Genomic DNA, 138740 nt, shown 5'->3' with positions numbered 1-138740 from the left:
ACGATTTCAAGTTGGGGTCAGATACAAGTCCCTTCCGTAAACCGACAATTCGAAGGGACATAGATTTTGTGCGCGACATCTTCACGGCAGGAGAAACGTCGAAAGAAAGGGGCGTGTCGGGTAAGTGAGGTACATGACGTCATTGGCGCAAGTCTGTCAGCAGCGTTATGCCATCGGATTAGATGCAGTTGCGGACGGATTCGAACGCATACGTGTTGTTCTTTTCTGTCTGGTGTTCGACCTTACAGTTTCGAGCCAGAGTACAGACCTACTCAGCGTGACATCAACGCAGTTGAATACATTGACGGCTATGACGGCAGACAGATCACCGGTGAAGATCTGTCCGATGAGAACAAAAATCGAGTTGGGAACACTGCTTGGTGCAGCTGCAACAGGTGTTCCGTAATGCCTAGCGTAGCTGAGTGCTCGTGCTGCCAGAAAGTGGACGAACTAGGCTATAGGGTGGAATCTTTAGGATCTGATCTGTAATTATTACGCAGCATGAGAACTTCCTTGCTGTGTGTCTCAATGAAGACGTTCTTCGAACAGCTGTAGTCTTAATGACCGATTGGCGACGGGATCCCATCAGAGAGCCACTAACTTCCAGGCGAGTAGCACCTACACGAACTTGGACAGGCTTGCCTATGTAAAATTTTTACGCAGGCTGCTGCGACTAACTGTGTACAGGTAATTTACTTGCTGGGTGCACGAGAGGCTGGGCAAGGCTATCAGACGTGTCATTCCAGCATGCGTTGTAGGACTCAAAGTGATTCGAACAAACGCGGCTGTTTTTTGAGCTAGGCGGATCCACCAGACGTAACTTTGGTAGCCATGATTCTAGCAAATCTGGCTTCTTGAGAGAAAGCCTGAAGAAGCTGCCACTTCTGGCGATGTCACTGCTGTTGTGGCTACAGTCAAAAGCAATGCAGTGGACCATTTCACGTCGAATAAGCCAGGTAGATAGCACGGCTTGTGCACGACACGTGGAGGTCATGCACCAACTGCGTCATCAACCACGCCTACGCTAACACTCCCTCTTTTGCAGGGCTTTTCCTACGTTACAGAAGCAATGGAGGGAACTCAAAGTTTTTGAGTGCAGTCAAGATATAAAAATCTTGTATCTGATCCCAACTTGAAAATCGTGGGAGTTCTCCTTTAATCTTTTTTCTATAGTATATGTGGTGGGCTTAGTCGCTGATGCGGTAGCTCCCCATGAGGGGCAGCGTGACAAGATACATGGCAGCTGTTTACAGTAGTATAGTAGTAGTAGCATTAGTGTGTGTGTGTGTGTGTGTGTGTGTGTGTGTGTGTGTGTGTGTGTGTGTGTGTGTGTGTGTGTGTGTGTGTGTGTGTTCGTGATACGCGGCCACGTCTTTTGTCCGTTCGCAACCGAAATCGGTACGCACACTTTGCACAAAGGGGAGGTTTGCCTAAAAAATTGTACACCGGGTCTACGATCGAGGGGTCGACCCTCGCGGAAAATTTTCAATGACCCTAAACATCCCATTTTATTCCCAGACGCGCCGACACCAGTCTTGTGTAGACTTTCTGTGTCGTCGTCCTTCGCAAAGCTTCGAACAGTCATTTCGTCAGCACGGTACGCAGTATCCTGCCCGTACGAAGGACGGGCCATGTATCTAGTAGTAAATAAATGCGTCTGATAACGGACTTGCTGTTAGCAGTAGGTCAAGTGCTCGGTAGTTAGCTAATTAGAGAAGCCGCATAATTTTATTAGATATGAGTGCTGCTACTTGATATGTGATGGTAGTACTTGAAACAATTCATGAAAGAGGAAATAGATTTGCAAAAAGGGTAGGGGGAAGGAGATATAGTTGTTCTATCAAGAGCTACATGATGTTTTCCAATGTAGCAAACCTGTACGTAAAGCTAAATGATAATGTTGAGATAATTAGATAAAATAATCTAGATTATATTAATTTACACAATCTAATGTTATGCTTGTGTTTATAGCGCTAAACGGCCTTGCTGCCGCATACCAAAGTGACGGGAAATACGACAAGGCGATAAAGACATATAAAGAGTCGCTCAAGCGATGCCATGACGGCAATCTGGGGGGAAAGTCTACGAGTACGTACATGGAGAGTTGTACCTCTTACTACTTTCTTAATTGTACATGTTGGGATATTTGAAAGATGGAAATCGTAAGTCAATGTTTTCTATTTTAGTTCTCATCAATCTTGGTCGCTGCTACAAAGAGAGTGGGAAACTTGAGAAAAGTTTGAGTTTAATGGAAGAGGCAGTCACAATCAGCCGATCATACTACTCATCTTCTCATCCCTCCTTGGCACTTGGTAAGAAATCGTGAGTCATAAAAGATATAAACACTTATTTATTAATGTTATCATATTTACCAAGATATATCTGAACTTTCCGATACGTACTATTTACTGGACAGAAACGATGAAGCTTGGAAATTGGCAAGGGAAGCGTTGGATATTGCAAACGCATCATTACCGTCATCACATCCTCAATTGGCCAAGTGTGAGTACAGTAGTCTAGACTTTCTTTCTATCGTAATGACCTGTAGACCGCGTTCACTCACCCAACATCGCATGATCATTTTGGAAGCTAAATCTATTGGTTTGAAGTGCAGCTGTCTCGTTATGTTTCCAACTTGGTGACGACAGTCTTTAGAATGTGTCTACCCAACTAACGATAACAAATTTACGGGACATTGCGATAACATGACTACCCGTTTAGAAATTGCGTTGTGGCTAGAGAGACAGTGTGAAAGCGTGAAATACTCTAGAGTTTAATGCACCTTTTCTTTTGGGTCCTTTGTCAATTTCCACTCAACATGATAAAGGGACGGCGGAGTGACTTGCAAGTTGGGGGCGGGCAGGGTATACCAGTCTAAGAACTACGAGTCTATTGTCTGCTTCAGAGCATCTATGTACGGCTCTGGTGTGCTAACAAAATATAGCTTGTGCTCATAAGCGAGAGTCCCCTAGCTCCCCTGGCTATGTCGCCCCTACTATAAATATCGGTATGAGATAAAGAGATGAAGACATTTCCTGACAGACTATATGATCGGGCACACACTATGTCGCTCACTCATTATAACATTATAACAAATCTATTTAATATTATTGTGATACATAACGAAATTATATCGTATACATTGTGTTAGAATTTTATTAATCGAAGCGGCTTGCAACTTATGTTACAGATATGAACCGTTTGGGAAATTGTTGTCGATCACGATTAAACTACGATGAAGCCATCTCGTGGCATGAGAAAGCTAGAAAATTGCTGCAACAACAACAGCAATCATGTCAACGAGACAAAGACGTTGCTACAAGTTAGTTTACACATTCCTTTCAACGTGAAGTTGGATTGCTTCATATCGATTATGACAGTATCTGAGAAGTAACAGACCGCTCTGGTTGTCCTCGAGAAGAGGTAACTGGTCGCATTATGATCTTACTAAATTGGCATATTGTAAACATGATTGCATGACATAAGATGAGCACACCATTGCAGTTGCGAGAATCTTGGTCTCTTGTTGTGTGACTTGGATCGTATCAGAATCAGGAATTGACTGATATAAAGAGTCAGACTGACAATATATTTTACCCTTCCTTTCCTCGACAAGGAGATTAGCACAAGACAGCGATGAGGTCAGATCTGTAAAACCTGAGAGAACTTTGTCTGCTGCACCCAACAAAAAGAACAGTATCCAAATAGCCTAACGCACGGATATCAAGATCACTGTACTAAATGTTGAATAAAATAGTCTACATCACTCTAGAAAACAGTGCCGGACCTAAAGGGTCTCCTTGATGGACTATTCCTTGTTAAAATTCTAAGACAAGGTCTCCTTTCCATTCAGATACACGACTGGACTAAGGCCTGAGTAGACCTGGAAAACGTGACTAAAGATATCTAGAAATGAAAGTGACGTTTGATTGAGTATATGGGATGTGTCTATTAAATTAAAAGTATTTTTTATGTCCGACTTCAGAATCACCCAGGATGGGTGTAATTCTAGCAACAGCTGGATATGTTGCACTAACATTTCTGTGCCACCTTATGTTACCAGTTCGTGTTGGATGGGGGAGAAGATGGCAGGAAACTGAGCCATTTTTCCAACACAGATTGCATGTACTCTCACTCGTCTCCAAGCTTCTCTAATGCAATTGGTCTAACATCACAATTAGACTAGAAGGAGCAATTAGTGAAGCTACTTAGTACTGACCTAGCAATTGAGAAACAAACCTAATGTACCCCATTAGAAGTGCTTTGAGATGTAATCAGAGTAATAATTAATTTGTCGGTCGGTCGGTCTGTCTGTCTGTCTGTCTGTCTGTCTGTTTGTCTGTCCGTGTGTCTGTCTGTCTGTCTGTCTGTCTGCCTGCCTGTCTGCCTGCCTGCCTGCCTGCCTGCCTGCCTGCCTGCCTGCCTGTCTGTCTCTCTGTCTGTCTGTCTGTCTGCCTGTCTGTCTGTCTGTCCAATACATATATTTGAAACATGAATCTAGCAACATACAATATGTAACTACGAGTCAAATTATACAGAATCACCTAGAGACTACAGATATCAACTACTGAACCAACTGATAACTAAAAACTACATTTTGTAACTACTAAAGAAACCAAAGAGGGTCCAGTTATTACAACACTAATTATTGGAGATGAAAGCGGCTTGTTTTTGCGTGGACTCTGCAACCCAAGGATGACATTTTGCGTTGGATTACTGTAGCATTGCATCGCTGTAATTGAATGCTGAATCTTTTCCGCCAGTGATCCATAAATTGTGCCGAGTTGCGCCGACCATTTTTATCAAAAGATTGAGATCCGAGAGAACTTAGGTATTGGTCTCCTTCATCACCCCATCTACCGAAATGTTCAATGACTAAAGGCTTAAAGATTATTTGGTTGCCAGTTGGTAGCCTTTCATCTTGATATTTGATTTTTTCTTTTCTTCTCTTCGCTTCGAAGCTAGACCATCTACTTTTGAGGATCAGGGAAATACCTCTGAGCTCCAGGGATGGGCAAGAGAGATGTCTAAATCAATACTCATACCAGAAGATGTATCAAGTGCTATAATGTCTGGTCTGTTATTCGAGTTTGAGTAGCGATGTCTTGGCTCTCTCCTGTGTGGTATGTGAAGTTCACTTAGACAATCAGCCCAAACATTTGCAATGGTTCGTGACTGCAAACTGGGCCACCACCAACCTTGCATGTTAAAAGATGATACCCGCTGTCGTCAAGAACTGCTCCACACTGACACAAACTCAACCACTCCAGAGAACAGACTGGCAAGCCCAACCTCAGATATGACGCCAAGCGATAAACGCAAGAATCAAGTGCGAAACACATCGAGGTTGGAACAGCGTTGACCCAAGCACCTGTAGAGCGAATTCTGGCAGCATCTCTTGTTGACTTCACTGTATCGCGAGACATAGATTCAAACAAATCATTAGATAATCGCTTCTGTAATTTGCCACTAGCAGGTTAGTACTCAGACAGTTCATTCGAGGGAATGAGGCTCTTTAATGTCGCACCTGTAGCAGATCCCGAAGATCCTTTCAGAAGCAAATCTAAATCTACTCTCAAGTTAGGAAAACGCTTGGGTAGTGCATCTATTGCTTCAACCCACGAGGCTAAGAAAGCACAAGCTGCAATGGATTTGACAGAGATGTTAGACCAAAACCACCTAGTCGGACTGGTAGAGTGGCTTGTTGCCATGCCAAGTCACTGAGTTGGTGATAAGATAGTATTTCAGAGAAAACTTTGCGTGTCTGTGAATCGTGAATTTCTGCTGCAGATGTTAGTAAATTTGGAGGAACAACACGAGCTAAGTAATTTAATCGTGGAACGTGACAATACTTGAGCAATAACGAAGCGCTTTGGACATCATTCAAAGAAGACAATTGGTCACATAGTTGTTGCCCAGTGTTAGCATACGTAGAGCAAAACTGGATACAAATTTAGCATTTCCAAGAGGCAATCCCAATATAACTATGCCTTCAGATGTAACAGGAAGTTGACAATCAGGAATTGTGATAGCTGGAGATGGACAATAAATCTCACATTTCTGACAAGCAACATCTAAGCCAATAGCTGAGAAATTGCATTGTAAAGAAGTAAAGGCTTCCGTAACGTCACTTGGCAAACCAACCAAGAACACATCATTCAAGTATGCTAGGATTTGAATGTTGGAGAAAGTGTTCTGAAGATCCACCAAAGTTGGGTGAATAGCCATGGCAAACAGAACAGGACCTAATGGGTCACCTTGGTGAACCCCAACCTCAGATTGTAGCAAAACCGGTTGACCATTCTGCAAGGCGACTAGTGAACTGAAATCAAAGTACATCTGGTACACATGCTTTGATATATCTTGAAATGTAGAACGGCACTGTTGTAACAACTCTTTCCTGCTGATTGAATTGAATGCCTTTTTCACGTCTGTTTTTATAGCAACCCAGTCACTGTTACGCTCCAAAAGCAATTTAATGTGGTGAGCAAGAAGCTCAGAACCACTTGGAGTTGACACACCGTGTTGTATTGAGCAGAAGTAATTAGCAAAGATCTCTCTTTTTTGACGACAGATGACTCTAGCTGTGATCCGTCGTAAGCATTCACCAATAGCAATGGGGCGAATGTCTCCGTTGCATTTAGGCAGCTAGAGCTATCAATCTTGATGCTGAGAGCAGTTTGGCAATCTCAAGAGGCAAGTCGCCTCTAGACATTAGAGAACATGCTGTGAAGAGGCCATCTGCTGTTACTTCATCTTCTAACAATACTTTCAAATGTTCAAAACGCCACCCCGAGGGACCAGTACCGGTACCTCTTGGCAAGCTTTTGACAACATTGAAAAACTCTTCTGCATTCAAAGAAAAAGATGATTCTAACAAAGGCATTGATCCCAAGCTTTCAATTCGTTTGGGATGTTTCGATGACAGTTTCTTAATCGTTTCAGCTGAAGATGGTGCTAAACCATTGCTGGTGAGTATGCGAGCTGCCTTGGAAAGCTCTCCACATCGTACTAATCTTAAAGCAGCAGATCTCTTAGAATGTTCTTTGGCCATAAAAATTTTCTTAGAACCTTCAAAAGATGTTTCTAGCTGAAGCAGGTGACTCCAAGCTCCATTGAGAAACTTAGAATAAGCGCTGTTGACCTCGCGTTCACCGTGCTTACCCCTCTCTGAGGCGTCAACACCATACGGAGTATGAGAAGAAAAAGTTTCCAAGCAGCCACATCGCTAGGGTTCTTCTTGATCCGCTGAAGAGCAAAAGCGCAGCAGTCTATGAATCTTGCAGTTAGAGACGGCTTAATGGTTTGCACTGTTTTTGGCGTATGCAAATGCAAAATGGTATCCGCGGAAATCTCCCGTATATATTTCCATGCCGTTGAAAGACGTCTAGGAGGCGTACCCGCAGAAACTTGACTGAAATCGACACTCGGCAATTGAGGCGGAGGAGGAACAGATGCTGACAGCGAGTGATCAGTCGCCGGAATGGACGAGCAAGACAAAGTGGACGATCTCGCTGCAGACCGTTGACTTTCAAATGAGCCATTACATGTCGATGAAGCGTTGCGAACTTTGCAGTAGGAGATATGCTGAGCAATGTATCTTCGAAAACCACATTTGACACGAGGAACATTACTGTAACTTCAAACGTGTCACAAATCCAGAGGGAATTTCGACGGGATCATGTCTGTCTGTCTGTCTGTCTGTCTGTCTGTCTGTCAAAGGTATTATATTTTCAAACATGAACTACGATACATAGACTATAGTAGCCACTAAGTTTAAAAGACTCGAGTCCGCAAGCTAAAACCCAAAAGACTACAACTAATACATAGATTAATGATTAAAAGAACACTCCTTACAACCACAAAGTACCAACGTACGCTACACAGTCAAGACAAAGTTAGGCAGATAGGCATGAGAGTGACTCCAGAAAATGTGTACATGTGGACAGAGGAAGTGACGGCAGAATCTGAAGAAGACGCACTAATCCCGTGAGGGCAAGGTGAGGCTGCGATCATCTTAGACTCAGGCGCCACCGTTGGAAGAGACCTAACACGACTGACGTTCATAGAGGAAGACGCAACGAAAGAGGCAACGACAGAAACTGAATGAGGAAGAAGACGAAATGTGTTCGTGTGGACAGATGAGGCGACGGCAGAATCTGAAGAAGACGCACTAATCCCGTGAGGGCAAGGTAAGGCTGCGATCATCCCAGACTCAGGCGCCACCGTTAGAACAGACCCAAGACGACTGACGTCCACGGAAGAAGACGTGACGAAAGAGGCAGCGGCAGAAACTGAATGAGGAAGAAGACGAAATGTGTTCATGTGGACAGATGAGGCGACGGCAGAATCTGACGACGATACGTTGGCTGTAGACAAAGGATGAATCTTGGACACGTAAATAATAAGACACAACACAACCCAAACTCGAACAAAAGCGTTCATTCCGGAAAGGGGTCCCAACGACAACAAGATGGAACGACGCGCGCCTGTCTGTCTGTCTGTCTGTCTGTCAATACATATACTTCAAACATCAAACTATAATACATATCACCAAAAGGCAAAAAGGTAAAGTTTGGAAGCTACATAAAATACACAAATGTGTACACATAGCAGCTAAAAGATTATGCTACTACCCAGCTTTCAGCCTACTATTGGCTGAAAAAACTGGGCTCTGCTAGATTCCAGTTTAAATTCTTCATTCGCACAGAGTGCCGATGCTTTTCTTCTGATAATGCTGGCATTACATCTTTGCAGTTGGATTGAAAATCTTCTCATCCAAAAATCTAAGAATTTTGAAGGATTATGTCAACCAAATTCATCTATATTCTTGAGAATCCATTTTCCAAATTGCGCTCTTTTCAGACGGACACACAGACAGACAGACCGACACCTCTTCTTTATATATATTTTTAGTTTACGAGTGCATAATTGTTGCTTACGCGCTATGGCCGTGTGAAGATTGAATGTGAGGGCATTCTTTTCAGCTGTACAGCTTCTGCGTAGAAACATTGCCACAGACCTTGCAGTTCTGCTTCCACTCGCGCGCTATTGTGGAATAAGATCTAGCCACCGTTTCTGTCCTGAATGCAATCTGAAGTGTATACATGTATAGTTTTCGGAAATTATAGATCAGCAACTTTGTAGAGTCCAAAGCGAAACCTAAACTTTGTCTATTAGAACAATTGTGTAGATATAGCTAGTCTGCAAGATTGACGAGGAAAACAGTCTACTACTTAATTAATTAATTAATTCGTCTAAATCCAATGTGCAGGAGTACTGGTCCAAGATGGAACAAGCAACGTTGGATCAAAAAGTGGACCTTCACAGCTAAGAGTGCGGTTCGTCCGAACCCCAAAATACTTTTTATGCGTACCAGACCGTAGCACTTTTTTACACTTGAAAGATTTACACTAACATCTCAAGTAAGAAACGTCATCTAGCCAACCTATGTTGTCGACTGTCTGGACTTACAAAGAAAACCAAATTTAGTGATAAGTGACCGCTCGTATAGTCAAAAAGCAGTCAATAGTTAGTACATATTTATTAATTAACCCGAGGCGGAGCTTAGCTCTGATTATGTAAGTGTCATATATGACCCGTTTCTTGAGGCACAGTTATTTATTAGTGACACTGTAAGTTTGTAGTCTCCCAGTTAGATTCCACCGTGCATATAGCGCAGTTACTGTCGTCATCGAAAGAAAGTCGTCGAAAATTTGTCTTGTCAAGATTTATAATTCTGTCTAAGAAATGACATGTGCTAGTGCATCTAATGCATAAAATCGTATACACTCGTTTTCAAACTACGAGGAAATCGATCATTGCAAGAGTAATTACAGCGCGCGCTCGTCACCGAACACGCTAAACGTTCTACTTTAGACTATAGTAATTAATCGTGCTTCTATCGTGTAGCTAACGCCTTTTTTGAAAAATTTTGTCATGTTTCTATTCTAGTGTCCTGCAATTGTTTTCGAGTATGTTTTGAAAATCTAGTTGTAGAATTGTATAGTAGCGCGGTTTGGCAGTAAATTGGTTTATTTACCCGCTAAAAATGTTGTGTTTGCTAGTTAGCTAAAGTCGAAGGTCTCTTTCACAAAGCTCTCAGCAGTCTCTAATAACTAATATTCTGTCAATTCTGTCATTGCCTATTCAAACAATTGCAGAAATGTCGTTCGAAAGAAATGCGTGAAATCAGTATTCCTACCTTATGCTCAGTATTCCTAGCTCAGTATTCTTACCTCATGCAACCAACAATATTCTGGGTCTGATTTTTAGAAGTAGTCTGCTAAAGCAGCCAGCCCCTAGGCCTCTCCCTTTTAGACTTCCGATCTGAGAAGATTGTCAGATAGTGATCACAAACGATAGCAATCTCTTAAATGTTTGATGGTCTTAATACTCAGTGTCAGAAGAGAATTATTCGTATACAACAGTGAACTACTCTGGTGCACTTCTGCCTCGAAGTTCCAGACCGCCTCCAAAAAGAAATGGGAAACCCGTCATTTTTACCTCGCGTATTCAAAGGTGCTTACGCAAGACTACCACGACTAGTGTTGCGTAGCCTGACCCTCTTCGCCGTCATACATGTGCTTTCGGTGAATAGACGCCGGAAGTATGATGGCGGAGAGGGTCTGGCTACGCGAGACCAGAGCAGACTATACCACACCCCTTGCCAACCCATCCACGTGACTTGTGGCTTAGCGTTATGTCGACATTTTACGAGTTAGAATATGGTATACCGTCTCTCATCAACTGCATTGGGACATTGACGTCACTAGGAGGATCTAGAATGGATGAGAGAGTGGTGAGTTTCTTGTCTGCTTCTTCTTTGCAATGACATGCTTCACAACGGTATTTTTGCCAACTCTGTGCGACCTTTAGTTCTTTCGCAAACTAAGTCAAAAATTCCAGAGGACTCCAATTCTGACACGCTATCTTGGCCAATCGAAGATCATGTGATTGTGTTTTGTAGACTAGTGCCATTGTTCAAGCGTCCAGATCTTTTGTGGATCTAAATGAACTGCAGAAGCGAGCGGGCAAGAGGATTGCAGATCTGTGTCGAGTACCAGATGGCTACACCGGATACGTGACTGCTGGTAAGATTATCTATTATATATTGAACTTTTTACTAACTCTAGAGCAAGGTTGCTATCTGTTCCCCTAGTTATGGAGCAAATTTTGGTCCTAGGCTAACGTTAATACAATAGTGTAATTAAATATTACATAACAGTCATTAGTTTGATCCGCAAATTAGTTTTTTTGCAGCATTACTGTAGCAGTATATATGTTTTGTAAGGCATATCCATGGACTTTATGCACATATTGGATCCTGTTCGCCGAAGAATTTTGAGAAACAGTTGTGCAGGCTATTTCAGCACAAGCTAATTAATTGACTGATAATGGCGCAAAGACACTTCATAGTATAGTCCTTTGATGAAACTTTAGATGTACTGTACAGTATACCATCAAGAAATTCAAGACTGTCGAAGACTTACACACTCTTGCAACTGCATGGAAATGAGCAATCGTATTACTGCTGCTTTCTGTGACAGCACTAGCTAGTCTTGCTCCACACTTTGTAATGACCGCGTGTGGCTGTGACCAATGAAGTATGATAAAGACAGAGCAAGGCAAATGTGTTAATGCCTATAGGTGTGTTGCCTCTCATAACAGACCAAAAGAAATGCTCTTAATTAGAGTCTTTAGAGACTAAATGTGATCATTTATCCAGTTTGTAGCAGCATAGTTACTTAGATATGTATTTGGTTATTCCGTAGTCCACTACAGTTCTAGCTTTTATTACAAATTTATACATTTAGAAATTTGCCATATTTAGTGTCAATTATTAAAAATAATTTTATTAGCAACAGGTGTGGCCCTAAAGTGCCATACACAGTTTATTATAATAGTATTCATCTGTCTGTTTATCTGTTTCTTTGTCTGTCCATGTCTTTTGTTTATGATGATTGATTGTATTCATTAATGTGTACATTGACTTTGAAAGAATGTTGATTTTCTTGTGCATTTGGAATTTTCTAAATTGTTGCTTTTTAGTTACATCTCTTTGTTAATGGTTAGGCCACAAAAGCACACAAGTATTGCATGCAAGCTAGAGGTGTGATCATCTGAAAACTATGCACGTGTAGCATTCAGACTTCACAAACTTGACAAACTTGATAGAACCAGGATACAGTTGTAGCTACAGTTGTAATTAAGACATGTTTTCTCATCATTTTGTTATGCCACATACGGGCAATCCGGGAGGGAGAGACTGGTTTGAGTCTGGATACCAGCTGGGAGAAAAGTTTCAGGTGTATCAGTGGGAGGCTAGCTGCTATGCATGGAACCAATTGTTGGTATGGGGCCTTTAGAGGTCCAAAGAACGTTCCCTTCTGACGTAGCTCTGTCAACCTAAGGCAGGGTAGGATAGGGCAGAGCTACCTTGCTCTAACCTGGTTAGACTGCCTGGTTAATGAATTATAATTATCTAACCTAGGTTGGACATTCACATTGGCATGGGTCTAAATAAGGTTAACATCTTCTAACTTAATTAATTAGGCTAACTAGTGTTATTGAAGATTGTTCAGCGCCTGTATCTGTCTGCTTATCTGGTTGCTAGTCAGTCTTTTTGCCTGATTGTCCCTGTCTGTCTGTCTATCTGTCTATCTGTTAGTTTTTGTCATATTTCTATATGCTTGCATACATCAAATTGCTTTGTGATGAAAGTCAGATAAAGGAAATTTTGTAACCTAGAATGATGTACAATCAAAAGGTCCCAGCTACAGCGGGACAATCACTTTGTCATTTACTGTAAGTTGAGAGAATATGGATTCTAAAGTATGCTCAAACTTACCTAATTGGAGGGATTGAAAGCATGATCACTCATTGAGGAAGACAATCACACAGTTTCCAATATCTGTAGACAAAATAATTAAGTTGAGCATATATTTGCAGACATGATAATATAAGTATAGTATATGGTGCATGCCTTTAGTCATTTTTTCAAGGATTTTTGTTGCACATCTACTTTTACAGGGGCGTAGCGTGACTGACCTCTAGAAATGGGGGGCTAAACTTCACTATGCTGCAAGACACACCCACTTGTATTGGCTTCTCATTATAGGTAGAATCAGTGGCTGGAAAACTGTGCAGTGTATCTACTATATACAGCTTTGGTCCTAACATGTATTTCCAGTCCACAATTTTTGTGACCATGCCAACAAATGATGGGACTATAGCCCAGTCTAGCCCATGCCACGCTACGCCGCTGACTTTACACCTATTGTGAGTAGTAAATACTCCAATCCGTCTATTATTTTAGTCTACTTACAGTTGTGAATGCTTCTGTACAGGAGCAGCTGCAGGATTGTGTCTATCAACAGCAGCTTGTATGACTGAAAACGATTCGACGAGAATCCGCCAACTTCCCAACACCAGCAACATTTCAAAGAAGTACGTCATTCTAGACAGAGGAGGTGACATGCGATGGAACCAGTCCATACAAACATCGGGAGCCCAACTGCTCTTTGTTGGTTCTAAAAAACATCCTGCTACATACAGTGACCTGCTATCTGTTCTCATTGACAGATCTCATGAGATAGCCTGCATGGTTTACTTTGCTGGGGCATATGATGATGGTCAAGGTTTATCGTTTGAAGATATCCTGGTTCTTACTAATTCTCACAATATTCGTCTCATTGTGGATGCTTCTGCACAGCTTCCTCCTCGTTCAAATCTTTACAAATGGACACATGGTGGTGCTGATATTGTGTTGTACAGTGGTGGCAAAGGAATTGGTGGTCCTCAGACATCAGGACTTCTCTTAGGTAAATCAGATCTTGTGGCTTCTGTTGCAGCTAATGGTAGTCCACATGAATTGGCAATCGGAAGACCAATGAAGACATCGAAAGAGTCAATATGTGGTTTGGTCAAAGCATTGGAGATATTTATCCAGGATGATGATGCAGATGATGTCACTCATTACAACTTAGTGATATCAATAATAACAGATACGGTTTGTGATATCCCTGGAATTTCTGCACTGCGTGTTGTTTGTCCATTGCCGCCAACAATTCAACCAAACACAATACCCAGGCTGTACATTGACATTACTGTAAAGAGAAATGCATCACCCCCTCTTGATCATTCATTGAAGAGTGAGTTTTATGGTGATGACCTGGATCACGGAGATCCCCTGGCCATACAACCGACCACGCCTGTTAACATTCTGGCATACAAACTACTGAAACTGCAGCCACCTATTGCTGTAAACACATCAAATACAGGTATTGTCATCAACCCACAGACATTAACAGTTAGAGAAGCTAAGATTGTGGCTCAAGGTGTGAAACATGTTATAGCAAATATGGTAAGGGATGGAATACTGACAGCTAAAGTCACAAGTAGACTTTAAATTGACTGGTTTTTAACAATTTGGCATTTTGAATATTTTGGTATCTGTGAATCAACTTGGACTGGGTTTTGATCTATATTGTATGTACTACTGATTTGATGTATGTAAGACATTTACTGTATAACTCAAGTCCATAACACAAACAGCTGCAGCTGCTTGAAACAAGAGAGTGACAGGCAGACTGCTATACTAGTAACATTGATGTCTCATTATCATTGAGCACTTTTCGTATCTTAATGTTCACATCTGATAATGTGATCTCTTACCCTAGCTTAGATTGTTAGAAGAGGGCACAATATCAAGATCTGCCAATATCCTATTTCCTGGTATGGGGTTGGATAGATCCTCCCACAGATGCATCAGCGTATAATGTCAGCCGACATTGTGCTAGGGAATTATCTTCCAATGCATCATAGGTACATCATCATACAATACAATGCAATGCCTTTTTGTTAATACTGGGAAATGTGTCCGTTATTCAGTGTCTTTTGTGCTGATCGATGCATTTTCTTAATACTCGAAGCTGATGGTTGTAGTATAGCTGCACCAATGACAAAATGAAGCATGCATAATAAACTAGTATTATATGACAGCAAGACAATGGATGGGCAAGAAGAGACTTGTACTTATTACCATAAATCACACTGTACAATAAGTGTACATGTTGATGTGGGTATAAAAATACACATGGCTTATTGGTCCTAAGTCAGAATAACAATCGAGTCAACTTCACATGCAGATGTTGCCTCTCTAACTTGTAATTGCATTGTGTGAGTCTTCTAAAGTCACGCCAGTCTAAATTAGTAATGATAATTGCAGTGACACATTAATTTAATGGATACACTAAACTGACTAAAAAGTTGGCTGCTAACGCAACTAGATATCAATTTTCATATTTCCAATGTTAGTAAAGAGAATATATGCATCATTGATCCGACGATTTCTAGATTCTGTCGGAAATTACAGTGCTAGCCACATGGTCCTCTAACATACAACTAGATTTGCAATGAAGTTATCACTCTGTTACACAGTATCTAATCAGTAAATCAGGGTCTCCGCATTGGATCGGTAGACATGTACTTGACTATTGTAGACACGTACTGGACTATTGTCACATTACTGCTGTTATACACACACCTACTGTTGAGACACTTGAATTTATATGACAAAAGCACTGACAAGAAACATTTACTAAGTCCCAATGAGGTAGAACAAAATAACAGTCTCATTAGATTAGCACAGATGCATCGACATACCACACTAAAACCATGAGCATATTGCCAAAGATCTGACACACCTATCTGGCCTCCCACACCACTCCTGTGTGAGCAAGATGTATTATTTTAGTGAGTCTCTGTGACTTGCGCTTTTACTCAATACAGATTCAAAGTCAACATGTCGTGAATACACAATGTGTATGTCATACAAATGTGACCATCGTATTTCACATTGCAGAGCCTCAGCAAATGCATTTAGTGTAGAAATTGTCAGCATACGAATCAAGCAATATTGCTATATCTAAATGTACCATCTACATCACTAATGAAAATTTACTATCAAAACATCATCGAATTCTATTACAATAAAGCAGTTTTTGTTCAATCTGAGCTCTACTATGCTACACCCTCCACCATCTTAACACATGAATGATCACTGTAGTGTCTATGCCTATCATAAAATACCTCAAGTAAGTTTAATTAAGATAACTGATAGATTTAGCTAAGCGAACCTGACACAATACTGCTTGCCACATTTTGTGCAGACAAATGGAATTGGCTGTATTGCTTTGCAGCGCCTTTCTGCACAACGATGAACTGGTTTCTTACGAACAAGCAGATCCTTACATCCACTTATGATATGACGCTCCATCTACACAAGAGAACATATGACTCAATGCCAAACATGGCAGTTTGTGTTCTTTCTGCACACACTGACACTCAACCTACATCACATGCACTCAACCACACATGTCTGTCAAGAGGTTTGTGAAATAATCTATTCATGAGACTGCTACTATTAGTGTTGTTAAGGTCTTTGCTAGTAACTTCTAGTTGACTTGTCTGGTAAAGGATATAGCTTGAAATCAGTCTGCATGAATAGTCAATTTAAGATGCATGATACTTTGCTACTAGAGCACCATCCGCTCTGGCATAGAAACACCATGCAAGTGCCATGGATGCCAACACCCCTTCAATTTGAAACATGAGGTCATGTATGGTAGTTTTAGAAAGAAATGACCACTCACAGTCTACTCAATGTACCGTGAGGAGTAAAATGGTCGGATGCACGCTCTGCAGTGCCTTCCATACAGTGGCCATCGGACTGACGCGTAAGTAAATGTTAGGGAAACATATGAGGTCAAGCTTCAAAGCCCTAGTGTTACCTTTGCCCTCTCCATCATACTATATATGATTCTCGGATACAGAGACCAAAAGATCCACAGCCAGACTGGTTACAGAAAGCCAAACTATAGCTTACGAATTCCATGTATTAACAATACAAACCAACAGTAGACACACTCACAAACCTGTGGTGTGTGTGGTGTGTGTGTGCGTGCACGTGCATGCGTGTGTGTGTGTGTGTGTGTGTGTGTGTGTGTGTGTGCAGGTGTGTGTGCATGCGTGTGTGTGTGTGTGTGCGTGCGTGCATGTGTGCGTGCGTGTGTGCGTGCGTGCGTGCGTGCATGCGTGCGTGCGTGCGTGCGTGTGTGCATGCGTGCGTGCGTGGGTGGGTGGGTGCGTGCGTGCGTGGGTGGGTGTGTGTGTGTGCACGTGCGTGCGTGCGTGTGTGTGTGTGTGTGTGTGTGTGTGTGTGTGTGTGTGTGTGTGCGTGCGTGTGGTACCTGATCATTAACATCTTCGTGCTTATTCTTTATCACTAGTTGGTTGCACAACGGACATATCGGTACATGAGCATCATCCTCATCCTGAACTGGGCAATGATGATCAACCCGTTTCCTATGTTCAGAGCTAAAAATTGCATAGAAACAAGATATTTGTCACACGTCCAACAGCAAAAGTACAACTCAATCACTTCAGTACAACAGCAACCACAGAGTCATTACAATGAGAGGATATCAGAGTGGTGCATAACATACATTAGAAAATATACATGCACGCACTACAACACTAACACATATGAATCAACACGAACATACAAGAACCATGCTTAATCTATCAAATTAGATACCACTTAAGAACCAGCAGACTAGGCTCGAGTGTCCAGCCGGTTGTCTCCCCTCCAACACTAAAGCCTACCAACAGACAGACAAACAAACAGACAAACACACAGACAAACACACAGACAAACACACAGACAAACACACGGGCAGACAGACAGATAGACAAAAAGATAGACAGACAAACAAACAGACTGACAAACAGGCTGACAGACAGGCTGACAGATAGATAGGAAGACAGGCAAACAAACAGACAAACTGGTATATTTGCACATCAACTCTAACATGTAACAACTGCAAGCGCTATCAGTAAAAACACAGTACAAGCCAATGAAGAAGGACAAGGGTGTCTTTACCACATAAGTAGCCATTGCAATTACACTTAGGCAACTGAGACAACTTCCATAAAATGAGAAGCACTAAAGTGGTAAACCCTCAGCTGCTAACTCAGGCTACAAAGGGTTTATCCACATTGAATCTATAGCTAATTAGACAGCAACAATGAAGAGTGTGTGAAGGGGTTAGACACATTAATTACCTGGCACATAGTTTCATGTAACCAGCCCCTCCCCTTTTCTATTTTTGGTACAAGAAGACTATAGCTATTCCATAAGTATGCAAAGACATCATCAGATCAACTAGCTAATTAACACACACCATAACAATGAGCGCATGTACTGCTTTCCAACTGTCCATCCATTCATCCCTACACAAAGACACTTCTGTTACCCTCCTCACGTCAATAATGCAAAAGTGTCACAGTGCAACATACAACAGTTTACGCCATCTATCTCAAATGTCTGCTTTGTTGCTTCTCCCAACTTCCTTGTTTTGACTTCATTAAGATCCTGTTCAGATTTTCTACAGCCATAGGTCCCCACAAGTAAAAGTGCTTAAAACCAAGAGAATGTACGGTGTATGTCAGGAATGTGAAGCATGTTCATGGCTACAAACTATTCCTTCAGCACCAGAACTTCTTATAAATTCTTCAAAATTCTGGTTAGCAGCATTTTTGAGACTCTGGGTAATCCTTTGCCATTTTCTCAGACAACTATTAAGTGTGACAAATATGGTAAACACTTTGAGCTTGTAAGTTTCCTAATGCCCCTGTTAGCAGCACAATACACTATTGTCTCAACGTGGGCTAAATGTATAGACAAGGTACACGTTCCCTTTCAGTTTAGCCTAGAAATAGCAAAGATGACTCACAAAAACGTCCTGATTTTGCAGCATACTATGCCACTAAAGATTACACTATAAATCTTCTTAAGTGGTTTGCCCACATTCTCATGTCGCCATACATCTTGCTGCGATGAAAATCAGAGTGTGCAGCTGAGTTGTGATAGCAAAGACAGACAGACAGACAGACAGACAGACAGACAGACAGAAGACACTCAATTCTTTTATCATTAGTGTACTTTTAGTTGTCTCTTTTGCCTCAGAAAATATGTATACACTTACCTATGAACACTATAAAGCATTTAGCTTTAGTCGAGTAGTTTCTGCTGTGATGTATGATAGTGTGATTGTAAGAAATAAATGATTCTTGACAGACAGACAGACAGAAAAGATCACATGATCCCTTTTAACCAATTAGTAGTTAAATATATATTGTATTTAGTTGTTAGTTTTTGCTCTTGCTTTTATTGTCATAGGACAAACATAGCTAGCCATTTGCTATTGTATCCTAATTCAAATATGAAAAATGTATGTATTGACTGACTGACTGACAGACAGACAGACAGACAGATATAATCTATTCTCATACAGATTCTACTTGTACATATGCTAAGATTTTTTAAATACTATCTAAATCACCATTATTAGGTGACAGTTTTGAAAGTTTTCTAAGGATAACTTTGGCATCTTTGTAGAATTGTAGAAGACAGACAGACAGACAGACAGACAGACAGACAGACAGACAGAATGCTAAAGAATCCGTATGTTACTGGAGAAAGCAATTCTCAACAGCACTACAATGTTCCAATGCTAGACTATTGCAAGGAAACTGTCATAACTAAGATAAAATACTTAAGGCCTGTCCACACTAGACCAGAATGGATCACGATCCGATCGGGACAGCGAGCGTCCACACTGCACTTTGAAAACGATACCTCCACCTCATTTCGCTATCACGTGACTGATGACCGATGTGTATGTGTGGTTTCTTTGCTTGTAGAAAGCGTTGATACAGCGACGAAAGGTGAGCGAGAACAAAGACGAGTGAGGAGTGCTAGATGTTCCGACTACACGCGTAGCATACGTGAAGGTAACGCCCACTACTTCTAATTGGATTCAACCGATCGCGATCGAATCCACCTCGCGATGTGGATCGGACGGATCGCGATCCAGTTGCCAGTGTGGACAGGCCTCTAGTTATTACCGCTTCTACAATAACAGTAAAGGGGAACTCTCACCAAAATCAATTATCTCTCAGATGAAAGCTGTCACTTCATGACACAACCCTTTGCAACCGTTTACTGCAGAAGTTTACCGGAATGAAGAACTAAAGCATTGAAATTACCTGCGTGGGCATGTTTAGTACCCATATGTGGCATGAGCGTAACTCTGATTGTTGGTTAGGAAGGAATACCGATTCCTGTGCACATTTCAAGGTAGGGATTGTGAGACACATGGTGTCAAGTTGTGATTTATTGACTTAAGCAAACTGGGACCCCAAAGTTATCACGCGAGTATCAACTGTGTCAATACAACCGTGAAGCCTCAGAAGGAGACCCTTCTTAGATTAGTTTATAGATCATGTCTCGCTGAATTTTGGGTGCGTTAGGAGCACTTGGTGTAGTTAAACCTAGAGTAGTTACTTCGAGAGAGTAAGGCTTTGTGTACACACAACTCGTTGCCGATTCCCTGCTTCTGTGGCTGTCTAGACCTTAGGTTTCCTGCAGCAAGATACCAGGCCTTGTATATTTCTTTCAACAAGTTATAGTAATTGGTGAGAGTTTCCCTTAACGTCTTTATTTTTAAAAATTAGAAATAGTGTACATGTGATAAGTAGCTAGACGATATGTTGATAAAAAGGTAGACAAGCAAACACACATACAGTGAAACAGTAAAAATTACAGAGTGACTGACAAAGGGATCGAGATGCAGCAGATAAAAAGACAGACAAACGGAGTGACATACAAACAATCAGACAGATAGACAGCTCAACAGTGTGACCAAACACCAAAGTCACCCAGACACACCCAGACACACACACACACACACACACACACACACACACACACACACACACACACACACACAGACACACACACAGACACACCCAGACACACCCAGACACACCCAGACACACACACACACACACATACACACACACACACACACACACACACACACAGCAAACAAACAACACACACACGCGCGCGCGCACACACACACGCACACACGCACACGCACACACACACACACACACACACACACACACACACACACACACACACACACACACACACACACACACACACACACAGCAGACAAACAACACACGTAACAGACAGACGCCCCGCGCTAAAATAAGCTGAAACGCACCAGAACACTTGATGACATTTTTGGCACACAAAAGGCAACATATCAAGCCTTCGACAAAAATCGAGAGAACAATGCTTGCCAACGCCCATCAAATCGACGTCTTGAGAGTTAGCCATAGCGAAGAAAATTCGTAAATGACGCAGTTAGAGCGAACCAAATCAGTTTTGTCGTGGTCTGAAAGTGCGAAGTCATGATGGTCATTCACTTCCGGTAGGGTGCACAGTAGAATGTTCCAGAATCGTGACGACAGGGTAAAGTCACGTGAAATTGTAATACAGTCACGTGAAGATTCAGTCACGGTGTTTATGTCGAGTCTCGTGCTGCAGTAGTTCTCCCACCAGATGCTAAGATCTAGAGGAAGAGAGAAATTTCTGTAGTTTATTGAATGTCATGCCGGTTTTGTTTTAAGAAATTGTGCTTTTCCTCTAGCTGGAAATGCTGATAATGACGTAAAGGCCGGGACTTTTTGTCTGATCATGTTGTGCTTCTGCGAAAAACACGTGGCTCCTGTTGCAACTGCTAGGTGTCCGGCTAGGTGTTGACTTCTCTGTATCAAGGGCTCACAATCCACTCACGCGATCAACAATTCAATATTTTGAAGAGCGTGTTTATTTACACCATCCGATCAGTCACTGTGAGCCTACCTGCGTCAAAGTTCATTGAGTGGATCAGACACACTGAGACGCCGCTACTTGGTGAAGGCAGTTTGACACGTAAGAAAGGTGTGCGTTTGGGTTCACGTCGTTTTCATTCTAGTTTCGCGTGTTTGCATATGGAATGCTTGCCCTCATGTGACTCATCTATTGTGTAAGGATTGGCCAAGAGGTTGCCCCTTCAATTTGCATCATGTTGCTTCACAGTTCTGCTGTGGCTTTCTGGTTCATGGTTGTCTGTTGTACAATGACCTTGTTATGTGATTTTTGATGGATTGTAGTTGAATGGGTTTCTGGTTGTTGCTGTAATCTCTAAGGGTTGTTGATTAATTGTGTCAAGTTTTTCGGAAATTGCAGTCTGTTTGCTACAGACATGAGGATTTGTACATTCGTTGTTGTTGTTGTTGTTGTTGTTGTTATTGGTGTTGGTGCGTGAGAGTGTGCACATGGGTGCGTGCGTGCGTGTGTGCGTGCATGTGTGTGTGTGTGTGGGGGGGGGTGCAATAGCTCAGTTGGTTAAAGAGTGCATTTGGAGAATGAAAACATCCGTGACCTTACAGGATTGCAGGTTCAAGTCACAGTGATGACGAGCTATGGCATAATTTTCTTAAGCAAGAAACTTACACACAATTGCTTCTCTCGACTCAGGAGTATAAATGAGTACCTGGTCATTGACTGGGGTGGACATGACCGCTGGCTTGGCAGTAACATCATGCAGCAGACGGGTACGTGTGGGCCTTGGTGTCCAGTCCCAAAAACTGTGCCATTGTCAGTGCCCCTGGATGACTCTGGCCAAGCTCCAGGTGGATTGTAGCGCTGGCCCTAAGCCTCCACATAGCACATGGAGGCCTTTTCTCTAGAGGCAGGGGAGCTATCTCCGCAACTAACCTTGAGGTTGACATCATTCATGAATGACGTGGAGGGCTTGACATTTGTCCATTTGTGTGTGTGTGTGTGTGTGTGTGTGTGTGTGTGTGTGTGTGTGTGTGTGTGTGTGTGTGTGTGTGTGTGTGTGTGTGTGTGTGTGTGTGTGTGTGATTGTGTTATTGTGTGTCATGCCCCTGCACATGGGTCTATGTACAAATGTAATAAAAATTGTGTTGAGTCAGAACATCTTTGGTATGATTTTTGGGCCTAATCACCAAACATCAAATTATGCAATTATTGTCTTCATATGGTTTCTGTTATTGAAGTATGTTGTCTGCTGTTCCTCACTCTTGTGTTTGATTCTCAGATGGCTACAAAGCTGAAAATGTGTGTTCTTAATTCTAAGAAGAAGCGTCATTTCAATGACTATTTTGATCTCGGCCTAACGTATATTAGGCCCAACATTGTTGCTATGGGCTTTCCTTCAGGTGTACTCAAAGGCTTCCACTACAGAAATCACATTGATGATGTTGCTCGATATTTCGACAGTCGACATCTCGGCCGATACAAAATTTACAACCTCTGTGCCGAGAGAAAGTACGATCCATCGTTGTTCCATCATCGTGTTGTCGAGTACGGATTTGAAGACCACAACGCTCCACCATTCGAGTTGATGCGGCCGTTTTGCGACGATGTGAATGAATATTTGCGTGAGAATGAGCAAAATGTAGCAGTAATTCACTGCAATACCGGAAAGGGTCGGACTGGTGTAATGATATGTGCTTACATGCTTCACATTGGTCTTTTTGATACTACTAGAGAAACACTGGATTTCTATGGAGATTGTTGCACATTAATAAACAAGAAAGGTGTCACTATTCCCAGTCAACGAAGATATGTTTACTACTATGGTCACTACGTAAAGGGAGGAATGCAATATCGACAAACCACTCTTCTTCTTCGTGGATTCAAGATGCATTATCCTCCCAGTTTTAGTCGTGGCTCGTGCCAACCGTTTTTCATTATCCGGCAGGGCTTGGATAAAGTCAAGCTCTTTACATCAAGGATTTATCAATCACCTTCCTCGTCTGCTCCAGATGCACACATTATCAACATGATGCTTCCAGCTCCTGTCCCGATATGTGGTGATATCGAGGTTGAGTTTTATCACATCCTGCCTTGGTTTACGAAAGAGAAGCTGTTTCAGTTTTGGATCAACACGTTCTTTGTTCATGCAAAAGTGAGGGAAGACGACGACGTCGACGAATCGTTTCCAAGAACGACTTCGGAAGGAACTCTAGGATCTACGTCGACAGAGCAGGAGTTTATATTATCTTTTGATAGGTTAGGTCTAGACAAGGCAAACAAGGACAAGAAACATTACTCTGATAAATTTCGATTGGAGTTGTTTTGGAGTCCCACTGAGGCCGATGAGGCGGATGGCATTGGCAGGGAGCTTAGTGTAGACTCATTAGTAGATGATGCCCCATCTGCACTGAACGATGACAAGGAGGACTTGTATAATTACTTTGATACAGACCCGGAGGACGAATGGAAAGACTGTCCAACGACGCCTGTATGATTGATTGACTTTGGAGGGAGGGCTTGTACCATTGGGTTATGTGCACAGTATGGGTACTGACTGGCTTTTATGTATCGATTGAATTGGTTATGTGGACACTTGGCTTGGTGGTAGACGGTTTTTATCATGGTGATTCATGTTGTGTGTGCGTGTGTTATGTGGGCATGTGAGCTAGTTGGATAGATACCGTGTCTTGTGCTGTGATTTGCTACTGATTGTAGGTTTCAGTGTATTCCAGTTTCTTTCTCGGTGTGACGTTTAGCCTCAATGACAGTATTATTATGGCTGTTTATCAGAACATTCATTGTGTAGTGATCGTGTTGTAATGACATTCCAGGCAGTGAGCTTGGCTGTTTGACCTACCTATCTGAAGTACTAACTTTACAGTCCCTATCATAGATATAATTGAAATGGTTGTAGCTACTTCGCCATTTTGAATATGTATATAGAAAGTTGATTCCAATGAGGCAGGACTGTTTTTCACTACTGAAAACATGTGTATGTTACCACAATTTGGTGTGAGTTGGCATTTGCCTGACACTATTGATGAGATCACAGAATGCTTCAGTCTTTGAATGGATCGAGAAGTTGACCATGTCGCACAATCCTTGTATTGTAGACTGCCAAAATTGAGTGATAATATTATAATACATGGTTTCTTGCCATACAGATGCATGTGTCTAATCTATCGAATTTGTAAACTAGACTATGCTATTTTCAATTGGTTTCCTGTTGAATGAGACTACCTGCCTACCTAATTAATGAAGAACGGACATGAGGGTCTTTATTTGATGTTTGTCTGTTCATAAAATGTTGTCAGCTCCGTTTCTCCATCATTGGGATACCGCAGCTAGTTTGGTGAGTTGAGGCATGCACCCTTTTCTGCGGGCGTGGCACTAACGACGACCCCTGCGTGCTACTTTGCTGACTTAATTGGCGTTTGTTAACTGCTTGAGTCTAGAGCGAAAGCAACAATTTTTCTTTTCGAACTTCTACTAGCGCGTATAGCAATGTATCGAATCAGGTAAGGCCTTATTAGGATCCGACTCGTGTGTGCTTTGCGTCTTTTGCAGACACGAACAACCATTTTCTGATCTCTATCGTGACTCTGCCACGTCAATTTGAGTGTTAATGTAACATTGAGATTTGACAGACGTGAACTGTGATATTATATAAGTGTTCTGTGTGGTAGACGCACTTACCAAATGGTTTGGTTTGCACCTCCTGAATACTTCCTAGAATGAGCGTTGTCTAGGGAATGACCGACGTGAAGAGGAAGTCTTTAGACTAGTCTGTTGGTACTCTTACTGAGAGGTAGGAAGGGAATCAATGCACGAACATCTTGAGTTCTGACTGCATGTGCAATGCATCATTTTGGGAGCTGCAGCAGGAATTGAAGGAAGAGCAGAACGGCATCAAGTTACTTGAACGGCGAATGAGGATGGAAGGGAATTGAAGATTTGAGGCAATTCAGGATAATGATGAAAAGACCTTGTTATTACACAGGATTTTGCAGCTAAATAATTTAAATTTTTTTAAGTTCTTAAAGTATGTTGCCAGTTCGCTTAATTAAATACTGATCAAAGAGACATACAACATTTGCAGACAGCCAATCAAAGAAACAACATTCTCTTATCTTCAAATGAGTTTTTTCTAACTATAGTTCGTCTTCCTATGGGCGTAGAGATGAAAGACTTTTCTCTTGTCACAACATTTATCACATGAATCAACTTTCTGTATTATTGTTTGAATGACATCGACTGGTGGTTGCCAAGAAATACTCTACATTGAAGTCTACCACAATCGCTTCGAGAGATTTCTTCAGAAATGACCTGCATCATTGATGCAACGGAAATATTAACTAGTAGAAAGTCCTTCAGATAGGTGTTTGCAGTCATCTTTTTTCTCAGGCTATAGACACCACCACACTGTTTAGGCATCGGTTGCAATACATGTATCCCATCTGCTCATGTCATGCTAGTATCATAACTATTTACTAGTGGCATATCATACAGGAACTTTCCAAGCAGTCTATTTAAAACTAAATTTTGTTAATTAATACAGTACAATTAATGTTAATGATATCAATTATTGTTTGTATATATTATCTAAGAGACAACACACTGCCACTTGCTGTTCAACTTCATATTTATGGTGCAGTAATAATACTCAATTACTCACAGCAATTTACCTACCTGCTACCTACATTACAACGTCCAACACACACACACAAAACACGTATCACTACGTACGCAAATTTGTACCCACAGTTCACGTCTGCATGTCAAGTCTAAATGTTGCATCTTCACTCAAAATGACGCGCAGAGTCACGACAGAGATCAGAAAGAGATTGTTCATGTCTGCAAAAGATGCAAAACGCACAAGAGCCGGGTCCTAATGAGGCCTTACCTGATTCGATACATCGCTATACGCGCTAGTAAAAGTTCGAAAAGAAAACTTGCTGCTTTCGCTCTAGATTCACGCAGCTAGCGAACGCCAAGTAATCAATAAGCCGTGATGACGTCATGAGTGCCACGCCCGCAGAAAGGGATGCATGCCTCAAACCACCAAACTGTGGTATCTCAATGGTTGTCTCCCCTCCAACACTCAAGCCTACCAACAGACAGACAAACACACACACACACACAGACAGACAGACAGACAGACAGACAGATAGACAGACAGACAAATACACAAACAGACAAACAGACAAACAAACAGACTGACAGACAGGCTGACAGACCGGCTGAAAGACAGACTGACAAACAGGCTGACAGACACGCTGAGAGACAGGCTGACAGACAGACTGACAGACAGACAGAAAGACAGGCAAACAAACAGACAGATTGCTACATTTGCACATCAACTCTAGTATGTAACAACTGCAAGCACTATCAGTAAAAACACAGTACCAAGCATATAAGGAAGGACAAAGGTGCCTTTACCACATAAGTAGCCACTGCAATTACAGTTAGACAACTGAGACAACTTCCATAAAATGAGAAGCACTAAAGTGGTAAACCCTCAGCTGCTAGCTCAGGCTACAAAGGGTTTATCCACATTGAATCTATAGCTAATTAAGGCCTGTCCACACTGGCAACTGGATCCGATCGCGATCGAGTTGCAAGTGTGGACAGCGTTGCGGTTGGATCGCGATCGGATCGCGATCCAGTTGCCAGTGTGGACAGGCCTTTAGACACAGTCTCACGTAACCAGCCCCTCCCCTTTTCTATTTTTGGTATGAGGAGATTATAGCTATTCTATAAGCATGCAAAGACATCATCAGATCCACTAGCTAATTAACACACACCATAACAATGAGTGCATGTACTGCATTCCAATTGTCCATCCGTTCATCCCTACACAAAGGCACTTCTGCTACCCTCCTCACGTCAATAATGCAGAAGTGTTACAGTGCAACATACAACAGTTTACACCATCTAACTCAAATGTCTGCTTCGTAGCTTCTCCCAATTTCCTTGTTTTTGACTTCATTAAGATCCTGTTCAGATTTTCTACAGCCATAAGACCCCACGAGTAAAAGTGCTTAAAACCAAGTGAATGTACGGTATGTGTCAGGAACCTGAAGCATGTTCATGGCTACAAACTATTCCTTCAGCAACAGCACTTGTTATAAATTCTTCACACTTTTGGTTAGTAGCATTTTTTGAGACTCTGGGCATTACTTTGCTATTTTCTCAGACAACTATTAATTAAGTGTGACAAATATGGTAAACACCTTTAGCTTGTAAGTTCCCTAATGCTCCTGTTAGCAGCACAATACACTACTGTCTCGACATGGGCTAAATGTATAGACAAGGTAAACATTCCCTTTCAGGTTTAGCCTAGAAATAGCAAAGATGACTCAGAAAAACGTCCTGATATTGCAGCATACTATGCCACTAAGATTCCACTATAAATCTAGATACTTCAGTGGCTTGCCCACATTCTCATGTCGCCATACATCTTGCTGTGATGAAAATCAGAGTATGGACAGACATACAGATTGTTATATTTGAACTCTTACTCTACCAATAACAATCGTTAATTTTACATATGCATAACAATAACAGTCAATGAGCAAAATGTTGAACGTCTTTATCATACAGAAAATCATCAAAGTTTCACTTAGATAACTTCAACAACTTTTTAAAAATCACACGAGAGTTGGAAGACTGTACAACTACAGACAGTTGCTTTCTCCATCTATCTCTAAAGTCTGTTTTGCTGCTTTTTCCATTTGCATCTTTTCCAGTGGAATACATGTTGTATCAGATCCTGCTATAGACTGCTGTTGACCATATTTTGTCATTTTGCGTTTTTCTCTCAACTCAGCTGCATAAAATGATATTTTGGCAGCTGATTGTACGGTGTCACGAGAACGTGAATGAGCAAGTGAAAAGTCCTTCGTCACGTGTTCAGTGGGATCATATGTTGTTATATCCGGCCTGTTCTCAGAGTCAGTATACCTATCAGACAGAGAGACAGAGAGACAGACAGACAGACAGAGAGACAGACAGAGAGACAGAGAGACAGACAGACAGACAGACAGACAGAGAGACAGACAGATTTGTTTTATTGTCATCAAACGTCACTACTTACATCACTTGCTGCAGTACTAAAAGTTCTACTCTCCTACTGTTCTTCGTTTTAATTAATGAATAGAACTATGAATGGCTTTGTCCATCTCTAGCTTGTCTTGTCCATCCAAACAATTCAATGAAAGCCTAGATAGCTTTCTTAAAACAACTCTACTGTTACATTTCTGAATAATCACAGAAAATCTTCTTCTCCAATAGCTTCTAAAAGCTGCTTCATTTTTCCTTCCCAGCATGTCTTTGGACTTCTTTGCAAGCTCATTTAAAAATTCCTCTGCTTTGGGTCCCCAACGACCAAAGTGTTCGAACACCAGAGGAGTAACAAAAGGCTTAGAACCATCTGGTAATGATTCTTTGCGATACTTTACTTCCTTCCTTGCCTCTCGTTTTGTTGCTGCATATCCACATGTCGTGGACGCTCCCTTGATGGTATCTTTGCTCCAGGGATGAGCCATAGCAACATCCAAACAGACACACAGACAGACAGACAGACAGACAGACAGAGACAGACAGACAGACAGACAGACAGAGACAGACAGACAGACAGACAGACAGACAGACAGACAGAAAGACAGACACACAGAGAGACATACATGTACATACAGACATACAGACACACAGACAAACAGACAGATAATCAGACGTCAGCACCCACTTTTCCAGTCATTAACTGTAGGACTTCAGCTTTCCAATTACGATAGATTTCGAAATCAATTCGTTTTACCATAGGTTTAGATCGTATTGTTGTTAGCATTAGTTGTCAACTTGTAGACTGTGATTTAGAAGCAATGTATGATACTTTGACGTTGGAATATATATACCAGACAAGCAGACCGAAAAATAACAGATTGTTATAGCTGAAAGCTTACTCTACCAATGAGAATCGCTAAGGTTATACAAGACAGACAGACAGCAAAGGTTCTCATCCAGAAGATGAACCGCTCATGAAGCAAAAAAATTACATTAGTGACATATCTAGTGTCCAATTGCATGCAACCTAAGTTGATAATTTTTTAGAGACCCATGTGGGTCTAATTGAAACATAACGGACTTTGTATCTATAGCTAGTAATAGTTCATATGTATGAAATATAAAGATTTGACAGACAGACAGACAGACAGACAGACTGACTGACAGACAGAGAAACAGAATGCTAAAGAATCCGTGTGTTACTGGAGAAAGCAATTCTCAACAGCGCGACAATGTTCCAATGCTAAGAATATTGCAAGGAAAGTATCATAACTAAGATTCAATACTTAATTATTACCGCTTCTACAATAACATTAACGTCTTAATTTTTAAGAATTAGAAATAGTGTACACGTGATAAGTAGCCTAGACGATATGTTGATAAAAAGGTAGACAAGCAAACAAACAGACAGAGAAACAGTAAAAATTACAGAGTGACTGACAGAGGGATCGAGATACAGCAGATAAAAAGACAGACAAAAGGAGTGACATACAACAATCAGACAGATAGACAGCTCAACAGTGTGGCCAAACACCAAAGTCACACACATACACACATACACACACACACACACACACACACACACACACACACACACACACACACGCACGCACGCACGCACGCACAACACACACACGCACGCACGCACGCACGCACGCACGCACAACACACACAGCAGACAAACAACATACCTAGCATAACAGACAGATGCCCCGCGCTACAATACAGCCACTGACAAGCACACAGGAAAAAAGGAATGTGAGAAGCAGCTGAAACGCACCAGAACACTTAATGGCATTTTTCGCACACAAAAGGCAGCATATCAAGCCTTCGACAAAAATCGAGAGAACATTGCTTGCCAACGCCCATCAAATGGACGTCTTGAGAGTTAGCCATAGCAAAGAAAATTTGTAAATGACGCAGTTAGAGAAAGCAACGAACCAAATCAGTTTCGTCGTGGTCTGAAAGTGCGAAGTCATGACGGTCATTCACTTCTGGTAGAGTGTACAGTAGAATGTTCCAGAATCGTGACGTCAGGGTAAGTCACGTGAAATTGTTATCCAGTCACGTGAAGATTCAACACATGGTGTACGTTGAGTCTCGTGCTGCAGCGGTTCTTCCACCAGCTGCTAAGATCTAGAGGAAAAGCACAATTTCTTACATTCAAACTAAACCGGCATGACGTCCAATAAACTACAGCAATTTTTCTTTTTCTCTAGCTAGCGCTGGAGATCATGACGTAGGGCCGGGACTTTTTGTCTGATTCTTGTTGAATGTTGTGCTTCTGCGAAAAACGTGGCTCCTGTTGCAACTGATAGGTGTGCGGCTAAGTGTTGACTTCTTGGTATCAACTGTTCAATCCACTCACGTGATCAACAATTCAATAGTTAGAACCCACTGAACGAAGAAAACAGTCATTCCGATGTCCGACTTCTTTTTTGCAGTCAATTATGTGCACTCTGTTATATAATCTTAGCAATAACTTTATGAAATTGCACTGTACGAAAGCAGTTAAAATGATGACCGTTGACCTTTTAGTTACCCGGGCTAGCTGTCACGTGCTTTGCTGTAATCAAATATTTCACTTGCATTTTACGAAATAAAAACACTAATAACCGTAAGCAAAAACTTGTATCCTGCTCTCTGTCTTTTTCAACCAATAGTGACCTAATCCTGACATCTAACGACACTTCTATATTATCACGTTGCGATGACGTCACACAGTTTAACCGCCATATTGAAATCACAGTAGTCGCCATTCTGTCTGTTTTCACACTTTCAGAGCATCGCTGAGTCGTTCATTCGCTCTAAACTGGCTGTGTCAACCGTGCTAAGGACATACAGTGGATAGGACCGCTTTACGGTAAGCGAGAGAACCGTTTCTCGTCGTATCGTGTCGTTCTCGCATATTCTGTTAGTATTTCCTGTCCTATGCATGGGTGCACGAGATTTTGCGTCAGTCCAGTTCTCATTTTCATGTTTGCAAAAAATGCCGGCTTCTCCGTGGCATCGAGAGAGACTTGTGGTGACGCAGGTAACGCCCCGGACTCACCAGTTCTCCGAACTTCGAAGTTGAGTGTGGCTTTTAGCGCCTCGATCTAAAACAACAGTCTCATCCCGTCGCTCTAAAAGAATCGACGACGATGAGGGTCCTCGTCTGGGTGCATGCGGTCGGTCGCGCGGCTTTCAGCCTCGTCAGTCATTCACCAGTCAAGCTTGATGCGCGAAACGACGTATTTGGACAGACTGCGTGACGTCATAACCAAAATCAAGAGCGAAATTGTCCAGTTTGGCGGCATTGGGTTTCCTGCGTTTCCATGGCTACAAATTCTATGGCGATGAGGTTCCTTTTGCGTACGGCTTATACTACTGTATACTATTGTTTCCATTGTGATGTCGCCCAATCTGTTTTGTTGCTCAATCTGTTGTTTTTGCTCGACGGATGCGGTTTGGGTGGTGAGATACCCTAAGCTGAATCCAGAGGCTTCGTCCAGAGTAATTGTACAGTTTTGATATCAAACTTTAGCACACTCGTCACAGAGGCATCGATAAGAGCGTGTTTATTTACACCATCCGATCAGTCAGGGTCTTCTGTGAGCCTACCTGCGTCAAAGTTCATTGAGTGGATCAAACACACTGAGACCCCCTTACTTGGTGAAGGCAGTTTGACACGTAAGAAGGGTGTGTGTTTGGGTTCACGTCGTTTTCATTCTAGTTTCGCGTGTTTGCGTATGGAATGCTTGCTCTCATGTGACTCATGTATTGTGTAAGGATTGGCCAAGAGGTTGCCCCTTCAACTTGCATCATGTTGCTTCATAGTTCTGCTTTGGCTTTCTGGTTCATGGTTGTCTGTTGTACAACGACCTTGTTATGTGATTTATGATGGATTGTAGTTGAATGGGTTTCTGGTTTTGCTGTAATCTCTAAGGGTTGTCGATTGATTGTCTTGGTTTCAAATTTTTCAGAAATTGCAGTCTGTTTGCTACAGACACAAGCATATGTACATGTGTTGTTGTTGTTGTTGTTATTGGTGGTGGTGGTGGTGGTGGTAGTTGTGTGTGTGTGTGTGTGTGTGTGTGTGTGTGTGTGTGTGTGTGGTGGTGGTGGTTGTGTGTGTGTGTGTGTGTGTGTGTGTGTGTGTGTGTGTGTGTGTGTGTGTGTGTGTGTGTGTGTGTGTGTGTGTGTGTGATTGTGTGTCATGCCCCTGCACAAGTGGGTCTATGTACAAATGTAATAAAAATTGTGTTGAGTCAGAGCATCTTTAGTATGATTTTTGTGCCTAATCACCAAAAATCAAATTATGTAATTATTGTCTTTGTATGGTTTCTGTTATTGAAGTATGTTGTCTGCTGTTCCTCACTCTTGTGTTTGATTCTCAGATGGCTACAAGGCTGAAACACCTTGTTTCTAAGAAGAAGCGTCGTTTCTTTGAAAACGGTTTTGATCTTGACCTCACGTACATCAAGCCCAACATTGTAGCAATGGGCTTTCCTTCAGATAGACTCGAAGGCTTCTACCGAAATCACATTGATGTTGTTGCTCGTTTTTTCGACAGTCGACATCTCGGCCGATACAAAGTTTACAACCTCTGTGCCGAGAGAAAGTACGATCCATCGCGGTTCCATCATCGTGTTGTTGAGTACGGATTTGAAGACCACAATGCTCCACCATTCGAGTTGATGCGGCCGTTTTGCGACGATGTGGATGAATATTTGCGTGAGAATGAGGAAAATGTAGCAGTAATTCACTGCAAGGCTGGGAAGGGTCGGACTGGTGTAATGATATGTGCTTACATGCTTCACATTGGTCTTTTTGAGACTACTAAAGAAGCACTGGAGTTCTATGGAGATGCTCGCACATCAAACAAGAAAGGTGTCACTATTCCCAGTCAACGAAGATATGTTTACTACTATGGTCACTACGTAAAGGGAGGAATGCAATACCGACAAACCACTCTTCTTCTTCGTGGATTCAAGATGCATTATCCTCCCAGTTTTAGTCGTGGCTCGTGCCAACCGTTTTTCATTATCCGGCAGGGCTTGGATAAAGTCAAGCTCTTTACATCAAGGGTTTATCAATCACCTTCCTCGTCTGCTCCAGATGCACACATTATCAACATGATGCTTCCAGCTCCTGTCCCGATATGTGGTGATATCGAGGTTGAGTTTTATCACGTCCTGCCTTGGTTTACGAAAGAGAAGCTGTTTCAGTTTTGGATCAACACGTTCTTTGTTCGCGCAAAAGTGAGGGAAGACGACGACGTCAATGAATCGTTTCCAAGAACGGAATCAGGAGGAACGCTAGGATCTATGCCGACAGAGCAGGAGTTTATATTATCTTTTGATAGGTTAGGTCTAGACAAGGCAAACAAGGATAAGAAACATTACTCTGATAAATTTCGATTGGAGTTGCTTTGGAGTCCCACTGAGGCGGATGAGGCGGATGGCATTGGCAGGGAACTTAGTGTAGACTCATTAGTAGATGATGCTCCATCTGCACTGAACGATGACGAGGAGGACTTGTATAATTACTCTGATACGGACCCGGAGGACGAATGGAAAGACTGTCCAACGACGCCTGTATGATTGATTGACTTTGGAGGGGAGGGCTTGTACCATTGGGTTATGTGCACAGTATGGGTACTGACTGGCTTTTGATGTATCGTTTGAATTGGTTATGTGGACACTTGGCTCGGTTGGTAGACGGTTTTCATCATGGTGATGCATGTCGTGTGTGCGTGTGTTATGTGGACATGTGAGCTAGTTGGATAGATACCGTGTCTTGTGCTGTGATTTGCTACTGCTTGTAGGTTTCAGTGTATTCCAGTTTCTTTCTCGGTGTGACATTTTGCCGCAATGACAATATTATTATGGCTGTTTATCAGAACGTTCATTGTGTGTTGGTCGTGTTGTATTGACATTCCAGGCAATGAGCTTGGCTGCTTGGCCTACCTATCTGAAGTACCAACTGTACAGTCCCTATCATAGATATAATTGAAATGGTTGTAACTACTTCTCCATTTTCAATCTGTATATAGAAGTTGATTCCAATGAGGCAGGACTGTTTTTCACTACTGAAAACATGTGTATGTTGCCACAATTTGGTGTGAGTTGGCATTTGCCTGACACCATTGATGAGGTCACAGAATGCTTCGGTCTTTGAATGTATAGAGAAGTTGACCATGTCGCACAATCTTTGTATTGTAGACTGCCATATTTGAGTGATAATAATACGTAGTTTCTTGCCATACAGATGCATGTGTCTAATCTCTCAAATTTGTAAACTAGAATATGCTATTTTCAATTGGTTTCCTGTTGAATGAGACTACCTACCTACTGTACCTACCTACTGTACCTACCTAATTAATGAAGAATGGACATGAGGAACTTCATTTGATGTTTGTCTGTTCCTAAAGTGTCAGCTCCATTTCTCTGCTAGCATGCATCATTGGGATACCACAGTTTGGTGGGTTAAGACATGGATTCCTTTTAATGGATTATACAAAAGTCTAATCAATTGAGACATACCTATAACATATAATACCATAGTCAATAGCTTTGTCAATACAGGAATTCATATACATATACAATATGTTAGGTGTCAGTATGGGTGTTTTGCCAGTTTCTTGTTATCTTAGAGAACCAACCATTATACAAACGAGTAACTACTCTGCCTGTTAGGGTGTACTGTAGTTGTGCCAAAGAGCACAAAGCAACTAATGGGTTGGTTTTTACAGCAGACGTGCTCAAAAGAATTGCCAATACTCCTATGTCGTCCCTACAAGATGATTACTAAACCCTTTTGTAGCCTCGATGAATAGAACCAACTAAATTTAACAAAAAACGAACTATATTTTTAACCTAATCTACTTCATTAATTTACATAATGTGATCAAATGGTAATTTATTATGTGTTTACATCAGAAAATTGAGTGTATTGTCGAAGGAGGAGTGCCAACTATGTGCTTCAGCTTTCTCAAAACTGCATGCACGTTTATCTAGTTTGTGAAGTAGACTATTTTGGCTGAATTGTGACAAACATGACATGTAATCATTCTACTGGGTTGACAAAACACTAGTGAAGTATACTTCAGGTGAAAATTTTATTGCAATTTTACTATATTTTAAATTTTACTCATTATCATATTTCATTGAAACTTCCCACCGAAGTGGGAAGTCTAATCTAGGAAATTACATCCTTTAAAACTTTATCTAAAATCATGTGGCTATTGTATTTACAAAGTCTAACTGATAGCACCTCATGTAAACTAAATTTTAATTACAGAGCTCTGCTATTAATTAATTAAATGTACAAAAAGTCTGTAAAAGATGTCTTTTGACACTAGACTTCAGAATTTTCACTGCAGAAACAAGTTCTTCCTGACCAAAATATAACATAGATTCAGTATGTTTCCATAAATTGAAACAGTATGTCTACAAACACAGACACTTTCAGTACAGTCGTTTGCCATATCTTTGGAATACATGTCAGCAACCTACTATGAATGAATGAATGATATATTTCTGTCGCACCTAAAAGGTTCAGTTCCCTCTTGGGGCACTATATCTGGAATGCATGTCAGCAACACAAAGGATCACTCAGACACAAGCCCGACATATATCTTCCGCATATATGGCTCATAGAATCACATGCAAATGCTTCAGCAAGTGACTTGTCTGGGCAACAAGCTGCAAGGTTTTCAGAACAACTTTCAAAGTGGTCAAATGTAAGTTAAGCGATGTTGTCCAAACATGAACTGATGTGTGTTCAAGACATATGCGAAATCAATTCTAAGAAATTATCTTTAGTTACCAATATGGTGAAGTGTATAGATAGAAAGCCCTAGATATAACACAGGTACAAACCAAATTTAAAGACAACAATAGTATATAACAATCTTTAAGTAATACAAACTGTACAAATTATAAAAGTAATCCATTAGAAAGATCTGAGCTCTCTATCATGAGTCACAGGAAATAGTGGCAATTACAATGAATGGACTCATAAGAGCAGAACAGAAGATGAAACCCTTGTTTGTCAATTGCCTTCCACACTCACACAGGTACTTACCAAATGCAATGACATGTCACAGGCCAACCTCAAATGAGTTGCTATGCCAAAATCTTCCAAATCAGTGCAGTGCAAACTTCAATGAGATTGCATGCAATGCTCTCAAGACACGCTGCAGTGCCCAGGCCTATAATAAATTATATATTACAACTGAGCAGCTCACAGCTCGCAAACACAAACTATGAATTGTCATAAACTGGACCAACGCCTTAAGACAAGAGGAATGTACAAACAGAAATACAGTACTTTGTAGAGACAACATGCCAAAACCACCAAACCAAATGAGCAAAGATGCCTGAAGTCAGTGGTCGTCTTGTAATGATTTAGACTTAGAAAATGAAAGGTGATAACAACCAATTATGGTTACAGATTAACAACAGAGAACTGAAAAATGTGGGAGATTGATCAAAGGAGACTACTCATATATGTAGTGAGCAACAGCAATAACAACATTCTAGTGTCAGTGTCGTCTAATTCTCTAAGATGATCGTAAAGTTTTGGCCTTGCTAGCAAATTTCGCAATAAAAGAAGACTTCCATGTATATTCTGCTTCCCTAATTGTGGTTCCAAAAACAGTCATATCCACAGTAGAAATCCAAAGAGGCTAACCCAAGTGAAGATTACAATCCTGCATGCCCACTAGAGCAAAGCTTTTATTTTCTCATTGAAATAGTAAGTCCATGCATGCAATTTCAGACATGCTGTACAATAGGCACTGCATGAAACATCCAAAGACCCCAACAGAAACACATCATACAGGTAGGCTAGCAGTCAAAGTCATGGGATAAGCTAGGCCTGCATACCATGAGGATGATAATACAGATGATGGGAAGTCAAGAAAACAAGACATTAGTAGATACTGGAGACCACTTTTAATGTGACAATGGTATGTATGTAAACAATTTACACTGAGTCTTAAGGACTCTTTCAATACAAACAGAAAACATTTATGTATACATGCATGTACGTATACATTATTGGAAAAGTTGTCCTCAAAATCGGTTGACATACCATCGTTTATATAACACAACGACTTTGTAGTATAGGACATCTTAGATCCCACTGTTATTAGCATCCTATCTAGATTCAACGAGGAACCACTGTTATCACATGCACTTTACTTAGGAAAGCATTAATCGAGTAACATACTACATCTGAGCACTATTATAGCTGCAAGTTTATGTCGATATTGACAAATTTGAAGGAGGCCGATTCCCCAGGACCCACCATAGCTATGGCACTGGACATTGTCCAAAAACAATTGATCATACATCTCCTTATCTTTTATATTAATATCTAATAGCTCACTAATACTAGAAATAATATTTTCATAGACAAGAAGTTCAGAAATAGCAACTAACTCTCTAACTGAGAATCCCTGTTATCGCCTTAGATGCTCATATCTCCAGACCAAAATACCCGATCCACATGAGAAATCTCCAAGTGTACGTAAATGACTCTTTTGAAAGAGGAAAAGAATCAGTAGACCTATCAAACACTAGCTCAATTAGCTTTTGAAGAATGCATACTGGAAAGCAGATACCATAGTCAGAACTTTGAATTCTTTTCTGCAGAAACATGCACAAATCTAGGACTGACAAGCAGTATGGCAGGTCTTGATAACTCACCACCTTTCATCTGCTATTCAGCTGCTCTTCTATGACTGTTTTAATTGCAATTGATCAACAGATGTTGAGAGAGACTTAATTGGAAGAAATGATTAACTCCGTCTAGTTTATTTTTATCAACATTGAGAGGTCATGATCATGCAAAAAACCATTCAAGGCCGACTGGTAAAAATGCAGAAGAGAATACTGCACCAACACCGGTACAAAACATCCTGAGTTGTCTTTCATATCCAAGACTTCCGAAGATGAAGCGCCCTAATCAAGACTTGAGGCGCTGACACTGACAGTAGGAATCGGGGAGAAAGTTGAGAAGTCTGGTCACGTGAAGATGGCGCCATCAAACATCAGTCGACGATCGGATCAGGACACTTGCGTATACACTAGGCAAGTTTTGAAAGTCAGTTACGGCAATGACATCAACCATTCTGTAAGTGCAACATGTAAAAATGAGTCTAGAACGCTGCTCTACCATGGACTTCACCGTCTTACAGCAAGAACACGCTCAACAGTTCCAGACATGTAGTAAAGAGGAATTGGAAACTCCAAGCACACAGGTATATGATCTCCTACAACTAATCAAAAAATAATTTCGCACAGAGAAAGTTTCTAGAGACGCCATGCACATGTGCACATCCGGGCATCTAGCTGTCTGTCCGTTCTCTGTAGTCTGCCTGTCTCAGTCTGTCTGTCGGTCTGCACGACTGTCTGTCGCTCTGTGTGTCAGTCTGTTTGTCTGTCTATCTGTCTGTCTATCTGTCTGTCTGTCTGTAAAAGTCCACTAATGTTTTAAAATATTTCGCTGCGAAGGACTGGTTCATTATAGAAGTTTAGGATGTGTACAAGTAGAGGATCTGTAACAATGAAATAATCTGTCTGTCTGTCTGTCTGTCTGTCTGTCTGTCTGTCTGTCGGTCGGTCTGTCTGTCTGTCTGTCTGTCTGTCAGTCTGTCTGTCTGTCTGTCTGTCTGTCTGTTTGTCTGTATGTATGTATGTATCCGTCCGTCCGTCTGTATGCCTGTCTGTCTGGCTTCAAGCTACTCCTTCAGCACCAAAATTTTGTTCCAAAGTCCTCAGAATTTCGTGTGGCAGCATTTCTTAGACTTGCTATCCTTTACCATATTCCCAGATTGTTACCAGGTGTGAATGTGGTACAAGCCTCGATGAACATGGTTATCATCTATTGATCTGCAAGTTTGGCGGTGGTCCAGTATATATGGCAACACAATACAATCGTGTCAACTTGGGCTAAATGTCTAGACGAGTTAAATATTCCTCATCAAGTTAAGCCAAGAAATAGGTACAATGACTCTGAGAACAGGCCGGATATAACAACATGTGATCCCACTGAACACTTGACAAAAGACCTGGACTTTTCACTTGCTCATCCACATTCTTGTGACACCATAGTACAATCAGCTGCCAAAATATCAGGTTATGCAGGTTAGTTGAAAGAAAAACGCAAAAAACAAAACTATGGTCAACAGCAGTCTATAGCAGGATCCTTTTACAACATGTATTCCACTGGTTTATGAACAATTTGGCTTTTGGGGCCCTATGGTGGAAGACTATCTCAATAAGATCTCCAAAATTTCAAAAGATGCAAATGGAGAAAGCAGCGAAACAGACTTTAGAGACAGATGGAGAAAGCAACTGTCTGTAGTTGTACAGTCTTGCAACTCTCGTGTGATTCTTAAAAAGTTGTTGAAGTTGTCTAAGTGCAATTTCCATAATTTTCTGTATGGTAAGGACGGTCAAGATTCTGTTCATTGACTGTTATAGTTATGCATACGTAAAGTTAGCGATTGTTATTGGTAGAGTAAGAGTTCAAATATAGCAATCTGTCTGTCTGTCTGCTTGTATGTCTGTCTGTCTGTCTGTCTGTCTGTCTGTCTGTCTGTCTGTCTGTCTGTCTGTCTGTCTGTCTGTCTGTCTGTCTGTCTGTCTGTCTGTCTGTCTGTCTGTCTGTCTGTCTGTCTGTCTGTCTGTCTATCTGTCTGTCTCTGTCAATCTGTTTGTTTTCTTGTCGTCCACTAGCTGTGAGAATGTTTATACAAAGGGATGTTTAATCTATGGAGTTGTGTCATGAGTGGTGGAGATCACGGACACAATTTGTATGAACGGATGATATCGACGTCAGAACTATAAGAAACTCAATATTATTGGAGCCTTTTATTTTATTCTTACACTCAAATGTAACGGAGTTTATAAATACAGCCTCCAGCAGGTCGAGACATCAGACGACGATGAGCTACGTTAGAACGTATCTCATGATGCCTTTGCGACATTTCTGAGTGCTAGCCAAATGGTATACTGTAGTGTCACTCTAATTTACTACAAGCAACAGAAACTCTAGTTTATCTCTAGATAATAATAATTCTATGTAAAGTAGATTACATAATGACGTAGATTTACGCATGTAGGAATGTATAGAACTAATGAACAGCACGTCATAAACATTGTAACATAATTGACGAGATGGTTTTACTTTCTTTGGACTGAAAGGGGAGTGCCTTGTTAAGTAATATAATTAATAATTCATTTTACATAAGTTTAACTGTGGGTTTTGAGTTTTTCTTATTAGAAACATAAATTATTAACAATTGATGCAATTCGCACTTTATGAAATAGACAGCAGGCGCGGATCTATCATAAGGACCGACGTGCCCGGACACCGAGGTTCTTAAAGGTGTTAACTCATTTCCTCGATGTTTGCGGGAATGTCTAATTAGACAGCAACTCAAGGTTAAGTAGAGCATTTTGGGACTAAAGCTATGACGATATTGTTGACAAACATCCGCGTAAATTGAAAACTTTAGAGGTGATGCGTGCTACAATAATGGCAGTCGTTGTCGCCTCCGATCGTTGTCATCTAAGTAAGTATTTCAACTGTTGTAGTCGAGATGTCTATTAATATTAATTAACCAGCCAACAAACAAAATTGACCGCTGGATCCGTGCCTGGACAGTTCATGCAGCCAAACAAGCGCTTACTAGGAACTCTTTCATTCTCAGATTTGGCAACGCTAGAAATTAGACAAACTGGAAGCCTTCCTTTTTGCAGTTGTACTAAATTTGTATCGTGGTAACACCACTGAGCCGACCTTTGCCTTCTGTGAACATTATAGCTGACTATTAAGGCTCATTAGACACTTGCAAAATAAACCAGACATCACAACCAGATGAGTATAGCAAAGCATTGCATGAGTGACGCGTTCGTTCAACGTACAGCACAACTACTAGTAGATGTTTAGTGTACCTTTGGAACGCTTTGAGATAGATTACAGAACAGACCGATGAGCTAAACAATATATATGCAGTAACTGGACTTCGTCAGTTGTATAATATTAACTAACTCTACATATCAGAACCTGTCAAAAGGTGGAAATTGTTAATTAAACAACGCAAGTGAATACATCTCACATTTAGTGGATTCAATGTGCATTTAATTAATTATAATTAATTAAGTGATTTTTTGCACAAACGCGCACACCCCTCTAAGCCCTTGATCCACTCCTGCACAAAGTCAACAATGTAACCAAACTCCATAAATATTTGACATTCAAATGAAAGTAGATATAACACCAATTTGGTTGCCGATTGCGTGTATTCATATCTATTTTCTTAATTAATTTTAATAATTATGTTAATTAAATAGCTTTATTTTATTTAAATTAAATTTATTTTTTATTTTAAAGTTCACTGTATTACTCCCAACAAATATATGTCAATATGTATTATTGATATCGACATCCTTTGTTTGCGTCACTTTGCTTATTGTGCTTTGTGCGAGTGCATGATATTGTTGTGGTTTGAGCCTTGATAAATTATATCGTTACAAATGGGCTGTTGTTGATCCAAATGTGCTAACGAAGATAACAATAACCAAATAATCGAAGGCAAAAAAAATTTGAAAGGAAAACGAAAAAATGTGACGAAAAGGTAAAGTTAACGCTTTTGTTTTATGATAAATAAACAAACCCAGAAACACTTTCAGAACGTGAACGGTAAGAAGCACAAAGTAACAAAACTGTTTCCTTGTTGTGACAACTACTTGTGACGTCATAATTATTTAGATGATTAACGGTTAAAAGCTATATTTTTGCATTTAAATAGAAAGTAAAATATCAATTGATAATCCTTAAATGTTTATTCGCTCTCCCGCATCTGTTGCCTGAGCTTAATTAATCAATTAATACTTTGTAGAGGGATCCTAATCGTTAGGGACTAATCTTTCTGAAATTGTTTTACAGAGTTGTCGATGAACATGTAGACAAAGAAAGCGAGTTGAGAGAATTAGCGACAGTTACAGCAGTTTGCGACAGGAAGGACGACGCAGAAGCACGCGAAGAATTCAGACGGAGTGTGGAAAGGTATGATTTGCCAAGCGACGTCATTTTTTGTGTCATTTATATTTGGCAAGGTTGTTGCTTGAGATAATCGACAAAATCGTGAAGGATAGAAGAGAAGACTCTCTATCACCGACCACATTGCACGAAGAGAATTCCTCAGTGAATAGAAAGGTTGAAGATAGAGTCTAGGAGCGTTTATGCGAGATGCATCTACAGAAAGTTTCATTTATTCATTAAATACACATGCATCATACTATATAGAGCGTGCGTTACGTATACTTGCTATATAGTCAATGCCCTTTTTGTGCGATCAGATGTACCTTTCGAATGAGGTCACTAGTTCAGCATGGCTGACCAGGTCGGTGTCGTCAACACTGCCGACAACAGTATCATATACGACAAGTGCAGAGCTCCTGCAATATGAGAATGAGAATGGGTCTCGGTTGTGGCAACAGTTTCGAAGACTTTCATCTGAATTATTGTGCACGAACGAGGTACAGTGCAACGCAAGTTGCGTGTGTGTGTGCGTGCGTGTGTGTGTGTGTGTGTGTGTGTGTGTGTGTGTGTGTGTGTGTGTGTGTGTGTGTGTGTGTGTGTGTGTGTGGTGTGTGTGTGTGTGTGTGTGTGTGTGTGTGTGTGTGTGTGTGTGTGTGTGTGTTTGTGTGTGTCTGTGTGCCTGTGTGTCTGTGTGTCTGTGTGTCTGAGTGTTTGGTTTGTTTGTGTGGGGGATGGAGGTGGGTGGGTGTGTTTGTGTATGTTTGTGTGTGTATGTGTATGTGTGTGTCTGTGTTTGTAAACGGACGCTTTCCAATACCCCTTCTCTCCTCTCCAAAGCGTGTGCAATAATGTTGATGTGCAAACTATTCATTGAAAAATGCCAATTACAGCAATAGCTAGTTTTATACATGGAAGGTTGACACTTTAGTGGGTGCATGCATAGAACTCAATAAATTACTCATCTATACTACTGTTGGTCGTCTCACTGAAAGACAATGCTTTCGGCAGTTGTAGGGCGTGACCTCTGAGAGGCAGCTCCTGACGTTTAGGTTTTCAGGGTGTGTGTGTGTTTGTGTTTTGTTTGTTTGTTTGCTTGTATATTTGTTTGTGTTTATGTGTTTTTAAAACGTACACATTATTGTTCTTATCATCATTTTGGTCGTTATTGTTACTATTAAACTGGGCTATGGTTATTAGTATTATAGTATTTACTGTTATTGTTAGACTATTAACAAACATACTTTACTGTGCTTAATATTACTGATTTCTAGGTTAGCGTGACTAGATGTACTCTTGTCAACTAGAAATTCAAGTTGTATATTTTCTTAGGTGGCAACTCGTGGTATCGTCGACAAATCGACATACGTTTGGAAAGAGACTGTCAAGTGGATCAACCCTGGTCCGTCTGCACGTAAACGGCGACGATGCGACTGTTTCGTGTCTTGGCTATGGGCGACCATTTACGGTGCATGCAATGCTAGACAAACTATTGCAAACTGATGTCGTTGTCACAATTGTCATTATATGTTTAGTGTTTGACGACGTAATCTTCCTTGTATTAGATGACGAAGAGGAAGACAACAAGCAGGTTAGCAATGTGGTCATAGGCATGCCTGCAGTTAGAGATGCACTATAACTAAATAAAAATAAAACTATATAAAACTAGTATATATATATATATATATCTAATATATAAAGCTCAAATTGTCTGTCTGTCTGTCTGTGTGCATGTTCGCGTTTGGCGGCCACGTCTTTTGTCCGTTTGCAACCGAAATCGGCACGCACACTCGGCACGCACAGGGGAAGGTTTGCGTAAAAAATTAAAAAAATTACGCACAGGGTCCCCTCTCGAGGGATCGACCCCCGCGTAAAATTTCTCGACGACGTAAACGCTACACATTGCAGTTCATTCGAACACACGCCCGCACCAGTCCCGTGTAGACCCTATGCATCGCCGTCCTTCGCAAAGCTTCGAGCGATCGAATATCTCTTGCCGACGAAACTTACTCTTCTATCGCTTGCGTTTCTCTCCAAATTCTGATTGCATTTGCACCGAATCCAACCTACACGTTTTCTGCAGCAAGCGCTACACGGGGAGTGTGTCGATTTCTATCGAAACAAGCGCGAAGAGCAAGATTCGAATTCATTCAGCATATCCGGGACCTCGCAACAAAGGTTGCACGTGACGTTCCACAGACCTATCTTTACACTACAGTATCTTGCCCGTACGAAGGACGGGCCATGTGTACTAGTATATATATATATATATATACATACATACATACATATATACGTGTGTGTGTGTGTGTGTGTGTGTGTGTGTGTGTGTGTGTGCGCGCGTGTGTGTGTGTGTGTGTGTGTGTGTGTGTGTGTGTGTGTGTGTGTGTGTGTGTGTGTGTGTGTGTGTGTAAATATATATAAATACTGTCGCTTAATTTTTTAGCAAGTGGAAAGACAATGGATGAAAGCTCTACTCCTATCCAAGCTGACAGTGTTAGAAGATGGAGGTTGGCGTAACATGATTTCAATTTACAAATAATGTAATTTATAAAAATATTGATAAAATTACCCAGATGATTGTCTTCGTTGGACGATCGACGACAGTTTGCGTCAGTATTATTTTGAAAGCAGGTTTGTTACGGTTTTGTGAACAAGTGCTCCCAAACTTTTTACACTAAATTGCGTGTGTCAATTTAGATACGATCACTCACGTGCCACGGCAGTCGCAATTATGAGAGCGTTGTCTCAAAGAAGTCAAAATCCATCTTGCGAGGAATGAAGATAACTTGTAGTGCATGTATAGATTGTGTAATCTACATAGTGAGAACAAAGTTCTAGTAGAACTCCACAAGTTTATAGAACTGACAGGGCAAACAACAGTGTTTATATCATGTCACTAACAGACAATTCTAACAAATATATTCAAGTTTCAAATTTAGCAAAATTAATCAATCTCATTAACATGTATTAAATTCGTGATATTTGACACTGCAATATTTGAAAAATTTGTCTGACATGATGGGCATAATAACAAGATTTACCTAAAGTAAATTTGTAGTTCATGTCTTCTGCTCATACCCCTCGACCATCCGTATGTAGAGTCCCGTATCTACAATGCCACGTTCTCGGACGCTGGCACAAATGATCAAAGCAAGCTACTTTGCCATTTTTATATCAAAGTAAAGACTAATCATTCATACACCATTTCTGTAACATCTAATCGGTTTGATTTAATTTCTTAGCGTCTCAAGCTTTTTTCGAAGAACGGTGTGATTCTTCAATATTGGACGTATCCCAATAAGGGACAGCTGCTAGTTATCGCTGAACAAAGCGTCTTATTCATGGATTGGGTATTCACACAAGAGGAGTACTTCTCTTTTGGTACCTAACATGTTGGAGCCAAGTCCGTCGATTTTCGCTTCTCTTCTCTAGAGATGATGGAAAATGGGACGGTCGCCCTCTCTATTATGGGACACCGGTATTGTTTGAAGAGTTTATTTGACTCTCAAAAAGCAAGGCAAATCTGTTTATTGAATGCGTTCGGTGATTAATCAAGTCCTCTTGAAGAGCTTTTACACTGCAATATGCTGTTTGCCAGCTGTAAAAACAGCTTGTATACTCTAGAAATTGCTATATTCACCATCTTGGTGTTCCAACACTTTGTAGCAACTCTTGGTTGCATCAACAACACTCCCTGTTGTTCTTGAACAAACTGATCGATTGTAGGTAGAGCCACCGACGTAGCGTGTTCCCCTCAAGTTTGGGAGCTGATCAATCACTGTAAAACAACGCCTTTTTACTTTACTTCACTTTACTTTACTTTAAGTGCGGGCAAAGATTTACCTGACTGACGTTTCCTTGACACGCTCACAGACATTTTTGATCGAGGCTTTAGTTCGATGTACGCCAGTGAGTCTAGCTGCATTTGGAATACGGTAATGCAACCTTTTTTGGATATCGTTGTTGCCGTGTTTGCTTGACACTAGATAAATACTGTATTCTATCTCACTGTATTGGTTGACCTCTGCCTTGCAGTCATAGAACTTCTAGTTCGGCTCGTTCCAACTAATCTCTGCAAACCGTCAAATGACACACGTACATTTGTATTGAGTATCCATTTTAAATTTCTCTAGAAATGCTTAATATCTGCAAATTTAACAGATTAATGCTGTAACTGTCGATTTGTATGACCGTTCTAAATCGCAGAAATGCATTAGCCTCCACACTAGGCCTCCCTTTGCTTTCGGTGGTCCGACCGCGCGAGGATAGCAACGGGACTGTATCACGTGATGTTCTCTCCAAAAAGCAAAGGGAGGCCTAGTAACTCATTATGTCACGTGACAAGTTAACTAATTATGTCATTAGGAAAACCCACCCTTGTTGATTTATTTCATATTGCTAGAGACTTGCAAAAAGACATCAGGTGTGTTTTCGTTTACAGCAGCTAAACCGTCATACCACAAGGTGTTGGAACGGAAAGGCGCGAAATACAGTCAGTAACTATGCATGCTGGCCTTTGCGATGCTGCTTACTGTTTAGCTAGCGTAAAGAAACGAGCGCAAAGACTGTACGGCCATGTCGCGCGCAAAAAGACAACGCGCAGACTCTGTCCTCTCTTGTCGTTGACTAGAAGACTACGCAATACCGATTAGGCTACTGTACATGTATGCTTTTGTCTTAAACTATCATCGCGCTCCCGGAATCGATCGAAAGCCATTGCGACTACGCGTGAAATTTCTACGTGGCTGATGTCAGCTTGAAGCTACTCCAGAAGCAATCGCTGCAGGCTACTAAAGTGATACCTTCACTCACTGCGATGTAGGGAGAATACTGGAACTGTTTGCAACCTACAAATGCGCCCAAACGATAATCTTAGGTCGGTACACAAGCTGTTGTAGCACACTAAATGACACCTGTGAGGTGGGCGATTGTTTACTGATCTCCGCATGTCTCCGAGGAAATAATCAGGAAGTAACTCAAATGTGATTTACAGTCGACCAATCATCATTTGCAAAATAGATCAGGTGACAAGCTAGCTTGTCACGTGACATAATGAGTTACTGTCCTCCCTTTGCTTTCGAAGAGAACATCATGTGATAGAGTCCCGTTGCTATCCTCGCGCGGTCGGACCACCGAAAGCAAAGGGAGACCTAGTGTCGAGGCTAGAAATGCATGATGTTACAGTATAATAGTCACAATACAAATACAGTAGGACACCACTTATCCGACACTCAGTTACCCGAAAGCACAAATTATCCGACGGTGCACGGCTTGTCTGAACTGCAAGGCTGTGCACATGCTAGGATATACGATTCCTGTGTGTACTGAACTGTATTCGTGATCCACCATCAAATTAAATGTGAAGCTCTAGAAACGGTTCTTCAGTACCTGTAAGAACAACCTGAAGTTTCAGTAAGCACAATGGTTTACTGAATGGGTTGCTGATGAAAACTACAGCAAGAAGAGCGAAAGCATTGATCCAGACTAAGATTAGTGGTTACTTTAAGTCTTGACAGTTTCCATTAGTGTTCTTCCTAGTCAAAGAAGTTGTATTGTGCTACTTGTTACACGTACAATTTAGATGTTGAGCTTCTTTAAGTATTCTGCAGTCGCTTTTCAAAGTGCGTCAGTTATCCGACATTTTCAGTTATCTGACGTCTTTTCAGTCCCATGACCGTCGGGTATGTGGTGTCCTACTGTACGATACAATCTGCTAAGGTAACTAGCTAGGCAAGAACCCTGAGAAAACGTGTCACAATGACTGTACTGTAAGTAGAATAGATGATGTGTACTACCTCCTATCTATAACTATTTTCACACATCTTTATTACCAGATGTTACTTTGCTAATGTCACGATCATTTACTACAATTAATGATGTCGATAGCTTTTCTTTGATTTTATGAAGCAACTCTTGAGCTGCAGAGAACAAACAGAAATATGCCGACAACATAATCTACTTCATGTGGATAACACGGTCATACCATAGACTATATATTTGTGATTATTTGGGTAAATATACTGGTGCAGACGTAAACTTTGAGTGGCGTGATTATATGCCTCTGTCAATTGGTTTCGTTTCAGTGCAGCAAATGCAAGATCATACAGACCTGCAATCAACACGATAATGATTGTTTGTTTGAGACCCAAATATCAGTAGCAACATCAATGCAATACATTCGTACCTGTTGCTGTAAAATGACTATTCGGTAATTTTTCTCGTAGGATAGATACGCCTGATTCAAGATGGACAACGGCCTCGTTGAAATCTCCCTTGTCAAGTAGAATGTGACCAAGCGACACTAGAGCTAAACAAATTCACATAATCAAGCACAAAACACAACTGAAACCAACAATAACAAATACTAACCTATAGCAACGCCAAGATGATTTTCCTGTAAGATTCCCCTACTTAGGTTTAAACTTTTTGTCATGAGGTTCGCCGCTTTGTCGTACTGTCCAATATCGTTATACAACACGGCGAGATGATGATTCACTAAAGTAACAATGAGTCTATGCATAAGATTATTCCTTCTTCTTTATGTCAAAAAAAATTCCAAAAGAAATAAGTGCAACATACCAGTAGACAGAGAAATGGCCGTAGTAGGCATATTATGAATGAAAATATCCGTCGCTCTTTCGTACAATCGAATGGCTTCATCAATTGATCGTAAATAGTAATGACATGCAGCAGCTTGGTTGAAATCTATACATGATGGAATTCTGCAATTTATTTTAACAAATATGGAGACTGTGCTTCTCGTCCGTACACCAGCCCAATTTGGGATGTTTGCTGGGCAGCGATGATGATGCCATTAGTAAGGCGTCCTCGGCCAACGGCATTGCACGATCGATCCGCCCGTGCTGAAGGTAGCAGGACGACAGTAGACTCATTACTACAACGACAATACAACAAATTATAAAACAAATTGTATAGAAAGACAGAATTGACGTGTATCATTGCATATTGCCCATGCAGAGTCGTTTGTATTCCATCTAACTGTTTCGTTGCTACACATAGCTGCAACATGCAGTACAGCACAGCAAACTCTTAATGTCACATCTAGTAGCAAATGCACTTGCGCAATAAAAATTACGAAAACAATTACAAGAAAGGAACAGTAAATGTTCCAGTTACACGATATAAAAATGTCCAAATTTTTCTAATTCTATGTGTTTCTTGCAATTGTAGAATTTCTCTAAATTGAAAATTATAATTACCAAAGGCTAAAGACGGATGAGAAGACGGTAATTCATTTCTGCTGATTGTTAACGCTTCTTCGAATAAAGAGAGAGCTCGGTCTAGTTGTCCGCTTATTTGATAACACTCTGCGAGATTCGTGACAGCTGTAGAAGAAATAAGATATTACCAGCATGTAGCTCCCGAACCTAGGCGCCAGAGCCCCGTCCGGATGGTACAGCCACTGCCAGACCTTTCTATTCAAACATTGTTCTAATTCCAGAAATCATTCATAGCAGGCTTTGATCTAATGCTATATCTAGTACGAGCTCCGATGCCCGGCTTCGCCCGGGCAATAGTTTAATCACACAAATTATTGATTTGCAGACACTATTTGCTATTAAACGTGTAATCAGTAGGCATTAATAGATTTGTTTAAAGAAATAATAACAATACTGTACTAGCATATCTAACGCAGTTCCCTCGTGCGGCAACAAACAAAACAACGATATTCATGACCGCAAATGGTTTTAGATTGTTAAGTTAAGTCTTCGCTGAGAAACATTATTCATATAAGTCTATGACAGTTTCTAACGTTTCTTTAAAAGATATCAATAGTTTCCCTTAAATATTCTCGTTTTATGCATTATCTGTTCAAATATGTATTTGTTTACAACGTTGGAGTACTAATTATTTTCATGACATCAGTATCACACAGTAAGCTATCAAAAATGATTTAATTAAAAGTATCTAAATAAAACACAACTTTTGCATTAGTAAAACAATGAGATCAGCGGCCATCAGCGGCAAAACACAAAACCACAATCAATTGGTTAAGGTGCTGCACTATCTAACTGTCTTCATGCTAAATCGGTAAGCATGCAATACCTTGGTTTTTACGTTTGAAAATAGAAAATAATTACAATCACGCGTACACAAACATATTACGCACCGCTGTAATGCAAAAACGAAAGACTTTGAGCACCACATTTTCTACTCAGCTAAAACGCTTCTTTCAAAAGCGGTTTAACGCAGTTAGAGAGAGTTGACTCCACCCCGGAACGTACCGCGCGCATCGAAAAGAAGTGTACACGCGTAGCCCTGCCGCCGCAACCGTGTCATTGCGCACATAGCCTCTGTGACAGCCAACGCAATTTTGCTTTCCTTCTTCCTTTTCCGTGTCCGAGAGCACGACAGTAACCATCGCCCTCGGTGAGTTCAAGTCGCTTATGGCTGAGACGGCCGGGGAAGCAGATCGAGAGAGTTGGCAGCCGTTTCCCAAGAACAGGTTTGTGTGTGTCTACCAACTACGGATTTCTATAATTCGCTACGGACTTCTACGCCTACAAAATCTCGGTGAGGAACAACGATTTCAACCAAATACTTAGAACCAAAAACCTCTTCCATCAGGTTTTAGTCGATATGTACGCTAAGATCGAAGGAAAGCGTCTCCAGTACGTACGCTACAATCAGAGCAAATTGCGAGTCGACAGCTACATCCACCGAAGACGCTCTCGCCCAGAATAGCCAGGTTACTGACCTTGGGCGAGCAATCATTCTTCCATCATCTTTTTACCAGTGGTCCCAGGTACATACATGAGAAGACTAAACATGCGATGACGTATGTCAGAAAGTACGGCAGTCCTGACCTGTTTATAACTCTACATGCAACCCCTCTTGGCCGAAGATAAAAATAACGAGCTGATGAGAGGCCAAACATCCCAGTACAGACACGACCATCTGGCCAGAGACTTTCGCCTAAAGTTAAAATCGCTCATAGCATTGCTAATCAACGGTGCAATCGTTGGCACCACCACACGCTGTCACATGTGATCCATCGAGTGGCAAAAGCGAGACCTCCCCCATTCACATATCCTGGTATGGCTTGAAGAGAAACTCCACCCTGCTAATGTCGACCCTACTATCTACACCGTAGAAGATAGGCAGGAGATGGTAACTTTACAGCGAAAGTCACAGTCTCAGGTTACAACGAAGTGGAAATTGACAACTAATGGGTGGTCCCCTATTGCTTTATCATGTCTAAGACATTCGATGCACACATTAACGTTGAGTACTGCAATACAGTAAAATCCATCAAGTACATATGTAAATGCGTCAAGCTCCTGGCTCGGTAACTGATGTCCCGAAATCTTACCAACTGAAGTGGGACCGAGTTGACAATGGGACACCACCACGTCCATATTCGGGACCAGTTGCCGGGCCAACCTTCAATGACATCAATAGGACCCCACTGTCCATCTTCCTCAAAATATGTGAAGACGAGGTCCAGGATTTTATGGTGAAACATACGAATGACTACGCACGGTGGATTCGTGCTGCTGAACCAGCTTAACACCGAGGACTGTGGGAAAATGTGACAGTGGCCGAGATGCAATGTTACTTTGGTCTTGTCATTGCCATGGGTATCATCAAGCTGCCAAGAAGCGACTACTACTGGCAGAGAGAACATACGAAACGCTGTTCACTACTGGCATTGCTAGAGTCATGGCAAGAAGAAACAGGTTTTATGCCATATCAAGATATATCCATGTCTGTGACAAGATCAACGAACCAGCACGAAACTCCCCATTTTATGACAAACTTGTACAAAATCCGATCCTTCAGTGATCTTCCGCCCCAGAAGAAACAACTATTATTCAACATCGGGCCAGAAGTCACTGTTGACGAAGCAATGGTGCCCTTCAAGGAAGAATCGGATTCAAGCAATCTATGAAAGACAAACTAACTAAATGGGAAACACAGACAACTATTGCACCAACCCCGATCTGAATCTGCACCTGCTCGATCATAGCATCTACGGATGCGGCACCATCAGAAGTAACACAAAGGGGTTTCTAAAAGAGCTGCAAAAAACAAAAGCTCAGGAACAAAACATAGATATGGGGACCATCGACTTCAGAAGATCCAACTCCCTTCTGTGTGACTTGGATGGATAAGAGATTAGTGAGAGCGTTGTCCACTATCCACCCTCTCAAAGAAAACCAACAACGATGGTGTAAAGTACGCCCCCATAGAGGACATGAACCAACCATCCTCGACTGCCCGGTGTCTGTCCGTGATTACAATGTCTTCATGAGAGGTGTGGATAGGAACGACCAACTAATCACTCTCTATAACGGGGGCCGGCGGACCAAGAAATGGTGGAAACGGCTCTTTTGGCACGAGTTAGAGTCGCAGCTCCTCAACTCGTTTGTCATCTACAAGTGCCTCATCAACAGCAAAGAGCCGTTTCTAAGATTCAAGTCATCTCTCATCGAACAGCTCATCCGAAGGAGAGCATTTAGAAAAGACATCGGACGGCCAAGACTGTTGCCACTGTCGGTGAGACTGGATTCGTCTCCTGGTCATATGATAAGGTACACAGATAGTGGAAAACGTTCACGATGTAGAGTTTGTTCAAAAGCTAGGTCAGAGGCAGGATATAAGGTAGAAGGGGCCACTACAGTTGCTACCTACTGCAGTGTATGTAATATAAGTTATGTTGCATGCCGAAAAGGCAATGTTTTCTAAAATTCCACACTCAGGAAAGATATTGGCTGTAAATTTACTAATCTAAATGTTTATTGTTTCTATAGCTTTGTAAATAAATAGATTGCTCGGTCATGTTTCTATCAAATGTACAATTAAGTTCACTTCCTTCACCTGAACTTCACCGGAACGGGAAGTTGCATAGCTTGTTCCAAAATGGTTGCAGCAATGTCAGTATTCAAGCAGGAGTAAAGGAAAACGTAGTTCAACTAATGCAATGTGTTGTAACCATCCCGAAACTCAGACTATATCCAAGTATATTTTATAAAGTGAACTGTCTAAAACAGCAGTAGTTTTCTACCTGAAAACGGGCAAAATGCTACACAAAAAAACATAGCAACATAGTAGAATCATTGTTTTACATAGACAACTAAATATAACACCGCAATACTTCCTTTTCTGTTGATTTTGTTCACATTCACCTGTCAGATCAAATGTCAAAATAACAGAAGTCGTACAAATCGAGCTAAAGTCGTTGTAGCACAATCTAAAGATTCAAACAATATGGAAAACATAGGTCAACAAATTGACAATGAGCTGTAACCATCCACAATTCGTAGAAAGTCGGATAATAGCCAAGTATGTTTCATAGAAGTAAACTGTTTCTGAAAACATCATGTTTCCATTTACAAGGAGGTAAGCAAAACATCATTTTACCTAGTTACTCTCCTTTTAGTTGCATTTGTCAACACGTAAAGGCGTGAGAAAGATCTGATAAACGGCAGTTGCAAACATCCTGCTTGAATCGTATTCGCATAGTCTATCGACATGAAATAAACGCGAATAGCTACCTAAACCAGTTCAAAGTACGTTCTAACCGTATAAACGATGAAGTGTCTGGATTACTGGATACACAGGAGTCGAAACTGCACCAGCCCTGACGACATATTTCTAAACGAAAACACGCTGTAATTCAAACCAAGAGGAAGGTAGAACAAAGCGATACCTATCTTTTACATAGACAACAGCGAAGAAATGCGTTTCAAGCCGTCTGCTCCAATATCGTACGTCATTCTAACGCGCGATATAACCATGGCATCGAACAACACCCTACTGTAAAAAACTTGTGGCGTGGCTTGAAAAATTATTTGACGTGTACCGAAAATATTCTAAACATTGGATAAACACGTAGGTTTTTTGCGAATTTTGGAAATAAGCAAGATGCCGTAATCCTTCTGCAAATACTGAGGTGGGCGTAGACGATCGGGCTGCGGAGAAAATAAAGCCAATCGTAACAATACCTCGAGTGAGTACGCTCCAATAGTAGAGCAGTTAGGTCTCTAAACGTTAAAACTAATTCAATTGCCCAACAGCAAGTAACACCTGTTCACAGTGACCACAAGATAGGTATATTTTGCTAACACCGCCCAGAGGTGTCACCGACACACATGCATTTGCAAAGAGCTGTTGCCATTTCATACCCAATTAGTCTCATTTCGCAAATATTCTCATATAGGTGTACGGTTAGGACGCTTAATGCTTCATAAAGTACTGTGTTAATCTCACTTAGCTCGGTCGGAAGTCTATAAAGGGAGTTGCATAAAGGGAGCGGGGTGCGATTGGCTGACCAAGTGAAAGTCATTTGGCTGTCTTAGAAAGGAACGTCAGCTGGCAGCCATAGGAAATCATTTGCAGCACATGAAATAAGGGTTGTGTGGACACAACAGAGTGGGAAGTCCCGTATGTTGGGTTTGGCATTCAGGGATAAAGGTGTGTGGAGGTGCAAGGCTTCCTTACTGTACACCTGTCCTAACTGCTGTAAGCGACCACTTCATGTATTCCCGGGTCCCCATGTAGTTGCTTAGTACAGCTTTCACTGTATATACACTAGATTGTTTATTTTACAATTTTCTATATTTTTGTGCCTCAACACCTTACAATGCAATATACTCTTATTACAGATATGCATTACTGTATTCCTTCAAATTGACTGTGTCCTTGTAATGTTTTCACCATTGCCTATATGTGTCATTGTATTCTATAGTATGTCTGTACCATTTCAGCATGTTGTTACATAGTTTAATTGTCTGACTGTCTCATGTAGCAGCCTGTGTAGTCAAATGCTGATCAGGTAAACATAGAAACGATTTCTATCGTGAGGTAGTAGCAGATTTCAAAACAAAAAGTATTATGTGCTGGTCTATTTTCAGCAGATTGACAATAAGCTAACATATTCATTTAGCGGTTTAAGTAGTTGTGTGTTTTTCCTTTTCTGTACGCATTTGCACCAGGTTTCTGTGTGCGAAACAACAACAATACAATATATATATATATATATATATATATATATATATATATATATATATATATATATATACTGGTATATATATGTATGTATTAGAATAAATACAGTGCATGGTATGAAATTACTAGATAAATTAAGATAATTTTGCTGTGCATTATTAACAAATGAATGGTTAATTAAAGAGATTATATTGACAACAAAGAGTGCAATTCCTTACAATTTGAAGTACATACCACAAAGTGAAACTTTTCTTGAAAAAAAGTCTCTTGCTTGTATCTTGTACCTAGGTTGGAAAAAACATCATCCTTACAGCAATATTCCAACAAGTCCATAACTTGATCTTGGTCCTGTAGGTTCTCAACGGTTTCCAATTTTTGACGAAATTGATGCTTGAGAGTTGAAAGGACAGAAGCAATCAAACTGCTCGTCGCATCCATTACTTTGTCAACCGCAGTTTGAGTTAGCTGACTTTCTGCTTTTAAAGCAAGCAAATACTCAGCCGTTTGCGAGAGTCTCACGTCTGATGGGTCACACGTGTCCAACCTTGCTCTCTGCCCGGAAGTATCGAAGTCATCTGACTCCGTGCCCTCCACTGCTGCGTCAATTCCGAGCATTTCACAGTGTTCTGTCTGAAATGAAATATTGCGTGATTCAAGATCTTGCAGTGCACCATGTGATCTGCGTAGATGTTGACTGAAGCCAAGGGCGTCACGTCTTAGGGGCTAGAGAGGGCGCTAGCCCCCCCCCACTTTTTTAGGGCGTGGCTTGCTATATTTTGAGTCAATTCTATTTTCAACGTTAATTAAACAGAAGTGTAGCTTGTCTTTAGCTAAATTAGCTGATTCAGCATAGATGTAGTACTGCTATGAAGGACTGCCTGGAAATCGAGGCTAAAGCACCCGGATACGGAAAATGTCAGCGGGAGACAGCTGTCACAGCAGCAGCTCTGTCAGCCTCAGCAGCGACAAGAACACAAAGCGGAAAGGACAGAAACTCCTTACCACCTTTCTAAGGTCCACTAACAACGTATCGCGGATTGTTGAAATGGAAAAGTAACACGCCAATTTTTTAGATCAAGAACTTCCCTGCAGCCAGAGTCGTCTCACTCCAAGTCTTTGTCATCTTTTTGTACGTCAAGGTTCGACGATACAGCTAGTTCTATCGTGACTGTGACTGTCTCTACTAGTACTACTGCTAGTGAATCTGGCCCGAAAGATTCTGTGTGTCATGCGTTTGATCCTTGCCGAGGTCCAACTGCTTGTTCTGTGACCAATGGCCCGTATCAACCTTGTGCAAAAGAACTGCCGCATGGGAAATTTCCTCAGACGAAATCTGGCACTTGTAATAGGTCCTTTCAACCACACTGGTACACACAATTTTGCTGGCTTGAGTACAGCCCTGCAGCGGATTCCGCGTTCTGCTTTCCTTGTCGGCTGACAGTAAAGCATAACCTGGATAAACAAGGTTGTCCAGACCAAGCGTTCGTGAGTAGAGGTTTCAGGAAGTGGAAGTCAGCAGTAGCTGACATGAGGCGTCACGAGGAATCTTTGAGTCATATTTCAAATGTTGGAGTGTGGAAGAATAGCCAACAGCAGGATGCAACCAGAGGAAGTGTTATGCAACAGTTGAGTACAGCCTACCAGACACAAGTAGAGCTGAACAGACGCAATTTACGTAAAATTTTGAAGTAATTTTTTTAATGGGAAGACAAAACATCCCATTGAGAGGCCACGATGAATCTAAAGATTCTCACAACAGAGGAAATCTGCTGGAATTTCTTGAGTATCTGTCACGGTACTGCCCTGACTTAAAACGCCATTTGGAAGGAAACTTTCACTACGTAAGCCCCAAAAGCCAAAACGACATGTTGAAACTCATTGCATCTAACATTCAGAAGAGAATTACGACAGCTGTCAAACACTGCGGCTTCTTTGGACTAATATGTGACGAGTCACAAGACATATCAAGGGTAGAACAAATGTCTGTCAATGTAAGGTTTGTAACAGACAGCCTGAATGTAGAGGAGAGGTTTCTTGGATTTTGGCCTTTAAAAGGTACTGACGGAGAAAGTCTGTTTCAGCAACTGACGCAAGTTTTGCTTGAGACGGGCCTATCAATGTCTATGGTACGGGCACAGTGTTATGATGGAGCGTCAAGCATGTGCGGGAAGCACTCAGGTTTAGCTACCAGGCTTCAGGAGGTCGAGAAGAAAGCTGGATATGTGCATTGCCATGCCCACAGATTGAACCTCAGTCTTCAAAACAGCTGCGAGAACGTTACAGATGTGCGAAACGTTCTAGGTGCTGTTTCCAGTCTCTATAATTTACTTGAAGGATCAGCCAAGAGACATGAAAAGTTTCAAGATGTGCAACGAAGACAGAACGAAGGAAAGGGCCCGCAAGCAGTACTCCAACGACCATGTCATACTAGGTGGGGTTCCAGGCACGCAGCAGTCCATACTGTTAGGCAACAGTTTGCATCAATTCTGATTGCTCTGGACGAACTCTCTGACGATGCTGCGATCGGAAGTGAAGCTCACTGTTTACTGACTGTTGTATCTTCATTCAATTTTCTCTTCTATGTGTCCGTTCTAGACACTCTACTAGGATTAATCTCTCATCTATCCCAGTACCTGCAGGGAGAGAACGTAGATCTTCAGGCAGCAAAAAGATCAGCTGATAGCGTCATTGCTACTCTACAAAGTTTCAGAACAAATGAAAGTTTTGAGAATTTCTGGCAGTCATCGGAGAAAGAGAGTAAAGCAAAAAACCTGACTCCACCAGCTCTCCTTCGAGCTCGTCGACCTTCTCACCGAATTGACGAACGAAGCACGACCCAATATCAGCCACTGTCACCAAAAGAACGTTATCGACAAGCATATTATGAATTATTGGATATCATGGTATCAGACCTAACTCGACGCTTTTGTAGCAAAGATTACCGTGTGTTCTGTGGAATTGAGAAGTTGTTGTCCGAGTCAGTCTCGTTATCGGCGCCAGATCAGTCGCTTGTGAGTGAGATATTACACTTTTACACAGGTGACTTTGACAACACTCAGTTCACGTCTGAAATAAGAGTATTTTACAATTATTCTAAACTGCACTTTTCTAAAGACGTTGTGGAGACCGGCAACATAGGTGCTCTTGCTCGTCAGTTTGTTTCTCTCCGTTGCACAGAATTGTTTCCCCAAGTCTTCAAACTGTTCAAGTTGTTTCTCTGCATTCCTGCTACATCTTCAACTGCAGAGCGGTCGTTTTCTGCTCTAAGGCGACTAAAATCATGGCTGCGAACTAGGATGGCTGACGAGCGCCTCCGGTCCCTTGCTCTGATGTGCTTCGAATGCGACATTGCTAAGGAACTGGAGAGTAATATTGATGATCTTGTTTCACAATTTGGTGCTCTTTGTGACAGACGTCTTCCTCTACAATAGTTAGTAAACTTTTTGTAATGTTGATATTAAAAAGAATTTAATATATATGACGCCATGAATTACGTCACATATCTCAGCTTCAAATTTGCGCCCCCCCACTTTTGGGACCCATGTGACGCCCTTGCTGAAGCTCTTCCACTTCTTGAAAGTCTGACCACAGCCTTCATGGCGACAGTGAACAACAAAATTGGGATGATGCTGATGAACTGTGCGAGCGTGATTCAGTAAACCAAAGCTTGACCGTGCCCTGTAGTTGCACATGGAACACGAAGCCATAACTATCGGTTTCCACTTCCGGAACAAACGAGATCCCGGAAGACACGCCTTGTTGCGCAGCTGAACAAAAAAGCGCGCGCTGCTGACCTCGTGAAAGACCACAACGAAAGGACAGTTTCTGTGAGCTAACGTACACGGCAATGGATCTCGATGATATGTCTGTGGCAGGCGTGTCGGCTTGGCTAGCGAGGAGGTCGTTTAGTGAAAGAGTTCGAGCCTTTTTTGCAGGTGCGTGATGCAGACTTCTCTGTATCTAGAGGTAGTGAAGCTTGTTTAGTTACTGAGTGTCGCCGGGCTTGTTTGTTTCTGCTGCAGAGAATGAAATCGATGGAACGGCCCTTAGAAGCCTACTTCAAGACCAAGCAGAATTGAAGACAGCTCTGCCTATTATGGGAGACAGACTTCGATTGAAACGAGCGGTTTCGGACGATTTCTGCATTGTAAGTGCATTGATTTTGCTAGATGCTCTACTACGAAAGAACTGTGTAGATGTGATGGAGTCACGTGATTACGGATAATACGTGAGGATGTGGGTGTGCTAGCCTCGCGTTCCAGTATATCCATATAGCGATATTTAACCAACCGATTACTGAAATGATTGCAATTATAACTGCATGCATATTAACGTTACATGAGCATTTCATTTCCTAGAATATATCATCCTCTACTCTTGTGTGTGTGTGGCTATACAGGGTTGGATTGAAGGTTCATCCTCATCAACGACTTTGTCTACTAGTAGTACTGTTGGAACACCAAACGAAGAGAGTTCAGATGTCTATGAAATGTTAGATGTGCCTGGTTGTTTGGAGACGGAAACAGCTGCTGATTCTGATAAAGAAGAAAGAGAAGTTCAAGAGGATACGCCACCTCCCAAGAAAATGAAGATTTCAGCATCTATTCCTGATCCATTTGTGTTTCCCAAAATTTATCCGGCAAGAATACAGCAAGCTGTTGTTTCTGGTAAAATCTATGGGACGGATCGCTTAGCATTCATTAGATATATAAGTGACTTCATGGCGGGATATAGTAGCTTCCCATCACCATCTGAGTACCAGCGTGTGGCATGCGATATTGTTGAAAAATATCCATGTCTGGCAGACAAGTTGCAAGGACAGCCAGTATGGGTCAGTTCTTGTTGGTTGCTAGCTATAGTATGCAATTATGATTGTAGCATGTATGAAATATTTAGACAACTGTCAAGGTTCAGCTGTCACAGCGATTTAGAAACATACGGAGCTATTCCAGAAAGTCTTTTCAGAGCACTGGCCAGGGCAGAAGGAAAGCAAGGGCAGGGACTACTTCATCGGCTCGTCTTGATGATTGTCTAGTGGCAAATGATGCTGACACGAGCAACGAATCTATGTCATCTGACATTGTCTCGTATGATAGAAATGTTGCATAGATGAAAGCAGAATGCATGTCCAAAACACCAAATAGACAAGCACTGACCACTCTAATGGAGACAACTTTCTTACCTCGAAGGCAGTGAATAGAAAAGGAAGCTCAGTCGATCAAAAGTATTATGCAAATGTTTCCATGTCTCAAATCAAAGCCAATGGTTAGGAACACGACTTATTACTTCAAGTTCTGTATAACCTGACACGTGTTTTATGATACAGCTTATGAGTGAATTTGAACGAATCACTGGAGAAGGGATGGTCCTAGTTGCTATGGGCAGATGGGACTTATTGATGAAAGTGCTGGGATGCGAGCCCAACAACATAGGTGAAGAAGTCGAAGCTGTTCACACGATGGAGAAAGAAGTCATGTCTCTGAAAATGAAGAAGAAGGGAATCAATTCAATAATGAAGAAAATCACGGTGAGCAGAATATTGTAGTATGTCCATGGTCTTCCTCATGTTATAACATGACACCTATTCAGTCACAATTAACATATTTGTAAACAATCCACTTTTCTGAATGTAATACCCTACAACTCACTGATAACTAGAGGAATCTGTAGTTTTGAGAGTTTGTAGAATATTTTAATTAAAATTTACATAGCTGTCTGCATTTCTGAATAAGCCTGCCTGTACAGTATCTATCATTCCTTGTTTGGCTGCCTGTCTGTCTGTCTGTCAATAAATACATTTGATACATGAAGGTGAAACCTGCATGCATGTAAGATATTTAAACCAGCTAGAACTAATAGCCCTCCTGACTTCCATATACTACCTTTGCACGTGTCTGTCTGTCTATATCCTTGCTTGCCTGGCTGCCTTTATGCCAGTTTGTGTCTATGTTTTGTGCATTTTGCATGTCTAGCAGCTTACACATTTGCTTGTTTGTCTGGTCGCATTCTTGCTTACCCTGCTGTTTACTTGCATGTGTCTCTGTCTGTTTGCCTGTGTCCTTGTGTGCATGTGTGTAGCTGCTTGCTTCTATGTCTGTTTGTTTTCTTGTCTGCTTGTCTGTCAAAACCATATACATGTAATATTTGAATACATGAAATCTAACACAGAGCAGGCTACACAAGTAACTACTGTTCTTTTTGCAAAGGTAGATTACAGCAGGTCTGTTTGCATCTCTGGCTGTCTGGCTGCTTGAGTGCTCCACACATTGATATGTTTGAACTTGATTTATGAAGCACTTTCTTTTAATTACAAATTGTGGATACTAATAATCATTTGTAGAGATGTTGTATTGTAATAATACTACTTGTCTGCCTGCCTGAATGCTTTCTGTCTCAAAGGTGTAACTATTTAAAAGCACTCATATTTACATCACTATTTTAGTACAGAACAATTGACTATATATGCTTGAGTCTAAGGACTGTTCAATGTCCATCAACTAGATATAAAAGCATTGTCTATTAATGAACTATATCTTTGTTCTATTGATTTCTTTCTTCTATTGATTTCTAAACTGTTCCTTGTTTGTTTGTTTCTCCACTCTTTATTCATTCTTCTGGTTTTTAGTAGCATTTTGCCTGCACTGAGGTAAGATAACAGAAAATTAACTGAAATTCAGAATCAATTGGCAACAATATGATGTGGCCTTGATCAGTTAAGTTTCTGTTCTGTGATATACCTCAACAGGCAGAATGCTATAAAACCAAAGGGACGAGTGAAGCATTGTTGGTGTTTTTACTGAGTGTGTCTAGAACAAATCTAGCTTAATCTGTAAGTGGGTGGTGTGTATGAGTCTGGGTGGGTGTGTGGTGTGTGTGTGTGTGTGTGTGTGTGTGTGTGTGTGTGTGTGTGCGTGCATGTGTGTGTGTGTGTGTGTGTGTGTGTGTGTGTGTGTGTGTGTGTACCGTCATGTACACTGTATATCTGTCTGTCTGTTCACATTGTTCCCTGCCTGGTTGCTTGTTTGTTTGTCTCCTTGTCTGGCTGCTTGTCTGTCAGTTTACTAATGTCATTCTAATTTATAGTAACAAATAAAAGATTGAAATAATACTCATAGCTGAGATATATGTTCTTTAGTTTTGGGGACTTATACAATCACATTCACACCTTCCTTTCTTTTTGCATACCTGCATAACATTGTGTATATGCCTGCTCTATTTCTTGTCTGTGTCTCGAGTAAATCAGACACTAATTTCTGAATTTATTTATAGTCATCTGGAGATGGAGAAGAAGACATTTTTACAGTTTCTCCAACAGTGACTGTTTTGGAACAAGTTGAAAGGGCAGCGAGAATCATCACACTGATCGGTGCTGAAAAGACCCTTGTCGCTAAATTGTCAGAGCCAGAACAACTTATGGCAAAGACACTGACAACGTTATTGGCTATCTACTATGTCTATGACGTGAGCTACCGAGAAGAACATTACTCTTTCTTGTGCCTGATGCAAGATGTCCTTTTGAGGGTCGCTGACAAAAGTTCAAGACCAACACGAACGAGGTCTTACGCTGCTTACCTGATCAACGAAATGGATGAGCTTGCGAGTCAACAAGGACACTAGTAGCTGACTCTGTAACAGTTTGTTTTGCTTTAAATAGAAGGTTGTGTTATAGTCAGTTGGCTATCAATAGCAAATTTGTGAAAGAATTTTTAGTAGATTGGAAGTGTAGAAATAACACAGTTGGGCGTGTTGAACAACACACCTTCAGCAAATAACACATGTGTAGTGTGTTATTTTGGGCTTTAAGGAAATAACACGCCTTTGTGTGTTAAAATAACACATTTGGAAGTGTAGAAATAGCACAGTTGGGCGTGTTGAAACAACACACTCAGCAAACAACACATGTGTAGTGTGTTATTTTGGGCTTCAAGGAAATAACACGCCTTTGTGTGTTAAAACAACACACTTGTTTTTACAGTGTAGTGGTGCATTCGCTCATGTTGTCCTTGCGACTTGTTCTTCTATTATACCCAAGTTTCTAGAAGGAGTCGGATACCACAGTGGATCGAGATGAGATTCCGGAAAAGTTGCTGCACGAACGTCTTGAAGCGAAAGTGTCAAAGCTGTCGTTCTAGTGCTAACTCGAAGTTACCATATTAGGAGTTTTTGTTTGAGAAAAGAGATGTAGCACACAGGATAGTAGTATACGGGACATTAGAGGTTTAGATATATGCGTGAGTAGTTTAGTTTTTAGTTCAGTCTAGGTAACTTCAATGCATACGACACACCTACTACAAGAACGAGTTACCAACTCAAGTCAACCTGCTACTCACGATGACTCAGATGCCGAAGTGTTGAATAAGTCTACAAGACATAACTCAGACAACACCACCACCTAACCCCAAGGCATGCCACTCCTTCCCTCTTCCTCCTACCGTGGCCCAGACCATGTCGGGACGAGTCTCGCGTTCCCCAAGTTGTCTGTCGGAGAAATATATTTCATAAACTGGAGCCGTATAGTTCAATTAACGTAGAACTACAGTAGAGAAAGGTATATGTAATGAGTACACGGTATAGTAGTGACACGTGTATAGTAGATACGAGGTAGGAAACCGACCACTACTAATAGAGACTATCTTGGCAGTACAAGCTACGTTACACCTTTACTATGACATATGGCATACGCCGTAAACTAATTTCATGTGCACTGAATCAATATCACGTGAGTGGACATCTTCATTCTATTGCATCTATTCGTCGATATCAGCTGTTGCCCAGACTACAGCGGACAATTCCAACATTTCCATATCGTGTAGGAGCATTGCAAGTCGACCCATTTTCAGTGGCTATTTTCAGTATGGTTACCAGATTATTTGAAGATTTAGTGCAACCACCTCAGTACTGTGGTACACGTAAAGACCATGAAATTTATATACTGTTCTCCGTGACCGCTGTAGTATCCGTAACCATAAAGTAACGACTGAATTCTATTCTGTCACTGCCACAATCCAATCAGTTTACCAGCTTCCTTTTGTCAAATGCGCCTTGTCTAATGCATGACAATCCCGTTAGTCGTGCAATCAAATATCTGCAGGGTCAACATCGTCTTTAGTGTCATAGTCAAGTAGAATGACAACAGCACAGCTAGCAATCGATTCAGACAAGAGACCAACAGTTCGAACGGTTGCAGTAGCAACTGCAGATAGGAGGATAACACAGAACGAAAGTACTATACTTAAACACACGCATGTGGTTGAAGTATGAGAATGGAGACAACCCAGTTACCTATCAGAGGTGCTCAGCCTGCACAGACATTGAAAACAAATAAGATGTAAAAAGTCCTGTCAGTCCTTTCCCACTGGATCTACAAATCTGTCTACACGGTCATGAAAGGATCATGCCAACAGTATAATGTACGACTGCTAAATAAAACTGTCAAAACAAAGTGCAAAGTTGAATATGCCCAAAAGCGGAAAAGCATAGCCATACTACCAACAATAACCAATGCTGTTAATGCACAATCTATAAATGAATTAACATTTGCCTTGAGATAACAAGAGAAATCACTTCAAGGGCATATATAATCTACGCGCAGCAAAGCTAATCATAACGTCATCATAGAGTAGTTCCTTCTGAACAAGCCTTGCTCATTTCAGATGAGCAAATTGACAAGGTAGTTAAGAAGTTAAATATCAGGAAGGCACCTGGTTCCGATGGCATTTGTCTAAAGAATTTGCCTGGTTGTGTCTTTGACCACCTGGGAAAGCTATTCATGTGTATGTTGCGACATGGCTATGTTCGATCCTACTTAACAGAAAAAATAGTTCCGATTGTTAAAGATAAACTAGCGGACATTTCTGACTCGGCACACTATAGAGGAAGAACGTGGTGTTCCGTCATCTGAGCCATCACCGAGTAAAAGACGATATCCAAAAGCACAAGATTAGCAGCAGAAGTATTATGACACCAAGGAGCCATCCTGTAAGGCTTGTGCACTGACCAGACTAACGACAGTTGAACCTGTTCCTCTGACTGATGAATATAAGTTTGATACGAAACTGATAAATATAAATATAAGTTCCATCTAAGCTCCTATGCCACAGAGCAACTATCAGCGTCGTATCTCGTTAGTAGTGTCCCAAAAAATTTGAATGCGGCTACCTGTAACCGCGAGGCATGTTGCGAAGTCACGCGACTACGATAATTCGAAGTTGGAAGCCGAAAAACAGCAGAAAACAAGCAGATACATAGCCATACCCGGGCTTTCGACCTTGTGACGTCACTGGGATGTTTATATGCATATAAATGACGATGCGCTATGAGATACTGTCAGATCCGTGTATCGGCTGTTTCATCGCGTTCTTTCTACTTTCCATATTTTCTTTTCGATTCGTGTACTTATCATGTCGTTCCAACGTAAACATCGGTTTCGTGGAAATCAGTACAACAAGCCTAAGAAGCCGGCAGTGCAGTTCTCACCATCGCATTCCGGCCTCGAGTGCTACCGCCTCGTTGACATGAACATGTTAGCAGAGTTTCTGGCAGCAACAGTCGTTTGCAACAAGTGCCATGAACAGATTTCATTGTCTGAAAACGAAGATCAACAGATGGTATTGGCGTCAAAGTTCACGCTGACGTGTCGGAAGTGCAAACACAAAGAGCAGAGCCACACGAGTAATATCAACCGTGGTGCTATGGACGTCAATAGGCGCATGGTTTTGGCTATGAGACTGATTGGCTGTGGACTCGAACCGCTCAAGCATTTCTGTTGCACAATGAACATGCCAGGTTCCTTGTCGGAATCGTCCTCCTCTGGTCACGTGACCATTCTTCGGCGTTGTGCCAAAGAAGACGAGAAGAGCATGACAAAGGCCGTGGACGACACCAGGCACCTCTACGAAGCAAATCCAGACGGTACAGTTGACATTGGGGTGTCTGGTGATGGAACCTGGCGGAAGAGGGGCTACTCATCTTTCCATTGTGTAGGCACGCGGATTTCAATTTTTTCCGGAAAAGTGGTCGACATATCCGTCAAGTCTTCATACTGCCGTGCCTGCACCATGTGTCAGAAAAAAAAGAAGGCACTGCAGAATATAATGAGTGCTTCAAAACATATGCAATTCCACAAGTACTATAGCGGTTCGTCAGGTGGGATGGAGGTGTCCAGTATGACATGTTCAAGAGGTCTGTGGCTATACGACAAGCAAGATATGTCGAATACCTTGGAGATGGAGACAGCAAGGCCATCAAAGGCATCAATGATTCTGCCCATATGGCCACGTCCTCTTGGTAGAAAAGCTGGAGTGCATAAACCATTTGTCCAAAAGAATGTATGCTCGCCTGGAAAAAATAAAATCTGACGACAAAGGAAAGAAGCTGGCTGATGGAAAGGGAATGGATGGAAAAGGAAGACTTACTCTGGGTGTAATGAAAGTACTGCAAATATACTATGGGAGAGCAATAAGAGAAAACCAGGCGAGCTTAGAACAGATGAAGAAAGCCATCTGGGCAACATATTACAATCGGTCATCAACGGACAATAATCCGCAACATCATCACTGCCCAGATCGCGAGGACACATGATGTAAATACAATAAGAACGCCTCCTCCTACAGCCACCATGACGCCATCTCAGAAACGATTGCAGCTATCATCAAGCCTGCGTATGAGGAGCTCACCAGTGACGACCTACTGAACAAGTGCTAACACGGCGGCACATCAAATGTGAACGAGGCGTTTAATAATATTTTATGGAGGATAGCTCCAAAGTCAGAATTCTCTGCGCTTCCAACTTTGGAGCTATCCTCCTATTTAGCTGTAATTCGGTTGAATTATGGGGAAGGGGGTTTAAGAGTTTTGAATAGAGAGAGTGGGTGGGAAAGATATCGGGAGGCATGCTATGGTTACAGCCAAGAAATAGACATTAAAATGATAAAGAAAAGCGATTCCCAGGAAAAACTTGAATCCAAGAAAAGGAGACATTACACAATTTAAGTTGAACCTGTTCCTCTGACTGATAAATATAAGTTTGATGTGAAACTGATAAATATAAATATAAGTTCCATCTAAAGCTCCTATGCCACCTTCTAAACCAACATGTCTCTGAAATCCCTGAACGACGCTCTTTACTGTAGTGGGCGTTCCCCAATACGGGATACTAACTACGGGTACGGGCATGCGTAGTTTTGTCTTGAGTTGTGTTCAGTCAATAGACCACGTGTCAGCAATCTCCGTGTTGAACCGCAATCACTTGATACTACATGGTGACAGATGGCGAACTCGACGTTTCCGTTGCCAACGCCTTTCGACTTTACTCATCCAGAAGACTGGGTGAGGTGGATCAAACGATTCGAGCGGTACCGAGAAGCCACAGGGCTGGACAAGAAGGAAGGTCCGACACAAGTCTCTACATTAGTCTACGCAATGGGAGAAAAGGCTGAGGACGTACTCACGTTGCTAGCATTGTCAGGAGAGGAGATGAAGAGCTATAGCGAGGTAAAAGTGAAGTTCGAGAGCCACTTCGTAAAGAAGAGAAACATTATCTACGAACGAGCTCGTTTCAATCAGAGATCCCAAGGAGAGGGTGAGCCAGTAGACGCGTTTATAACATCGCTGTATACTCTAGCTGAGCACTGTCAGTTTGGCGTATTGCACGATGATCTCATTCGAGATCGTATCGTAGTTGGTTTGAGAGACTTGAAACTGTCAGAAAGATTACAGCTAGACCATGAACTTACGCTGGAGAAAGCAGTAGTGTCAGCTAGGCAGTCAGAAGCAGTGAAACAACAACAGAAAACGCTACGCAGTCATTTCTCAGAGGAAACAACGGGCGGCACACTGGGCAAGGATGTCAGCGCCGTTGAGAAGGGTAAGAAGAAGCCAACAGAGACAAGGACTACAACCAGTTTCAAGGAAACCTGCGGACGGTGTGGGCGTACGCCAGGCCACAACAGGGCTAATTGTCCCGCACGGGAAGCCAAATGCTCAAAGTGTCAGAAGATAGGCCACTATGGCGCACAATGCCGTAGTAAGTTCGTCAGTGAAGTCGTTTCTGATACTGATAATACTGAAAATGGGGTTTTCCTCGGAGCTCTCACTGCGCCTGGTAGTAGTAGTCCTTGGATGGTCTCACTTTTGATCAAAAACACACCAGTACAATTCAAGATAGACACGGGAGCAGACGTTTCCGTCATACCGGCAAAACTGTTCTCCAGGTTCAACAAACAGTGGAACACAACCCTTACAGCACCTGATAGGAATTTACACGGTCCCAATAAGAACCTACTGGATGTTACTGGTTATTTTGTCTGTCGCTTACAAAAGGGAGAATGCAGTGTAGAGGATAAAGTTTACGTGGTGGAGAACCTCAGTAATCCTCTTCTGGGACGACCTGCTATTGAGAAGTTGAACCTACTCTCTAGAATCGAGTCTGTGCGTTCAGATAAGCTAGTTCCATCCATTGTTACAGAATACTCAGATGTTTTTCAAGGGTTGGGAAGCCTTCACGACGAATATCACATATGCCTGAAAGAGAATTCCAAGCCATTTGCCTTGAGCACACCTCGTCGGATTGCGATACCCCTCTTGCCTAAAGTCAAGGAAGAATTGTCTAGAATGGAAGCACTCGACGTCATTTCCAAAGTGGAGGGACCGACAGACTGGTGCGCGCCGATGGTAGTGGTACCCAAGCCTAACGGTACCGTCCGTATCTGTGTTGACCTGACAAAGCTTAACCAGAGTGTGAGAAGAGAACGACACATCCTTCCGTCAGTAGAAGACACATTAGCACAGCTGGGAAACGCCCAAGTCTTTACGAAACTGGATGCCAACTCAGGGTTTTGGCAGGTGCGTCTTTCAAAAGCGTCATCTCCGCTGACTACATTTATTACTCCCTTCGGCAGATACTGTTTTCACCGGCTACCCTTCGGCATTACGTCGGCGCCCGAACATTTCCAAAAGAGAATGTCCCAGATTTTAGAAGGTCTGGAGGGTGTCGTTTGTATGGTTGACGACATACTGGTATTTGGGGTTAACCAAGAACAACATGACCAGCGACTTCGACAAGTTCTCACGAAACTTCGCGCAGCTGGAGTTACATTAAACAAACAGAAGTGCGTCTTTTCAGTCCCGTCAGTGAAGTTCATTGGACAGATAGTTAGCCAAGGAGGAATTCAGCCTGATCCAGAGAAAGTCAGTGCTATCACTGAGATGGCTACCCCAAAGAACGTTGCAGAACTAAGACGGTTTTTGGGATTAGTCAACCATCAAGCCAAATATGTGAAAGATCTTTCTGAGATCACGGAGCCTCTACGTGCGCTCTTACAACAAAAGAGTCACTGGCATTGGGGTGGACCGCAAAACGAGGCATTCGAAAGAATCAAACGAAAGATTACTACGGTACCAGTTCTTGCTCTGTACCACCCAAACCAGGCAACTATTCTGTCTGCTGATGCATCGTCGTATGGGTTAGGCGCTGTACTACAACAGCAGCAATCAGACGGTAAATATAAGGCTATTGCTTATGCATCTCGATCGATGTCAGAAACAGAGCGTCGCTACGCGCAAATCGAGAAAGAGGCGTTAGCTGTAACTTGGGCGTCGGAGAGATTCCAGCATTACCTGATTGGAAGAGACTTTACTATAGAAACGGATCATAAACCTCTGGTCCCCCTGCTAGGATCCAAAGGTTTGGACGATCTCCCGCCAAGGATTCAACGGTTTCGAATGCGTCTTTTCCGATTTTCGTTTTCTATACGTCACATACCGGGGAAAGAGCTTGTCACTGCGGATGCTTTGTCTCGACAACCAATCCTAACTCCGAGCAAGGTGGACCAGATTGTAGAAGAAGAAGTCGAACACTTCACGTCTTTATTCTCTGAGACATTACCTGCATCAGAGAAGAGACTTGAAGAGATCAAAGTGTTGCAGAATGAAGATACAGCTATTAGTCAAACGAAGACATATGTGACAACCGAGTGGCCAAAGTCGCATCTACTTCAAGGAGAGTCCAGACTTTATTGGAACCTTCGTAATGAATTACATATCCACGATGGACTGCTTCTCAGGGGATCTAGAATAGTCATTCCACCCACAATGAGAGCAGAAGTGTTACACACGCTCCACGGTAGTCATCAAGGAGTTTCCAAATGTAGAGAGAGGGCCAAACAAGCTGTTTGGTGGCCAGGGATCAGTACACAGATTGAAGCTTTAGTCGCCAATTGTGTTACGTGTGCGAGAGAAAGGAGAAATCCAGCTGAGCCGCTAGTCTACACAGCTTTTCCAGCATACCCATGGCAGAAAGTTGCTATGGACCTGTTTGAATGGCGTGGTCGTCCGTACCTACTAGTGATTGATTACTATTCACGGTATGTGGAAATTGCTTTACTTTCATCTACAACCTCTCCAGCGGTCATTAACCATCTGAGGTCTATCTTCGCTCGGCACGGTTTCCCGGAAATAGTTGTTTCCGACAATGGGCCTCAGTTTTCGTCAGAAGCTTTTAGACAGTTTGGAAAGGAGTGCCAATTTTCACATGTGACATCCAGTCCCGGCTTTCCGCAAGCCAACGGCGAGGCAGAACGCGCTGTTCAAACTATCAAGTCCTTGTTACAGAAGAGAGACGATCCCTATATGGCATTGCTGTCATATAGATCTACGCCCTTGCACAATGGATTCAGTCCAGCGGAGCTCCTAATGAGCAGGAAGCTTAGAACGAACGTCCCAATGATTCCTGACCAACTGAGACCGAGAGTTCCAGATCTCAGTGCTCTTAGAAATACTGAAGAGAGAGCAAAGAACAAAATGAAACAAGATTTTGACAAACACCATAAAGCAAAGGATCTTGCAGTACTCCTACCGGGAACGAAGGTGTGGGTGCCTGATCAACGCCAGTATGGCACGGTAGTTGCATCAGCTAGTCCAAGGTCCTACATAGTTACCACACCACAGAAGCAAGTCCGTAGGAACAGAAGAAGTCTGAGACCAATAACCTTAGAAGAAGGAGCTTCACAAACATCAACAGAGCAGTCTCAAGACGTAACAAAAGAAAGCCAAGTACCTTGTGAAGATCAACCAGTGTCACGGAGTAGTGTACCTGTTCAGCAAGGGGCAGAGACTTCAGAAAAACCAGACTGTAGTGTACGGGTGCATGAACCTAGAACGTCTATTATGGACAGTCCAGTAATTACGAGTTCGGGTAGAGTAAGTCGCCCCCCTCAAAGGTTGGACTTATAAAAGGGGGAGATGTAGTGGGCGTTCCCCAATACGGGATACTAACTACGGGTACGGGCATGCGTAGTTTTGTCTTGAGTTGTGTTCAGTCAATAGACCACGTGTCAGCAATCTCCGTGTTGAACCGCAATCACTTGATACTACATTTACTTCATCATCTGAGCATGGCCAACATATCACAGTGGCAGTCCAATTTTTGACAATTGCACAAACAACTCTTCTCAGAGTACGATAAACAGTACCTCCGCAAACACCAAATCTATCTGCCACGCTACGATTTGTCTCTAAAGTGGCTAAAATGCAACAGACAGAGGCGAGAGATGAGGAGCGGAGAACTTACGCGGGGGGATATTCTCCAACCCAATCATACCTATAAAGGCAGTGTCCAACAAAAACTGGTGGCAGGATATGAAGAGCTGGCCTGGAATTGCAGAAAAACCCAGAGCATCTTTCCAAAAACAAACCTCAACAATGCAGCAACCATGACGACCATAGAAGCCTTTCAGTGGTTTGCTACACCGCATGAGAGAAAACCATAACTTTGGAAGAAAACCATACCTTAGAAAGACAGATTTACATGTCGACTCTGACACTGATGAATCTGATTTAGCCACCTCAGTTTATGGCAATCAAGGGGCCTGCACACCGTACGGTGGGTCGAGTGAAAAAATAACAATTTTGGCAAGTGGATGTTTCAGGTAGAATTACAATAAAATAAACCCATACAGTTTTCATTTATTGTATCAATTCCCCTACTTAATCGTCAACGTTCTTCCCCGTCTTGTGATCTACAAAAGTAAGAATTTCTGTCAAAAACCACTTCGTTCCACCAATGCGACTTGCAAACTGCCGTTTCACAGAAATAATGTGTCAAAGGCGAAGAAGTGCGTCCACATCCAAGCGCTCATCCAATTTGTTGGTGGTAATGAAGACGACGACACGACAAGTTATAGTAAACGCAGAAGATTCTACCTCAGAACACAGTCACTCCGGGGAAATCTACCATCAATGCACACGTCAACAACTGAGCAAGCTGATCTTATAATTAGTTCCATTCCACCCAAGTCACAAGGGAATACACAGGCTGGCCACAAGATCAATCAGTTAGATGGCTGAACAAATCAGGGCATACGAAAATGAAACACGCAGACTTGGTCAGGAAAACGTCAACATTTTGATAAGGACGCTCTTCCTTTAGACATAGACACAGTGTCTCACCTGGTCTCTTAGTGTCACCAAGCTGCATGTAAAACTCAAAAAGTACACGTGTACCTGAAGATCCACCATCTGCTCCATTGCCTGCCATTGTTCTTCGGATGAGTAAAAAAAGGGCTACAGAGCCCAAATTATTGTTCGACACTGCATACTACATTGCCAACAAGACCGGTCAACGTCAGAGTTCACTGGACTCCTTGACATTGAGTCAAAAATGGCTTAAAAATCACATCTCAATATTCTAAAGCAAAACAATGCAGAGTTTATAACGTGGATTTCATATATTATCAGAAAGAACAAAGATCAAAAGAGGCTTTCAGCTCTTCCCACATGGTTCTCACTGCTCCTAGACTCCTATGCAAACGTAATGAAGAAGCACTTGAAGTGCAAACCCTCGGCCAGTATGCATCTTCAATGTAAATTAGTCGCGCTATGACAAAATCATATGACAGTATGGTATGATCTGGGTAACAAATAAGAAGCATAATTGAAATGGTCACAGGTCGAGCTTGAGATAAGTCACGTCGGCTGCTACAGTGTAACTACGGGTAGCTATGCAGTCCGTCAGCCAACGTCCCGTAGAACCTTGCTTCTATTTTTACAACCATCGCTCGTCGGTTCTTTGTGCAGGTGATTGTTTGTGCAGCTTTTGAGGTCGTAACTATGGCCGGTTTTAGGCGTGGCATAGGTCCAGAGCCAAAAAAAATTAGATGTGGGAACGTTACAAAATGCAGCTAGATTAGCTAACTAGGCGTTGTTTCTAAATGCATGTTACAAATGTAGTTGTTTCCAAATGATGGAACAAGCCAAATGTTACAAGTCGGAGATCCTCGACGCTAGGCCAGCTGGCAATCTTCGCCTTACGTGATGAAGTAACGGCCGTGATCATTGTTCTGTTTGTTGGTGGGTAACCTAGGTTACAAATGGAGACCAAACAATCAGCTCACCACCGATTTTCCAGCTCACAAGAATGTAAAAGTCTCGTTCCTTGTGCAGCTTCTCTAGGCGTCTTGTTGTTGGTGCGGCTTCTCTAGCTAGACGTCGCCTACTGTTGTAGTGAGGTGACCCAGAGCCAAAACAAAACATCAATGCGGGAAAACATGCACGTGCACATATAGATTAGCTAGGCGTCTGTTCGCTCTGACTTTGGATACCGTAAAACAGAAATGAATAGAGACGCACTAGCGTACTTACAGGTCGGCCGAGCCGCTTTGTCCCACAAACAGACGCTGTCATGGACAATGCACGTTCTCCTTCGCAAATTCCCGTCAAACGCCAAATTTCTGTTGAAGACGACACTAGTGATCTTTGCAACAACACCACGGCCGCTCAGCCACGCACACCCAAATTCAAGCTGGCAGACTGCAGATCCACTATGCAGAAACACTGTGGAACAAGCAAAATGTTACAAATCAGGTACAGCTACACACCTCGCCCTGGTTGTTGTTGGGGAAACAAACACGTACAAATGTATGTGCTAAGCCCTTAGAGCAAAGGACTAAACACCATGTACAGGACGGACGCCCGATGGCCGAATTCTCGTTAGCAGCTACCAAACAAAGCGAGGTGGAGCCTCATGATGACATCACGTTCGTCTATTGGTCAGTAGTGACACCACTTCTCGTCTATTGGTCGGAATTGCTTCATTTGCATCTCCGCTAACCAACTATATATAAGGTCGTTGGGTCGTACGGTCGTTGGGTCGTACGGTCGTTGGGTCGTACGGTCGTTGGGTCGTACGGTCGTTGGGTCGTACGGTCATCGAACGACTACTATACCCTCCACCCGGAAATCCGAACCTCGGGTAATGATGAAAGAGCAGGTGAGCATCTAAATGCGTCACTGCACAAAAATCTTTAAAAATAGCTACTGGCTTCTGTAGACTTGAGGGATGGAACTGCTAGTGGCTACATTTACTTAGACACCTGCCTGCTAAGCGCACGCTCAGCTGAAACAATGCCATAGGCAAGGCAACAGATGGTGCCAGTGTATTGCGCGCGGGTGTCGAAATGGTCATCTGCTCTCGTGTCTCGCAAAGTTAATGGCACCGTTACAGTCCATTTCGTAGCACACCTTCAACTAGCTATTAATGCTTCGTTTGAAATCACCAATCTCAATTAATAACACCTTAGACCAAACCATTTAAACAGCTCTTCAACTATTACTACCGTTGAGAAAAGCACATATCTTGAGAATGTTTTTGATGTGATTGAGACAGTCTTGCAACACACCTGCCATTGTACACAAAGTTAAGAGGGTTGACAGTAAGACTTGTGCCATCAATGCCCCTATAGTAGACTGGAAAGCGATCAGAGTACATTTGGAAGAAGTTCTGTACATGTACGAACTGCTGAGAAGGAGAGAGCTCGAGGTCGGGTTACCCCAAATTAGTTCCCAGGTGGCATCATTTCACTCGCCAAAACTAATCCATCGCTAGGCAATGAGTAGTCTGTGCTTCCACTCCACGTATATATCTGTTCAGAGTGTGAATCAGGCGACTTCTGCTTGAACAGCAGTCTCTTACCCTTGAGCAGCCGTACTCAAGAAATGGCTTCCTACGCGTTTCTAGGCAATCAAAGTCTCTCACAAGATGCACGAAATGGTAAGTAGTAAACTTACCTACAAAGCCTAGTCAACGGCAAGATGATCTACGGTTCAGAAGAAGACCCTGCAACGTACACTTTGTACAGCGAGATCGGCGGAAGGTGCGTGTTACCATCAAGATTGGGCATGCTCTAGAACCTCCGCCGCCTCTATTATCGTCTATTAAATCGTTCGCATTGCCGTATTAACAACTATGTATGCTGCTGACTCTCATTCTCGTGCTTGCCCCACTGGCTCAGCGAATCCTACAGCCGTACCGTCCTGGATGTAGCAGCTCTAGATGCACGAGCTCTTTGGCTTCAACACGGTGGACTCTCACCATCAACGCGGGCTACTGTAGCCCGCATTCTTGCCAGTTCTGCACGAGAAACCGCCTCTCGCCCATGCCGGCATCGGAGGAAACCACAGTCGCTTCGTAGACAATCGGGGCTTGCCTACCACCTATGGCTCGATTGGCTACGATTGGTAGCTATACGTCTTTACCACATTGTAGCTGGTGTTCCGCACCCGATAACAGGCGACGGTCTATCGCTCGTTCTTCGCGGGATCTGTCGTTTTAAGCTCGCCCAGGGCTGAGCTACCGATATGCTTCGACCTACTTTGGCGCCTCATCTTTTCAAAATCAATATCATTTCATTTCTTGACCACACGATTTCTAACTTTGATGACTGATTTTCTGTTCTTGCATTGCATCACCCAACATCTCTCTTGGGGCTCGTGCCTTCTGTGATAAAAAATAAATCATTCGCTGGAAACTGAAGTACGAGAAGAAGGCGAAAGATATAAAGCCAAATTCACCAGCAGCTGCGATTAAAGACTGTGAATCAACTAGCTTCCTGGATATTCGCGTTCTGTTGCAGATAGACGGCATACACTCTTAGTATCATCTTGTGCTGTGAGCTGAGCGCTAGCGGACTATAGCAGACAGCCTTCCATGGGTCAAGAAAGAACAAAGTGTCTTACTCTATAGCACTCATCAGCATTCACTGCGACAAACATGTAAACTAGTGCACTAGCAAAATAGTAGACATATGAACGCGTTTGCAGTCCAGAAGATAAGAGTTTGATTTACTCAAAAAGCAACACTTTTTCATACTGTTAAGGGCAGTACATTTGCTAAGCCTGGTGTTGTAATAATGATATGTAGGTACGAATTGTTATACATGTCTACTAACAATTCACATCACGTGACATTGAAATGACAACAGAAGACTCCCAGAGGCGTAGCGTGACCTCTAGAAATGGGGAGATAAGACTTCACGATACTGTGGGGGACGCCCACGTTTATAGACACCCCTACTTTTGATAGCTTCTACTGGACTGATATGTCTTAGTGGTAGAATAAGTGGCAGATCCACACTGGAGAAAAGGGTGTTGCATATCCCAGGTCGAAGTTCTTGGTCAAGATCTTGCTAGATCTCGCAAGATCCCGCAAGATTAAAGATGGCGCTCAATTTCTTGCAAGATCTTCGTTGAATATGGCAATTATACAAGCGTGTTTTGAATGAAACGTCTACTCGTGCAACTCCTAATGATTTTTGAAGTGACTAGACTTGTTGGACTGCAGTGGTAATGCTCCTTTGCTCAAGCTTCTGGCGCCAATTTCTTGCAAGATCTTGTAGCGCTCAAGATCTCGCGAGAAATTGGTTGGTCTAACCAAATATGTCGTATTTCTTATATTTTTAGGTATCTATTTGACTAGAACAGCAATGGGTGAGCGTATGAAGTAAACAAGATAACAAAAGTTCTATCTTCAAAATTACCACCTCGTGCATTCAAGATTCTTCAAGATCTTACACCACCCCAGTTACTAGGATCTTGCAAGTTTACGGGGGGATATTTTCAAATGGCACCTCGATCTGTGCGCATGTAAACACGGTACATGCATTTCTAGATGAGAAATTGTGTATTGGTGTCTTTGTAGTTTCTAGATCACTTGAACAAATCTAATTGAAGATGAGCAAGTTCCCGCAATTTCTTGGCACAGGCACAAGATCTCCCAAGGTCTTGATCATTTCTTGTGATTGTGCGCGGCTATAAATTAAAGCATGCATTTTGGACTCTAGTATAGCCAAATCACCTTGACGTGAATGTATTGTATATCTACGCCATTTATACAATTTCTGCATACATGAATGCGCGCGTTCAAATGCAATACAATTATAGCTAAGTAACCGTTAGTTAGTTAGATAATTAATATACTACATACAATTATAGCTAAATAACTGTTAGTTAGATAATTAATATACTAGTAGAGATCTACCATTAGTCATTGTATTTTAGGTTTCACACAGTGGAAACAAAAAAGAAACAGAAGAGTCTCCTGTGAGTTGCTCATTTGTCATAAATTAATGCAGAAATGAATGTAATATATTGCTCTGCAGGTGAAGTACAAAGACATTGTGTTAACAGATGTCCCGTCCTCCCATCTTCTCCACAGAAGTATGCGAGGAAGCTATTACATGAAGTGTACACGAAGGAAGAGATGGCTTCAGGTCTATTTAATAAAATAGGCTTCAATACAAAAGGAGTTCTTTCTCCGACAAGAAAGACCCTTATCTGGAGTAAGTGTTATTTGTATCAAGGAGGTGATAGATGTGTTTGCATGTGTGCATGCACACAAGTACATGTATATACACTTGCTTCTATCTTACTATATGTAAAATGGGAGTGACAGTAGATGATCCTGAGAGACTGTGTAAATTCTTGATCTAGATAGTTGTTAATGTTAACTGTTGTTGCATCTTTGTTGTTATAATAGTGTGTGTGTGTGTGTGTGTGTGTGTGTGTGTGTGTGTGTGTGTGTGTGTGTGTGTGTGTGTGTGTGTGTGTGTGTGTGTGTGTGTGTGTGCATACGTGCTTACGTGTGTGTGTGTATTTATATTTATACACACAATTTTATTTTACACTACCCCAATACTCCAACTTCCCTCCCAACATCTCTCTCAAGTCAAGTAGGCAAATCCCAACTACAAACATCTAAAACTTCTCATTTGCATACGTGCATGTAACATCTTGGCGTTGTAGCACCATACTTTTACAAACAACTTTTCTAATATGTTCTTGAAAGCTCGAGGAAACGGTATCCCTCTGATTGATGATGTCTTCGAACGTATTCCTTTCAAAGTCTTTGGAGTGAAAGATGATATGAAGCCCAGAGATTCAAAAACTAGTGGGTAGAATAGACCACCTGCTGTGGTAACATTGGCTTCATGCCTGGCATCTTTTTCACATTCTGCTGCTTCTGCATGCTGCTGCACAAGGACTTATCTCTGCTTTCAATATATAGAAAGCTGTAAAGAGTTACGGATTGTAACATCGAAATATCCAGGTTAACCATTCATGAAATCTGGAAATACACGTACGCCTCCTGGTCTGCTTGAATCATAGCCTGAGCAGTTCTGTTCTTTTTTGACAAGCAAAGCTTGGAATATTACTTCACAAAGAGCAATGTGACGTTGAACATGTAGCAGCTAGACCTCTAGGGCAGCTGATTAGATGGTCACCAAACGAATCGATTGTCGCGCCACAACAGCATAAAACAGAAGATGGTGGAAGAGAAAATATTGGAATGCCGAGCCATGTCCGGATCGCAATTACGAATTCACGCGGAGGAATGGTGAGGCCTAGATTGGGGTTAGGTAATGCCCGCAACCAACCCTCGCTTGGTTTGACGAAATTGGGTTCAGACTAGCTTTGTCTCTTAGACTCTCATTTATCATTAAGGAGTTGACACATTGTAATGTATCTATTTCTGAATATTCTGCTAAGAAGCTGTGTTGAGATCCAAAGTATGCATTGCAGGTAAACTTTCAAGAATACTGTACGCTTCATTTTTGTCTTGAACTTGAAAATCAGGACAAAATTCCTCTTCAACAAATTCGGTGTTCGAATTGCCTTCCTTTCTTAAGAGACTTTGAATCAACTTTTGTGTGGTATTGCAACTTCCTATGAAAGCTCCTGATGATCGAGGTTAGTGCTTGTCTGAGACCAAGACCTCCTGTGCCAACTGGTAGTGTCGCTTGGAGCCACAAGGAATATGGAATAGATGAGCAAGTTATTAGTTCAAGAGATTGTCTCAAACCTCTGTCAAAACGAGAAATTTACTGTCTGTCAGACCAGGCATTACAGTCCGCAAAAGGTGATTAACGTTACAGACACTCAAGCAACTGCACAAAAGGTGTAATTCAACCTGGGGGTCGTCTATGTCGTTGAGATGTGATTGAACATCGAGGACTTTGTCTATCTGCTTAGTGACCATATTTTGAAAGAAACTATCTGCATATATGAATATTATCATATAGACATACACTAGCTATATATACCATATTTTATTGTGAGGATTTGATATTACTGTATGTATTTGCATATTGATCACTGTTTCTGTTTGATATATAATATAGAATGCCTTGAGAAGAAATACAAGGAGGCATTCTTGAAAACAGCCACACCTGCGATCAACGAGAGTCTCAACCAAAAATGCAGGGACGCGAAGAAGCATATCAAGAGAAAGATCGTACCACAAGTGCAGTCTAAACGTGACAACTACTGCAGTTCTAGTGACAGCAGCTGAGCTATATATAGTTAAATGCAGCTGATTTATGTTATGTTATATGCGTATGTATGAATATATATATATATATATATATATATATATATATATATATATATATATATATATATATATATATATTTGAATTTGATGTGCACTATATATTAATTTATTAATTGGCGTACGCGTACATCCAAATGAATTTTCTTACTAAGATCCCAGGCCAGCAAGAAGATCCAAGATCCCGTCAGGAAGTTGACAGAAATTGGCAATTAATTGACAGTTTTCTATCAAGATCTTAGAATCAAGATCTTGCAGGATCTTGGCGGGATCCCGGCCAAGAACTTCGACCTGGGATACTATTACATCTCTGGTCCAGGCTCCATCCACGTATTTACAAACAAACATTTCTATAACGACGCCTACTCTAGGGCGCTAGATGGAGCCCAGTCAAACCCATGCCACGCTACGCCCGAGAGGAGCCTGCTAGAACTTCCCAACGAAAACAGCCTACGGACCTGCTGGTACACCACTACCGACCGCCACTGTTGGCTAGGCCATACTACCACTACACGACTATTGTCAGCAAAGGAACAGTGGTACCACTTAAGATCCTACGTCAGTAGGTGAGAGCAGCCATTCTTACTTAACTATAACTCAGTAAGGTGGCAGCAAGACAGAAATATTAGGCTTCACTGAGCGCCAGTGGCGAACAGTGGGAGCTGCCATGTTGTTTTGACGATGAGTCCCGTATGTGTAGTCAAACTCCCGGATTAGGTAATTACATAACATTGCGATTGCATTCTCAGCTTACCATTTGAAAAGAATATCTAGTTGACAAAGAAGTTGCTCGGGAATATCTGCATAAATCACTTGCAGCTGTTGTTGATCGGCAAACTACAAGTCTAAATTAATTAGCTAACAAGGCAGACTAGAGGCTGCTTCTGCGATTGAGATATTCAGGTACGATTAAGAAGCGTACCATTGGAGTAAGTTGTTTAAAATTTAAGAGTATAACATTACAGCTTATAGTAGACAATCACATATCTACCAAATTGCTTTGTAAAGAAACATTGCAGGTAGGACTTGAGAAGTCTAGCAGACTTTCTGACAAAAGTGATCATGAAGGATCTGAAGTGATATAGTGTTGGAAGTCAATATCAGATAGCATATCCGATCTAGGAGGTGTAGAACGCGCTAAAAGAAGTAAAGTCAGAAACAAGTGAAGACGAGAAAGAACTTGAAGCTTTGCATGGATCTACGACTAGGTCAATCTGAACACACTCTGAAATCCGTGAAACTGTTCATGTGTGTTAGACATGTGTGTTTTCCACTCATGATCAATAGGGAAGGTCCTATTGGTATAAACGTTTGCTGGGGTCACGATTTTAAAATTTTGCGTTATGTAGGGGTCATGAATACATGTAGCACGTACGATTTATTCCATACGAGCTCCAATACCCGGCTTCGCCCGGGTGATAGTTTAATCGCACAAATTATTGATTTGCAGACACTGTTTGCTATCAATGACAGACAGACAGGACAGACAGAATCTAAAAATGCGTTTGATGGTTGGAGAGGCAGAGGGGGTGTAACCCTAAGAACCGTTTTCTTGAGCATTTTAGATTGGTACATGACCCGGACGACTTTCCATCGCATCTCAAATTTGAATTACGGCTATCTCAATGTCCCGGATGCAGACACTGGTTTCAACGCCTGAATCAGCATCTCTCCAAATGCAAACCGTACCATGAGCTGAATAAACAACAGTTGACTTGTCAAATGCCATCTGTTAACAGAAACACCACGTCTCGACGGTCTAACAACGGAACTGGCAATAGCAACATAATATCCGGGATCTGTAGCCCTATAAGATCACAAAGGCCATATGATAATGGAAGCACAATCTCTGAGAGATCTAGCCTTCCGACATCTATCTCAAATGTCATTGGTGAAACATTTAGAAGAATAATTTCGAAATCTATTGCAGCAGTAGTGAAGGACGACATCTGCCAATGTGCTGGTTCATTGCAAGTTTGTGCAGGGCAAGAAGGTGGCTCTGAAGCTGCAATTCATGCCATGAGATCAATATTCCACGCTGATGAGTCTGACTGTGCGTTGCTTGTGGACGCAAAAAATGCATTCAACACACTCAATCGTAATGCGACCTTGCATAATTCTAGGATAATATGTCCTGCTCTCTCAACAATACTGATTAACACCTACAGAGTGGCAATTCCCATGTACGTTATCGGCGGAGAGATAATACAATCAGTGGAAGGAACAACTCAAGGAGACCCATTAGCTATGGCAATGTATGCCATCGGAACTGTTCCTCTGATCTCTAGCCTTGCGGGAATCTGTAAACAAGTATGGTTTGCAGACGATGCGACTGGAGCAGGTACCATAATGAAGTTTGGAAATGGTGGGACAAGCTGACTGAAGTAGGAGGGGATTTTGGTTATCAAACCAATGCGACCAAGTCATGGTTAATCGTGAAACCTGAGGCAAAGAAACAAGCTGAAGTGGTCTTTGCAAATTCCGGTGTTCATATAACAACTACAGGAAAACGACATCTGGGTGCTGCCTTGGGTGATGACTGCTTTGTCGAGGAGTATATACGAGGAAAGGTAGATGAATGGGCTAAGCAAGTGTTGAACTTGACATTAATTGCAAAAACGCAACCACACGCTGCTTACTCAGCATTTACACATGGTTTGATAGGGAGATGGAACTTCCTGCTGCGTACAGTCAAAGAGATTTCACATCTAATGGCTCCATTGGAGAAGGTCGTCCGTCAACAATTCATTCCTGCTCTCACAGGTCAAACGGCTATCAGTGACGAAATGAGAAGCCTTCTAGCTCTACCTTGTAGACTTGGTGGTCTAAATATTATTGACCCTACACAAATGGCTGATTGGCATTATCAAACTTCAGAACGAATTACCGCCCCTCTTGCAGCTCAGATTGTAAATCAACAACCTTCCTACTCTGTAGACAAGAAAGAAATTCAAAAAACAAAAAAGACATCAAAGTCAGAGAAAGAAGCAGCCCATAAATCAACCTTGAACAAGTTGAAAAGTGACGCATCTCCCTCGCTAAGAAGAACCATAGAACTGGCAGGAGAAAAGGAAGCATCGAGCTGGTTGACTGTCTTGCCGATCCAACATCACGGATTTCATCTACCAAAGTGTGAATTTAGAGATGCCATTTGTTTAAGGTATGGGTTGTCACTGAAGGGCGTTCCCTCAAAGTGCTCATGTGGGTCAACATTCAATGTTGACCATGCTATGATATGCCCCAAAGGAGGATTTCCAATTATTAGGCATAACGAAGTGAGGGACATCACTGCAGATTTGATTAGTGAAGTATGCTCGGATGTGGCCATCGAACCGAGGCTAAACCCCCTCTCAGGTGAATGCTTACACAATCGTACTGCCAACAGGGACGAAGAGGCACGGCTGGATGTTTCGGCAAGAGGTGTATGGCGTCGTGGTGAACGCGCATTTTTCGATATTAGGGTGTTTTACCCCAACGCGCAAAGTTACCAGGAGATGACCTTACCCCAAATCTTCCGGAACCATGAACTTGAGAAGCAGAGAGCCTATGGCGAGAGAGTCAGAGAGGTTGAAGGAAGTAGCTTCACTCCATTGGTGTTGTCGTCAACTGGAGGCATGGGAAGAGAAGCAAACACTTTCTACAAACGGCTAGCCAGCCTGATCTCAGACAAACAGGACACTTCCTACAGTCAAACAATGGCACTAATACGATGTAGACTGAGTTTTTCTCTACTACGATCTGCAATTCTTTGTGTTAGAGGGACGAGGTCATCGAAGCGCCATCCAGTACATCTTGACTGTGTTGACAGCATCGTCAGTGAGGCTCGCCTCATTGTCTAAGAACTCTTTTAGAACTAGTATATTGCATTATTGGTACAAACTATTGGATTGTATTCGATGTTGACTTTTAGACAACTAGCCTGTAATAGAGCAGCCATATGTTGAAAATATATGTATAGATCCATCCATCCATCCATCCATCCATCCATCCATGGACGGATGGACGGATGGACGGATGGACGGATGGACGGACGGACGGACGGACGGATGGACGGACGGACGGACGGACGGACGGACGGACGGACGGACGGACGGACGGACGGACGGACGGATGGACGGATGGATGGATGGATGGACGGACAGACGACAGACAGACGACAGACAGACGACAGACAGACGACAGACAGACGACAGACAGACGACAGACAGACAGACAGACAGACAGACAGATGATGGCCGTTACGTCATACAGATAGTTAATTAAAGTAGTGTAGGTGTACCTAATTGTGGACACTCCCCGGTAATTTGAGTTACAATCGCTGTTTTCTCTGGTAGCCTGCAAGAAGAGACAGTGAAACATGTCCGATATACGCACCAATATCTAGGCTTCGTAACGGTACCTGTACGACTAGAATCGCACAACGTCAGCCAGCGCACTAGCACAATATACGGGATAACGTCTGTTTCTTCGTTACAGAAATAGACTGAGCCTGAGCAAATGCTGGACCTGAATGGTTGCCTCACAAGCTGGTATTGGGGCCGCAATCAAAACCATGTTCTGTGGTCTATCACCTCTGTGTAAAATGGCTTCGTGCCTTTTAAATTTTGTGGAAACCAAGTGTTGTCTCCGATACAATGCAGGAGACGATCAATCATGTTTAGATAAAAGTCTAAACTGTAAACTGTGGTTCTGGCATCTTTTTGCGTTGCTGGTTGAGCTGATCATTGATATCAGACAAGGTAGTTTTGACCTTCCACCTATGCTAGGTGAGTTTTTAGGTTTTCATTTTGTGTCTTATTGTTGCCAGGTCTAGTAGCAATAAAGACAATAAAATTCTGACTGGATTACTAATGTCGCTGATATTGACATTCCACCTACTTTATTCGTTCTCATTTCATACTCTATTGTGGCCAGATGTAGTTGCAGTGAAACAGCTAGATTGTCAGAGGATTACTGATGTCCAGATCTAGTATGAGTGAAGATATTTACGTGCTTACTGGACTGGAAATACACTTTCGCTCCATGCACATAATGCGCATCTTTGGCACGTTACAGTCAACGTAACTATAGGCTCAAAACTTTACCAAGGTACTCAATAATTGCCTAGCTAACATCAGGGCACTTTCTGATCCAACAAAAGATCGATTCGTATACCTCGAATTTGTGGACGTGATGGGAGGAACCTTCTAGGTGCTAACAGTTTTGCAGGTGAATCGTGGTGATACACCACAGACCATGGTTTTGATTGAGCCCAAAATTCCAGCTTGTGAAGCAACCATTCAGGTATCTAGTCCAGCTGTTACTCAGACCCAGTCGCTTTCTGTGGTGGAGAAAATATGTCCACAATTAGGATACACCCCCGTTAGGGCTGTTCACAGACATTATCCGTGTATTTTGCTAGTGCGCTAGCTCACTTTGTGCGATTCTAGTCGAACAGGTATTGTTCCAAAGCTTAGACATTGGTGCTTACATCGGATATGTTTCCCTCTCTCTCCGTTGCAGGGTACCAGAGAAACAGTGTTTGTAACTCAAATTGCCGGGAGTGTCCACAATTGGGAACACCTACCCTACGTAAACTGCCTCTTATTTTCCACTCAAAACTGGCACCTGCATTGCAAAAGAGTTTAACACACACACACACACACACACACACACACACACACACACACACACACACACACACACACACACACACACACACACACACACACACACACACACACACACACACACACACACACACACGCACGCACGCACGCACATACACACACCACACCACACGCACGCACGCACGCACGCACGCACGCACGCACACACACACACACACACACACACACACACACACACACACACCTTCAACTGCCCATCCACATGGATAATGGCGAAACGTATAAAGAGTAAGAAAAAAAGAAGTTACTATCTGGTAAATACGTCACTAATCTAAATACATTGATGACATTTATGTCTTTTCCTGTCACTCTCTCGTGTGAATAAACGACCGCATCTGTCGCACTTGATTCCGGCCTTTGCTCGTTCCCCGGGGATCTGCATGGGCGATTTTGTCCTCTGTTGCAATTGTCTTTTTTCCCTGTTTGTGACTTAGACAGTCGCTTGCAGGTAGTGCACAGCAGACGCTGTTGGTCTTGACATCTGCTGGGATCGGCTCTGTCACGAACCTTCTGACTACTTAGGGCATTTTCTAATTCTAACTCTTGAAGTGACGATGGAGTTAATTTTGCTAGCACAGACGTTCTTCCACTTCTGCCTGTCCTGCGTAAGCTGGGACCAAGTGCTTGTTAGGCCAACCATTTTGAGGTCTTTTACAATAACGTCTTTCCACCTTTCCATTCGAAACAATTTAAACATTGGGTTGCACTGGGCCCTGTTGTTCCTTTATATGTTTCCTTCTTTTTTTTTTCATATACTTGTGTCTCGCCCTATCACTCTGTCTTCGTAAGGTGCTGGAGCACACCTCACACATCACATCCCTGTCAGGCTGAGGCTGACTGCCACTGGAGAACGTGCCCCATTCTCTCTCTCCAACGTTTCAAACCATCGTCACACAATGTACTTCAACCCGCTCTCGACCTCACGGCCTCATCATACCATCCTCCTCTGATATTTCAATGTCTTTAAAGTCCCTTCTCATCATATCTCTCCTTCTCTTCTTTGGACCACATCTGGGGCGGGACTAATGCAACTAACCAAATAAGGTTGATTTTGGTATTCTTTGGTCTGGCATCCCAGCTATGTGTCCCAACCATTCCAACCTTTTCCACTTCATTTTATCAGATGCAGTCTTCTTATCTCCCACCTCCTCCTCACTTCTGCCATTGTAATGTGTTCAGACAATTGTTGCCTGTTGGAAATGCAAAAAGATACTTCTAATGCATGGATGGTGAACGGTGTTCAGTTTCTCCTCCTGCCTTCTCAGAAGGACCCCAGCACAGACAAGACATATCACTCGCATTATAAATTTGTCTCTTTGTTGATATCTTAGGTGTTTATCAATAAAGACAGCCTTTCTCAAAGCCTCAAAATTTCTTGACGCTTGAGATACCTTTTAATAATACTAATAATATATTTTCTATTTCTATCGCATCACACACAGTAATGCAATTCCCACTGGGGGCATACTAACACACGTACATAGCTACAATACAGTAACAACACAAGACAAACTACCTCCCTTCAACCCTTACTACGACTTTCCTAACTGTAATAAACTTTTTATCAACCACCAAAAAGGAAGTCCTTTTACTAAGCCATTGAATGAAATGCCTTTTGCAAGAACTTCAATTTGAAATTCTTTATTCTTTTTACTGATTCTTGAAATGTACCTCCAAGGCGGTCACAAATTGATTCATTCCTCTTCATACCCAATCTTCTTCTCACACATTTTCTCGAAGCCATATTGATCATTCTCTTTACATCAGTTCTCTCCAAATCCCACAAGTGACACCCCTAGGACATGATGGGAAGCGACTGTCTATTAATTATCTCCATCCACACCTTTTGTGATTTACACATACTTCCAATTTTGCCCAGCACAGTTTTTACACCACCAAAAAATTTTCTAAGTTTTCCTTCCACAGAGATTTTGCATTGCCTTTTGTCTACCTCCACAGTTATATGCCCAGAACTTGTAATGACAGACCCAAGATAAGAAAAGTCATATACCATCTTCCTCAAGCACAACAAACGTTTAATCATTTTCCTCAACCAGTCTTCCTGTTACCATGTGTTTGGTCTTGGCAATGCTAGCAGTAAACCCAAATTGGCTGTTTGTTGGTATTCCATTGTTGTTTGTCTGCACCTGATCTTGATGATAAAAATGAGCTGCATCATCAGCGAATTGACAGTCTGTTATCTTCCTCTCACAAGCTTTCTTAGTATACCTCTGAACAATTCTTCTCTTGTTTCTACCTGATCGTAGTGCCCACTCCTTCAGCATCCTCTATCCTAGCCAACCACCTCTCTAAACACGTGTACAAGTTGAACAGCACTGGAGCCATACAACAACCTTGTCGCAAACCATTTTAAACCTCAATCTCTTCCAGCATTGTTCCATCCATACGAATTTGGCTTTCATGTCTTGATGACAAAACGAGATCAGCCAGATTGGCTCTTCAGGTACGCCAAGTTTTTCCAATGCTTTTCCCATCGCCTGTCTTGGGACAGAGTCATAAGCTATCTTCAAATCAATAACGGTTAAGAAGGCCTTAGATTTATGTTCTAAGCACTTCTCTACCAGCTGGCGCATAGTAAAAATCATGTCTCCACAGCTTCTTCCTTTCGTAAAGCCTCACTGCGACGCAGGTAGCTCATCCTCAGCTAACTTCTGTACACTCACCTCTAGGATCCTGGCCACAATTTAGACGATTACATCCAACAGTAAAATTCTCCTCCAATTGGCGCAATTTAATTAATGACTGAGATCACCTTTCTTAAGAATAAGAACTAAGATAGCATCACGCCAATCATCTGGAGAACTCCTCTTCTTCCACACATCATACACCAACTCCAGTAACCTTTGAGGAAATTCATATTCAATGCAAGCAGCCTTATTCATTTTTGGATGTATATTCACCACCAGTTCTACCGTTCTTCGCATTCTCAATAGCGTTTAACAGATCCTCTTCTGCGGGTAGTTCAGCCATTTCTGGCTTTAGTCGTCTTTGTGTCACTCTTTCTAACTCTTCGATATCAAATCACTGTGTACGTTGAGGGTGTTGCTAAAATGTCTTCTCCATCTATCATGCTGGGACTCAGTAGTGGTACATACATTACCATTCTCATCTTTGACGACAGTACAGTCGAATTCATTGGCACCACACCTGTTCTTCCTCTTTGAATGTCACGAATATATTTTCATACAAGCTTTCCACGTACCGTGTCACCGGTGACCTTCTCTCTGCTTCCAAAGCTTTAAGTTGGAACTAGGCATCATTGGATGTTTTCACTGCTCGCCTTGCTGTTGCTCATTCTCGCAATTCTGTGTTTCTTCTTACAGATGTCTTTGGTTATATTACAGTGATAAGCCACAATGCATATAGCCTATTTCTCTCTAAGAAGAGTAGTTTTACCTTTTTCTCGCTCTCACTAAACCAACCCGATTGTCTCCTATCCTCGTATCCAAACTCAGTCTTAGCCCCGTCACACAAAGCTGTCTTCAGGGTACCCCACTTTTCTTTTGTACACACGTACTTAATTCGTCTCATCCCACTTTTTCTGTGACCGTTTTTCAACACTCTGCGCAAAACCCATACATGGCTCTTTGCCCCTCTCATCAACATATTTGTCACGATCAGTGTTGCAATCCGCATTACGCATCACAGATACATCCAGGCACTTCCTCCTGCTATCCTTCCGCCTAATCACATAATCAATGCGATGCCATTTCAACGACTTTGGGTGCTGCCAGTTTCGCTTGTGAATTTCTCTTTCAATCATAGATTAAATTAATCTCACCGTATCCGTGAAGACCTCGAACTCTCATACCATACGTCATCATCAACACCTCGTGAACCCACGCGAGCACTAGAATTCTTTCAAGAACAGTAGAAACCTAAGGAAAAGACAAGCTATGTTGAGTAGGGTTTCGCGGCATAGTCCCTATACGAAAAAGAATTAATTTGTATGATGTGAGCAATAAAATGCAGGATGAAGCTGCCTAGCTTGGCTCATCTTAGCTCTCAGTGAGGCTACAATTGATAACTCTATCGTCATAACCCGTGCGTGTTTGTAGCTCTGAAGTGAATGGAACTGAATACCACGTGCTCGAGCTCATTATCGATTTGGCGCCGCCTTTAGAGACAGTGCGATAATTGAAACTGACAGCTGTTTCAGTTATTGAGTGACCTAGCTTGACGATATGATTTCGGCTCATTGCACTAGCAGTGCGTGTGACGTAGACTTCAATTTAAGTGCGTCATTGGCCGATTGTCTCTCTAATAATTATTAATTGCCGAGCGTAGCGAGGCTTCTAATCCGGGTAGCACAACAGAAATGGGCGTGGCCCTATATCATGGCTCTCCATCGAGCTTTTGGTGTGTGTGTGTGTGTGTGTGTGTGTGTGTGTGTGTGTGTGTGTGTGTGTGTGTGTGTGTGTGTGTGTGTGTGTGTGTGTGTATGTGTGCGTGCGTGCGTGCGTGCGTGCGTGTGTGTGTGTGTGTGTGTGTGTGTGTGTGTGTGTGTGTGTGTGTGTCTGTGTCTGTGTCTGTGTCTGTGTCTGTGTGTGTGTGTGTGTCTGTGTGTGTGTGTGTGTGTGTCTGTGTGTGTGTGTCTGTGTGTGTGTGTGTGTGTGTGTGTGTGTGTGTGTGTGTGTGTGTGTGTGTGTGTGTCTGTGTGTGTGTGTGTGTGTGTGTGTGTGTGTGTGTGTGTGTGTGTGTGTGTGTGTGTGTGTGTGTGTGTGTACACAAATCTCAAGTTTCTCCTCTCCATGACCACGTTTCATGATAGGACCTACCTTAAATATCGTTTCCGTTTCCGAGTCTAAGAACGATTCGTGCAAATGACCAAACAGCAAAAAAATGCTTCGTGAAGTTCAGTCGCCCCACCCTTTTGTACTGTAGCTATGGACTGTGTGTACGTGACAACCAAGAAACACCTTCAGGAGTTGAATGCCACCTCTAGAGTCAACTATTCACACGTCCCATACTTACAGTATGATCATGCAATCCTTTACTACACTGTGCTGCATCTAACACTGTTGATAGTCAATGTTTGCGGATATCAATTTCTATGTCAGTAAATACCATACCACTGTCGTTACAGCGGAACTGAGTGCATACCTAAACTGTACATTTCTTGTCTTGATCACGACTGCAAAACGACGACTACCTAGACCAGGCCTCTAGACGTAATCTACACTACCAGAAAGTTTGCATGTTTACTTCCATGACAGCTAGGGTTTCAACTATAATACGTATTGTCTAGCTAGGATTCGGCGTTTCAGTAGACAGTCTGAAAACTCCGTTGGACGTGTTACTCACGAATGCGAGGCGCCTAAGGATACCGGACAACTAGATAACTTAATTAATTAATTAACCAACTGTCGTCACCGCCGTCGCGTCGTCGACGTCATTTAGGTGTACGAGACTAAAGGAGAACGTTGTCAGTAGTTTGTGTACGTAGGAGATCGCGATCAATCTGCGCATTGCCATCTCAAACGTAAGCCTGAGTTACAGTCTGCATGCTGCAAGCTGTTCAGCGGGGGAGTTTGTTTTCGATCGTTCACTGGAGCGTTCGATTCACCTAGCTGCTAAACTTCAAGCAAACACTTTTTATTGGACGCCTGCGTCTCACGCACTACTGCACGCACCGCTGCATGCACGTTGGCCCGGCCAGCTCTTCATGAATGGTCAGTCCTTGATGTTGTAATTGATGGTACAGTGTGCCTAGTTGCTGTTTGTTGTTTTGATGTTGCGTCTAATATTACAAAGGATTTCTTTTGGTCTTCACAACCTAACTGCATGATATTCAGATGCATGAGGTCCCAAGACAGTCTATGGTAATTGAATTGTGCTGGTAATTCGATCTCATCCATAGCATGCATAATTATAGCTTAATTATATTGCAGGTATAGCATTGAAACTGATTGTGAAAATGAATGGGATGTTAATGAATATTTTGTTTGTGTTACCTTTTCATTTAGATGGCAAGACGAGATCACTTTCATGTGCTGATAGTTTGTTCTCAGCAATCAGGGATGCAAGCTGCATGTCGTGTATTTGAGCACCAGACAGACAGCAAGTTTGAACGAGTTCACACTGATCTTCCCTACAGTCTGTGTTTATGTCGTAAATGGAATGGGTTGCCTCTAACCATAGCTATGGTAGCTCAGGTTAAGTCTGGTGGTACTGAGACGATGAAGCTTGTTGCTGACCTGGCAAATTATTTTACTGTTGGCATGATTGCAATGACTGGCATTTGTGCTGGAGAAGAAGACAAGTACAACGAAATTGAATATGGGACTGTTGTGGTAGCCAACAGAACAACAACAGAGTCAGGTGGCTTGGAGAAGGCAGACTCAAAATTTGAATCTCATGCTCGTTATAAGGAAGTAGACAAACAGATTTTACCAGCAATAAATGAATTGGTTGCTGTAAAGGGGTCTCTCTCGATGGATTGTATTCCTAGCCAATCATATCGTCCCAGTCCACGATATGTGAAAGAGCTGCTGTTGAAGTCTGTTTTAGACAGTGGAGGCATCAAAATGGAGGATCTAGTAGCAACTATTGAATCTAAACTTCCTGGCATTGAAATCCTTGCACTTAATGAGGTTTTAGATAAGATTATGAACGATTCCAAACCTTGGATTAGTACAGAAGACAAACTTTTGAAGGCAACAGATGAAGGAAAGGTGTATGCTAATGACCAATCTTCTTTTCCATGTGGAGACCATGATGTCATTGCTGCTGTTTCAGCATCCATTGGATCTGTTTTGACTGAGGTGAATAATCTTGACAAGGAGATGGAGACACTGAAACAACGTATGGAAGATCGTGACATAAAGGCTATTGATAGAGAAGCTCATTTCTTTATGGAACAAGCGACAGACAGCTTCAGTCCCGGACTGCCGATTGTGATGAAAGGAATATCGGACTACGGCACTGAACCCAGCAAGCTCAGTTATTACAGAGTGCATGCTGCTTCTACATCAGCAGCGTTTCTTAGACATTTTGTTGCACAAAAGAATTTCCTTATCAGTAAGTAGACAGAGCTGTTGTTTTTACATACAAATGAATACACTGTGCGTTGGAATTTAGGATCTCATTCTCTTGAGAGTCAGCTGTTTGATGTATCTGCTGATGTGGCTGGTGACTGGTGCGATGTGGCTGAACGTCTTGGCATGCACAGGCATGAAGTAGAGATGATTGGAATTGAAACTCACACAAAGAGAGAACGAGCTTATCTTATGTTGCAAAAGTGGCATTCCAAGGAAGGAGATAATGCATCTATAGACACAGTGAAAGCTGAACTCAAACATGTCAAAGAGCAAAAGAAACCAGAAGCAGTTGATGGTAAATGTATAGTTTTTATTTAGGAGTCATGATGTTTAATTGTGTCTTGCTGTTGCAGGAATAATATTTCCTGATCATCTGAGGGAAGAAAACCAGTTTTGTGGCCGAAAAGAAGAATTGCAGAGGTTACAGGAAACATTTTTGGGAGAGGAAAAAGTTCATCTGCCAATAAAGGAAAATTGCTGTGTGGTATGTTCCACTATTATTAAAATGGAATTGAGACTTGAGCTATATACAGTGGAACCTTGATAATAACCAATCGCAGGGAACATTAGGATAGCTTTCGTTGTAGTGAGGGTTCGATAGAAGCAAAATCATCTAGGTTATCTTTGCACAAGGCCATGCAGGGAAAGCCATAGGCCACTCAAGTCAATCATATCCCATAATCCCACCCTCCCATGTAATATGTTGTTTGTATTAAGTTGTGTTAGGATGTTATGACAGTGATTGTAAGTATATAATAGTGCAGCTGTGGTAATATGATCTTGTTGTTGGATTATTCTAGTAGCAAATGTGTCTTTACTACCACTGTTTACTTGTTGCTTAGAGCAGCAATTTATTCCAGTAGAAAAGTCAAGAGGACGTATTTGGCATGCTTTGGCCAAATGTCTAAATGAGAAATTAGTTGAATTCATAGTGCCCAACATGTAAGCGTGTTCTATGATCTGCACCCTAGGCAGTAGCTGCACTTTGTAGGCGACAGCATTGCAGGAATGAGTGCAGTGACGCCGCTTACTATTTACCTTATGTGGAGGTTATGATGTAATTATCTAGGTAAGCGAGGTGTTTACAGTGAGGTAGTCTCGCATGGCCAGACCTTCGCGTGCAGGGGGAGGGGCGAGAAGAACGTCTGGACACAGTGGCCGGGGTTTTGTTGGCGACTGGCATGCATGACGTCATGATTAGCTGTTACCGTGCAAAATGACTAGTCAAGGTAGTTACAATATCTGAAAGTGTCCTTTTCATCCTACAATTTCTATTGTGAACTTTAAATTAATTAACTTGGGCGCAGACGGAGATCTGCTCCTCCTCCGCAGCAAGTAGTTGACCGGATGTCAGAATTACAAAGCTGATTGGATGGATTACATTCTTTGCAAAGCCACTATGAAACCTGCGATCCGCCGTTTGGTGCACAGTTCTCGCAATGAACATCTTAAGGTGATCTTAGAATAGTTTGTGGTCGAGCTTTTGGCCGAATTTTACCCTGATTCGGTGAGCGTCATGCTCCCACCACACTCTTGGCTCTGTCGACCTTGCGCAAGAAATCTAGAGAAGTTGAAATCCCTACGAGATGAGCTTAATAGGAAGGAGGCAGAGTTGCGAGGGCAGGTCAACGCCATTGGGAAATTGCATGGTCTAGATGTTCAGGTTCAGCCAGTAAAGGGTGATATGAACCATCAGAACGTGCGCGCTTGATACCAATGTCAGCGTCTTAACTCGAGCTCGTTCTCCAGTAAAACGGTCTGCCAAAGAGTCTGGTATCAATCTTCCTGGCACTAAAAAATGCAAGTACGACAAGCGGTAGGATAGCGTAGCACAGCGACTTGCCACCGCTGGTGGGAAAGGACACAAAAACGTCTCTACCTCCTACAAAGTCTTTCACTACCTGTTTCTGTAAAGGTCGAAGTTTGAGGTACCCCATAGACTTAGTTGCAAGCAGAATGGCAAGTGAAATCGACTCTTCATCGTACGACATTTTAGCGATTGAAGCCATGAAGTCCTGGACGTGGTAGTTAAGCTACGCCCATAATTGCGGTTTTGCAACGTGATTGGTTACGCCAAGATTCTGGCGTCGCCAACAAAAACCTGGCCACTGTGTCCAGACATACTACAGGCTCCTCCTCCCCACATGCCCCTCCCCGCGCGCAAACGTCTGGCCACGCGAGACTAACAGTGAGGGTCCCAAGATGAAGAAAATGCATACAAATGAGGTTGGGACACCAAGACTAGTTTCGTTATATCAAGGATTTGTTATATTGAGGTTTGCTATAGCGAGGCTTCACTGTATCATGTATTTGTCAATCTTTGAGACTTGAGCTATATATCACAACACAATATATGTTTGCCAGTGGTATATGCTCAAAGATTGACACATACGATATGTGTTGGCAGTGTTTAATTAAAAGGTAAATGATAAACTGTTAATGCTTTTGGCATGTTTCAACAGATGACGTTCTAAAACCGGTTAGCAATGGTGTTGATCTTAACAATGATATAACATCAGATCTTCAATCATTTTAAGGAGCATGATCACACTCGCTCTCGTTCATGCTCCGTAATTCTAAAGTTGGAGTGCAATCTGTAATGCTCCCCAGGTCATTAGGATGACTTGTGTCTGAATCTGCTGCTCACAGTCAACTATTTAGCCTTGTACACCAAATGCTAGCTGTCATGGCCATGTTCTGTATGTTACAACAATACCAAATGGGTTACCTTGGCTTGGGTTTTGATATCTACAACACATAACACGAGGGAAGTCGTACAGTGTTATTTCCGTGTTTGAACTATGCCTGGCAGATTTTCAAGAGCCACATGCACAGACGTACAATTTGCTATGTTTACAGGTTGTAAAGTAACAGTTCTTTTGGCTTTGAAACTAAGAGAGAAGTTTGTGAGCTGGTTGTCAAGGTGATGGTGAAATACCTGCTGTAAGTATTGGGAGAAAATTATGCGAGATTACCATTTGAGGGGGAAAGCAAAACATGTCGACTCCCAAGTTGTCAGTGGTAGTGAGTTTGTGACGAAAGACACAGTTACTGGCCATATTTGATAAGACTAGCGTAGTAGGCTCCCTACTATGTCCTGCCTAGTATTGAAGGCGTAGTGCTACTAAATCTGCTCTGATATAGACATGGATTGGGATGGTTATATTTGACTATGCATGATGTCATGGTAACCTATTGCATTTACCAGAGCAGCGCATGTAGCAGTATAAATGTGTTTATGTATCTGAATGCAATCAGCTTAGTTTTTAGTATACTGTACCACTGAAATGTTGTCATTGGTTATGTTATTCATAGGGACATCACTCTTCCAAAGCAATCCAGGAGATTTGTCACTACTTCAATTTTTACGCATAAATGTTTGTGACATTATATCTGATTGTCACATGTCCTTGAACAATGGTTTTTTTTTTATTTGGAAACCAATTTGTTGTACTGTATAACAGAGTTGGACAATAAGGAGTTTACTGCATTAAACTCACAATGAAGATTCTTAAAACCAGATCATATTCTTTTTGTATTTCGTGCATATTCTTTATGGTCAATGCGCCTCAGAAGCATCTATGAGTTGATGAAAGAATTAAGATTTGTGTGAACAAGCTGGCTATCTACCCACAAGTATGCTTGTGAAAAGCAACGACTTTAAATTTTATAAACTAAATAATGAACAGCGAATTTGGTGGTCACATAAAGTTTAGCTGCATTGATAGCTGTCTGCTGTGACACCTTTATATTTTGCAGCAATGTGGTGAGGAAAAAATGGCATGGAAAGTGCACATGAGTTTTGTTATTATTGGAGAAAGCTCAATTGTCCATGTCTATTATCATATGGCATCACGTTGTATATATGCCTATTTGCCTTTGAGTACTAACTGTTTAGGTTTGAAGAGACACTTGAGGCAAGATACACATTTGTGAGTTATTTAATTAATAAGTGCCTGTAGGTAGGTTTGATGGCATTGGAAATGTGACTATAGCAGCATTTGGAACTGACAGTTGTATGAAAAGGAAGTAGACCCTAACTAATGCTAGGTCATTGATATCGAATGTCTATACTGTTGAAGTTAATTATTCCTACATGCAGCATTGCTATGTCTACTTACTACCGGTGCGTTAGAAACACATTGTGCTATCAGTTTGTGCTTTGGTAAATTTTATGATTTATAGAATCATGAATGACTTAATTCTGCTTAATTGTTCATAAGTTTACCTAAGAGCTCTCAAGAGAACTCAAGATAGGAAATTATGTCGATATCGAGGTACATGTATTTCATAGTTTTAGACTAATTTACCCAAACGTTATATACTCAATGGAATGTTTATAACTATGGTGGTTATATTAAAGTATAACTTTTATTTAATTAATTAACTTATTTATGGCTGCTATTTAGGTGATCAAAGGTATGGGTGGCTTGGGGAAATCATCTTTGGCAGCTAAATATGCATTGCTCTGGAAACACTTCTACAGTGATGGAGTGATATATTTCAATGCAGAATCATGGGCATCACTGGCAAACTCAGTTATACGCAATGTGAATACATTTTCGCTTTATCTTTAGTTTAGATATTAAAAATTATTTGCTCTTTGCAGTTAAAAGTCTTGTGTTTGAGCTGCAGTCCACAAAGCTCATTCAAAGAGAAAAATGAAGTTCTTCTTAACTATGTCTACAGGCACTCAAATATGCTGTTGGTTTATGATGGTGCTGATGATCTCTCTTTTTTGCCCAAACTTCTTCCTCAATTTTCTGCTCACGTTCATGTGTTAATTACAACTCGATGTGAAGATTGTTCTAACCTACAAAATGTAAGCCTTGAGGTTCCTCTTGGTCGTTTGAAGAAAGAAGATGCTATGTCAGCTCTAACTAAATGGTCTGGTCGTCAACCACCAAATAGTGATGAGCAAGTTGCTGCCATGAAGCTATCCACTGAACCTCCCATAGAAATGCTACCTATTGCTCTTGCTCATGCAGGCACATATGTGCGAAAGACACATATAAGCTATGAGGAATATTACAAGAAATTGAAAAAAGAAGAAGATAATCTGAAAGCTTTAACTTTGAATTTTGACAATCTTTTGCCATACTTTAAAGCGAGTCGTCTTCATGAAACTTTGTTGAATACTGGGTTGACTCAACCTTCTGATTTGGCAAAGTTGACCAGTGAAGACATTGATGGGTTGAATATAAGTAATTATGACAAACATGTGGTCAGAAATATGCAGTCGTTTATGTCTTCTAGTCATGCTCATCTCACGTGGCAGATGGACGTGGACTTGGTTGCCAAAGAGAATTCAGAAGCGTTGTCTGTTCTTGAATATGCATCGTTTCTGTCCTCAAGAGACATTCCAGAGAATCTAGTTCGTCCTCTTGTCTTTAATGAATCTGCCAGGTACCAATACAGTCTGTGCGTCTCAACGTTGTCCTCACACAATTTAGTTGAATGGCATGAGACTGCAGAAGGATACACTTTGAATGTTCATCCATTGGTGCAGTCAACAGTGATGGAACGCATTAAGCAGCAACCAGATGAGATGGAACACAAACTAACTGAGGTTTGCAAGACATTTATGTTTCAAAGGCCAGAAGAGTCTTCTATGTATCAAGATGAACGTTTTCAACGACTTGTAGCTCATTTATATTCATTGGCCAAACATATTGTGATTGCTGGTGTAAATGACGTAACTTGTGTGGATCTGGTTTCACTTGCCTGTCATGTTTCTTTGTATTACAATCAAGCAGAGCTAGCTTTGTTTCTTTCTGAGAAACTGTACCAAATTGTGATCAAATGCGATATGCGATTCACATACATCCTTTTTGAAGGTGTAGCACTATAATGTTACTTATAATTATCCTGAGGTTATGTTATGTACGTCTTTGATTTTCTATATAGCAATGATTTTATTGGCTCATGCACATCTTTCGAAGGCAAATATACAGAAAGCATTGGATCTGTTCCTAGAAACTAAGGAGTTCATTGAAGCATTAGGACCAGAACACCAGCATAAACTGTTGAAACAACGGTACAAAGGTAAGTTTATGAAGTCATTTAGATTGGCAAAAATGGGAACAGGTTGAGTGCCATGTTGTGTTATTTAAATTGTAAGATTAACGATAGTTTGATGTTCTATCTGTGTCCTGTATGAGATATGAGGTTTTGGCATGATGACAATTTTGAATTATTTAAATAGATCTGAAGTTAGGTTACACCAATAAAATGTTTGGTTGAGAGTGATGTGTAGAATGAAGTATGTGTGTGCAGGTTGAAAATTTCAATATTTTTTATGTGTTATTCTTTTTTGTTCTGAATTTATTGTCACTTAGTGACTGTGTGACAGAATTGAGGGATAGCACAGTACAGAAAATTGTATTTAAATGCGGTATATGTTATAATAACAATAGAACTTTCAAAACTATGACACTTCCACTTTGGCTATAGCATAGTATTACTGCAAACAAGACAGAACAGTTTTAATTGGCAATCTAATGTTTTAGTCGACATGTTCGGTGAACCTAAAGAGTACTATTTTAACAATTTTAGGTGCATGTTTTGAAGCAGACTGGCAGCTTGCACCACACTCGTAGTACGGTGTTGACTGTCACTGTTGCATGCAGCCTAGGCAGAAAACATTTGAACACGCTAGAGTTTATGGGTAAGTAGGGTTATTAGGGTTTTGTATTGATTAATTGATTGGCTTGAGTAACTAGTCATGGCAAAGTGGTTATTGAAGTTAGAGAAGCCTGTTTCATAGTGTGGCTTTTTAAATACATATTGTGAATAAGAAAGATTATGCGTGTACAAGTATTAGACAAGAGCTGTTAGAATTTTAATGCAATTGGATTTTTTGACATTTATTAAAAACTTTGAGAAAATTCAATGCTTATTATGTCATAATTATCGTATGAATTGCCATGTTGTATTGACGTCCATTTTTAGAATTTAGTTATTAGTTATGACAAGCAATTTGAGGTATTATATATTTATTGTGATCAACACTTTGTTTTAGTGTTGTCAAATATCATTATTTGCTGTGAAATACAAAGAAAAAGGGAAGAAGTAGCATTTTACATAGATCAGTTAAAAGTACTGAGACAAACTTTTGAAACTGAATCTGCAGTGAAGATGGACAACAATAGTAAGATATTAATTTTTTTGTAATTTGTTATGTAATGTTTGGCCAAGTATGTCTGAATTTGTTGGTTTATTTCTTAGGGGAATGGAAGTTCATGGCACAGAATTATATCAGATTGGGTAAACCGGACAAAGCCAAGGAACTATTTGAACAGCAACTGGAAAAGGTCAATGATATGGAAGAATATAATCAGATGATAGGTGAGTAATTTCTATCATTAACATTAGTTGCCATTACAACGTACACAGTCCAGCAGTAAATTTTGGTTACTTAATTTCATTTTGTTTGTGGTTTGTATAATGCAGCAATGGCCAATTTAGGAAGCTATTTTTTCAGCATTGGAGACACTGAAAAGGCAGCTGATTTATTGAAGAAGTCATATGATTATGTTTGTCGAGTCACTCCCAATGATCACTCTCGAATTGTTCAACGTAAGATAGTTTGTGATGATATGTGACATATGCAGTACTTAATTAGTGAATGGGATTGTGTAATAGTGGTGCTTGTAATGATTATTGGGGATTGGTAATACCGAAGCTTTATCGTGCAATGTGTGTGGACATTTTATGGACAATGGGAGTGTCCCAGATTAATTAAGATCTTTAATCACTAGACTGGCAAAACTCAGAGGTTCTGTTAGCTGACATGTTTGTAACCAGTCTAAGTATTTGGTCATGGTTACTTTTTGTACTGTACCAATTTCACACTCAATAGCAATTGTAGCCTCAGTAGTCCACTGCTTTCTGCACGTGATGGGAGCTAGGGGAGGGTGGGAGGAGAGAAGAAAGCAGTTACTCGCGTTCATTAGGAACAGTAACAAGCACAAGAAGCACAAGCACTCGTGGGATATTGCCAGAAACTGTTTGCTACCAGCCGATTACAAACAAACTGGACAACGTAGAAAATGAAAAGTAACTTTACCGAATCCGGTAGGGAAAAGGCAAAGATGTTGCAAACTCGTACTAATATCGCTTAGCCAGCAGTTGAAGGGTCTTCAAGGCTTCAACATCAAAGGTAGACAAAGTAGTCGGAACAGTCGCTGCAATGGCTTTAGCGTGTGACGTCCGGTATCGTCTGACAAGCTTTGCTGAGTTATCATGTCATCAGGAGCGAAACAAGTAGCAGGTCGCATTTGTGTAGCTGCACTCCACTGTTCTATTACAGTCGTCTGAGAATCGCTTAGAGGTATTACAAAGTATTCATTGACATCCGCAGTTGTCTACAGTGCTGATTGGTGGTTTTTAGCAGTGGTTTTGATTGGAGCGGATGTTTCTAAACTTGAGCAGTCGTGCCTCTTTTGAAGTCACTTACAATAGAGATGTGTCCAGACTGCTTTCTTCTCTCCTCCCACTTTCCCCTCCCATCATGTGCACAAAGCAGTCTGGAATACCGAAGCTATAGCAATTGATTGTGTGTGTGTGTGTGTGTGTGTGTGTGTGTGTGTGTGTGTGTGTGTGTGTGTGTGTGTGTGTGTGTGTGTGTGTGTGTGTGTGTGTGTGTGTGTGTGTGTGTGTGTGTGTGTGTGTGTGTGTGTGTGTGTGTGTGTGTGTGTGTGTGTGTGTGTGTGTGTGTGTGTGTGTGTGTTGCATAGGGGTAAGAAAGTCAAACATACACTGTAGTGGCTTTTCACTCACACCACAACGCAGTAGTCATTGGGTTTTGTTGTGAAAGTTATGCCAACAAGTGACTTATCACATGCAATTAAGTTACAGACTTATTTGCTGAAGACCCAATTGAGACTGCTTGTTATTTGGCAATGTGCGCAGCGTGTCTGTATATTGCATCTTGCAGGAAACATTTATAGCTAAAGGGCAAATTTTCATCAATTGGTTTAGAAACATAAATCGTCATGGGTGAAGAAGATGGCACAAAAAAGTCTTACTGTCGAGCATTCTACGGCAATGTTGTAGTAGTTGGCTCTGCCCTAATAGGTAGTGCTTAATTTGCTTAAAACATGCAAAACAATTAGTTCAGGTTATTTGCTAGACCTATGTTAATGTTAGATTAATTTTCATGAACTGTGAGATGGAAAGCTGTAATTGCAAAAAATATCGCAATAGTTATTGTTTTGTAGAATTTATGATATATAAGCTGATTTGACTTGTGATTGTTTTTATGTAGTTCTGATTGACATGTCTAAGTGTGAGTTTGAAAGAGCTAATGGATCAAAAGACAAACTTATGGCAGCATTGGAATTAGGAAATAAAGCTTTATCTGTTGCTCAGTCTTCACAAACATCAGACCAGGCTCTAGTTGTTTATAGTATGTACATTGAATTACATGTGTAACATTTTGATGCTGATTTTTGTACTGTATAGGCAAAAAGTATGTTGCTGTATGTCATCAGAATTTAGGAAACATGAAAATGACTATTCAGCTACTGGAAGAATGCAGGAAGATTGAGGAAGCTCATATTCTTGATTGGCATGAAGCTCTGTGTCACAGTTAGTGTATATGTTTGTGACTATGCTTGCTGTTGATGTGGTCTTGAGCACCTAAATTTATTGTTTTTTATTGTTTTAGCATTGCGGTTCTTAGGATTAGCATATCTGAGTGAAGGCAATTTTGAGAAAGCTCTTGATTGCTTTAATGAAGCACTACAGCTGCACCAGCAACAAGAAGATACTCCGTATCATTCAGAAATTGCTGATAGTTTGATAATATTTTGATTCTAATATAATTATCATAAGTTTATCTTGCTTTGCATGTTCAGCTTTGATGATGCTTGGTGATGTCTATTGTGAGATGAACAAACTTGATGATGCATTGCAACGTTTTGAGCAGTCTCTAGAGATTAGAGAACAAAAGCAATTATTTGGTCCCACAACTGTTCTAGGTAAACACTTGTATTGATTATATCTCTTGTTTGCTTTTGCTAACCATAATATAGTATTCTCTACTAATGGCACTATTCTAACTGACCATTGACTGTGCTATAGTTTGTCAACATTTTGGAAAAACTCACTGGAGGATGTTACTAAAAGGGAACTTTTCACAAGTCTACAGAGCACGAACTGCACTTACGAAGTCTCTCAGCATCCTGCTGTCTTGTCCAAACTGTGATCAACAAATTTTAGAAAGTAAGAATTTTATTTCTTGCTGTCCTGAGTATAGCGATAATGATTGCTATGATTGGCGATAGGTTTGGCAATGCTGGCCAACTTGTATGAAATAAGAATTGACAACATGAGTTTGAAGGACTACTGTATTAGTATGAGATTTGTAATGTGAAAAATGTTGTGTTATGCTATTGATACATATGCGTATCTGTAGTGCTAGGACTGATAGCAAGGACAGCATATGCTCACACAAATTATGCTATAGCCAAGGAGTTGTTCTACATGAGAAAGAAAGTTCGACTTGATGTGATGGCATCAGATCCAGTAGAAGGAGCTATTGGTATACCATTGTTGAATGTCGAGATGTGTCTATTATTGAAGTGGTTACATAATTTTGCATATGAATTTGTCTCCAGATGATAACCAATGAGAGGATTTCTGTCATCACAGTTGAACTACATTTTGGAAAAGAATAGAGAAAGCTATAAATTAGAAAAACTGGGGGGCCAAAAGAATGGTTGAGTATTCGCATTGTTGATTCCAGCTGCCATGTTGGTACATACAGCTGCCATGTTGGTACATACAGCTGCCAGTCCTTGTGTTCTTTGCGATACTCCAACAGCTAAACAAAATATTGGTTCACGAGTGAGGGCAGTGGTTCAATTAATTAAATGGGCGACTATGTTGTGTATGATCACTGGATTGTGTGTGAAAGTATGAAAAATCATGATATGATGCAAACAGGTGTTGATTAATAAACCAAATTGCAATTGATTTGAGGCTCACGTGTTGTTCCCACTTGGCTTGTCTGAAACTTTACTTGCCCCAGCAACCTACACCTTTTGCAATTGCCGATGAATGTGCTGAACTGCACATCAAAATCATGTACAGTAATCTAAGAAAGCACACTTGTCAAGCCATGTTTGTGTTGTTGGACTCCTAATAAATAAGGTCGTAATATTTTAATGAAGTAGAATGATCTCAAATTCTGTTATTCCAGTGTTGTTGTATCATATATGACCAAATGTGACTATACCTTTATTCTGTGTGTTTTGTTGCTATGTAGTTTTGCATGACATTGGTTTGTGTCACCTACGTCTCTCAGAGTTGGACAAAGCAGAGAATAGTTTTGCTGAATCGCTGGGAATTGTTCAACATTTGAAACCAGAAGAAGTTCAGAGTTTACAGATTTCAACTAGTAAGATATGCCAGGAAGTCACAGTTCATGTGAAGTCATAAAATTGAACAATTGTGTTTCAAATTTAGTCAAAAATCTACTTGGACTGGTTCGAATGCTGAAGCACTTCAGAAAAAGTTAGATACAAAGTACATCATTTACTAGAAGCAACATCACAATGTTTTGATGTTTATAAATGTGTTTACAGTAAATTGCTGCTTATTCCTGTTATTTGCAAGAAGGTGCATAGTTAATAGTTATGCAAATCCAGTTATAGTTTGGAACGGTCTTTGCAAACACTCATTGGTTGTGTTTGTTTATTTGTTTTGCTGTTACTTCACAAATAGAAATTCTCTATTAACAATACAGATTTACATAAAAAAATTAAACTTTGTTGCCTTCCAAAGGTTTGTCTATAGGGAAGACAACATGTGTTGCATTATGCTGCGTTGTCACCTCTTTTTCCCTCTACACCTTCAACAATGGTCATTCCCATTACAAATTTAGCAGCACAGCCTACTAAGTATACATGCTAGAAATTATTTATGCAATTGGAGCACACCAATTACTACAATTTTAATTTCAGTCTCACTATTATGAAAACTCCAAATTATGAACACAAATAATTGCTAATATTTTAGACAACACACAGACCACAAGCAAATCAAACTGTCACATAGTCAAAAGCAGTCCCTGCCGTGGTATGATACTCAGAAACACATTGCATACTCTGCATTGATATTGGATATTAATTAACGTGTTTACGACCCTCTATCTTGCAAATTATGCACCATGATTTTGTTCACCAGTAGTTGGGGCGTGTGAGCAATGACGAGGATTGGCTGGTGGTGGCAGTGGAGGTGGAGGTGGTGATAACATTGTTTTGGTAATGGCAGTTCTTGCAGCTTTGTTGTTGGCTCTTTGGGAGCTGCTAGATCTACTGCTTCTGCTGCTGCTGCTAATTTTGCCACCTCCACCTCATATGTGCTATGCATATCACTTGCCTTGAAATACACACAAGAATTTAATACTTGAATGCATGCAAAGCGACCATTTGCTTTGATGATCTGTTCATCAAGTGAGACACGGGCACAGGCTGACACAGCTGCATGCAGTTTGCTTGCATGGCGTCCACTAAACTGCAGACTTTGGGCAGCAGATCAGCCTGTAGTTCCGTGTCTGTACGAGGATTCTCGATTTGAAGAAACAATAAGATGGCTTCAAAATATGGACAAAACATGAATGTCCTGGCCCACAGCCAATGAAATGGGAAAGAGATTTGCCAATAGTCATAGAGTGCGGGCACCTAAATATTTAATAATTATTATAACTTATTTTTTTATAAAATATTATGTTTAAAATTTACCTTGACTAATACCATCTAAATTACCAGGCCAAGGAAAGAGTTCATCTCATCAGATGTTACTGGATTGAAAGTAGCCTCCTCTCTTTTGCCGCAGGATGCTCGACAGTAAGACTTCTTTGTGCCATTTTCTTCACCTATGATGTTTGTGTTTCTAAAACAACCAGCAATAAAGGAAAAACATAGTATGTAATACATTCACATACTGTCTGATGGACTCTATCTATATGTCTGTAAGGAAAGTGTCAAACATCCCACGGCATCTGTTGGTTCAGGAGAGTAGAATTCGACACAGCTCCCTGGATTGATTCAATTGTAGGGATGTAGGATAGTGAGAACTTGCCTGTACATCCAGTACTAGTCCATCAAATCCGGTCTAGTACCTGCAGGAGTGAGTCTTGCAACAGTGATTCTATCATGGTATTTGTACGTTTCAGTTTCTTCTTTGTCTCTTCTTTGGCATAGTTCTGACATGATGTTTTGAGACAGCGACAGAGAAGAGTCTTACTACTGGTTGCTTGTAAATGTGTGCCTCTTAGTTTCTAAACTAGAATGGCATACTGCTTGTGTAGAAGATTAAACAAATAATTGACAGCAATTCATTATATTTATAACAAATCACCATTAGAACAAATAAATATCTACAACCAAAATCTATTTACAATAAATAATTACCGTTATATAGATTTACAACAGACTTTAGTTCTGTTATTTACAACCAATATTGTGGTTCAGTGTGATACTTATAAAAACAATACCTTTTACCAGTATGGCACAAATTTACATCACACTCCACACAATACGTTTCTACCCTAGTTGCAGCACGTGCTGGTTTGTTAGCTGCTTGTAATGCCTTTGTGTGCACATGGCATACTAGCCTTTCACGAGTCAATGGGAGATGTGACAATGTCTTATCGAGGCGTTTCGGTGGTTCATACAATTGAGGTCCTCTCCTTTTTCTATATAACTTACCTCCAATCAGTTCTTCCGCAAGACGTGATTTGAAGCAGAGGAATGGCTCTTTATTATTCACTATGGCTCTTTATTATTCACTATGCCCTTATACAGGACATAGGAATTGAGGAGTTGCATCTCAAGATTGTGCCAAAAGAGCTGTTTCCACCACTTTTGGTCCGCCGGTCAGCGTTGTAGAGGGTGATGAGTTGAACTCCTCTATCCACACCTCTCAGATAGATGTTGTAGTCTCTGACTGCTACCGGACAGTCAACTATTATGCGTTCTCTCCCATTAGATCTTCTGACTTGACTCCACTGCTCGTCATTTTTGAGAGGATGGATAGTAGAGATCACTCTCACCAACCGTTTGTCCATCCACGTGACACAGAGAAGAGGATCGGAAACCTTCCAGTCAATGGTACCCATCTCTGTGTGTCTCTCCTGGGCTGGTGTTAGTTGCAGCTCTTGTGGGAACCCCTTTCTGTTCTTCCTCATGGTGCCGCATGCGTATATTCCGTGGTCGAAAAGATGAAGAAACAGATCGGGGTTCGTATAGAAGTTGTCTGTGTATAGTCAATGTCCTTGTCCCACAAATTCTCGGAGAAGTCCACAGACAACTCTATTGCCCAGGCTACCCTGCTCGGTGGCACTGTCGATGCTTTTACCAGTGTAAAGAAGCTGGCGATAGACGTAACCGGTTCTAGCATTGCTCAAACTCCAGACTTTGATTCCCCACTTCTTTGGCTTATCTTTCATGTATTGTTTAAATCCAATGTTGCCCTTGTATGGAACCATGGCCTCATCAATAGTGACCTCTGAGCCGATGTTGAAGAGTGGTTGATGTTTGCAGGCCAGAAGGTCACTAAAGGATCTGATTTTATACAGTTTGTCGTATTGAGGGGAATTACATGCTGGCTCGTTGGGCTTGTCACAGACATGGAAATAGCGGGAAATTGTTTGAAACCTGACCCTTGGCATGATGTCAGCAATTCCAGTCTCCAACAATTTGCACTTATGTTGCCAGTAATAGCTAATTGTTGGCATTCAGACGATTCCCATTGCGATGACAAGACCAATGTAACATCACAGCTCCTCCACTGTCACATCATTCCATGAGCATTTGTGTTTGGCAGGTTCTTGAGCTCTTATCCAATTGGCATAGTTATGTGTATGGTGAACCATGAATTGCCATACCTCACCATCGAATATCTTATCAAATATTGACAGTGGAGTGCTGTGGATGTCATGAAATGTTGGCCCGACGGCTGGCCCTGAGTACGGTGGAATAGGTTGTAAATTTTCAATTCTGTTCCACTTGAGCTGGTACGTACTCAGAGCATCAGTCACCGAGCTAGTAGCTTGTGGCAGCTTGGACATGTTGAGTGAAGGGAACAGAAGTGGTTTCAATGGTTGTTTGAGTGACTGGAAGAGCAACAGCAGGTTGAGTGATGGCAACAGGTAGAACAGAAACAGTAGCAGGTTTAAAAGACAAAGCACAAACAGTTGCAGGAACAGCAGGTTGAGCAGCAGCACAAACTTCACCAGCACGCGGTCTGAGAGCAGGGTAGTAACAGGAGCCGGCGAGTGGAAGAACTAGAGGTAGTTGTGTAGATGTAGAGGTAGGTGGTTGGTATATGGGAGTTGGAGGTGATGTTGAATCCATTGCAGGTGGTGGTAATAATGATGGTAGCGCAGACACGGAAGGAGGGTCGTCTGAGGCAGACGAAGATGCAGGTGGTGGTGATAAGGGTGGTGAATGGGTGGGTGTGGAATGCTCAAGAAATTCATCTAAAACATCATTTACAATATTTTAATATTATATAGAAATTTACCAGGTTATTGGGCATCAGCATTTGTACCTTCAATGTTGTCTTTGTTGTACTCCAAAAATTCATTTCTACTGTAATCCATGAAGTCTACATAATGAAACCAAGACAAGCTCAATCCTCACAATAAAAATTTAATGTTGTTGCAGAAATCGTTTACCGTTTGGGTCAATTGCATCTTCAATTTCATCTTCCTCTGCATCTTTATCCTCTCTAAGTGCAGTGTCTCCTGTACAGCCATCAGTATATATCACGAGTTGATCTACCATATTGCACTTTGAAAAGACATTTAGTACAGTAACAGTATACCTCCTATTGACAGAGAAATGTCTGCTGCTGCTGCTGTACAGACTTGGACAAAATTATAGGGACGCCCCGCTGTGGGTATGTAGTAACACAATAATTAGGTCACAATTTACCAACTATCAATATTGTTAAGAACTTAATAGTTACCGCGTTGATTGTTAGGTGTCTTGAGAATACTGTACACACTAAATTGTTTTCTTTACATTTTGCATTGCGGAAAACGACACCTAAAAGTGTATGACATCATGATCGTGTAAGCGTCGTAAGTTAGACTCTCTCTGATTTTGTTTAGTGGCTTTTAAAAAAGCCGGTTTTAATAACGCGAAGGAAAATTGAAGCCCTTCACCAGTTCCTCAGTACCGAGTGTTCTCGCCTCTCGCCCTCCTGATTGCGTCCAGATGTCGCGGAACACTTTCTGCCAAGTTCCGGACACGTGAGGCTGGAATCTGCTGCCACGCCTCTTGTAGAGAATTCCAGAGCTCAGCTGCAGTTCTCGGTTCGCGACGGTTGGCAGCAGTTTTGAGTTCATGCCACAAGTTCTCGATTGGATTCACATCAGGCGATTTTGGCGGCCAATCCAACAGTGTGATGTCATGCTGGCGTAGCCATTGTCTTGTTGACCAAGACGTGTGGATTGGCGCGTTGTCCTGCTGGAAGACAAAGTCTCCTATCAGTGCCGCTGCATCTGTAAGCATGTGCTCCTCCAGAACCTGTTGATACGCTGTGCTGTCCAAACGACCTTCCAGTTTCACCAGAGACCCCAAACCATGCCAACACATCGATCCCCACACCATCACACTAGCTGCGTGCTGGACCGTACGATCACAACATTCAGGGAGAAATTCCTCACCTTTGCCACGCCAAACGTACAGACCACCATCGTTTCCTATGCTGACTTTTGACTCATCTGTAAAAAGAACAGATTTACAGTCATCCAAAGTCCATTGTGTGTGAGCGGTTGCCCATCCCAGTCGCAAACGCCGATGGTTTTCTGTTAGCAGTGGGTTTTTTCTAGGCCTCCGAGCGTTCACTCCTGTCTCACTGAGACGACGACGGACTGTTCTACTTGATACCTGCTTGCCGGTTTCATCAGCCAGCTGATACGAGAGCAGTCGTGATGGTGCTTTGCGGTTCTGTAGTGCCATTCTCTTCAGTCGATGATCTTCCCGAATTGTCGTTGCCTTCCCACGTCCAGGTCGTTTTTCATAATCGCTGCAGCCATGGGAAAGCCGTTGCAGGCACCGATGAACCGAATTCCTGGAGCGGCGGACAAAAGCTGCAATCTGACGTACAGAATGGCCAACTGAGTGAAGGACTTCAATTTTCCCTCGCGTTTTTGGACTCCACTGTTTGCCTCGAGGCATCGCTGCAACTCGTCAAATATCGCACGAAACAAGACTCTGCAACTGCGTGCAGCTGAACTTTCAGGCTAACTTATCGCCTAAGTTTGGCGGTCTCAAGGGCAGCGGTTTTAGTGCAGCTGACATTTTGGCGGTAGCAGTTTGAGATTTTACTACGTAAAACGTGGACCAGAAGTGGCATGTCAATGTTCTTTTGTAGCTATAACTTTATTAGATTTTGTCTTAGCAGGAATTTTTTTGTAATTAATTAGTGTCGCATGATATTTGAATAGGTTGAAGTTTGTTTATTGATTAAAATGGCAAAGCAATTCAAATTGTGATGACATGCGCAAAAACAGATGATTCGCCTTTTTTTCATAATGTTGATAAGAGGACCCACAAAATTGCTTTCACTCTCTACTACAGAGCATTCTTAGATTGTATGCCAAGAATGAGCATCCAAGAGCGATGAACGTGTACAAAGACAAGAAAAGTAGAAATGGCCGTCTTCCTTCTTCAAAGCAAACTAGATGCGCAGTACGTAGTAAGTAAAGCTGCAATCTTGAACTCAAGCTATGTTACATACTAACAATGCCGCAATCCATGAAAAAGAAATTCGAAAAATATTTGGTTTTGCTAGAGAAAAATTCAGTGCCAAAGTTAGACTAGACACAAAAATGCCAGGTGTTCCTATAATTTTGTCCAAGTCTGTATAGTGTCTCCTGTTGTTGTTACACACAGTTCTGTAACACATTCCTCTATTTCAAGCAGCAAAAAGGTAAGCTATTGTGTACCTGAAGCTTCAGTCCGGGTGTCTGAATTGACGATCTCCATAGTTTCTTCATCAGTGACTGCATGCATATATGTATGTACCAGTGGTTCACTCACTACATCTAATACTTAACATTACAACAACGTAGTGTATTGCACCTGTTACTTGTTGTGGTGGAGGCTCGTTAGAGAAGACTCCTGGGAAAGTTGCACGTCTCCTTGCATCGTCTACGCAGACGTGGGTCATCCTTCTCGTCACTATTGCTTTCGTGAAACGGGTCGTTGGTCTCATCGTTCACCACGTCATGAAAAACAGCGTTGTCACCCGAAAAGAGTCATCGTGGTAGGGCCATCGGTACAGAGGTTGGCAGACAGCGAAACTATGACGGCGTTGGAGGAAAAATGTAGCAGGATAACGTGCGCTAGAGTCAGTAACCGAAGGAGTTGGTGTCAGTGCGAACGCTTTCAAACATCCGTCACGTGATACCGCCCCGTTGCTATCCTCGCGACCACCGAAAGCGAAGGAAGTCTTAGTATATCAAAGAAAGGTTAGATGATCGAAATTGTACACGGTACGTGTTTACAACCTTGAGCAGGATTAATGATTCTAGTATATATTTTTTTCATCACTGCTGTGGCTCAACGAGAGATTTGTACAATCAATATCGGCAACCCCATTTTCGTTTCATGTAAGGTCACGTGATATTTAAGAATGAGGGAACTAAACAGGATTTACTTAGTAGCTAGGATATTGACACGTTTAATTAAATGAAACAGAATGATTTACTTTATAGATGTCAAGCTTGACGTGTCCAAGTCGTTTTGATCTTCAAGTTAATTAACAAAAACATGTTTTTTGTATAATACACTTGATCATGTTCTCTGGATTGCATGATTATATATGATTTATGTCTTTTGCCTAGTACATCTCCCTGCCAATAGATCAGACTCACTGTTCTACGTACTTGACTGTTAATGTCCAACGTCTAACAACACCAGACTTTAGAACTTGACCTTCTTTAGTTACCATGGAATAAGATGATTAATGGTTATAATACTTAATTATGCTGATGCAATCACAAAATTATTTTCATGTCATACTTAAGTAAACTTGTTATTATATTGTTACTCACAGAAACTTTTTTATGCAGCTTAACTTAATACTAGACAGAAAAGAATATTATAAAATATGCTAGAAAGGTATGCACGTGTGCGGTTGTAGTATTCGATCACAAGTCAAGTAGAGCTAAGGTCAGATGGTATACTACTAATTTCATTTGTGACGACATTCTTTTACCAATGATTGAAAAGATAATGATGATCACAGGGGTTTCCCTATAGCGCGGCGCTGAGGCGCTGCGCCGCGCTGCAGTGATCAGGGGCGTAGCGTGGCATGGGCTAGACAGGGCTATAGCCCCCCAAAGTTTGTAGGCGTGTCCATCAATTTTTGTGTGCTTGATCTTCCAATGCGCATACGTATGCTTTGGAACCCGTCTCTGACACTGTGGGAGCCCAAATCAGACGTCGGGCTGCCAAGGCTTCACGTGTGAGTCACGTGCCCATCTAATGGCGACTCTGAAAAGTTGTGCAGGAGGGAAAGGAAGTTCCAAGAAGCAGGCGTCTATTTCAGGTAATATATTGACAATAGCTTGTCAGTCATGTATCATTGACTGTGACAAACAAACCCGCTATGCGCCAGTGACCTTTTGCAGACAGGTATGCTGCCAGATTTTGACAACAAATGTGAGGTACAGTTAGACGTTCTAGTTATTATAGGTTACGTACACTACTCACATCTTCAGCTAATTCAGAAGGTAGAGGTGACTGCCTCGATTACCCAGACCCCAGTGGACTTTCAGTTGTTGAGCAACCTTTTCCAAAGAAACGCAGTCACGCACGTGGCGCTTTCTTAGCAGTTTGAGGTTGTTTGTCAACTACAAGCTCATTGATCATGGCTGTTTACGTACTGTATTCTAGATCTCTATACGCGTGGCAGTTCACGCTGTTTTTCATACGATAGGATTCTTCTCCCGCGGTCAAGTTTCTGACAACTCGCAAAAGTCTGAAGAAGTTCAAGGAACAGTCGAGTTAGATTCAGAAGTCAGCCTCACTGATGGTCAAGGCACCGAACAAGTGACACCTAGCGAGGTTTCTACCGCTGCTGGGCCTTCCAGTGGATTGGTTCTAGAAGCCGCTAACGTTCTAGTAGGCCCTCATCAACCTCGATCCAAAGATTTGTTTGGTGGAAGTTTTCCGAGGAGGCAAATTTTGCGTCAGCGAAGAAGTTTTCAGGAGACTTGGTATTCCCAGTTCCCTTGGCTGGAGTATAGTGAGAAGGTGGATTCTGCATTTTGTTTTGCGTGTCGCCTAGCTGAGCAGAGCGGAAAGCATGGCCACTACGATGCATGCTTTACTGAAAGAGGCTTTCGAAACTGGAAAACGGCACTAGATGACTACAGAAAGCACGAGTCTTCGCATGTGCACTGCTTGGCGGCAGCTGTGTGGAATCAGGCAAGACATGTTGCCGAATCGGGCACGTCTGTAGCCCAGTCTGTCAGTACTGCGCACCAATTAAGAATAACCTTGAACAGACGAAATCTCGGGAAAGTGTTTGAAACTATCCTTTATCTTGGGCGACAGTCTATTGCTTTGCGTGGACATGACGAAACGGAAGATTGCACGAACAGAGGGAATTTTCTCGAACTGTTACATCTGCGGGCATCAGATAATCCTGAGCTTGAGCAACACCTGCAAGGAACGTTTACGTACACCTCTCCACAGATTCAAAATGAAATTCTAGCTCTTTGCGGTCACAAGATTCAGCAGTCGATAGTCCACGAACTCCGAACGTCCGGTATGTATGGACTGATTTGTGACGAAACCACAGACGTATCGAGACAAGAGCAGATGTCCATTTGTGTTAGGTACGTAAGTGAATCAATGACAGTAAAGGAACGCTTCTTGGGCTTTTGGCCAGCCGAAAGTACCGATGGAAAGTCACTGTTCAATCTTCTAAATCAAGCTTTGAATGAGTTAGGAATTCCTGTAGGTCAAATGAGAGCTCAGTGCTATGACGGTGCGTCCAATATGCGAGGGAGATACAAAGGTGTCTGTACTCGTTTTCAGGAAGTGGAAAAGAGAGCTCTATACATCCACTGCCATGCTCACGTGCTGAACCTTACTCTAGCGAATGCTTGTTCCGCGGTCCAGGATATTAGAAACGTTCTTGGAGTGGTAAACAGCCTCTACAAACTGCTGGAAGGATCGGCAAAGAGACATTCGCGGTTTCAGGCTATCCAGGAGAAGCTAGGAGGCAGTTCTGTCACTCTCAAGAGACTTTGTGAAACTAGATGGTCTTCACGCTATGAAGCTGTACATGCTATCAAGTCCAGTTTTGATGCGATCATTCACACTCTTGAAGCAATTTCAACTGAAGATGCCGAATTAGGACCAGAAGCATCCTGTCTTCTGAAGTCTGTTCAGACTTCTTCTATATTTCAGTGTTGGAAGAGGTACTTGGGAAAACTGCTGTTCTTTCACGCTACTTACAAGGTCGGCGTGTCGAGCTGTCTGGAGTCAAGTCGAAAGTTTCTAGCACAATCAAAGCCGTGGGTGCACTTCGTGAAGACTTTCAAGACGTCTGGAAAAATACTGAAGACATTGCGTCAAAACTAAGCTTGGAACTTCCACAACTTCCGCGCAAACGTAAAGTAGCACAGCGACTGGCCATGGATGGTGGTGGTACACCATATTACCCTCAGTCTTGTCAAGAGCAATATAAACTGGTTTACAATGAGGTCGTAGATATCGTGCGAATGGAAATGAAAGAGAGATTTCGTGAGAATGAATATGAAGTTCTGGCTGCAGTCGAAAAACTTCTAGTAGACTCACTGACAGAGAGCCGACCAGACCGGTCGAGTCTTCAGACAGTGTGCACATTTTATGGCAACGACTTCAATTCTGGCCGACTTGAGCATGAACTTGAAATTTTTTATGGTAATATTCAAGCGTACCAAGGCGAACCGGACTGGACTGTAGAGAGTGAAGAGGGAACTGACTTGCCCGAACTTGTAAAAGTCCGGACGTTCTTCAACAAAGGCACTAACAGGGACTGCTACCCAGAAACTTGTAAGCTTCTTAAGACACTTCTTGTCATTCCTGCATCTTCATCGGAATGTGAACGATCATTTTCCACTCTCCGTCGTTTGAAAACGTGGCTCAGAACGTCGATGGGACAAGAACGTCTGACTAGTCTAGCACTCCTGACAGTCGAGCGCGAAGAATGTCGAAAATTGGAGTGTAGAGTGGAAGACCTTGTTGCAGAGTTTGGGTCTAGTGGACGAAGGCGTTTACTGTTAAATTAGTTTATCGCACCTCCGTGACGTCTAGAACAGCTGTTGCATTTAAACTATGCTACGCTATCTAGAGTACCCTGGAACCGTTGGTTAATTGCAAACTATTTAGCTGCCAGTAGAACGTACTCTGCTCACACAAGAATGATCAATTCTCCAAGCTCCCACGTATGCACCACTCAGTCTTCAAGTACGCATGTGACAGCTTTTTGCCCATATGTAGGTACGTACTACGAAGGCAAGAAGTGTGTGGTTGGCTGATTTGACTGATGAAGTGGGCGTGTCCCGTTGCGTCGCAAAGTCTAGCCCCCCCAATCCTAGAGGTCACGCTACGCCCCTGCAGTGATGGCGCTATGGTGATGACTGTATCTCAAATGATGGTTGATAGGGAATGCCAAAAGTTACTTGACGGCACAGCACGTAATTTTATCTGCCCAAAGCGTAATTACTTGAAGGCAGAGCAGCATCCAATTATCTACAGGGTTACAAGACTCGCGCCGCGTAGACCTGACATTCCCATCTCACCACACCCACAGCTTTGTAATTGACATTTCCTCAACGCGACCTTGTACACATAATCCTGTAGTTAACTAGGTGCTTGTCTGCAGTCAAGTAGATTTGGGCAGATAATTACGTGTTGTGTAGTCAAGTAACTTTCACTTTCATTGTCAACCCTCATTTGAGGTAACTGTTTACTGTGTGTGAAGTCTTTATCATTCTTGTTTAGTGTACCATAACAGATCGATTTACAGAGTGTAACCACTCAACTGGAATAACAATATAAAATTTCACAGTATTTACTCACGGCACTACTAAATAGTATGCATAGCAAGCTGTACAAGTTCAGTTAAATGTCAGCTAACATTACCTGTAGTCTATATGATCTAACAGTTGTGTTGATGATAAAAGACAGTAATGCATATCACCTTGACCTAGTGACTATCCATGTGGCATGTGTTCCTACCACGCTATCATGACATTTATGTCAGTGGCTACGCCAATGAGTCTGACAATCATTAATTAATTAATTACAGTTACTTCTTCTGTTTAAGATAAGATCTTGGTGGCTAATTAATATTAATAAAATGCCTCGCTGTTATTAATTCCTGGGGAAACCCCTGGATCATGTGGAGAATCACTGTCAGTAGTCATTGATTCGCAGGCTTGTTTGTGTATACTACACTTATGCTGATATGTGTTATATCAGCAACTTGACATGTATGAGAGCTAAGAATTTACTGAATAATTAACATGCTAGTAATTTACTGTTGCTATAGCCACAGTCACATGAATGACACAAATGTTTTTATCAAAGTACAGTAACATGTCTCACTCACTCGATCAAGAGGTTACAAATATTAATATAAGACTGGACAATGTTAGGACAAATGTTAAACGCTCAATAAGTTTATGTCACTTGAAGGTGTTCTTCCTACAAATTTTTCTAACAGGCAAAATAAATTAATTAAGTTTTGACGTAATTTATGAATGACGTCATTTTTAATTGCAATTGTCACACATTTCGGAAACTAAACACTTGCCAGTCATGTTTGACGTACTATCATTTACCAGAGTGAAACATAGCCCTTACATCTAGCTTGCAGCTCGAGCCAAACAACTGAAACTGTAAATTTCATTTTTTTGCTGCTTGTCAAAATTCATGTTGTTATATATTCATTAAATGCTGATACAACACATGCCACGACCAGTAATTAGGCACAACAATGAATAGCTGATAGGCTTGCAGCACTTTCTACAGAGTAGTTTCTGATAAGGTATTTGTACTTGTCCTGTATCCTACTTTGAAATCTCACTGCATCCTGTGCAGGTAACTTACTTAGGGGAGGGGGTGTACCAGCAAAATCATGCAATTGCGAACAGCAATATATTATTGAACTGTCTCATCTGGCAAAATGAGACTGACGAAAACACTGCAACTTATATAGGTTTAATTACATTTCACATTTAAATACAACATTGTTATTTGTGTGTTAATTAATTAATGTATACTAACACAAAGTAATGAAGACGTAATTGTTTGTTATGTCAAACTGTCTTAACTCACTGTCATAATAACTAATATTTTATTCTACACATGTTGATAATGAAAACTTGAATGTTTGTAGGCGATTCAACTTAAATATAATTCATGTGAATTTATAGGATTTATGTTTGGCATGGCTCACAGACTTGACATGTCATTTGCCCAATAGCATTTACAGCTGTTAGCAGCAAATTGTTCAATGAAAATACTCAGTGTAGCTGTTAACTTTTATGGAGACTGGAATGTGGAATGCAGATCGTATTCAAGAATTAAAGCAATCGTTTTTTATTATCTGAATGAGCTGAAAACACTTATTCAGCTTAATTTACATCCACAACATCAAGGTAGGCTACATCAAAATGTCAAACAGTTTAAATGATGTTGTGGTTTGGTCTCAGGAGATGCTATACTTTATTTCAATTTATTCTCTAAATAAACAGTGCTCTACTGTATATAGTTAGAGCGTTTGCTAGTACATAGTGACTAATATGGTTCATTTGCATGAGCCTTTGTACTCTGCATGATCAGTCTTAGCTAGCTCAATTTCAAAGATGGTCATGCATTGGGCCATGCTGAGCTGTGCTAGCATTTCTTGTCAAGCTAGTACATGCCACATGGCACCTGTGTCATATAATGTTATACATGCCAGTTTGAAAGCTGCTCATGGCTATTCTCTAAAGATCGCTTATTTAAGGCTCTCTTGCTTTGACTGTTGTGAAGCCAAAGAAGATAACCTAGACTGCTTTTTGCATTTATCATCTTACTTTGTGTATGTTAGAGCCAGTGGCAACTGAGACTTCTCACCCTTTTGAAACATGTAATGTAACCGTTTTACATCACAGTGAATTTGTAGCTGGTAAAACCTAGAATTCTAACAAAAATACCATCTCCACTCTAAGCAGAAAATGATTTTCTCAATCTTACGAAGAGATACTTTAGTCCCAGAACAGCTATCTTTCTCACATTTCTTGTAATTAAAACTGTTTATTGCAACCTACTGTTTAGAGAAATAAACCAATTTATAGTTGTTTAACTTTTTTAATGATGTCACACTGATGACATTGTCCTCTCAAAGCTCAGTTATTGTGAAATGGTTTAGTCATTTCTGTGTATTCTTGTGAATATTGTACTTGAAAGTGAGTAACAACGCAGTGGTGCGACCAGGAGTGCTTGATGAAGGTAGACATTGCTGCTCTAGCGGTAGCATTAACTTACTTAGGGTTTTATTTTGTGCGTGTTCTGGTAAATATATTCAATGCATCATTTTGTCTCATGTAATAGTTGCAATATGGAATTTGGTCTATCCGTTGTTTACTGAAGTGATTAAAAATTTCATATGCTCTCATTCTTTGGTCTTCTGAATCTTTGTCAGGACGACTTATTTAGATAACCTAATTAGTAAACAACATCCCAGGCCATGTAGTTCATAGGTTTATACCGTGTTTGCTTGATTATTGCCCCAGGGCTCAAACAAACGTTCTGTCCTAAAGTTTTAGTTTTGGCCAAGGCTCTAAGATTTTCACATCTTGTAGTGTTTTAATTTACAGCTATTTGGCGCTTTCTACGGTGACCATTTGGTATAGATTTGTGCTTCTAGAAATGCTAATGCTTTTCAACTTGTCTATGCCTATATCGACCACAAGTAAGGATTTAACTTTACTGAAGATTATGTTTTTCTAATTAATTACTTCTGTCAATTAGCAATTTATGTGTCAATTTTTGGAAAGGCCCCTTGCCATACTTGACCCTAGAATCATGGTTAACCATAATGGTTTAGAGTATGGTAACCATACTAAGATCACTTTGAAGGTCTACAAAACAGGGAAATGCAACACATTTTCAAAACGTTACTTAATGGAAAACAGACATGAAAGATGCATGCTTCTACATGAGTGACGTAATTCTCGGTAGTGTGGCATGTGACATTTGTGAAATAATGTGGCAGGCACTCGAGGCCAACTGTAGAGCACACGTAGCAAATACCAAATCTTCTGTAGTTTGATGATTTTTAATGTATTTTTATATCCTTGTTGCAATTCATAAATAATGCAATGAAATATGCAATCTTTTGAATTCTTGTTTTTAGTTACCATTTGGTTTGTAATTTTAGGCGTAATTACACACAGAGCTGACATGCCATTAACACAAGGAAGTGTACAGACATCAATTGAATACATGTACAATGCAATGAGAATGTTTCCTGAAATAACTGACTTACTTGAAGCTGGAGAATTTAGTTAAATCGTGGTTCACAAATGGAAGCAATTTGTGACAACATCGGGATGTTCAACATACAGGTAGTTTGGAGTAAGTGTTTTATGTTTAACAGTATTATACCTCAAATATTTCAGAAAATTCTGCATCTGTTGCAGCATGCAACGTGGATGATGGAAGGTGAGATGAGCTATCAACTTGAGTGATTTTGATTTATGTAGAGAATCTGACATGTTTTAAATATATACAGCAGCAAAGACCAGACGAACCAAAAACAAGGGAGTGTTGATGCACACGCAGGCACAGCATCTGCAGTGAAAACGGCAAGTCAGGTGAGCAGTCCATCTACGAAATCACAGGAAGGCAACTTTGTAGATTTATTTCGGTCTGAAGATAGAAGTCAGAGAGAAATTCAGCCTATCAGGTAGGAACAGCATCTAATGGGAAGCAGCAATTTTTATTTGTTTAGTAAATGTCTGTCTGTAGTGATGCTGTCAAAGAGAAGGTTGCTGTCACACCTCTACATTCAGATGGGCTGCACATATGTAATGGAACACAGCTAGAGTGAGAACATATAGAATATTAATTAAATAAATGGAATTCCTCCTGAAGCTTATTTGACCAATAAAAAATTTCTGTTGTGAAACACTCTGACCATACACATTCTTCTTTTCAAGACGCAGATCTACGACGTATGCCGTCTTCCATCTCTCTGTGCATAATTGCAGTTGCACCAGAGCAGTTGCTCGGTCCAAGTCGAACATGTGCACTTGAGCTGATCTCAAGTGAGGTATATTATGCATTGTAGCTATTGCAGGGAACACGTTCAAGTGCGTTCATTTATAAGAGCCTGGATTTGTGGCTAATGTTCACCTTTACTAAGTAATGTAGTATTGTGTTTCAGTACAGTACTGTATGGAATTCTCATACATTCCTTAGCTGTCAAACTTTGGACTTCTATCTACCATTCTGAGCTTGGCGCACTCTTACTGCCACGCTGCCACACACTGTAGCAATAACCCTGTGGTGTGTGTGTGTGTGTGTGTGTGTGTGTGTGTGTGTGTGTGTGTGTGTGTGTGTGTGAGTGTGTGTGTGTGTGTGTGTGTGTGTGTGGGTGGGTGGGTGTGTGGGTGGGTGGGTGGGTGGATGTGCGTGCGTGCGTGCGTGTGCGTTGTGTGTGTGTGTGTGTGTGTGTGTGTGTGTGTGTGTGTGTGTGTGTGTGTGTGTGTGTGTGTGTGTGTGTGTGTGTGTGTGTGTGTTAAGACTGCATACCTGAATCGGATAGTTGAACGCCCAATTTGGGTAATTGATTTCCTGAATCAGATAATTGAACGCCGAGTTGGAATAATTGAACGCAAAATATAAAATGCTATAGTTATTCTCTAGGCCATTTACCCGCCAGTAACGCGGACAATCACCCCCTAGTAGCAAGCAAATGTGACAGAAACATGTGTTAGAACTAAACGTCGCTAATCTGTAAATGTTGCTGGTACACTGGTGTGTAGACTAATTACTACGTTATCCGGGAGGTTACGTCTAATCCGGGCTTACGAAAACTGTTAAAATGGCGACGTCCGTAGCACGATTGTGCGTCGCGTATTAGGCTGTTTTACCAGGCTGGACATTCTTTTTAGCATTGATAGTGTTGTCGTTGAGGGAAGGGGCCAACTGGGGCGTTTTAATTTTAATTTTGGAGTTGTAATGGTGGAGTACGAAATTTGTCAGTGGCTGTGTTACACTTTACGTAGGTAACGGAAAAATTCAAGAACACGGGACCCTAACCCGAAACACGGGTCCACCGTTTTGCCTTCGGCCCATCTACTTGAACTGCATACTCGCTCGCGCACAGGAAAACTTTTGTCAAATTCCATCAGTGGTCTTAGTCCATGGGCCAAGTTGTGTAATTACGACGTACTTTGGTTCCCACATCTTCACAACAATGATTTTATTGGCTAGAATAATAGAAGTTAAAAGGAAAAACAGGAATTTGATTGTTGTCAAAAAGGCAACAGGTCCGAAGTCGTTATAATTCAGGGGCGGCGGAGCGAGTTGAAAGTTGAGGGGGCTGAATTTTAGGAGCAAGGCCCCGCCCACTTATATTTAGGTCACACCCACTCTGAGATATTGCAAATCATTGGTCCTGCAATATACATGCCTCAAGTTTAGGTATTGTAACTCCGTCCGATACACCTCATCTGCTAGTGAAATCTGTATGTCTGCACATTGTGGTCCTTTAATTAATATTGTAACAATAACTAAGCTATAAGTCCCAGTTTCAAAATTGATATCGGACATTAACTTCAAAAGGAACCAAAGTGTTTTCTTCTACTATCGTCAAGCTGGACAAAACTCTTAGCAACATCTGACAAGTTTACGTTGTCTGCGATCTCTTTATACATATGTACCAGCAAACAGTTATTCTACAGCATAAAGTTGATAAAGTTGGGGGGGATCTAGCCCCCCCAGCCCCCCGGCTCCGCCGCCCCTGTAATTGAAGGTAAGTGAGCAAGTGCTGTTACCATGGCAACACCGTTCGTGTACTGGTTTTACTACGCTTAAAACTTTGAAAACGGCACCAATATAAATAAACCTAAAATTTTTGTGACCGGTAACATAATTTTGCTCACAATGCGCATGCGCAATAAAAATAAAGCGTAAACACTTTAATTTCAGTTACCATTTTACTTAACTAACTACTAGTAATTTTCAAAACTCGTCCAGCAGAAATATCAAAACAGGTGAATTATTTTTAATATGAGAATCAACGACATTACGTTGCCACATTTCTTCTTCACTGTCGTCATCATAGCCGTCATCACAAAGCGTAGAGCCGGCTTCCGTTGCGTCTTCTGCGTTTGACTTGTTTTCACAGCCGATGCAGCCACAGATGTCGGTGCAAGCCAGTTGATTTGATTTGCACAAACATCGTTGCGTCAAGCAGCCTTTAGTACAATGACAACTGACCATTTCCATTAAAGCTTGAGGTAACGGTCCACATACAAGGGCGTAGACACCGGGGGGGGGGGGGGCTTTGGGGGCTCAAGCCCCCCCAGAATTTGAGACTTGTATTTCAAATCTTTGATACATTAAGGGATAGGCAGTACGCGTACAACACAACACTACATTTACTAATTCAAAAGAGTTTAATCAAAGTGTCCGAATAGTCGTCTTCTGCTTTCATTACGTGTAACAAACTCATTCGCAACACCTTTTATTGGTAATGCATCAGTTTTGTCCTTATGGATATGGAGTATCATAGACCAGTTGAGACGACATTCACTTATTGTAGAACGTAGCCATGTCTTGAGTCTACGGAGAGCACTAAAACTTCTTTCACTTGTGGCGTTTGTTGCCGGCATTACCAGAATGAGCTTGACTACTTTGATGACTTCAGAAAAAAACTGTCTTTCTGCACTGCTTAAGGATTTGAGGTATACGACCAGAGACCGTACATCCGTCAGTGGCTGTTCAGTACCTGCATGAAGAAGAGTGAGCTGTGTTTGAAGTCGGTCTGGGTGACTGAAATCATCACCATAAAAATTGACAATCTCTTTCAGTGCTTCCGATTGCTGGGGTTTTCTGAAGAGAAGTTACAACTGTCTCTAATTTCTGTAACATGTTGAATCCTTTCTGATGAAATCTATCTTTGACTGCTGCTAAAATCAAGTCAATGGCCTCAAAGTAAGCCCTTCGATAGATCTCCTTCACTTCTACTGGATGTACTGTTGCACCTTCTTCTACCTCGAATTGTCTTGGAACTTTCCTACGTCGTGGAAGGGTAGGGGATGGCACTTGAAGTGACAATCTTTTGCGTTCAACGTACTTCCAAAATATATCAAAGCACTCATCAGATCTCATTGACTGGATAGTTGTTGTTGTAGTACTGACTAGCTTTTGGCCTTCGCATGCTGAAATAGTAGAACTCTGTAAGGATCGGGACAGGTTGTCCACTATGTTCAGCAGCTTTCTTCCAAGTTCAACACCATAAACGAAGTCAAATGTGTCCATCTGCAAAGCGATTCCTCCAATTCTAGCTCTCATCTCAGTATCCTTTGTGGCTTCTTTTGCCACATCCCAAGTCATCTGAAGTGTAGTGTAGTTTTCAGATATTGACGTTAATGCCTCAGCCCTGACCGTCCATCGTGTAGGACAAAGAATCCGTAGTCCTGGAGAGCCAGCAGTGACAACATCTTTAAACTTCTTGAAGATGCTTTCACGTTTGGGTGATTTTTTTATCAACTTAGTAATTTCATGTACGGTCTCCAGAGCACTTCGCATGACCTTGATACCTTTCAACACATCCTGAGTCGCTAGGTTTAATGCATGACCATAGCAGTGTGTGTACAACGCACGGGGCTCTAGATCATTTAGTCTTTTTGCAACGCCTGACTTCGCTCCTGCCATGTTACTAGCGCCGTCGTAGCACTGGCCTCGGCAATGGTCAATCCTTAGATTCATGCGTAACAGGATATCTTGAACTGTTGCTAGTATAGAGTCAGCAGAAGTTGAGTCTAAGCTATACAGCCCTATTACTTCCTCATGGACTTCCAGATCATCATCTACGTATCGAAGACAGAAGACCATTTGTTCAGTATTGGACAAATCTGTAGTTTCATCTACCATGATAGTGTACCACTTTCCCGATACCTTCCTAACAACATCTCTCAGAATCATTAATGCCATGATACTGAGAATTTCATTTTGTATACAGGGGCTTGTGAACTTGGCCTGGCATTTGTCTAACCATTTCCAGAGCCTCGGATTGTCTTCAGCACGCATAATGAGGAGTTGCATTAAGTTGGAATCCCTTTCAAGAGCGACACTACCTTCAGGTTTAGACCGACCACGCATGGCGAGACCTTGCCGAGCAAGGTATCGAATGCAACTAATAATTATCTGTAACATATTCCTATTCTCAACCATTTCTTCTGCATAACCTTTCCCTAGCATTTGCCCAACATTCTGTTCCTTGCCAACCACCATATCCATAGCATCACGATGAAAGACTGATTTCTGATGTTTTTCAAATTTAGTGAGTGCTTTCTTCCAGTCTGTAAAGCCAGTTCTCACGAATTTATCGTCCAAGTTCCCAGCGCGCAGAGCAACTGAGCCTAAGTCCTTCTTCTCCGCCACCTGGCAGTAGAAGCAGAAGACTTTGTCATCTGCTTCTTGATAATGCAACCACGGGTATCTTCTATACTAAGAAGAACAGAATGCTCGCTGCTGCTTAGCAAATGTGCGATATGGGAAGGACAGCAAGGGTTGGTGAGGACTCCAAGGCATCAAGGTGGGCTGAGGCTGGGCGCCAGCAACCGGTCTTGTCTCGGAGGCATCAGTTTCGTCGGGCTGGTGAGAGTGGTGGCCGCTTTCAGAACTTGTAGAGGCTGGTCCAGCCACGTTGCTAGTTTGGGCGTGCTCTTGGGCGTCTTCTTCACCTGAGACATTGCTTTCATGGTCAATGCCAGTGGGATAGTTAGTTACACTTCCATCCGGTTGTTGCGCTTTCCGCAGCCACGCTATCAGAGACATTGTGATACGGATGCAGTCGGGTGATGAACGTGCACTGGGCGCATGCGCAAAAGCACAATTAGGCCTCTTGGTTAAGCCCCCCCAGTTTTAGAATTGTGTCTACGCCCCTGACATAGTTGTCGTTGCAAGATTATTCCATTTGTGCAGTGAGTGGTTCTCATGCCAGACAGTGTTTCTTCCAAAATGTCATTATTGTCCCAACAGAAACTGATTGTTTGTCCACAACAAACAATGTTTGAAGGAATGAATACTTCACTACTGTCGGCCTGCAGTCGTTGTTCAGCTATTGCCGTATCGATCTCTTGCATTTGACTATTGGACAAACCGTGGCCAAATCGATTGAGTAACGACACAATCTGCACGTTACTGGTTAGGTTTCGAACAGTCATCGGCAAATAGACGTGCTTTGGTGTTTTCACTTTACCGTTAGTAGCACAATGAATTAGGTCTTCAGCAATAGAGGTGACATAGCGTTCTGCTCTTTGAGACTTGATTCTTACTCTGTTTCTGCTAGAAATAGCTTCATTAGAGCCATCGTCCCCGTTTACTACCCAAGCTAGAAAGTTAAACAAGTCGGGTGGAATGTTTGGTGGCTTCCTTAGTTCGTTGGAACTTGGAGGCCATTGCATACGATTTGTTAAACTTAAAATTTGACTACGCAAGTGCATTGCCGCGTGAAAAAGACTGCGGCCCATATCCTCTATATCATCATTAGATGATTGTACGAATGCAGTGTCGTCAGTGGAATTACTATGATCCTCTTCAGGAGACGTTTCTTGAGAAAATTTGCTACCTTCCAATCGTAGGTTACTAAATGCCTCTGCTACAGCTCCCGCTGGCAAACAAGAATCATAAAGCAAATCACTTTGCTGTCTGTCAGACAAACTCCAGAACGTTACCCTGTCTGCAAACCGGGACAATACAGCTCACTTTATTTTATCATTACGATATAACGACTTCTCAGTATCAGCTACAACGCCACTTTGGGTTGGTTCCATTATTTCTAAACAACGTTGCCTCAAAACACTTAACTGTAGGATTCTTTTCTTTTGAAAGAGGGCTATTTCGGTTTTACGCAGTACGGTTTCCATATCATTAACATCAGAGTATGGTGCAACAGGGGATTCATTTCTTGCCTCTATGAAACGCTTTAGATTTTGCTTGTGCGTGTACGTCGAGTAACAAGAACGATGATATCTCACCTCAATTGCTATGAGGTCCAGATGCTCGATAGCTAGAAGAAGTCTTTCATCACTACGAATTCGAGCTGCTTTCAACAGAATAGCACTAGCTTGCTCTGTCAAGCACCAGCTAAGTGATTCGTTTAGGTGTTTGTCTTTATACTTCTTTTGTGTTGTTTGACAAATTATGCAGGCTGTTAGATCAGTGGCTTAAAAACTTGTGCGACTGCGCATGCGCCTAGCACTTGCTCTGTTGTCTTCGTCGTCGCAGGTAGTACTAGATGAAGTGGCTGTGCTACCACTGACATATCTGGTTGGCGTTTCTCCACAATCAGGCTGCTCCGTGAGGCTGAAGTCTGACCAGAAAGGTCTTGTTAGTGTACGTCTGGTAGCAGCGACTGTGGTATGCACCACGAGGTCCGTTTTGGAAATGAGGAGCAATCGTCTCATAAGTTTGGTCACGTCGTCGTTCTGCTGCTTCGTGAAGAGCTTTCCAGCTTTTGGCAGTAAATTATGTCCCGTCCCGTGCGCGTCCTTGTGACAATGGCATAAACACTGGTTGTACCAGTCTACTTCACTTTCCTACTGTTGAAGATCACCCTCAGTACTCATTGTACGAGGTCAGAACGAAGAGAACAACTAAGGGAAGCTAGAACCTCTGAAGACAGCAGATTCCGGCAATGCAGAAGCGTGTTACCCCGGTAACGCTGGGGGCGTGCACTAATATCAAAATTGCCGTTTGTGTGCCAATCCGACCATCTTTCAGAATGACAGCAAGTGCGGTTTGGCTTATAGTTATGTGCTTTAACTATTAGAATAGAGAAACAATTGTTGTGCGGCAGTGGGGACTACCTTCAATTTCTAGTCGTTGTATCTGACTTGGCCCACGGACTATCTAGACAGTGGAAAATGGAATGAATACCATTAACATATTCCATTCATGGAATAGTTAAACACATACCATGAATGGAAATTGTAGCATTCAATAGTAGGTTACATTTTTGGAATTTGTTTTTTCATGATTGTTATTTAGCATAGTTACCATTCATGGCTAGAATGGCATTTTCCATGTTTTTATAGTTACGTGAATACCATGAATGTATATTCGTTGTTCCATTCGTGATACTTGCGAATACCATTAAGGAAAAGAAGCGTACGTGGACCCTAATGTATGGAAATATTTATGATATCCATTAATGGCTTGTTATTTACCATGCTTGGAGAATTGAAATACCGTGGGTGGATAATTACATCATTAGTGGAAATACAGTACATTCCATTTAGGTTTATTTATAACATTAAAGGAAAATACAATACATTCCAGTTAGGTTTATTCGTATCATTAATGGAAATACAATACATTCCAGTTAGGTTTTTAATTCATAACATTAATGGAAAATACAATACATTCCAGTTAGGTTACTGTTGTTGTGTCTGTAGCTGAAAGCAGAAGCAAACATTGAGAATTGCTACGCACGTACATAAGATGCACTCAAAACACTGTGTTGATGCTACAGAAAGAAACTAAACCTTAGCAGTATCCAAAAAATAACAACAAAATACGCTGCACTATACCTACCATGTACCAGAACAACACACTTAGTTAAAATGTCTTTGATTTATAAAAGTCATCTCTACATAGGACGTCTGACGTCGACTGCATTGTTTCTTTTATCTTGACAATTCCCTTCTTCAGCATGGCGTCACCCACCAACGTCAGCAGTTTGGCTTTGCTTTTGTCTGGCCCAAGCTGAATTTCCAGACTCTGGCAAATGCTGAAGAGTTGCGTTCTACTCACGTCTCGAAGTCTTCTACTTCAAATCTAACCATTACGGCTAGTTCCAACTTGTCTTGCGTTCACAACCTTTAACAACAAAAGTATTAGCTAACAGTTTAACACTTAGCAGTTTTGTAATTGTGTTGTAGAAACTTGGACGTTTAAAACATTTTTAATAACAAATGCATGTACAAGGTCTAATTATAGTTTACATGCATAGTAGAAATGTCTATAAATATAATATATATCACGTATAATGGAACAATCTAATATGCGGACAGACAGCAAAGAAGACGTAATTTGCAAAGAAGCAATCAGAGTAATGTTCGTAGAAAATTTTCTATAATTCTTGCAGAACATACCTTCTGTTGCTCTTGAAGATGTGCTGTCTTGAACCAGCTGCAGTTTCTGCAAAGAGTTTGCAGGCCAGACTAGGAAAGAGTTGGGCATCATTGATTGGCTCATGATGCTAATAAATGCTCTCTGTCCATGGGTAAGGTGTTTCACTGTGACCACTATGAGACTGAACTTTGACTTTTCATGTGGCCCTGTGGTACTGGTCTCATGTGGCACAGTGATTCGTGAAGACCACATATCTGTCCAGTTCCTACATTAATATACTTATTGTCAAGCAAGTAAACGGTATCTATTAGAACAGAGACAAATACATGTGCACCAGTTAGTTGATTGCACCTAACATGTTCTGACCGCCAATAGCAGGTAAGTTTGAATTCCGATTTTTCTGTCAAGTTTCTGGGTCTTTCGTCTCTGAATTTGAAATAGCACTAGCATCAGGCACCGGCATTTCCTCTGCAGCTGTGCGCGTGCCGGATGCAGATGGCTCATTGTCGACGTTCTTAGAATTAGTACTAGTACTAGGTGATTTTTCTGATTCCGGATATCTTACCTTCTTAACCTTTCGCCCGTCCTAAAATAGAAATAACAAAATACGTTATTAAAAAATTAGATACACATGCAATTAAGCGAAAACATACATGTTTCGTGAAGTCGAATCCTTTTCCTGACTCGTCGGCGCCGCTCATTTAGAGTATCAAGAATATGTTGTCGAATTGCCTTTTTCCCCGAAACTCAAATGCGGCAAAGTACAAGTTTCTTTTAAAGAGCTGACAAATTCTAATGTTTCTGTATCTTCTGGCGATGTTTTAAAATTGGGAGTATTATTTCCAGGCCAGACCTAGCTGATTCCACGTAGTTGAACACGCGACCCCGTATATTTTTATCATGAGTCCCGTATGTTTGAACCTCGTGAGCCCATCTTCTTGCATGTTATTTGAGCGCGAGCACCGCATTCTTGATTCTACAAACGGCTTCTACTAGGCATCGGTCCCGTCATCTTGAACGAGCACCGGGTTTTTGAATAGTATTATCTACCTAGATGGCCTCTACTAGGCATCGGTCCCGCCATCTTGAACGAGCACCGCTTTCTTGATTAGCAGTCTAGAAATGACCTCTAGTGGGCATCGGTCCCGTCATCTTACACGAATACCGCGTTCTTGAATTTAGTTTCTAGCTACTTTCTATCGCCTATTAAATAATTGCTATCGTCATCTTGAACTTAGAACTACACTAATTATATAGCTATAATTATAGCTCTAGCCGTTGTCTACCCGTACAACTTCACCAAGTACACGACTGTGTCATAAAATTTTTCGTTTGACTCTCAAACATAAACTCCAACATAAAACACTTGTTATTTTACCGCGCATGCGCATTTTACAATTCTGCAATATGTCTGACAAGGCTGTTGTATTCCGTTTGCGCGTTTATCCGACCGTTCGCTCCGCGTCCCCATCTTTCCCACCACATTTATTCATTGAGGCAGCCAGGCAGCATACCATCTGTTGTGCCTCTCATGCTCTTCAGCTTGGATTTCACCGAATTCCAGTAGCTTTCTACTGCCTGTTAGTGAGCCCAGGGGCGGATCCAGGATCTGAGGAGAGGGGGTGCACGGACATGAAACGCTAGACCACACCCATTTCAGGGAAGTAGTATAAGGTGAAAGTAGACTTTGCAACCAAAAATGACGGTAGATCTGTTGTCTCGATGTTGACTGCAACCATCAAAGACAAGCAGTCCACTATGGGGGCGAGTCAAACAGCTCAAGCGCGGATACAGGAGTTAAACGGGGGCCCGGGGTACACAGAGTCAAAAGAGAATTTCTTCAGGACGGTACGAAAATTGCAGTATAACGTGAAGCAAGTAGTTGTAATATATTCAAGGCAGATCTCTCACATAACTATTTAACAAACAAACCATTGCTAACAAAACTCGGACAGCTGAAGCCGCCGTGGGTTTCGCTTTGCAAATTCTTCCACGACGGCTTCAGCATCACACGGGGTATCCCGGTGAACATGGAGCAGCGTTAGGCCATTCAAGCGTGACTCTCCCATGCCGCTACGCATGCAAGTTTTCAAAAACCGCAGACGGCTAATGGAACGTTCGCACTCCGCACTTGTTACCGAGAGTGTGCATGCTATCTTTAACAGCTGCCCAACATTTGGAAAGAAGTCCTTGTCGATTTGGTTGAGAACCTTCGAGGGTGTATCTTTATCTGCTGCAAACTGTACCGACCCGCTCCATTTTACTGTCCAGCTGTGAAGCTCCGTATCCAGAGCAGCTGCGGCTGGTAAATCATCGCCATACATCTTGACCAAGTCGGGAATATCTGCTGAAGACAAGATGTTGTCACTCACTGCCAAGGATGGTGGCAAAAGACGCGTGATTTGAGAAACAACAGCTGAAGAACTTTCGCTAAACCGGTAACCCATTTCATTGATGAGATGGTCCAGCATAGGGATGGTCAGCTGTTTCCGGTAGTAATCGGATGCAGAAGATGCAGGCACATTGCCGCGGTGCTGTTGACGTCCAGTCGTTCTTGGCAAGCTCTCTTCTACATTAACCTTACCGGCTACTTCCAAAGCCTTTTGATAGACTCGTGAATGGATTGTAGTGACATTCACCCTGGCACTGTGAATTGTGGAAGTGACAAACCTTATTTCCTGGTATGCCTTCACTATGTCAACATAACGGCCCTGCAACTTGACACTCAGGGCTTTAGTGTACGCTAAAACATCCTTTGTCAGTATTAAAGTGAAGATGAACGGAAATCTTGTTAAAGCCAGAAAGAATGACTGTGCATCAGCTCTGGTTTCTCTGTTCCACTCCACCGAATCTTTGATCTCTTCCAAACAGAAAATCAATGGCTGTAAGAGATCTGCGAAGACCTCAAAGGCCTGGTGCCTTCCACCCATCTAGTTTTGCAAAGTGACTTTATTCTTTTGCGATGCTCACCATCCAAAACCGCTCCTATCGACTTTTCTAAAGCAAGCTGTCTCTTTGGCGAGTTGGCAAAGAAACGGCAAATCCTGTCAGCGGTGTCCATGGCATTCTGGATTTCACGAATGCGACAACATTTTACCACACAAAGGTTGAGAACATGCGCATTGCAATGCGTATAAAGAGCCTTTGGGTAGAGCTGTGTTATGCGTGCTGCTGCTCCTTTCTTTCTTCCAGCCATGGCTCCGGCACCATCGTACGTCTGACCGATGAGATTATCGGCTGGAAGCTGCCAGTCGACTAGATGCTGAAGAATGCGATCTGCTATGGCTTCTCCAGTTACGCCAGTAACACACTCACTAAAACCTAAGAATCGCTCTTCGATACTTCGTGTAGCCTCCTTCACATACCGGACACTGATAGCCAGCTGCTCCTTATTGGCAGCATCTGTTGCTTCGTCTGCCATGATTGAGAAAAAAGGGGCATCTCGGACTTCGTTTAAAATGCGGGTGCGGATTATATGATCACATACGTCAATCAACTCATTTTGAATGGTTTTGCTTGTGTACAGAGCGTTTCCTTGGTAACCACCAGATTGAAGGTGATCAGCTAAAACTTTGTCTCCACTCTGAATCCGAAACTGAAGTAAGGCCATGAAATTTCCGTGATTAGCGTATGGCGTTTTCTCTAACCACTTCCAATCATCGCGATGGCCTCTCAAAGCAAGCCCTTGCCTGCCACAAAGTATAACAGTTTCTGCTACAGATCTTAGGATTTCTCTGTTTTTGGCAATACGCTGAGCTCGAAGGCTGGAAAGTTGCTGGTCAACTGGCAACTGTTTCTTTTCCATCACAGCCTTAAAATTCTCTGCCTTTTCAACAGCTTGTAAGTGGTACTTCCTTGCTGAACTCCCTCCGACACCAATGAAATGGTTACGCAGCTTCTCACTGGCCTTCTGGAGATTAGTGAGTGGTTTACTAATCAGAGTACCGGTAAAACTGTACACAGAGTACGCAGCTTGACCAAACAGGACACAGTATTTGCAGTAGCTTCCCTGCATTGTCTCAGAATACACAAGACCGTTATATTGGTGAAGCCAGTCATGTTGAAATGCACGCTTCTTCTTCCCATAAAGAACAGATGGAAAGCGGTAGGTAGCGCTGGGCCGGAAATGGTTAGTAAGTAGATGGTACTTTTCCTGATCTGTCAGAGTTCGTTCTTCCTTCAACTGTACAATTCTAGCAAAATCTCCGGAAGACACAGCTGGATGGATAAAAGTGGCATCGTCTGGTCTTTCCAGTGATGGTAAGCTACTGTTGTCTCCATGCAGATCGTCACCTCCATCATCCGGTACCCTGGATGAAAACATTTGCATGAGCATCCTTATCACAAACGTTATTTGCTGCCGTACCAACACCATATCCTAACCTAAATACGTACTTAGATACCTACCTACCTACCTACCTACCTACCTACCTACCTACCTACCTACCTACCTACCTACCTACCTACCTACCTACCTACCTACCTACCTACCTACCTACCTACCTACCTACCTACCTACCCACCCACCCACCCACCCACCCACCCACCCACCCACCCACCCACCCACCCACCCACCCACCCACCCACCCACCCACCCACCCACCCACCCACCCACCCACCCACCCACCCACCCACCCACCCACCCACCCACCCACCCACCCACCCACCCACCCACCCACCCACCCACCCACCCACCCACCCACCCACCCACCCACCCACCCACCCACCCACCCACCCACCCACCTACCTACCTACCTACATACATACATACATATTGGTCGAGTGGTTAGCACTCTGGTTTGCTAGTCCACACCGACTTACTTTGTAGAGTCCGGTCGTCTGTCCTCCTCATCCAAGCGAGGCCGCTTTGACACAGAGCCAAAATACTTCGTGAGAGTCTGAGACTGAGGGTTGGAAGGACGACTACGGGAAGCCATGTCAGACTTTACAGTACAATGAGCCTGTCACAAGAACGATCATCTCTAGTAAGCCCGTAATAGGACAGCATGCAGCAACCACGTGCTGTCACTTACGGTTTGCGATCGACCCCACGCTAGGACACGAACACTGCACGTGGCAACGTATATACGGGAAATACAAACTCGCGGTTCCACGCAGCGACACAGTGCGCAGTTCACAGTTGTCAGTCAGGTTGTCAGTCAAACACGAGATGGACACGTGATCGATAATCTTCGCATTAGCTCGTACTCTGTACCCAGACGCAATTCTTCGTGCACCCACATATTTCTGCTACGTGAGTGCGCCGCAAGAAAATGGGTATGGAACTTCGTGGCTATCTAGACCTTCCTCAAGACTGGCGGAGGGGGGTGCACGTGCACCCGGTGCACCCTCCCTATATCCGCCCCTGAGTGAGCCCCCGTCTGCGGATCAACGAAATGCCTGCTGTGATTGACTGTTCTGCGACAAGCAACAGTAGGAAGTCTAGCTGCAAGGTCTCGATACACAGCCAACTGATCTGAATGTATGATTGTTCCCGGTCGTGTGTGCTGTTGTATAATCGGCAGTAACGTTGCAGCGTCGCGCTTGTCGACGACTTGCATGTACCCCACTCCAGGGGACGACGAAGTGTCAAGAGGATCTCTTCCTCTGTTGTACTACAATGAATTAAAGGCTGGTTAGTAATAAATAAGTAGTTATCTATTCATCTGTAGCCATACCTTGCTGTTGTGTCTCATTAGACTTTCATCAATTTGAACAACTATTCCAGAACGACCAAGAAGAACTGTTGATGCTAGCAGCTTTGCAGTGCATATATCTCTAATCAGATTGTATGCATCCACTGCTGTGGTGGTGCTGCATTCCCGATCTTCTAGATGGCATCTCACTTTGGTGACTGGAATGTCAGATGCCCACAGATACATATGCTTTATCCACGTAGTCAGCCTGAGCTTTGTCTGACTGAAGATACTGTCCTTTCTAATACTGACTTTTGTTCGGCATCCTCTTGAGAGAACAGCGCCAGGTTCATCCATCAGCGATGTCTGATCTTGTTATCAGGCTCAAATTGGGTGCTGGATAGCATTTGGGGCAACGACGTTCTTTTGCTAACAGACCCTGTTCTACAAGGTACTCGAAAGCGGAGTCTTTTGAAGCTGTGTGCTTCCCAATTGTTAATAGCAGACCAGCCATTGACAAAGACAGTAGGACTGAACAGTCTGAAGTGACTTTCTACAGGGTGCTCTAATGTTTTTGTAGGCTCTGTGCGGACCTGAACGGACTACATAGAATTTTTTGGCGCGCTTTGCTATGTTTTGACCTAGTTTCGATCCATTTCTCGTGGTCACACGTTTCTCACGGTCACACCTCTCGCATCCAATTTGTTTGTGCGTGTTTTGCTCACTGTAGCCTCGCCTCGTGCACATGTGTGGACCTGAACGGACTACCTAACACTCGTTTGTTTTGATTTAGTTTCGATCCATTTCTCACGGTCACACCATTGCCTCTAATCGGGTTTGTGTGCTTGTGCTACAGTGGTTTGTAATGCGCATGCGTAACACTTGACACCGAAGTGATAGTCAAGTTATGTTTTGTTATGTTTTGACTTAGTCTTCACACGGTCACACCTTTTGCCTCCAATTCTGTTTGTGCGTGTTTTGCAATGTAGCTGTACGTTCATAATGATGTGACCGAGTGAAAGTATCTAGAAAATGGAATTCAAGAACGTGTTGTCCGTTCAAGATGGCGGGACCGATGCCTAGTAGAAGCCGTTTCTATTGTATTCAAGAAAGCGGTGCTTGTTCAAGATGACGGGACCGATGCCTAGTAGAGGCCGTCTAGGTAGATAATACTATTCAAAAACCCGGTGCTCGTTCAAGATGACAGGACCGATGCCCAGTAGAAGCCGTTTGTAGAATCAAGAATGCGGTGCTCGCGCTCAAACAACATGCAAGAAGATGGGCTCACGGGGTTAAAAAATACGGGACTCATGAAAAAAATATACGGGGTTGCGTTTCAACTACGTGGAACCAGTTTAAGTAGGCTGGCCAAAGGCAAACGGTGGACACCCGTGTTTCGGGTTAGGGTTCCGTGTTCTTGAATTTTTTTCTAAATCGTAGTTATGCAGCTATAGTTATATTGGTAGTTTGGTAACTACTGTCGAGTTACTTAGGCGGTTGTTCACACTGGCGTATTACGGTAAACTGTAAAGTCTTGTAGTCCTTCATATAATCGAACAGTCCCGCTCTCTCACTAACTACTGCGCTACCCACTACCCCGTATGTCTATTGTTTACTATTTGCTACATCTTCCCTTCTCCAACACAAGTCCTACGGAACGTAGTCCGCCAACACAACTCGCAAATACAAGTCCTAAGTAACGTAGTCCCTTCGCCAAACTGGCAGTTTTATCTGTCCACCCGACCGTCTTGTTCTCGTGAGAGGATGGTTGTTCCACCCTTGACTCTCCTAACGATTTGTCTCCACTTGCAACACCGCTACTATTTACTTTTTCGGTGTCATCCTCCCCTTCCAATTCCATCTCATCTGTGGGAGATAAATCTGGTCCCCACTGCAACTGATGACGGTTTCGTCACAGTACAGTGCCATTGGCCAACCGCATACGAAAAGATCGTCCATGAAATTGCTGATTCACTGTAGCAGAAATCCTCCATGTTTGCGTATTTGTGTCCCAGACTAACAGCCTATCATGAATGTCCAGCTGGCGAAGTGGTTGAGCTTCGGCTCGTTCGTCATAGTATTTTCTCTGCTGCTGTTTACCGCGTTTATCTGTTTCCTGCACTGTTTCTCGTTTGGTCACTTCAGGTGCAAGCACTCCTGGAAGAGAGGGCAATGTGTTACGCAAGCGACGACCCATTAGCAGATGGAGAGACACCGACTGTTTCGTGTGGGGCTGTCCGATATGCCAACAGAGCAAGATAGAAGTCTCCTCCGAAGATTGGCCTTTGTCATCAGACTCTTGATTGTTTGAATACTACTCTCAACTAATCTATTACCTTGGGGTGTAAAGGCGATGACGTTCTGTGATGAAATCCGTACGTCGTAGCAAATTTTTGAAACTCCGCACTGACGAACTGGGGTCATTATCGCTGAAAACTTCTATCGGAATTCCATGACAAAAGAAAATTCCTTTAAAGGCCTGGATTACAGTTACGTCCTGCAGACTTGACAGTTTTCTGACTCACGAAGTCAACTACTTAACAACTAGTGGTCGGCCTGCAGTTCAAAGAGATCCGCCGCTACTCGTTCCCACGGCAGCTGTGGTAAAGGTGTAGAAATCAGAGGCTCTTTTCGCTGCTGGTGACGGTAACAACTACAGACGTCACACCTGCCATCATTTGCTCTACCTCATTGGACATGCTAGGCCATCACATTGTCTCACGCAAACGAGCTTTGGCTTTAGCAATACCCTGATGGCGCTCGTGAGCCCTGGCAAAAATCTTTTTGCGCAGACTCCCAGGAGTGACAATGTGAGTCCCTCGCATAATCAATCCTTGCACGTGTGTCAGCAGATGCTGGTAAGGCCACAACCGTTGAAGTTCTTTTCGCAAATTGTGACGAGTAGGCCAACTTGTCTGGAGGACACTATGAAGTATAGTCAGTTGAGGATCCGTCAGAGTTGCTTCTCTAATTTTCTGCAACTGAGGATCTGACTCTGGCAAGCATTCCGTAACTACAACGACGTGATCCTGGACCACTTTCTTAATTCTTGGATACTCGTCATTCACTGGTTCTCTTGATAAAGCATCTGCTACCGTAGACATTTTCCCGGAACGTATTGCACTGCAAAGCTGTAACGCATCAATCGAAGCGTCATTCTCATCAACCTAGGTGGGCATTCATCCAAATTTAGAACATTCATTATTGAGACAAGCGGTTTATGATCTGTTGTAATGACAAACCGCTCCTCGCTGCTAAATAGCTAACAGTGGAACTTCTCAAACGCCCACGTCATGGCTAGGCATTCCTTTTCAATCTGAGAGTAGCGCTGTTCTGTGGACGTTAAAGCTCGAGAGACGTACGTAATGGGTGCGCGCTGTTCTTCACTTTGAACTTGCAGGAGCACTGCACCTATTCCAAAAGATGATACATCACAGGATACAATCGTGGGAGCTCTTTGCTTATAATACGCCAGAACAGGAGCTCCGACTACCATTTCTTTTATTTTCATTCAGACATCTTCATGAACTTGTGTCCACTGCCATGCCGCCTCATCTTTTAACAACTGTCGCAAAGGGGCTGATTTCTGCGAATGTCGAGGTAGAAATTTCGCCACATACGCGACCAAGCCCAACAGGCCCTTGATCTCTTCCTTGGATGCTGACCGCCACCCTTTTCTGTGATAAGGTATGTCCGTAGTACGCAATGCTAGACTGGCGAAACTTGCACTTTTCTGGCTGCAACCGAACATTGCAAACCCTGAGCGGCTCCATCACCTGACGTAATCGTTTGTCATGCTCTTCCTTGCTTGAACCCCAAATCAGTATATCATCGATAAACACGCAACACCATTTATCTATCTTCTGCAAAACATGCTGCAATGCCCTGTGGAATACTTCCGGACCATAACCGAGGCCAAACGGCAAACGCGTGAACCTAAATCTGCCGAAGGGCGTAATAAAAAAATGTGGTCAGATCCGACGATGAAGCGTCTAATGGGATCTGCCAGAACCCAGCAGCGGCATCCAGTGTGGTAAAATACTTTGCACCAGCTAATGTCGAAAATGTTTTTTCTGCTAATGGTAGCTGGTAACGTTTCGGTTGGACATATTCATTCAGGCGGGTTTAATCAATACATTCGAACTAAACAGTCTTTCTTCGGTACTACGACCATTGGACTACACCACCTTGTTGGCTGATTCACTTCTTCGATCACGCCCAGTCTCAACATTTGCTGCAAGTCCCTTTGCACTTGCTCGTATAGGTGGTATGAGACACGACGTGCTGTTGCCAAAACGTACGGGTGCCTTGCTTTCTTCAGAGCAATTTGGTACGTGTAGTCCTTCATCAAACCAAATCCAGCAAACTAATCCATAAATTCGTCGCTACAGGATCTCCTCCAACCTCCTCCAATCATCACTCTCCTTTCCTGTCGTCATGTCATGAGTGGCTGCCAAAACTGTCTTAATCAGCCCCAGTTGCTCACAAGCTTGCAATCCCAACAGTG

At 42.0% G+C, this 138740-nt stretch overlaps 19 protein-coding genes and 3 long non-coding RNA genes across 34 annotated transcripts in view; 12 read left to right on the top strand and 10 right to left on the bottom strand.

Annotated features, from left to right (window-relative positions):
• LOC134180728 (nephrocystin-3-like) overlaps positions 1-2326 on the top strand; it is a 5086-nt gene extending 2760 nt beyond the window's left edge. The window contains exons 5-6 of the mRNA XM_062647914.1: positions 1972-2088; positions 2154-2326. Of these exons, the coding sequence (XP_062503898.1) occupies positions 1972-2088; positions 2154-2326 (290 nt within the window). The remainder of the gene's footprint in view (positions 1-1971; positions 2089-2153) is intronic.
• A 5384-nt stretch (positions 2327-7710) lies between these two features.
• LOC134181230 (uncharacterized) lies at positions 7711-8484 on the bottom strand. The gene has a single exon (XM_062648471.1). It carries the CDS (start codon positions 8443-8445, stop codon positions 7888-7890), a length of 558 nt encoding a protein of 185 aa, XP_062504455.1. The 5' UTR covers positions 8446-8484; the 3' UTR covers positions 7711-7887.
• Positions 8485-10683: 2199 nt separating this feature from the next.
• Positions 10684-14856, top strand: LOC134181188 (L-seryl-tRNA(Sec) selenium transferase-like). Its single transcript, XM_062648412.1, has 3 exons — positions 10684-10801; positions 10970-11093; positions 13350-14856. The coding sequence occupies exons 1-3, from the start codon at positions 10703-10705 to the stop codon at positions 14408-14410; spliced, it is 1284 nt and encodes a 427-aa protein (XP_062504396.1). The 5' UTR covers positions 10684-10702; the 3' UTR covers positions 14411-14856.
• A 937-nt stretch (positions 14857-15793) lies between these two features.
• LOC134181511 (AN1-type zinc finger protein 2A-like) lies at positions 15794-21344 on the bottom strand. Its single transcript, XM_062648787.1, has 4 exons — positions 21141-21344; positions 17253-17379; positions 16140-16279; positions 15794-16078 (listed from the first exon to the last, which is right to left on the bottom strand). The coding sequence occupies exons 1-4, from the start codon at positions 21254-21256 to the stop codon at positions 16024-16026; spliced, it is 438 nt and encodes a 145-aa protein (XP_062504771.1). The 5' UTR covers positions 21257-21344; the 3' UTR covers positions 15794-16023.
• An 88-nt stretch (positions 21345-21432) lies between these two features.
• Positions 21433-24545, top strand: LOC134181396 (phosphatidylinositol 3,4,5-trisphosphate 3-phosphatase and dual-specificity protein phosphatase PTEN-like). 2 transcript variants are annotated; one of them, XM_062648668.1, is made up of 3 exons: positions 21433-21513; positions 21570-21862; positions 23028-24545. In XM_062648668.1, exon 3 carries the CDS (start codon positions 23028-23030, stop codon positions 24240-24242), a length of 1215 nt encoding a protein of 404 aa, XP_062504652.1. In that variant the 5' UTR covers positions 21433-21513; positions 21570-21862; the 3' UTR covers positions 24243-24545. The 2 variants fall into 2 exon arrangements, with proteins under 2 accessions (XP_062504652.1, XP_062504653.1); XM_062648669.1 differs by having other exon boundaries at positions 21436-21853.
• A 3685-nt stretch (positions 24546-28230) lies between these two features.
• LOC134181352 (uncharacterized) lies at positions 28231-31266 on the bottom strand. Its single transcript, XR_009970137.1, has 2 exons — positions 31008-31266; positions 28231-30946 (listed from the first exon to the last, which is right to left on the bottom strand). It is a non-coding gene; the product is annotated as an uncharacterized LOC134181352 (long non-coding RNA).
• Positions 31267-31520: 254 nt separating this feature from the next.
• On the top strand, positions 31521-34696 carry LOC134181260 (phosphatidylinositol 3,4,5-trisphosphate 3-phosphatase and dual-specificity protein phosphatase PTEN-like). Of its 2 annotated transcripts, none has more exons than XM_062648504.1 (2): positions 31521-31673; positions 33190-34696. In XM_062648504.1, exon 2 carries the CDS (start codon positions 33190-33192, stop codon positions 34393-34395), a length of 1206 nt encoding a protein of 401 aa, XP_062504488.1. In that variant the 5' UTR covers positions 31521-31673; the 3' UTR covers positions 34396-34696. The 2 variants fall into 2 exon arrangements, with proteins under 2 accessions (XP_062504488.1, XP_062504489.1); XM_062648505.1 differs by lacking the exon at positions 31521-31673 and adding an exon at positions 32399-32482.
• Positions 34697-36618: 1922 nt separating this feature from the next.
• On the bottom strand, positions 36619-39440 carry LOC134181234 (uncharacterized). Of its 3 annotated transcripts, none has more exons than XR_009970104.1 (5): positions 38998-39440; positions 38509-38933; positions 38424-38448; positions 38242-38368; positions 36619-37007 (listed from the first exon to the last, which is right to left on the bottom strand). It is a non-coding gene; the product is annotated as an uncharacterized LOC134181234 (long non-coding RNA). The 3 variants fall into 3 exon arrangements; XR_009970105.1 differs by having other exon boundaries at positions 38512-38933; XR_009970103.1 differs by having other exon boundaries at positions 38424-38933.
• Positions 39441-40566: 1126 nt separating this feature from the next.
• LOC134180727 (uncharacterized) lies at positions 40567-45632 on the top strand. Its single transcript, XM_062647913.1, has 9 exons — positions 40567-40640; positions 42758-42877; positions 42928-43027; positions 43171-43350; positions 44183-44318; positions 44386-44441; positions 45297-45360; positions 45427-45484; positions 45551-45632. Exons 1-9 carry the CDS (start codon positions 40567-40569, stop codon positions 45630-45632), a joined length of 870 nt encoding a protein of 289 aa, XP_062503897.1.
• Positions 45633-48650: 3018 nt separating this feature from the next.
• On the bottom strand, positions 48651-49446 carry LOC134181283 (uncharacterized). The gene is made up of 5 exons (XM_062648530.1): positions 49433-49446; positions 49223-49348; positions 49038-49160; positions 48837-48962; positions 48651-48771 (listed from the first exon to the last, which is right to left on the bottom strand). The coding sequence occupies exons 2-5, from the start codon at positions 49284-49286 to the stop codon at positions 48668-48670; spliced, it is 417 nt and encodes a 138-aa protein (XP_062504514.1). The 5' UTR covers positions 49287-49348; positions 49433-49446; the 3' UTR covers positions 48651-48667.
• On the bottom strand, positions 49447-56485 carry LOC134181284 (uncharacterized). Of its 2 annotated transcripts, XR_009970118.1 has the most exons (3): positions 50074-50184; positions 49623-49748; positions 49447-49558 (listed from the first exon to the last, which is right to left on the bottom strand). XR_009970118.1 is itself a non-coding variant. In XM_062648531.1 (2 exons), the coding sequence occupies exons 1-2, from the start codon at positions 56438-56440 to the stop codon at positions 49746-49748; spliced, it is 384 nt and encodes a 127-aa protein (XP_062504515.1). In that variant the 5' UTR covers positions 56441-56485; the 3' UTR covers positions 49721-49745. The 2 variants fall into 2 exon arrangements, 1 of the variants encoding a protein (XP_062504515.1); XM_062648531.1 differs by lacking the exons at positions 49447-49558; positions 50074-50184 and adding an exon at positions 56060-56485 and having other exon boundaries at positions 49721-49748.
• LOC134181401 (uncharacterized) lies at positions 54074-55832 on the bottom strand. Of its 3 annotated transcripts, none has more exons than XR_009970143.1 (4): positions 54528-55832; positions 54400-54472; positions 54239-54341; positions 54074-54186 (listed from the first exon to the last, which is right to left on the bottom strand). It is a non-coding gene; the product is annotated as an uncharacterized LOC134181401 (long non-coding RNA). The 3 variants fall into 3 exon arrangements; XR_009970144.1 differs by having other exon boundaries at positions 54156-54180; XR_009970142.1 differs by having other exon boundaries at positions 54074-54341.
• Positions 56486-56738: 253 nt separating the features above from the next.
• LOC134180726 (uncharacterized) lies at positions 56739-57517 on the top strand. Its single transcript, XM_062647912.1, has 2 exons — positions 56739-56839; positions 56899-57517. Exons 1-2 carry the CDS (start codon positions 56739-56741, stop codon positions 57515-57517), a joined length of 720 nt encoding a protein of 239 aa, XP_062503896.1.
• A 128-nt stretch (positions 57518-57645) lies between these two features.
• LOC134181264 (uncharacterized) lies at positions 57646-63597 on the top strand. Of its 4 annotated transcripts, none has more exons than XR_009970115.1 (5): positions 57646-59760; positions 59848-60650; positions 60722-61090; positions 61152-61352; positions 63095-63597. XR_009970115.1 is itself a non-coding variant. In XM_062648508.1 (5 exons), exons 3-5 carry the CDS (start codon positions 61055-61057, stop codon positions 63440-63442), a joined length of 585 nt encoding a protein of 194 aa, XP_062504492.1. In that variant the 5' UTR covers positions 59033-59760; positions 59848-60656; positions 60722-61054; the 3' UTR covers positions 63443-63597. The 4 variants fall into 4 exon arrangements, 1 of the variants encoding a protein (XP_062504492.1); XR_009970113.1 differs by having other exon boundaries at positions 59848-60656; XR_009970114.1 differs by having other exon boundaries at positions 57646-59791; positions 59848-60656.
• Positions 63598-68092: 4495 nt separating this feature from the next.
• Positions 68093-72157, top strand: LOC134180725 (uncharacterized protein K02A2.6-like). Its single transcript, XM_062647911.1, has one exon. The coding sequence runs from the start codon at positions 68093-68095 to the stop codon at positions 72053-72055; it is 3963 nt and encodes a 1320-aa protein (XP_062503895.1). The 3' UTR covers positions 72056-72157.
• A 19406-nt stretch (positions 72158-91563) lies between these two features.
• On the top strand, positions 91564-93201 carry LOC134180724 (uncharacterized). The gene is made up of 2 exons (XM_062647910.1): positions 91564-91655; positions 92140-93201. Exon 2 carries the CDS (start codon positions 92140-92142, stop codon positions 93199-93201), a length of 1062 nt encoding a protein of 353 aa, XP_062503894.1. The 5' UTR covers positions 91564-91655.
• A 178-nt stretch (positions 93202-93379) lies between these two features.
• On the top strand, positions 93380-104972 carry LOC134181148 (uncharacterized). 2 transcript variants are annotated; one of them, XR_009970091.1, is made up of 17 exons: positions 93380-93508; positions 93567-93697; positions 97623-97763; positions 97823-99050; positions 99121-99258; positions 100235-100363; positions 100441-100560; positions 100666-100791; positions 102482-102622; positions 102679-102804; positions 102884-103012; positions 103074-103196; positions 103300-103440; positions 103503-103571; positions 103634-103759; positions 103836-104617; positions 104686-104704. XR_009970091.1 is itself a non-coding variant. In XM_062648362.1 (17 exons), the coding sequence occupies exons 1-17, from the start codon at positions 93403-93405 to the stop codon at positions 104736-104738; spliced, it is 3159 nt and encodes a 1052-aa protein (XP_062504346.1). In that variant the 5' UTR covers positions 93380-93402; the 3' UTR covers positions 104739-104972. The 2 variants fall into 2 exon arrangements, 1 of the variants encoding a protein (XP_062504346.1); XM_062648362.1 differs by having other exon boundaries at positions 104486-104617; positions 104686-104972.
• Positions 104973-107586: 2614 nt separating this feature from the next.
• On the bottom strand, positions 107587-111477 carry LOC134181489 (YLP motif-containing protein 1-like). The gene is made up of 5 exons (XM_062648763.1): positions 111318-111477; positions 111182-111238; positions 108902-108970; positions 108775-108831; positions 107587-108703 (listed from the first exon to the last, which is right to left on the bottom strand). Exons 1-5 carry the CDS (start codon positions 111448-111450, stop codon positions 108267-108269), a joined length of 753 nt encoding a protein of 250 aa, XP_062504747.1. The 5' UTR covers positions 111451-111477; the 3' UTR covers positions 107587-108266.
• Positions 111478-112581: 1104 nt separating this feature from the next.
• On the top strand, positions 112582-115831 carry LOC134180723 (zinc finger MYM-type protein 1-like). The gene is made up of 3 exons (XM_062647909.1): positions 112582-112788; positions 113179-114621; positions 114660-115831. Exons 1-3 carry the CDS (start codon positions 112725-112727, stop codon positions 115520-115522), a joined length of 2370 nt encoding a protein of 789 aa, XP_062503893.1. The 5' UTR covers positions 112582-112724; the 3' UTR covers positions 115523-115831.
• A 3832-nt stretch (positions 115832-119663) lies between these two features.
• Positions 119664-120376, top strand: LOC134180703 (uncharacterized). 2 transcript variants are annotated; one of them, XM_062647889.1, is made up of 4 exons: positions 119664-119861; positions 119927-119948; positions 120019-120192; positions 120255-120376. In XM_062647889.1, the coding sequence occupies exons 1-4, from the start codon at positions 119810-119812 to the stop codon at positions 120334-120336; spliced, it is 330 nt and encodes a 109-aa protein (XP_062503873.1). In that variant the 5' UTR covers positions 119664-119809; the 3' UTR covers positions 120337-120376. The 2 variants fall into 2 exon arrangements, 1 of the variants encoding a protein (XP_062503873.1); XR_009970036.1 differs by lacking the exon at positions 120255-120376 and having other exon boundaries at positions 119798-119851; positions 119906-119948; positions 120019-120173.
• A 2920-nt stretch (positions 120377-123296) lies between these two features.
• On the bottom strand, positions 123297-126295 carry LOC134180722 (zinc finger MYM-type protein 1-like). The gene is made up of 3 exons (XM_062647908.1): positions 126228-126295; positions 125549-126170; positions 123297-124967 (listed from the first exon to the last, which is right to left on the bottom strand). Exons 1-3 carry the CDS (start codon positions 126293-126295, stop codon positions 123297-123299), a joined length of 2361 nt encoding a protein of 786 aa, XP_062503892.1.
• A 4239-nt stretch (positions 126296-130534) lies between these two features.
• LOC134180721 (52 kDa repressor of the inhibitor of the protein kinase-like) lies at positions 130535-133883 on the bottom strand. The gene is made up of 4 exons (XM_062647906.1): positions 133631-133883; positions 133419-133558; positions 131517-132907; positions 130535-131457 (listed from the first exon to the last, which is right to left on the bottom strand). Exons 2-4 carry the CDS (start codon positions 133532-133534, stop codon positions 130535-130537), a joined length of 2430 nt encoding a protein of 809 aa, XP_062503890.1. The 5' UTR covers positions 133535-133558; positions 133631-133883.
• Between the last annotated feature and the right edge of the window lie 4857 nt (positions 133884-138740).

The sequence above is a fragment of the Corticium candelabrum genome, chromosome 6 (assembly GCF_963422355.1).
Source record: "Corticium candelabrum chromosome 6, ooCorCand1.1, whole genome shotgun sequence".
Lineage (NCBI taxonomy): Eukaryota > Metazoa > Porifera > Homoscleromorpha > Homosclerophorida > Plakinidae > Corticium > Corticium candelabrum.
Note: the sequence above shows the minus strand (reverse complement) of the source record. Positions and strands in the feature narration are given on the sequence as shown.

Coding starts and splice junctions, on each gene's coding strand:
- LOC134181230 (XM_062648471.1), bottom strand. CDS start 8,445: ATGAACGCTTTTGTTCGAGTTTGGGTTGTGTTGTGTCTTATTATTTAC.
- LOC134181188 (XM_062648412.1), top strand. CDS start 10,703: ATGTCGACATTTTACGAGTTAGAATATGGTATACCGTCTCTCATCAAC. Junction 10,802..10,969: donor CTAGAATGGATGAGAGAGTG/GTGAGTTTCTTG, acceptor TGTGTTTTGTAG/ACTAGTGCCATTGTTCAAGC. Junction 11,094..13,349: donor CACCGGATACGTGACTGCTG/GTAAGATTATCT, acceptor GCTTCTGTACAG/GAGCAGCTGCAGGATTGTGT.
- LOC134181511 (XM_062648787.1), bottom strand. CDS start 21,256: ATGGCTAACTCTCAAGACGTCGATTTGATGGGCGTTGGCAAGCATTGT. Junction 16,280..17,252: donor ACGAAGATGTTAATGATCAG/GTACCACACGCA, acceptor TCTCTTGTGTAG/ATGGAGCGTCATATCATAAG. Junction 16,079..16,139: donor GGCAAGCAGTATTGTGTCAG/GTTCGCTTAGCT, acceptor ATTTTATGATAG/GCATAGACACTACAGTGATC.
- LOC134181396 (XM_062648668.1), top strand. CDS start 23,028: ATGGCTACAAAGCTGAAAATGTGTGTTCTTAATTCTAAGAAGAAGCGT.
- LOC134181260 (XM_062648504.1), top strand. CDS start 33,190: ATGGCTACAAGGCTGAAACACCTTGTTTCTAAGAAGAAGCGTCGTTTC.
- LOC134180727 (XM_062647913.1), top strand. CDS start 40,567: ATGTTTAATCTATGGAGTTGTGTCATGAGTGGTGGAGATCACGGACAC. Junction 42,878..42,927: donor TTCAGACGGAGTGTGGAAAG/GTATGATTTGCC, acceptor ATATTTGGCAAG/GTTGTTGCTTGAGATAATCG. Junction 43,028..43,170: donor ATTCCTCAGTGAATAGAAAG/GTTGAAGATAGA, acceptor TTGTGCGATCAG/ATGTACCTTTCGAATGAGGT.
- LOC134181283 (XM_062648530.1), bottom strand. CDS start 49,286: ATGACAAAAAGTTTAAACCTAAGTAGGGGAATCTTACAGGAAAATCAT. Junction 49,161..49,222: donor TCATCTTGGCGTTGCTATAG/GTTAGTATTTGT, acceptor GAATTTGTTTAG/CTCTAGTGTCGCTTGGTCAC. Junction 48,963..49,037: donor TAGTCATTTTACAGCAACAG/GTACGAATGTAT, acceptor TGTTGATTGCAG/GTCTGTATGATCTTGCATTT.
- LOC134181284 (XM_062648531.1), bottom strand. CDS start 56,440: ATGCTCGGAATTGACGCAGCAGTGGAGGGCACGGAGTCAGATGACTTC.
- LOC134180726 (XM_062647912.1), top strand. CDS start 56,739: ATGTCAGCGGGAGACAGCTGTCACAGCAGCAGCTCTGTCAGCCTCAGC. Junction 56,840..56,898: donor CTCCTTACCACCTTTCTAAG/GTCCACTAACAA, acceptor CCAATTTTTTAG/ATCAAGAACTTCCCTGCAGC.
- LOC134181264 (XM_062648508.1), top strand. CDS start 61,055: ATGCAAATGTTTCCATGTCTCAAATCAAAGCCAATG. Junction 61,091..61,151: donor GTCTCAAATCAAAGCCAATG/GTTAGGAACACG, acceptor TTTATGATACAG/CTTATGAGTGAATTTGAACG. Junction 61,353..63,094: donor CAATAATGAAGAAAATCACG/GTGAGCAGAATA, acceptor ATTTATTTATAG/TCATCTGGAGATGGAGAAGA.
- LOC134180725 (XM_062647911.1), top strand. CDS start 68,093: ATGGCGAACTCGACGTTTCCGTTGCCAACGCCTTTCGACTTTACTCAT.
- LOC134180724 (XM_062647910.1), top strand. CDS start 92,140: ATGGCAAGACGAGATCACTTTCATGTGCTGATAGTTTGTTCTCAGCAA.
- LOC134181148 (XM_062648362.1), top strand. CDS start 93,403: ATGTTGCAAAAGTGGCATTCCAAGGAAGGAGATAATGCATCTATAGAC. Junction 103,441..103,502: donor TGATCAACAAATTTTAGAAA/GTAAGAATTTTA, acceptor GATTGGCGATAG/GTTTGGCAATGCTGGCCAAC. Junction 103,760..104,485: donor TCCAGTAGAAGGAGCTATTG/GTATACCATTGT, acceptor GTTGCTATGTAG/TTTTGCATGACATTGGTTTG.
- LOC134181489 (XM_062648763.1), bottom strand. CDS start 111,450: ATGAGACCAACGACCCGTTTCACGAAAGCAATAGTGACGAGAAGGATG. Junction 111,239..111,317: donor TCCACCACAACAAGTAACAG/GTGCAATACACT, acceptor ATATGCATGCAG/TCACTGATGAAGAAACTATG. Junction 108,832..108,901: donor AGATGCAATTGACCCAAACG/GTAAACGATTTC, acceptor TTCATTATGTAG/ACTTCATGGATTACAGTAGA.
- LOC134180723 (XM_062647909.1), top strand. CDS start 112,725: ATGGCGACTCTGAAAAGTTGTGCAGGAGGGAAAGGAAGTTCCAAGAAG. Junction 112,789..113,178: donor GAAGCAGGCGTCTATTTCAG/GTAATATATTGA, acceptor TTCATACGATAG/GATTCTTCTCCCGCGGTCAA. Junction 114,622..114,659: donor ATTAGGACCAGAAGCATCCT/GTCTTCTGAAGT, acceptor TCTATATTTCAG/TGTTGGAAGAGGTACTTGGG.
- LOC134180703 (XM_062647889.1), top strand. CDS start 119,810: ATGGAAGCAATTTGTGACAACATCGGGATGTTCAACATACAGGTAGTT. Junction 119,949..120,018: donor TGCAACGTGGATGATGGAAG/GTGAGATGAGCT, acceptor AAATATATACAG/CAGCAAAGACCAGACGAACC. Junction 120,193..120,254: donor AGAGAAATTCAGCCTATCAG/GTAGGAACAGCA, acceptor GTCTGTCTGTAG/TGATGCTGTCAAAGAGAAGG.
- LOC134180722 (XM_062647908.1), bottom strand. CDS start 126,295: ATGGAACCAACCCAAAGTGGCGTTGTAGCTGATACTGAGAAGTCGTTA. Junction 126,171..126,227: donor TATCGTAATGATAAAATAAA/GTGAGCTGTATT, acceptor TTTGTCTGACAG/ACAGCAAAGTGATTTGCTTT. Junction 124,968..125,548: donor TGCAGGCCGACAGTAGTGAA/GTATTCATTCCT, acceptor TGTTCTTCTTAG/TATAGAAGATACCCGTGGTT.
- LOC134180721 (XM_062647906.1), bottom strand. CDS start 133,534: ATGGCTTCCCGTAGTCGTCCTTCCAACCCTCAGTCTCAGACTCTCACG. Junction 132,908..133,418: donor AGACGACCGGACTCTACAAA/GTAAGTCGGTGT, acceptor GTTTTCATCCAG/GGTACCGGATGATGGAGGTG. Junction 131,458..131,516: donor CAAAACTAGATGGGTGGAAG/GCACCAGGCCTT, acceptor TCTGTTTGGAAG/AGATCAAAGATTCGGTGGAG.